A 144179-nucleotide genomic window follows, 5' to 3' on the forward strand; every position below is an offset into this window, starting at 1 on the left:
AAATGTATTAGTTGCTATGGTTTGGTACCAATTTTTACCTTTTGATACTTTTGATAAAATATTATTAATATCTCTATTACAAGTAACATATGGGAAATTACAGATGAATCACAGCATAACATATATGTTTTAAACGGCTACGTTTCATCCTGGTAAGTAAAAAAAAAAAAAATTCCCCACAGGAAATTCTTGTAAGTAGAAAGAAAAAAATGTTGTGTTGCTCCACATTACAAGTGTAAGCAGCAGTGGTTGCGTAAGAGATTTCTTACATGCAAATGCAGAACCTTTACCTTCAGGTTGAACCGGAAACCAGTATGACTTTAGAGAAGACTAAATGCCACAGTATTCTGCCGGAATGAGAGATCACGACAAGATCACTGACCCTAACATACCATAATGTATAAAGGAAGGGTGGGAAGCTACTTTTTTGGTCTTATTTGTTTGTTTGATTTAGGTAAGTCATTTTATATTTCTATTATTATTTGCAAATATTACATTGAAGCATTATTTTTATATTACTTGCCATGTTGCATTTACATCATATTCACAAGAATGTAATAAATGTTATCTGTTAGATGATTTTGTAGTGCAACCTTTTTTTTTGTGCTCCCATTTCCATTTAAGAAACAGTATTTCTTTCAGTAAGAGCAGTAAAATGTGTAAACTAGAGCTTGGAGCCAGGGGCGTAACTAGGAAAGACTGGGCCCCATAGCAAACTTTTGACTGGGGCCCCCCTCCCCTGGGTGTCACACAACCCCCCCTTGTAGATAGTGCCTTTTTTACAGCCCCCCCTGTAGATAACGCCATACAGCCCCCCTGTAGATAACGCCATACAGCCTCCCCTGTAAATAACGCCATACAGCCCCCCTGTAGATAACGCCATACAGACCCCCTGTAGATAACGCCATACAGACCCCCTGTAGAGACCGCCATACAGCCCCCTGTAGATAATGCCATACAGCCCCCCTGTAGATAACGCCATACAGCCCCCCATGTAGATAACGCCATACAGCCCCCCTGTAGATAACACCATACAGCCCCCTCTGTAGATATCTACATGGGGGGCTGTATGGCGTTATCTACAGGGGGGGCTGTATGGCGCTATCTACAGAGGGGGATGTATGGCGTTATCTACAGGGGGGCTGTATGGTGCTATCTACAGAGGGGGTTGTATTGCGCTAACGCCATACAGCCCCCACTGTAGAGAACGCCATACAGCCCCCCCTGTAGGGAACGCCATACAGCCCCCCCTGTAGGGAATGCCATACAGCCCCCCTGTAGGGAACGCCATAGAGCCCCCCCTGTAGGGAACGCCATACAGCCCCCCCTGTAGGGAACGCCATACAGCGTCCCCAAACCCCAAAAGAATGCGACCTACAGTGTGTCCTACAAAAAACATGTATCCCGTATCCACAGGATAGGGAATACATGTGTGATCGCTGGCAGCGATAGGGAGAACGGGGGACTGAAAGTCCTCTGAAGTTCTCCATGACTAACCTCTGACTTCCGGTGTCTGTGAATAAAAATGAAAGGAGCGCTGGTCACGCATGCGCACAAGCGCGACCGGTCCTCCATTCATTCCTACGGAGCTGCCGACACAGACCCCGGAAGTCCGAGGTTTGTGATGAAGAACTTCAGGGGACTTTCAGTCCCCCGTTCTCCCTATCGCTGCCAGCGATCACACATGTATCCCCTATCCTGTGGATAGGGGATACATGTCTTTTGTTTAATGGCAGAGCGGGGAGATACCTCGCTGCTCTGCCGTAGTGTTCAATGGCGTCGCGCTGTAGCAGCCATAGCGGCTGCTAGCGGAGCCTCCGGCCATGGTGGGGGCCCGTGCCGGCGGGTGACACGGGCCCCCTCATGCCGCGGGCCCCGTAGCAGCCGCTACTGCTGCTATGGCGGTAGTTACGCCACTGCTTGGAGCTTCAGGGGTATGTTCACACATGGCAGATTTTGTGCGACTGCTCCACAGATTTGAATGGGATTTGTAAAAATCCACGCGCTTGATGCAGAAACAATGTTATAAGGAAGATTGGATAAGGAAGGTGGCTGATGACTATATTCTAAGCAGGCTGAGAGAACAAGAAATATTAGCATAGTGGTTTTCTATGTAAATAAGATTTTGAGCAATGAGAGATGGTCAACGTCGAGTTTTCACCTAGAATTGGCACGTATCTACAGTATTTTTAGCAGTGCACACTATAACAAAGAATAGACTTTGAATAGACAAATTTAAATATACAAATAATGTATTTAAAAGGTATCTATGGCTGCAAAGCTTACTACTATTTAGTACTTTTTAAATGTTTTCCTCATTTAGAAAAAAAAATCTAACTTAAAGGGACATTTCCATCAGAAAAGGGTATTTTTTTTAAAACTCAACATAAAAAAACGATTTTTTTATTTTATTTTAACAGTACTATGCAATTAAAAATTCCGGTAAATACAAAATATTGCTTCTCTAGCATTGATCATTTAGGGTTAAAACTCCCGAATGGTAGGGCAGACTAATCTCAGTTAAGTGCTGCTGTAAGGAGAAGAGCTTATCTGCAAGGTAAATTTTAGAAAAGTAGGTGGAGGATTAGAATGACAGCTTCACTGTTTTGTTGATAGAACAAGGTAAAGCTGGCCTAGGCAAACAAGACTAGACAAGTGGAAAACGAAGGATAAAAAGTATAGAATCAGCACAGCCTGTCTGTCTAAGGGAACGAAAACCATACAAACCTACAAGTGGATAGACATAAGGGTATGTTCACACACAGTGACAAAATACGTCTGAAATTACGGAGCTGTTTTCAGGCGAAACCAGCTCCTGATTTTCAGACGTTTTTATAACTACTCGCGTTTTTCGCGGCGTATTTTACGGACGTTATTGGAACTGTTTTTCAATGGAGTCAATGAAATACGACTTCAAAAATGTCCCAAGAAGTGACATGCACTTCTTTGACGTGGGCGTCTTTTTATGCGCCGTCTTTCGACAGTGACGCGTAACATTACACCTCGTGGGAACAGAACATCGTAAAACACATTGAAAGCAATGGGCAGATGTTTGTAGGCGTATTAGGGGTGTTTTTTCAGGTGTAATTCGAGGCGTAAAACGCCTGATTTACGTCTGAAAACAGTGCGTGTGAACATACCCTAACTGTTGCATTACATCATATTTAGTCGTTTTTTTTTGGCTTCCTATTGGGTGAATTTTGGCGGCTTGGCGAGATTTTAGCTGTCAATTTGGAGAGACATTCCATCTGGTAATGGGAGCTGCTGCTGACAGTTTGTGTGGGGAGGCCAATTTCTTCTGTCAGCTTTGGACTAGTCCTTGGTGGGGAACACTGGCTGGCTATGGTGGGGCTGTGATTGACATTGAAGTGGGCATTCTGGCCGGCAATGAGGAGCTATGCCTGATCTTAGGGGCGATTTATGGCTGACACTCGTAGGCATTGTGTTTGGGGGATGCAGTGGCTGACACTAGGGGTGCATTCTAGCTAGCCTGGTGACTTCTAATATTTTACTCCTGAGCTGCTGTTCGTCAGTAAGGGAATCTTCACACTGTACAGTGAAATCACGGTTTATTGCTGCGATTAACAAGAAGTTATGGCAAAATGCTGTATTTTTATAAATTGTCGTAATTAACTGCGATTTGACCGCACCGTGTGAAGGTGTCTAAACAGTGATTAGTCTTCAGGATGAAGCCCCTGAGCTCAGCTTTATATTGGCTTCACAAACAGTCGTCATTATCCTGCAACATGAGGGGGGGAGAGAAACGTATCCCTCAGGGAGGGATACGAAACTCCACACTGCTGGCAGAATGAAAGTGGGGAGCCCTGACACCATAAACAGAGACAAAGACTGGGCGGGCACTTCTGTGAAGTATCGCCAAGAGGCTCTGTCCTCTAGCCTATAAACAGCACATTGACAAGTGCCAATCCTGACAAGCAGTCCCCTCGAGTGTGCCTGCAGCGAGACATCCAAAGTAGTGCGCCAGCACACTTTATGTATTATATCAGCCCATCTCCACTGACGCTGGGAAAATCCCACTGTTTCTTAGCCATCACTGATTCTTTTGTGTCTCTTTGTATTGTTCATCTGCTATCATTGGGTGTCGTGCCTTCTGGGATCAGCTGTGAGATAGCCCTGGCGCATCTACACATGTGGTGCCCTGCCTCTGCTGCTGCTCATTATTAGCTTTGTGCTGCTGGTGGCTTTTTACTAGCGGCTCAATCAGCATTATTAGAAAGTTTAGGAGCCTTATGTAGTCATTAGATGTGGCTCCTATGCTTTGTAATGGTTCTGATCGCGCTGCAGCTATTGTAGAGCTGAGGGCTTCTTATATTATACTAATCTAATGCACGGGAACTGCTGGTTGACCAGTGAGTGTTAAGTAATCCCTTCTGTAGAAAGGAAATTTAAGACACTGGATAGGAAGTAATAGCAACATTTTAGATTTTTTTTTTCTGAAAACCAACTACCTGTTTGAAAAAAACAAAAAAATTTATTTGTCACGTAGCTTATTAATATGTGATAAAAATGTTTTTGATGGAAGCGTCCCCAGGAGCACAGCATTTGTAGATGAAAATTTTACACATTAGTACATTTTGCATTTTTAGTATTCTGTAATATTTTTATATCATTTGTACAATATGAAATGTTGCTGGTGATTTGGGTCAATATGCCTCAAATCCGACCAGAGTGGTAATATTTTTCACAATAAAAAAAATCAATGATCGGAATGATTATTCATGTTGACCTTTTCTTTCTTTTGCTGATTTTATTTATGCACTGTGCTAATTGACCACTATGCTTAAACATTTTTTATCAGTAATGCCCAAGAAAAATGTTAAGTAAAGGCCCTTTTACACGGGCTAATGATTGGGCAAACCTTCCCGATCATTGCCCCTGTGTAAATAGAACTACGAGCATCCGATGAACACGCAAAGACTCGCTCATCGGCTCATCGTTTATGTAGCATGAAATATTATCGTTGTCGTCAGCACATCTCACTGCGTAAACAGGGAGATGTGCTGCCGACATGATGGAAATTAATGGGGACGAACGATCGTAGTACCCATACAAGTACCCATACATTACTGATCATTGCTCCTTGGGAAAGGAACAAACGAGCTCTGATCAACGAGCTGTCTCATTGATCGACTCATTTATACAGCCAGTGTAAAAGGTCCCTAAGTCTCCAATCTGTTCAACTGATAAAACATACACATATAATAACAATGTTCTCATCGCTTTTCTGATTGTATCAATGCCTTTTGTTAAAGGAGTATTCTAATCTTAACCATTCATGGCATATCCACAGGCTATGTCATATATGACTGAGAGATGCGGGTCCCACCTCTGGGACCCTCACCTATGGGAGAAAGGGGGTCCACCCTTCGTTGATTCGCAAAGGCCACCTCCCCATACTTTCCATGGCTCCCACAGACTTCAATGTAGAAGCAGCCTCCGTAAATCGGCCCCCATACTTCCAACAAATTTTTTTTTAGCAAAACACTGGCCTGTACTAAGAGAGAACCAAATTATAGCTGAATCGCTTTCCAATTAACCTAGATTCGTTTTTCGGAAAGAAGCATCCCTTGGCAACAAACATTGCACCCACAACTAAACAACGTTAAAAGGAAATTCATCAGCCGACCCATCAAACATAGGGTTTTGTTTCATGTGGGAGGTGAAAACCCTGTCAGTCCTTGAATTTAAAACCTGGATTGTGACTAGTGTTTTTGGTATAGTCTAATAGAAGTAAAATTTCCCATTAATTCATACATCATGTCTCATACTAAAAAGGTTACCTACATCATTATTGTAATTGTAAATAAAATGTACATGGAGGCACTATACACCCACTACAGAAAAGAATAACCGAACACCTTAATAACATTAAAAAAGGTTTCAAAGGACATCCACTTTCCCGACACTATTCAGAATCAATTACAGCATAAAAGATTCTTATTTTTCTGGCATCTAAAATGTTTGCGTTATAGACCTTTATATTTTTAAATTAGAAACCTTCTTTCGGCTTTTTCTCGTTCTGTTATTTTATCCTACTATTTTTACTTGTCTTTGTATCCATATTTGTTTTTAGTGATTTATTATTCAAGTGTAACAGTTGTAAACCACTAGACAAAGTTCTTATGGCATGGTCCAATTTCTATATATTTTTGTTTCATTTGTATTATACATTCCAATTGGAGGCTTATTCATTTGTCAATGTTTCTTCTGATTCACGCCAAAAGGATGATGTATTTTTAATGAGCTAAGAACCTTTGACAGTCTCATCCCTGAGGAGGCAGAGCGTTTCTTCTTCCAAATGCGTAGGATCTGTAGTCTCTTTGACTACTCCTACTGTCCTTGCTCCCTGGCATCACAACATATTCCTGCACACGTGTGATCACACTGGTTGGGGCGCCACAACTACCAGTGTGTGGTTTCCATATTCCTGTCTATTGAGTTAGTTTAACTGATTCCATTGCTATCATGACCGAAGTCTCACATACCTGCATAAGGTTGACGTACTGACCGGATCGCTAGTATCTCTAGTGGTGAGTTCTCTATGATCATTTCCTTTCTGTAGGTTGTCAGCCACACAACTGGTATTGACTGCTTTAGACTTGTGCAGTATCATTATCTGTGCTGTTTAGGCAATGCTTTTAAGACATACAACCGTCCAAGTGGTAAATGGTTCTTCTGATTTATTGAAGGTAGCACCTATGTTCATAAAGCCTGTGGATATGCCATAAATGTTTAAAATGGGAATATCCCTTTAAGTGTATGATTATCTTTATGGATAATGTAAATTCTCCATTAAATGTCACCTTCTTTAACCCCTTAAGGACACGGCCAATTTTGGCCTTCAGGACAGAACAATTTTTTTAGATTTCCCTCTTTGCATCCTGTTGCTCATAACTTTTTTATTTTTTGTACGACGTCGTTTTATGAGACTTTTTTTTTTGCGGGACGAGTTGTACTTTATGTAGGTGCAATTTTTTGTTACAAATACATTATCGTTTAATTTTTATAAATTTTTATTTTGCCGAAAATGCAGAAAAAAAGCAGTTCCGCTGCAGTTTTAATCTATATTTTTTTACACCATACACCGATCATCATGAATAATGTTATACATTTGTTGTTTAGGTTGTTACGGTCGGGGCGATACCAAATATGTCTATATTATTTCATGTTTTGGGGCTTATATTTTAAAAAGTTTATTTATTATAAAAAAAGTGTGTTTCTGTGTATTTTTTTTACTTTTTATTTATTTATTTATCATTAATTTTTTTTACATTTATTTAACTTTTTTTTTTTAATCCCATAAAAGGATTTATCATTTTGATTTTTATTTTGTAACTGTAATGTATTGGCATAGATCTATATGCTAGTACATTAGCCTGTGTACTGATTGTACATGGGCAGTTGTTAGGGCTTACCTCAGTATGCCCTAACAAGAGGAAATATGTTCAGACAGACAGCCCTGGGGTCCTTCAATTGAGCTGGGGCTGTCTGGCCATACGAGTTGTGGGCTTTGATCGCGTCACAGTTATCTTCTGTGACGCGATCAAAGTGCAGTCCCCTCTCCTTGAACGCCACGATCAGCTTTCATCGCAGCATTCAAAGGGTTAACGGCGGAGAGAAGAGGTTTCTCTCCTCTCTGCTGTCAGAGCGGGGCCGTGGCTGTGTATTACAGGTGTTGTCCCGATCTCGATCGCGCGCACAGACGGCTGTCACACAGGACGAGAATGCTCACCCTAATGCGCAAAGTACCCGCCGCTCAGGACGAGCATTCTCGTCCTGTGTCGGCAACCAGATAACCCACTAAAAAGTGCAGCGCTGCCTTAAACACACTAAAATGATACACAGACCCTTATTTCTAATATATAAGGATTCTATAATGACAGTGTAATGCCAATAGTCAGAAAGGGGTCAAAAAGTGTGCTCGGAAACTATAGGCCTGTAAATTTGACCATTATTGTTGATAAAATATTTAAGGGTATTCTAAGAGATGCAATCCTCATGTATCTCAATTAAGACATAAACTTATAATGCAGCATCAGTATGGATTTATGAGGGATCAGTCAAACCAATCTGATAAGCTTCTATGAGGAGGTAAGTTAACTGAAAACACCACAGTGCCCATCTAGATAGTGACGCAATACTACTGTAGATAGTGTCACATTCCACAGTAGTGGAATCCCCGGCACAGAGCGATCTGACACCGGGGATACCGCTCCCAGAGAGAGCCGCTGACATCATATCTGTCCGTATATAGAAAATTTCCAGATCCAGTAATTGCCATATTTGGAGTCAGGAAGGAATTTTTTGTTAATAGGCAATTGGCTTCCGCCCGAAAGGGGTTTCTGTCTTTCTCTGGATCAACATGGACTTGATGGACCTGTGGCTTTTTTAAACCTTATCAACTATGTAACTATGTAACGATCTTGGAATATTAGTTGACAGAAATAGCTAATTTTGGTGGAAACTGCTGACAATTTAATATCTATGGTCCACTAATGTTATTGCAATGTCAGAAGGTTTCAATGTATTTACATTCTAGAAAACTGCTGCAGGAAGCTAGAAGGCAAACTGGAGTATTTTTCTTCCTCCACCTATAGGCGGGCATTGACATCACCCTTGGATACCAGATTTGGAAAATGTTTGTTTACTTCTTTTGAAAGCAGCCCCATTATGAAGAACACAATGGGGTACTTTTATAAAACCTGTAGAACTCATGCAACAAATTCATAAAAAAATATCTGCAAATTTGGTACAGACACTGTTAATGGTACATTTCAAGCCACACTTATTTCCTTACATAGTCAAACAATCAAACTATTAAAGTTTAAAATAAAACTTTAATTCGGCAATAATATAATAAAATAATTCTTACAATGAAACTGTATCAATAGCTGCAAAAATTTAGTTAAATTTTTTTCTTTAGATTTTGCAGCCATGTGTGATTTTTTAACTGAAATCCAGACCCAGGTCCAAATAGGTTTACCAGTAATACCAAAGTTGTGTCGAAAAAAAAATGCTAAGGGCTCATGCACATGGCTGTAATTATAGGGCACCCCTAGAATTTCATGGAGCTTTACAATACCTCTAAAATGCCTCTGATTTCATACGGAGGCATAGATAAGGTTTTTTCTTTTTTTTTGTGAGATTCCATACGAATCCAACAGAAATTTTTTTTGTCGCATGCCAGTTACGTCGCTAGGGCAGGCATGGGTTGCCAACATTGCAGGGGCACGTCATAGCTGGAAGAAGCCTTCATGTGGGTTTGTGTCATATGGATAGGAGGGGGAAAGTAAACGACTGCAATCGACTGAGTCAGTGGATGTTGTTTATTCTCTGACTGCACCACGTCAGTACTGTATATATATTTGTCCAGTATATGATGCTAATAATTGGCCATGTCAAGGCTGTATTTATTATATTTAGTAGTATGCTATACATATGATGCTATATGTACTTACTCTACTCTCACACAACAGTATTTATTTTTATTTTTTTTAAACATGTTTATTGAACATTCCAAGACATGTATTGATGTGATGAACATACATGTCATCTTACAGAACGTAACATTTGAATTTTTATAAATAAACATGCTTCTTCTTTACACTGTTTCCAATATCCAATCATACCATACTGGGTTCATATAACACAACATATTACTATACCTTTACATCTTTACAGTGTAATATACAATCTATGTTACAAAAACCAAGCATAATAACAACCATAATTATCAATTCCTTTAACTTTTGCAGACATCTAACCTCCTTACCTACAATCTCATGCCTGGTCTTGTTCCCTTATCTCTAGGTATGCATGTACATCCCCAGCTAGTCTCCCGGTTTGATATATTTTAATCAGTTCAGGACCGGACTATTTTGAGCCTTCAGGACCAGACACTGTTTAGCCCTTTTTAGCATGTGTTAGTTAAATGGCTATGACTTTTTTATTTGTTGGGCTAACGACGTAATTTTTGCGATGTTTTTTCCGTAGACAATGCAGGTTTCTTTTTTTTATCGTTTTTATACACATCCTTTTTGCTATTTTAGAATTTTTATTCTTAAAGTTTGAAAATAATAGTAAAAAAGTAAGCTTTTTTACTTTTTAGCTATTTTTTTTGGTAATAACATAGTTTTACTCTAAAATAGACCTTTTATTTTTGATTGTCATTGTCTACAGTAAATTTTAATATATTACATGTCTATATTAGGGTAGTTGGGTCAGCGCTAGCGTTACAACAATGATTGGCGGGGGGGGGGACGTTTCTTTTTTGGGGTGAGTATTTAATGTGTATTTATTATTAATAAAGCAGTCTGTCAGTAACGGCAATCAGCGATCATGTGACCAGTCACATGAACACCGGGAGCTATAGAGACAGCGGTGTGTCACTGCCTCTATTCCTATACACAGCGTTCATTGAGCACAAGTGATCAGAGAAGACAGAAGCAACGAAAGCTGCTTCTATCCTCTCCTCAGGGTCCCCGGCAGTCACTGACAGCCGGAGACCCGACATTCAGCTGCCCAATCGCTCGGGCAGCAAGTTAAAACCCGAGCCGTAAAAAGTCTATGACGCGGGTTTTAAGGACCCTGACCGCTGGCCGTAAAAACACAGCCCGCGGTCGGGAACCAGTTAATCTACCCAAAGTCCCTTTGAGATCTTCTGTGAGATACCATGTTGTATATTGAAATCCTACCATCGCATCTCCAATATCCGCATCAGATTGCTGTACAACAATAAATTGTTTCCATCTTTTGAAAAAGCCCTCTGCACACAACAGTATTTTGGTCAGCATTTTGCATCAGTATTTGGAAGCCAAAACCAGAAGTGGATTCAAACACAGAAGTGCTGCAAATATTCCATTATGTTTTTTCGCCATGTCGGTTCCACTCTTGGTTTAGGCTCACTAAGGCCTCATTCACACGACAGGGTCCGAGTGTCGGCCGGGAAAATCGTCCGTTTTTGGCCGATTTTCCCGACCGGTTTGCATGCGTTCCGATTCCCTTCCAGGCCGAGTTGCCGTTTTTACCGGCCAATTTGGACCCGATTTGCATCCGTTTTTTTCCCTGTCTGTTTTAAAATCGGATGAATTTCATTTAAATTTGTTGCCACACACAGCCCTTTGTAGATAATGCCACAGCCCCCCTGGTAGGTAATGCCACCCAGCCCCCTGTAGGTAATGCCACCCAGCCCCCTGTTGGTGATGCCACACAGTCCCCTGTAGGTGATGCCACACAGCCCCCTGTAGGTGATGCCACACAGCCCCCTGTAGGTGATGCCACACAGCCCCCTGTAGGTGATGCCACACAGCCCCCTGTAGGTGATGCCACACAGCCCCCTGTAGGTGATGCCACACAGCCCCCTGCAGGCGATGCAACCCTGCCCCCTGTAGGCGATGCCACCCTGCCCCCTGTAGATGATGGCACCCAGCCCCCTGTAGGAATACCACCCTGTCCCCTGTAGGTAATGCCACCCAGCTCCCTGTAGGTAATGCCACCCAGCCCCCTGTAGGTAATGCCACCAAGTCCCCTGTAGGTGATGCCACCAAGCCCCCTGTAGGTGATGCCACCAAGCCCACTGTAGGTGATGCCACACAGCCACCTGTAGGTGATGCCACCCTGCCCCCTGTAGGCGATGCCACCCTGCCCCCTGTAGGCGATGCCACCCTGCCCCCTGTAGGCGATGCCACACAGCCCCCTGCAGGCTATTCCACACAGCCCCCTGCAGGCGATGCCACCATGCCCCCTGTAGGTGATGCCAACCTGCTCCCTGTAGGTGATGCCAACCTGCCCCCTGTAGGTGATGCCAGCCAGCCCCCTGCAGGCGATGCCACCCTGCCCCCTGTAGGTGATGCCACCCTGACCCCTGTAAGTGATGCCACACAGCCCCCTGTAGGTTGCACCCATCCCCCCCTTCCAGGAGAAGTCCCTGACTTCAATGTCCATATATAGACAGTGTAGTCACTGACTTCTCCTGGAGAGGAATTCCCTGCCACAGGTCGGGAATTCCGCTTCAGAAGGGAATGACGTCACTGTGTCCATATATGGACAGTGTAGTCACTCACTTGTCCTGTAGCGGAATCCCCGGCCATAGAGTCGGGGATTCCGCTGCAGAAGTGAGTGACTTCGCTGTGTCCATATATGGACAGTGTAGTCACTCACTTCTCCTGTAGCGGAATCCCCGGCCATAGAGTCGGGGATTCCGCTGCAGAAGTGAATGACTTCGCTGTGTCCATATATGGACAGTGTAGTCACTCACTTATCCTGTAGCGGAATCCCCGGCCATAGAGTCGGGGATTCCGCTTCAGAAGTGAGTGACTTCGCTGTGTCCATATATGGACAGTGTAGTCACGCACTTCTCCTGTAGCGGAATCCCCAATCCCAGGCCGGGGATTGGGGATTCCGACTCCTACAGGGAGCAAAAAAAGACCCTCCTCCTCCTCACATGCACTCTGCACTGTGAGGAGGAGGAGAGAGAGTGCGCGAGCGACGGTAGACCCGGCCATCACTCGGGACACATTCCGGTGATGGCCGTGTATTACTCGGCCCCATAGACTTCTATGGGAGCCGGGCGGCCGGGCACCCGGCCGAAAATAGGGCATGTCCCATTTTTTGACGGCCGGTCTATTATTCCTAATGCAGCCGGGTGCCAGCCGATTTATGAACGGCCGGGAAACCCTGTCGTGTGAATCCCGCCTAAGGGTATGTTTACACAGTTTTTTGCATGTAGAAAATTCTGCCTCAAAATTCCATTTGGAATTTTGAGGCAGATTTTGATCTGTCTGCACGCCATTTGCCACGTTTTTCGCCCGCAGCCATTGAGCGCCAATGGGAAAAAATGATGTCAATGGGAGGTCAGAGACTTAAACGCCTGAAGATAGGGCATGTCACTTCTTTTTCCCGCGAGACGGTTTTTCAGCTCGCGGGAAAATAACTCCTCCTCCTCCCATTGAAATCAATGGGAGGCATTTTCGGACATTTTTTGCAGTGTTTTCCGACGCTATTTCCGCGTCAAACAACGTGTCAAAAAACTCTGTGTGAACAGGGCCTAATACTGACAAAAATACTGACCAAAATATTGCTGTGTTAAAGTGACCTGAACTTACAACCAACGCTTGGGGTAGTCTTCCACAATCTTCTCACAATACTTTGCTGGAATATTTGCAGTCAGTCAGATGTGTGGGCCTCATTGCTCGGAGACATTACTCAGATAGTTTCTTAAATCACCTCTGATGTGAACAAAGTATATGCTCCTTATTGATTTGGTAAAAAGAAATGTATGGTTAGATAAAATGAAAATTTAGCTTGAATGTCTTTACCCAGGATGAATTGTATACCCAAACACTACCTATACATGAGCATGATGAAACCCATGCCTTCCTAATAGCACTTATCCTATATTATACTTGTAGAGAGTCGTGCAAACTAGGTAAATCCTGTTATTATCCTGTTATTATACTATTTTGTCCTGGAAATGTCTGCTTTAGTACATGTTGTAACTAAACTTCCATGTCTAGGCAGTAATTTGAGATCCCTCACTTATTTATTTTGTGTGATTTATTTTCAACCTTTTCTACGTTCTGTTGATGATGAGGATTGCATTTTCTGTTGTGCAGGGAACAACAGCGCAAATCAAGTAAATATTTCTGATGACATAAAAAAACGAATTATTAGGAAGAGAAATCTACCTGAATTTGGGCCATTGTCATCAAATCATTCTCTGCAAACTTTCTGTACAGTGCAGTAAGTAAAATATTTGTTATCTTAATAGACTAAGTATTAACGACAGAACAACCATTATATTATTGTTTTACTTCTGATACTTGTCTTTTCAATAGCAATGCGTGTAGCAGTGTAGCCACAATGTGGAAGTGTCACTTACTATTAAATGCCTTCTCCTGGCTAACAAATTAGTGGTTTTATAGGACTCTCTAAAGTCAGTGGACAGAGGGTTTGTTGTGCCTGCGGTCACTTACCACCGGTAGGTCCAACTTACCAGCAGCTGCAACCGCAGGACACTTTCTTCATGCCGGCGTCTCCCTCCCAATAGACGCCGGCACGCGTGGCTGCAGCTCCCCTCTGTCTCCTGTAGAGTTCGTGCAGGTGCTCACTCCTGGCCTTAAAGAGCCAGCGTGCGCAGCTGTGCAAAGTTCCCTAGCCAATCCCTTTACATCCTGGACTTTAAAAAGGGCTCTGCACTTTCTCTCCTTGCCTGAGCATTGTTGTTGTCTTCCCATTTTAATTAAGCAAATGGTCCCTTAGTAGCATCCTGTTCCCAGTGTTCCCGTATCCTGCTTCCTGTATCCTGTAACTGTGTTTGTTCCTGAGCTGAAGTCTCGTTTTGGAGTTGTGTTGTTCCATCTGCCCCATCCAGTGCCAGCTGCCTCGCGAAGTGTCATCTGCCATGTCCAGTGTCACCTGCCATGCTAAGGGTCATCTGCCAAGCCCAGCGTCATCTGCCACGCCAAGTGTCATCTGTGCCATGAATCATCTCTGCTAAAGCGTCTGCTACATCTCATGTCAACCTGGACTCTCATACAGATAGTCTTGTGCTAGACTTTCATTGGCTGTTGTTTGGCTAGCTGCTACGGCGGAGCGGCCTAGAGGGTCCACATACCAGAATCGTGACAGTACACTCAGGCCATGGATTCCGCTGGTCGACCTAAGACTGCGATCCAGGTGATGCAAACGGATATGCGTGATCTCCAGGGACGCCAGGATCAAATCCTACAGGCAGTAAATTCGCTAATCAGCCGTTTGGATCATCCTACTGCATCTCCTCTGGCTGCATCCGCTGTTCAGCTACCTGTTACCCCTCCTACCCAGAGGCGTAGCTAGGTTCTCCAGCACCCGGGGCAAAGATTCAGTTTGGCGCCCCCCCCCTACCTCTTTCCCGACATCTCCATCCCCCTCGCCGTGTTTGTTTTCTCTACCAATCGACGTGTCATTTCTTTTCCACATTTCTTTTTATGTAACGCGAGCATAAAAACATTTGTACATTTTACAAGCAATATAGTTCTATACACAACACCCGAACCAAGCAGTGCATAAATACAGCACCAGCACAAATACAGCTCAATTTAGTGCAACCCCTGCCGTATAGGTGTGTACGGCGTAAAACTTCAGCTCCCAGCATGGCCCGAACAATGGTAAGTATATGCTGGAAGATGCTGTTTCACAAAAAATAAATCATATCATAATCATATCACCCATCATCTCGCTGCAGATCATACAGAGACTACAGTGCTGATTAGAGGCAGAATAAACATTTACATTAAGTGACTCACCGGTGACGTCTCAGATTCTAGTTATTTTTCTCCATCCGGTCCAGACCTCTATGATGACTTCTCCCGGTCACAGCCCATTTCTGCAGTTTGCCGCTCACATGTCTTCAGCTTCTCACTTTTCCAACATTTCTGCACCTATAAATAAATATAAAGTTATCATTATACCACACACTACTCCCCTAAATATAATAGCGCCATACACTGCACCTCTAATTATAATAGCACCATACACCGTGTCCCACACACACACTGTGCCCCCTGTAGATAGTGCCTGCCATAGAGCCCCCTGTAGATAGTGCGCCCATATAGCCCACCCCTGTATATAGTGTCCCACAAATAACTCCCCCTATAATGCTCTACAGATACTCCACCCCTGTATACCTCAGAGGAACAGCTTCCTCTGTTGAGTATAGGGTGTGCCAGTCACTTTTGTGGTGAGGAATGTTCAGCATTTTCAAGGACTACAATCATTAGTCCACATCTTAGGCCTATAGTGTAACCAGTTTCCACTGTAGTTTTTCTCACAGACCTACCAGTTCAGTAATTTCTCTAATCCCTACTAGGCTCCACCACAGACCTACCCCCGGTTTTGAGCATAATACCACTTAAACACACGCTGGTTCCCACTTCCGGGCTGACCATCTCCGCAGCCCCAGCAGACTCCTCTGAGCTACCACTACTGTTGATTACATACTATGCCACCATCAAGGTTTCAGCGATAGCCTGCTCGATATTTGCGGAAAGGGCTCTAAGAGATGATAGTTAGCAACAATATTTGAAAATGTAAAGGAGAACTTCACCTAAAACTAACAAAGACAATGTTGTTCTGCACTTGTTAACCCCTTCCCGCTCCTTGACGTACTATTACGTCATGGCAGCTGTATCGTTCGCGCTCCATGCCGTAATAGTACGTCTCGGGAGTAACGGCCGTTTCGGCCGTCCTCCCGACACATACAGGAGCTGTGACGCTGCTGTCTTGTTCTGCAGCTGTCACAGCTCCTACAGCGGGGACCGATCGCTGTGTCCCCGCTGATTAACCCCTTAAAAGCCGCGTTCTATAGAGATCGCGGCTTTTTAGGGGTTAAGCTGCCATCGCCGGCCTGCTACGCGATAGCGGCCGGCGATGGTGACTATGGCAACCGGACACCAAACAATGGCGTCCGGCTATGCCATAGACGGAAGCCTAGTGGGTCCTGACAACGTCAGGACCCACTATGCTTGCTGTCAGTGAGTAGCTGACAGTTCTAATACACTGCACTACGCATGTAGTGTAGTGTATTAGAATAGCGATCAGGGCCTCCTGCCCTCATGTCCCCTAGTGGGACAAAGTAATAAAGTAAAAAAAAAGTTAAAAAAAGATGTGTAAAAATAAGAAAATAAAAGATTTAAAAGTAATAAAAGTAAAAATCCCCCCTTTTCCCTTATCAGTCCTTTATTATTAATAAATATATATAAACAAACAAATAAACTATACATAATTGGTATCGCCGCGTCCGTAACGGCCTGAACTACAAAATTATTTCATTATTTATCCCGCACGGTGAACGCCGTAAAATAAAATAATAATAAACCGAACCACAATCACAATTCTTTGGTCACTTCACCTCCCAAAAAATGGAATAAAAAGAGATCAAAAAGTCGCATGTACCGAAAAATGGTACTGATTGAAACTACAGTTCGTTACGCAAAAAATAAGTCCTCGCACGGCTTTATTGATGGAAAAATAAAAACGTTATGGCTCTTAGAATAAGGTAACACAAAAAGTGAATGATTGTTTACAAAACGTATTTTATTGTGCAAACGCCATAAGACATAAAAAAAACGATAAACATCTGGTATCGCCGTAATCGTATCGCCCCGCAGAATAAAGTGAATATGTAATTTATAGCGCACGGTGAACGCAGTAAAAAAAACGAAAAAAAAAACAATCGTACAATTGCTGTTTTTTAGTCACCACGCCACCTAAAAATAGAATAAAAACTGATCAAAGAGCACCCCAAGAAAACGACAATGGATTCCTCAAGGGGTCTAGTTTCCAAATTGGGGTCACTTTTGGGGGGTTCCCTATGTTTTGGCACCACAAGACCTCTTCAAACCGGACATGGTGCCTAATAAAAAAGAGGCTTCAAAATGCACTAAGTGCTCCTTTGCTTCGGAGGCCGGCGCTTCAGTCCATTACTGCACTAGGGCCACATGTGGGATATTTCTCAAAACTGCAGAATCTGGGCAATAAGTATTGAGTTGCGTTTCACTGATAAATCCTTTTGTGTTATAAAAAAAATGGTATAAAGAGGATTTTCTGACAAAAAAAAAATGTAAATTTCACCTCTACTTTGCTCTAAATTTTTGTGAAACACCTAAAGGGTTCATAAACTTTCTAAATGCTGTTGTGAATACTTTGAGGGGTCTAGTTTCTAAAATGGGGTATTTGATAGGGGTTTCTAATATATGGGCCCCTCAAAGCAACTTCAGAACTGAACTGGAACCTAAAAAAATAAATAAATGAGGCAATACTTCGCTTCTTACATTATCCTGATAATGAGCCTTGCCCACCCCGAGATGACCCCAGTTTTGACCGTTTGTATAAACGGAGACCCCTATTAGACCGTTTCAGTGCCCGGTTTTCCCAAGCATACACCCCCGAGAAGTGTATTTCTATTGATGAGTCCCTGGTACATTTTAAAGGGAGGGTTCAATTCCGCGAGTACCTGCCGGGTAAGAGGGCAAGGTATGGCGTGAAGATGTATAAGCTGTGAGAGTGCATCAGGGTATACCTACAGGTTTAGGATATATGAAGGAAAGGCCACCACCAAACCAGACTGCATCCTGGACTACAATAGGTACATGGGAGGGATGGACTTGTAAGATCAAGCCCTGAAGCCCTACAGCGCCATGCGGTGTGGTATAAGAAGCTGGCCGGGCACATCATACAGATGGCATTGTACAATGCGTACATGCTACGTCGATGTGCCGGCCAGACGGGAACTTTCCTGGAATTTCAAGAGGTGATTATCAAGAACCTAATCTTTAGGGACCAAGAAGGGGGGGCACCCAGTACTTCTGGAAGCGAGCCCACACGCATCGTACCAGGGCAACACTTTCCAGGAGAAGTTCCCCAAACTGGCAAGAAGGGAAAAAGTCAAAAGAGGTGCAAAGTCTGCTATAAGAGGGCGATAATGGATGACACAATATATCTATGTGACACGTGTCCCGAATAACCAGAGCTCTGTATGAAAGAGTGTTTTAAAATTTATCATACATCCCTTGGTTTATAATTTACCCCAATTTAACTTACCCTGATGCACTCCACACAGCTTATCCCCCCTCGTCTTTCCCCTCTGGGCCCTGCTGTGTGTCCAGGCAGCTGATAACAGCCACATGTAGGGTATTGCCATACCCGGGAGAACCCACATTACAGTTTATGGGGTGTAGGTCTCCGGTCAAAATGCTCACTACACCTCTAGATGAATGCCTTAAGGGTGTAGTTTTTAAAACGGGGTCACTTCTTGCGGGTTTCAACTGTACTGGTACCTCAGGGGCTTCTGCATACATGACTTCGCACTAGAAAATCAGCAGTAGGCCAAATGGTGGTCCTTTCCTTCTGAGCCCTCCCATGGGCCCAAACGGCAGTTTATCACCACAAATGGGGTATTGCGGCACTCAGAACAAATTGTGCAACAGAATGGGGTATTTTGTTTCTTGTGAAAATAAGAAATTTTCTGCCAAAACTACATATTATTTGAAAAATATAATTTTGTTTTCATTCCCAGCCCAATTCAAATAAGTTCTGTGAAAAAACTATGGGGTCAAAATAGTCACAACACCCATAAATGAATTCCTTGAGGGGTTTAGTTTCCAAAATGGGGTCATTTGTGGTGGGTTTCTATTGCTTTGATACCTCTGGGGCTCTGCAAATGCGACATGGCACCCGAAAACCAAACCAGCAAAATCTGTACTCCAAAGAACACACAGCGCTCCTTCCCTTCTGAGGCCTCCCATGGGCCCAAACGGCAGTTTATTGCCACAAATGGGGTATTGATGCACTCAGGAGAAATTGGGCAACAAAATTGAGTATTTTGTTCCCTGTGAAAATAAGAAATTTTGGTAAAAAATTACATCTTATTGGAAAAAATGTCATTTTTTTAATGTCACAGCCCAATTGAAATAGGTGCTGTGAAAAAACTGTGTGGTCAAAATGCTAACAACAACCATAAATGAATTCCTTGAGGGGTGTAGTTTCCAAAATGGGGTCACTTTTGGTGGGTTTCCATTGCTTTGATACCTCTGAGGCTCTGCAAATGCGACATGGCACTCGAAAACCAATCCAACAAAATCTGGACTCCAACAAACATATAGCGCTCCTTTCCTTCTGAGCCCTCCCATGGCCCCAAACGGCAGTTTATCACCACAAATGGGGTATTGCCACACTAAGGACAAATTGGGCAACAAAATGGGGTATTTTGTTCCCTGTGAAAATAAGAAATTTTGATCACAAATGACATTTTATTGGAAAAAATGACATTTTTTTCATTTCAGAGCCCAATTCAAATACGTGCTGTGAAAAAACTGTGCGGTCAAAATGGTAACAACAACCCTAAATGAATTCCTTGAGGGGTGTAGTTTACAAAATGGGGTCACTATTGGGGGATTCCTACTGTTTTGACACCTCAACACCTCTTCAAACCTGGCATGCTGCCTAAAATATATTCTAATAAAAAAAGAGGACTCAAAATGCACTAGGTGCTTCTTTGCTTCTAGGGCTTGTGTTTTAGTCCATGAGCGCACTAGAGACACATGTGGGACATTTCTAAAAACTGCAGAATCTGGACAATACATATTTAGTAGTGTTTCTCTGGTAAAACCTTCTGTGTTACAGGAAAAAAAATGAATAAAATTTAAATTCAGCAAGAAAAATGAAATTTGCAAATTTCACCTCCACTTTGCTTTAATTCCTGTGAAATGCCTGAAGGGTTAAAAAACTTTCTAACTGCTGTTTTGAATACTTTGAGGGGTCTAGTTTTTTAAATGGGGTGTTTTATCAGGGTTTCTAATACATAGGCCCCACAAAGCCACTTCAGAACTCAAGAGGTACCTTAAAAAAAAGGCTTTTGAAATTTTCTTAAAAATATGAGAAATTGCTGTTTATGTTCTAAGCCTTGTAACGTACAAGAAAAATAAAAGAATGTTCAAAAAACGATGCCAATCTAAAGTAGACATATGGGAAATGTGAACTAGTAACTATTTTGGGTGGTATAACCGTCTGTTTTACAAGCAGATGCATTTAAATTCTGAAAAATGCAATTTTTTCAAAATTTTCTCTACATTTTGCAATTTTTCACCAATAAACACTGAATATATCGACCAAATTTTACTACGAACATGAAGGCCAATGTGTCACGAGAAAACAATCTCAGAATCACTTGGGTAGGTTTAAGCATTCCGACGTTATTACCACATAAAGTGAAATATGTCAGATTTGAAAAATGGGCTCTGAGCCTTAAGGCCAAAACTAGGCTGCGTCCTTAACCCCTTAGTGACCAGCCCATTTTAGGCCTTAATGACCAAGCTATTTTATTCGTTTTTCTATAGTCGCATTCAAAGAGCTATAACGTTTTTATTTTTTCATCTACATAGCTGTATGAGGACTTGTTTTTTGCGGGATTAGTTGTGCTTTTTAATAGCACCATTTTTGGGTACATATATTTTTTATATTAACTTTTATTAACCTTTTTGTGGGGGATTATAAAAAAAAACTGAAATTCCGCCATTGTTCTATGCGTTTTTAAATTGACGCCGTTCACTATGCGACGTAAATAACATGTTACCTTTATTCTATGGGTCGGTACGATTACGGCGATACCACATGTGTGGAGGTTTTTTTATGTTTTACGACTTTTGCACAATAAAAACACTTTTGAACTAAAATTATTTGTTTTTGCATCGTCGCATTCCAAGAGCCGTAATTTTTTTATTTTTCCATCAATGTAGTGATTTTTTGGGCTTGTTTTCTGCGGGACAAGACGTAGTTTTGAATGGTACTGTTTTGGGGTACATGGGACTTATTGATTCATTTTTATTATGACTTTCTTGGGGGGCAATGGAAAAAAAATGCCATTTCGCCATAGTTTTTTTGCGTTTTTTTTTTACGGTGTTCACTTTGCGGTTTAAATTACATATTAACTTTATTAATGGAGTCATTACGGTCGCGGCGATACCACATATGTGTACTTTTTTTTTTTTTTTACACTTTTACTAAATAAAACCACTTTTTATGGAAAAAAATGGTTTTATTTATTTTTTTACTGTACTTTTTATTAATAATCTTTATTTCACTTTGATGACTTATTTTATTAGTCCCACTAGGGGACTTTACTGTGCGATGTTCCGATCGCTGCTATAATGCTCTGGTATACTTCGTATACCAGAGCATTATTGCCTGTCAGTGTAAATCTGACAGGCAATCTGTTAGGATGTGCCTCCGGCGCGTCCTAACAGGAATATGTCCAGGGCAGACCTGGGGGCTTTTATCAAGCCCCCGGCTGCCATGACACCCCATCGGAGACCCGCGATTTCATTCGCGGGCCGCCGATGGGTGACAGAGGGAGCGCACTCCCTCTGTAAACAAAGTTAAATGCCGCGGTCGCTATTGACGGCGGCATTTAACGGGTTAAACGGCCGCGATCGAAGTAAACTTCGATCGCGGGCGTTGGAGCAGGAGCTCAGCTGTCATCAGACAGCAGAGCCCCGGCTCCTGCCTGCACGGGAGACCCGTGCAGGACTTTAGACTAGGCTGACGTGAAAAGGCGTCAGCCTAGCCTAAAGCCCATTAGTGAATCACGTAAAAAGGCGTATTAGTGGTCACTAAGGGGTTAAGGGGTTAAAAACATTTTTTATTTTACCAAAATCACATCAAATTGGTAATTGTAGGTGGAATTTGATGTGATTTAGGCTCCATGCACACGAACGCAAAAACGCCCGTAATTATGGGCCCATAGACTTCTATTGGCCACGGGTACCTTCCCGTTTGCTTACGGGAAGGTGCCCGGGCCTATGAAAAATATGGAACATGTTCTATTTCAGGCCGTAATTATGGTAAGGGCAGGCCCATAGAAGTCTATGGGGCTCCGGTAATTACGGGTGGCTACGTGTGCACACCAGTAATTACGGGAGTGTTGCTAGGTGACATCAGGGGATAACTGATCGGCAGTAACTCCTTCAGCACCCGGGACAGTGACTACCGCTGGAGTTAAAAGTATTAAAAGTTAACTTACCAAGAACTCCCTGCTTCTTCCTCCAGTCCGGCCTCCTGGGATGACGTTTCATCCCATGTGACCGCTGCAGCCAATCACAGGCCCATCACAGGCTGCAGCGGTCACATGGACTGCCGTGTCATCCAGGGAGGTCGGACTGGATGTCAAAAGAGGGACGCATCACCAAGACAACGGCCGGGGTACGTATGAACTTCTTTTACTTTCAATTGCTTTGGAAATTCTGCCCGAAAGGGCTGCCCATTCTCTCTATCCAGTACTGATAGGGAGAAGGGGCTGCCGATTAGTGCAGAGAAAACGGGTCTGTAAATACGGGTGGAATACTGGTGACAAAGGACCCGTATTTACGCCAGTATTTACGGGAGCATGGGGCCTAAGTGTGAATAAAAAACTGGTTTTAACCACAATGAATGGTGTCTAGCAAACTCTTTAATGCCTCTCAATCCTATTTACTACAGTAGAATCCGGTGCTTTAAAGGGGAAATCCAGTAAAAATTATCATGTGACATGTTAAGAGATCACAGATTGCCAATGATTTGGCATACTGCCATTGATTTGAACAGTCTTTTGAATTGGAAATGTTTTAGTACCAGAAATCTGAGTAGTGCCAAAGTGGTCTGTGTTTTCTATAGAGCCCTTTCATTCTGTAAGTTAGTGATGGTCTGAGATCACAATCTCCACCAATGTGATCTGCTCCCATGAATCTATCATATATCAGAAGATAATTTTCACTGGATTTCCCCTTGTAGTATATAATGTGGTCCTGTAGATACATGGTGGGGATGTGTAAAAATGGATTGTATAAAATCATTTGATTGATATTACAATGAAAATATAAATGGACAATATGGGTTTTGGCCTTGTGGATACAGCCTCATTTTTAAAATTTCACGTGTCATTTGATGTGGTAATACATTTGGAATGCATTTACTTATCCAGGTGATTATGTTTTTTTGGTGACACATTGTGATTTATGTTACAGTAAGTCTACTTAATGTTGCCAACATTTTATAAACGTCCTTTTATTTTTTTAAGGGCATGTAAAGGCTTATAAGTTTGACAGAAATATTTCACATTTTCAGGACAAGTTTGGTGCTGTCTTTGGAGGAATCAGGCATGTTTTCCTACTCCTGTAAAATACCCTCTATATTATAATAATTGTTAGATAATATCTCATCAGGTTTCTTAAAGATGACATCACTGTGTCATTTCATTACAACTGGTTTTAATTAATTCCATAAATATTAGTTAACGTTTGCCGCCATTTCTTCTTTTTATCTAATCGTAACTGTGGTGCATAACTGAGTTAAATGCATTTCCTAAAAAGATTTATCAGGGATCAGAGCTTAATATTTTTTCTACAGAGAACTTTTTTCCCTAAATCTTTGCACCATTGAGTTTTGACCTTAGGATTTTTATTTTTTAAAATTTTTGCAACATTGACGTAGTTGTAAGATAATGTAAACACAAATACAGGAAGCACAAAACCTTTCCAAGTTTCAGATAAGGGACACATACAAGCACTATGTGATGTCTTTGTCACGTAGGATACGTGGACCCACTGGGCCGTATCGCCTTGACGGTATGGCAGCTGGCCAACAGGACACAGAAGGAAGTCTATAGTTCTATAGGTGTACCTGTGGTAACTCTCAGACAGGCTCAGATGGACTTTAGGCAGCAGGCAGGCACCAGGCTTGCTGTAGTGGAGCAGGCGTAGACTCGGTACAGTACAACTCCAATACCACACTACACTTTAGACCAGAACAACACAGGATACAGGTACAGGTAGCAGGAACGGGGAACACTGGGAACTGGAAGACACGAAGGAGACCATTTGTATAGACAAACATAGGATAATGACAACAAGGCTCAGACGAGGCAGGAAGGGGCTTGGCCCCTCTTATAGTCCAGGGTGCTCATGGGCTAATTTTAACTTTAACTCAGGTGCGCATGCTGGCCCTTTAAGAGCTGTCATGAGTGTGCGCGCGCACCCTACGGGACCCGACCGAGGTAAGCGGAAGTGAGCGCTGGCGTCTCCTCAGGCGGAGACTGGGGCCAGCGCTCGCAGATCTATGGCTGCGGTTGTCAGGAGGTGAGTAAGCCTCATGGCCCGCGGCCATGGGCATGACATGTCTGATGTTCCCTTTTTCCCTTGCATTGATTAATACCTCCACTAAAAGTGTTTGTTTTGTTAGACAGAGCAAAACATATGAAGTAAAGAATTTCACATTGAAGGAGAAGAGTCGTCCCTATTGTAATGATTCCTCTTCAGCAGAATCATTAACAAAAAATGTGGGAGAACCTGTAACAATCACTGTACCTAATTTGGATAAAACCTCCAACTACTCCACAAGTTGGTATAAGGTATGTCAATTATTATTTATGAAATATTGTATTAAAAGTAGAATGAAATTAGTTATTCACATCAGCATTAAGTTGCGTTGATGGGTTCCGCTAGACCTTTCCGTCGGAGGAACCCATCAACGGAAAGGAAAACAGAAACCATAGATTCCATTTGCATTACCTTTGATTTCAATGGTAATTCTTTAGTTGGAAATGATTTCCGATTGTTTATGTTCCATAAGGTTTTCGTTTATTTTCCGTTGATGGGTTCCTCCGACGGAGAGTTCTAGCGGAACCCATCAACGGAATCTAACGCTGAAGTGAACACACCCTAATATATATCAAAGGGGAGAGAATAGACATGGACCGCACATCCACTGTATACAATGATCAATTGCGGCTAGGCAAAATATTTAAATATGAACAAGAGGTTCTTTGTAACATTTTGATCAAATTGTATGCAAGCCCACTTGCCACTTCACGGCGACCTCTGAAAGTGGGTCCCTACTCTAGCGGTTGCAGCACCGCATGGCGGCTACCGCCACTGCAGCACCGCTCCTGCAGAGGGAGCAACCCAGGGGCCCAAAAGCACCCATGCTTTCAGACCGTGCCAAGCCTCCTTGGCTCTGGGCCACGTCCCCCCACAAGTGCAGCACTACAGCAACAGACACCACCACAGAGCACCACAACATGTGAACAGATGGAATGAGCTCACTTTGCCATGCGCCCCCAGTGGCCGACTGAGAGTACAAGCAGGAGCAGGAACACTTATGAGGTCATTCCTAAATTAAAATCAGCTCGGCCAAAAGTGTGGAGTGCTGGTACCAAGTAAAACAAAACAACAGAGGGGATAGACTCTCTATCATATCAAAGGGGAGAGAATAGACATGGACCGCACATCCACTGTATACAATGATCAATTGCGGCTAGGCAAAATATTTAAATATGAACAAGAGGTTCTTTGTAACATTTTGATCAAATTGTATGCAAGCCCACTTGCCACTTCACGGCGACCTCTGAAAGTGGGTCCCTACTCTAGCGGTTGCAGCACCGCATGGCGGCTATCGCCACCGCAGCACCGCTCCTGCAGAGGGAGCAACCCAGGGGCCCAAAAGCACCCATGCTTTCAGACCGTGCCAAGCCTCCTTGGCTCTGGGCCACGTCCCCCCACAAGTGCAGCACTACAGCAACAGACACCATCACACAGCACCACAACGGAATCTAACGCTGAAGTGAACACACCCTAATATATAGCTCTGAACCAGTGGTCTTTAAGCTTTGTTGCTCCAGCTGCTGGGGAACCATAGGGTCACGGAATGCAACTGTCATGGTTTAATATATAGGGCATATCATGCACTTAATTAAAAAGGAAAATCTTTTATTAACTGTTGACTTTGTATTTTGCGCCCCTCATGGCAATGTAATTTCATCAACAGTAAAGTGTTATTGAAACACTGTGCTGTGTTGTTGCTGCTTCTTTATACCTCTACTGGGTCTCACTTGTACAGTGGTGAAACCGGCCACTGCCTGGAAATATATGGGAGAAGATATGCTATGATATTTTCCATTGGATAAGAGTGTAGTTAACCCCTTCACGACTGCCATACGGCCAGGGGCGGATTATTATAAGGGCAATCTGGGCAAGTGCCCGGGGCCCAAGGCTGGAAGGGGGCCCAGTTCGCACCAGTTCTCCCGTCCCGGCTGTTAAAATTACAGCCGGTTCAGAGAACTGCAGTGAAGCTGGACCTCTCACCCAATTGTATCCGCATCCTTAGGATGCGGATACAATTGCTTACGTTAGCGCTGGCGAGAAAGGGAACTAGCCGTTTCCTTCTTCCCATTCGGCACTTTTACTAATGACACAGTCGGCGCGATTATGTAATCACACCCACTGCGCCGTTATGATGGATGACGCCGTCTGGTCCCTGACCACTCCTGCGGCGCTGGAGGAAGACTTGGGATCGGGGACAGGTGAGAATGTTTTGGGTTTTTTCTCAGCAGCATTGGGGCAATAGCTATAGGGTGCATTCTCTAGAGTGGGCACTGGCGCTATCTACAGGGGACATTATCTACAGTACGCATTGTAACTGGCGCTATCTACAGGGGACATTCTCTACAGTGGGCATTGTAACTGGCGCTATCTACAGGGGGCATTGTGACTGGCGCTATCTACATTGGACATTATCTACAGTCGGCATTGTAACTAGTGATATCTACAGGGGGCATTGTGACTGGCGCTATCTACAAGGGGCATTGTAGCTGGCACTATCTACAGGGGGCATTATCTAGAGAGGGCATTGTAACTGACACTATCTACAGGGGACATTGTGACTGTCGCTATCTACAGGGGGGAAATGTTAGTGTGTGGTGTTTTACTTTGCAGTGTTTGACACAATTTCATGGGCACAGTGTATAATACTATTATATACAGGGGCGCAGTGTATAGTACTATTATATTCAGGGGCACAGTGTATAGTACTTTTATATTCAGGAGTGCAGTGTATAGTACTATTATATTCAGGAGTGCAGTGTATAGTACTATTATATTCAGGAGCACAGTGTATAATACTATTATACAGGGGTGCAGTGTGTATAGTACTATTATATTCAGGGGCACAGTGTATAGTACTATTATATTCAGGAGTGCAGTGTATAGTACTATTATATTCAGGAGCACAGTGTATAATACTATTATACAGGGGTGCAGTGTGTATAGTACTATTATATTCAGGGGCACAGTGTATAGTACTATTATATTCAGGAGTGCAGTGTATAGTACTATTATATTCAGGAGTGCAGTGTATAGTACTATTATATTCAGGGCACAGTGTATAGTACTATTATATTCAGGAGTACAGTGTATAGTACTATTATATTCAGGAGCACAGTGTATAGTACTATTATATTCAGGAGCACAGTGTATAGTACTATTATATTCAGGAGTACGGTGTTTAGTACTATTATATTCAGGGACACAGTGTATAGTACTATTATATTAAGGAGTACAGTGTATAGTACTATTATATTCAGGGGTGCAGTGTATAGTACTATTACATTCAGGAGTACAGTGTATAATACTATTATATTCCGGAGCACAGTGTATAGTACTATTATATTCAGGAGTACAGTGTATAGTACTATTATATTCAGGAGCACAGTGTATAGTACTATTATATTCAGGAGCACAGTGTATAGTACTATTATATTCAGGGGCACAGTGTATAGTACTATTATATTCAGGAGTGTAGTGTATAGTACTATTACATTCAGGAGTACAGTGTATAATACTATTATATTCAGGGGTGCAGTGTATAGTACTATTATATTCCGGAGCACAGTGTATAGTGCTATTATATTCAGGAGTACAGTGTATAGTACTATTATATTCAGGAGTGTAGTGTATAGTACTATTACATTCAGGAGTACAGTGTATAGTACTATTATATTCCGGAGCACAGTGTATAGTACTATTATATTCCGGAGCACAGTGTATAGTACTATTATATTCAGGAGTACCGTGTATAGTACTATTATATTCAGGAGCACAGTGTATAGTACTATTATATTCAGGAGCACAGTGTATAGTACTATTATATTCAGCACAGTGTATGATACAATTATATTCAGGGGCACAGTTTATGATACTATTATATTTAGAAGCATAGAGTGTGGCATCATGAGAAATGTAATCTTCATTTATAGGTGCGGAAATGTTGGAAAATGGAGGAGCTGAAGACATCTGAGCTGCGAACTGCAGAAATGGGCCGTGCCCGGAAGAAGTCTGGACCGGATGGAGAAAAAAAGAGAAAATGAACGAAAAAGAAACATCACCTGTGAGTCAATGTAAATGTTTATTCTCCCAGTGACTGATCAGTACTGTAGTCACTGTATGATCTGCAGTGAGGTGACGGATGGTAGCATTCTTTTTTGTTAAATAGCAACTCCCAGTATAACCTAACCATTGTTCAGGCTATACTGGTTGTTTTATGTCGTACAAATTTATACAGCAGGGGTTAAACTGAATTGCAAGTGATCTCTGTACTGAACTATATTTGTTCTGGTTCTGTATATATGTTCTCAGCTCATTTCTGTTGCTGCATATATGTACTGAGATTGGTTCTGGGGCTGTATATTTGTACAGCTCGTCCCGCAAAAAAAACAGCCGTCATACCACTACATCTAAGAAAAAATAAAATTAGTTAAGGCTCCAATAAGCCAGGAAATAAAAATATGCAGTTGTGCCGGCCCGAGGGGAACATTTCTTCTGTTTCAAGTGGCGAATTATCAAGGCCCCTAAAATTAGGGAACCAGGAAGGGGAGGGCCCAAACAAATCTGCTGGAAGGGTGCCCGTATTATACCAGGACAATACTTCCCAGCAAAATTCCTCAAACTGCAAAGATCCCGAGTGTGTACCAAAAGGGGAATAAGTAAAGACCATTTATTAGTGCGACACCGGCCTGTGCAGAAAGGATTATGTCACAGCATAACACACATCTATGGATCATTTTATTGTTTTTTTTTACCCCTTTATTATACCACCTGACTATGCACCTTATATACTCCGCCTGGCTTACATGTACCCCCACATTATAAACGGAAACACCAGTAAGACTCCAAACAATACTACTACAAGCAAAATCCACGCTCCAAAAGCCAAATGGCGCTACCTCCCTTCTGAACCCTACAGTGTGCCCAAACAGCAGTTTACTTCCACATATATGGCATCGCCATACCCGGGAGAACCCTTTTAACAATTTTTGGGGTGTGTGTCTCCAGTGGCACAAGCTGTGCGCCACATATTGGCATATCTATGGAAAAAAATCCAATTTTCACTCTGCAATATCGAGTGCACACCAATTTCTGCCAATCACCTGTGGGGTTAATATGCTCACTACACCCCTAGGTGAATACCCTGAGGGGTGTAGTTTCCAAAATGGGGTCACTTCTGGGGGGGGATCCCCTGTTTTGGTCCCACAGGGACTTTGCAAATGCGACATAGCGCCCAGAAACCAATCCAGCAAAATCTGTACTCCAAAAGCCAAATGGCGCTTCTTCCCTTCTGAGCCCTACTCTGTGCCCAAACAGCAGTTTATGACCACATATGTGGTATTGCCATACACAGGAGAAGTTGCTTTACAAGTGTTGGGGTGCTTTTTTCAGCTAAAACTACGTCTTATTGAAGAAAAAGGATTGTTTTTATTTTCACTGCCCAATTCTAATAAAATCTATGAAACACCTGTGGGGTCAAAATGCTCACTACACCCCTAGATGAATTCCTCAAGGGGTGTAGTTTCGTGAATCTAGTCACTTTTGTGGAGTTTCCACTGTACTGGTACCTTAGGAGCTTTGCAAAAGTGACATGGTGTCAAGAAACCAATCCAGCAAAATCTGTGCTCCAAAAGCCAAATGGAAGGGATAAAAAGAAGAAAGAACGCGTATTTTCCAGGCGCTGCCGATCGGAATGTCATCCATGATGAATACGATCCATTTGTCTCATGAATGAAGACAAGGTGAGTAGTTGAAAGGTTTATTGGTGCAAGTATATAAAACAACAGCAGACTGTTTAACAGCAGACTGTTTCGAAACCGGACCGGTTTCTTCCTCAGGTAGAATACAAATGAATAGGTGGGTGGGGTGTCGGTTAAATAACCGAGTTAAAGGTCGGTTTGAGGTTAAAACTACCGGGTCACGTATGCCGGTCAAGTCTGGTGAACATACATATAAATACAAATAATTGTACGAATAATTACAAACAGTTAGATAAAAATGTATCTGTGTGGTGTTTAAAAATGTATTTGACTTGCAATTGTTATATAATAAATAGTGATTAAGATTTTATTATTTTAGTTAAAAAATTTTATCTTAAGAAATGTGTGTGTGTTGGTAAAAAGATCTATAAAAATATCTATGATAAAAATCGTATTATATTAATGGTTTAAAAGAATCTATCTGTGGCATACAGTCTTACTTATTTAGCATCCGCGATTGTCATAGATAAAACTCAGCATACAAATGGAGTATCATCCTATTTTATTGACGGTTCACAATTCACCCGACAATTCCCCAACTAGAACTCAATCGAACCCCTCCGCTTCCTACCTGCCCATTACATCTACACCTTCCCCCAATCCTTCATCATTGTGCACCATTGACTGTTCCCTCTCCTCGGGAACCAATACTATTGACAATACTAAAGCTGGCTCGAATATGTCCGTTCCATTCTTGGCTTCTGCATTTTCTACCCATTTGGAAGAGCCTATACCTTCCAGTTCTCAACCTTCCCTTTTTTTAGAGCTACCCCCTCCCGTCCAACCCACAAATGTTAATAATCACTCATTTTTTTTCATCCCCAAAAAAGAACTTTATGTTACTGGCAAAATTTGCTCGATACATTATGTATTTAAATGTGAAAAACACAAAAATTTCGCAAAAAATTGCAAAAATTAGCATTTTTCTAAATTTAAATGGATCTGCTTGTAAGACAGATAGTAATACCACACAAAATAGTCGCTAATTAACATCCCCCATATGTCTACTTTAGATTGGCATTGTTTTTTGAACATCCTTTTGTTTTTTTAGGACGTTACACGGCTTTTCACATTTTGAAGAAAATTTCAAAAGGCTATTTTTACAGGAGCCAGTTCAGATGTGAAGTGGATTTTAGGGCCTTATATATTATAAACCCCCGATAAGTCACCCCATTTTAAAAACTTTACCCCACAAAGTATTCAAAACAGCATTTAGAAAGTTTCTTAACCCTTTAGACGTTTCACAGGAATTAAGGCAAAGTAGATGTGAAATTTTCAAATTTCTTTTCTTCTTGCAGAAATTAATTTTTCATCTATTTTTTTGTAACACAGAAAGTTTTACCAGAGAAACGCAACTCAATATCTATTGCCCAGATTCTGCAGTTTTTAGAAATACCTCACATGTGGCCCTAGTGCACTTATTGACTGAAGCACCAGCCTCAGAAGCAAAGGAGCACCTAGAGGATTTTGGGGCCTCCTTTTTATTAGAAAATATTTTAGGCTCCATGTCGGGTCTGAAAGGCTCTTGCGGCACCAAAACAGTGGAAATACCCCAAAAGTGACCCCATTTTGGAAACTATACCCCTTGAGGAAATTATCTAGGGGTATAGTGAGCATTTTGACTCCGCAGGTTTTTGCAGAAATTATTGGAAGTAGGCCGTGAAAATGAAAATCTACATTCTTTCAAAGAAAATGTAGGTTTAGCTAATTTTTTCTAAGTTCCACAAGGACTAAAGGAGAAAATGAACCACTACATTTGTAAAGAAATTTCTCCCGAATAAAACAATACCCCGCATGTGGTTATACACGGCTGTTTGGAAACACGGCAGGGCTTAGAAGGGAAAGAGCGCTATTTGGCTTTTGGAGATCACATTTAGCAGGAATGGTTTGCAGAGACCACGTCGCATTTGCAAAGCCCCTAAGGGACCAAAACAGTGAAAACGCCAAAAAAGTGACTCCATTTCGGAAACTACACCCCTTGAAGAATCCATCTAGGGGTGTAGTGAGCATTTTGACCCCACAGGGGTTTTATAGATTTTATTAGAATTGGGCAGTGAAGATAAACAAAATCCTTTTTTTCCAATAAGATGTAACTTTAGCTAAAAAATTTTCATTTTCTCAACAAATAAAGGAAGAAAAGATCCCCAACATTTGTAAAGCAACTTTTCTGGAGTACGGCAATACCCCATTTGTGGTCATAAACTGCTGTTTGGGCACACGACAAGGATCAGAAGAGAAGGAGCGCCATTTGGCTTTTGGAGCACAGATTTTGCTGGATTGGTTTCTTGACACCATGTCACTTTTGCAAAGCTCCTAAGGTACCACTACAGTGGAAACTCCCCAAAAGTGACTCGATTCACGAAACGACATTCCTTGAGGAATTCATCTAGAGCATTTTGACCCCACAGGTGTTTCATAGATTTTATTGGAATTAGGCAGTGAAAATAAAAAAAATCCTTTTTCTTCAATAAGACGTAGTTTTAGCTGAAATTTTTTAATGTTCTCAACAAATAAATGAAAAAAAAAGCACTCGTAAAGCAACTTCTCCTGTGTACGGCAATACCACATATGTGGTCATAAACTGCTGTTTGGGCACAGAGTAGGGCACAGAAGGGAAAGAGCGCCATTTGGCTTTTGGAGTACAGATTTTGCTGGATTGGTTTCTGGGCGCTATGTCGCATTTGCAAAGTCCCTGTGGGACCAAAACAGTGGATCCCCCCAGAAGTGACCCCATTTTGGAAACTACACCCCTCAAGGTATTCACCTAGGGGTGTAGTAATGGCAGATAGGAAGCCATTGTTAGGCCTCCTGTTGCCACCCCCTGAAGAAGCTGCACGCGAGGCATCACTTTATCCATTGGGTCATATTACTACACTACTGATTATGGGTAAGCATATGGCAACGGCCCTGTCAGGCCCTACACACAGTTAAATGTGACGCCTGTGCTTACTAGACGATAATCGTCACTTTCAACTTTTCACTTTTTCTGCTTTGACATATGCCGACCTATATGAGTATATTACTAACATGTGCTACAACATATATTGTCTATACCTAACTCTCATTTGTGCCATATATTGCCTATACTCAATTTCTATTTCATGTATATTCATACTTTGATCCAGTTATTAATGTGTTTGATCAATAAAGATTTTTGTATTTTCTTAATATTAGATATCTTTGGACTCTTTTTTCTCAAGTTTATATATCATGGTTTAGAGTCCGTATCTCTGAAACATTGTGGGTGGTTGAGACTCTTTGCATCCCACCCTTACACTCTTGTGTCCTGTGAGACTCTTTTGTCTAATCTCCTGTTGCCATAGTAGCAGTCGCCAGCCTTGCCATCGCCAGCCTGGCCTATAAACTCCTCACATGCTGCGATCTCTATTGAACGCAGCATGTGAGGGGTTAATCGGTCGGATCGGAGGCTAGCTCCGTTCCTGGCCAATACCTTAGGGTGCCAGCTGTAACATACAGCTGTCACCCGGCGGTGATGTCGCTGGCTTAGCTCCTGAGCCATCTCCATCTCCTTCACGTACAGTTACGTGGAATTGCGGGAAAACACCAGCTCCCATCACGTAACTGTACGTGAAAATGCGGGAAGGCGTTAAATGGTGCCAATAAAAACTACAACTCCTCCCGCAAAAAAAATAATCCTTCACACACCACTCCATTGAAGTAAAACGAAAAAAGTTATAAAGCTCCTGATCATTTTAGTGCCTCAAAATATTTAGCTTTTTCTCTTCTGTGTGGCTCATTCTGCTTTTACAGCTGGTTTAAAACTGTGCCAGATCTGTGGCCGCCTAAACAGAAATCTGCAAATATATACGGTACAGCGTCTTCAAAGTTCTTTAGAGTTTGAGGTGGGGGGGCAGACTTGAAAAAGTGCCCGGGGCCCATGGTACCCTTAATCCACCCTTGCATACGGCTATATACATTCTAACTGCCGATGCCCCGTGCAGTTAGCACGTGTATAAATGTTGACAGTCTGGAACGGGTTTAATGAGTGCAGTGCTGCTTCATTGTGAGCAGCACTGCACTCTCATGTTGGCCGGGGCTTTGTGAGCCCTGGAATACACCCCCCACTGTAGATGGTGCAACCCACAACCTCCTATAGGCAGCCCAAAACCCTCTGTGGATTGCGCCACCTAAGCTCCCTCTAGCATCGGAATCCCCGGCCAGCGTTCTGGCCGAGGATTCCCATCCTTGAGGGAGCCCCGCCGTCTCTCCATCCCCGCTGTAGATTGTTCCACCCCCCTGCAGATAGCAATCCCCCCGCTGTAGATAGCTTCCCACCCCCCACTGTAAATAGCGCCACCTGAACTGAGTCTAGGAGCGGATTCCGCGGAGTCAGATCGCACTGGCCGGGGATTCCGCTTCTAGAGAGAGCCCCTGTCGTCACTGTCCATTTGGACAGTGACGTTAGTGGCTCTCTCTAGGAGAGGAATCCCCAGCCGATACACTCTGGCCGGGGATTCCGCTTCTGGAGAAGCCCCTGTTGTCACTATCCATATATGGACAATGATGTCAGTGACTCTCTCTAGGAGCGAAATCCCCGGTGTCCGATCGCTCTGTGTCGGGGATTCCGCTACTGGAGAAGCCCCTGGTGTCACTATCCATATATGGACAGTGACGTCAGGGTCTATTCCTGGAGCGGAATTGTCACTGTCACAGGGGATTCCTGTAGGAGCGGAACTTTGGCCAGAGGGATTCTTAATACAGGGGGGTTGTTATCTACAGGGGGTGCTATATGCAGGGGGTGTGGCATTATCTACATGGGTACTGTGGCATTATATTGGCACAATCTACATGGGAAAAGTGGCGCTATCTACATGGGCACTGTGCGTGGCACTATGTGGGCATTATCTACAGGGAGAACTGTGGCACTATGTGGGCACTGTGACACTATTTACAGTTGGCACTATCTATGTGGGCAATATGGCAATATCTACAGTGGTATTGCGTCACTGTCTACATGGGCACTGTGGTGTTTTTAGGGGTTAGGGACAAAAAACCCTAACGAATAAAATTCATCAATTTTTTTAACGTCCGTGATAAAACAGATGGCAAATGGCAGTTAAAAATGGTCAGACGGACGGGAAATGGATTAAAAATTTGAGACACATTGATGCAAAACAGCCATGAAAAACTGACAGTTAATTAGTTCTTGACTGACATTTTTTTCACGGTCATGTGTATATAGCCCTCCTCACTCTCCCCTCACAGCGATCCACGGTGACGGAGAGAGAATTGGACTAATTGTTACAGAGCTCTATAGTATATATATATATATATATATATATATATATATATATATATATATATATATATATATATATATATATATATATATATAATGAGAGAAAGAAACAAAGCAGCACAGCAACGGCAGTGGGTGCAGGCCTCCTAGGTTGAGGAACCCTTGTTAATGAAGTCCCAAAAAAATGAAGAGGCAGCACTCTAAGGAAATTGGTGAAAAAAAGTGGTGTGTATATTCACCCCAGGCAGGCAACGTTTCGATCCGTCTCTATGGGATCTTTGTCAAGCAATGACCAATAATCTTAACAGGGTATATATAACCCAGTGTGGTAATACAATCAGTGATTCAACCTGAGTTAACAAGTAGGAACAGGTGATACATTAGTGGTTACTGTGGTTACTACATAACAACCTAAGTGAGTGGGAGGCATCTGCGCAGAGAGCCCTCTGTTATAACAGTGTGTATAGCGGTACAGTGTATACAGTGTTTAGTAAACATCGGTGAAGTGGCAGATTTACAATAAAACGTACAGTACGGGAAAGACGATACTCACCATTGGACGACAATCAATGAAGAGAAACTCACTACTTCAGCGTCCCCGGCTCACGTATGCGCATGCGCGCACGTGATGCATAAGGGGAGGAGACGGGCGATGACGGTACGAATGTACTGCGCATGCGCACCGCACCGCTAATGTGATGTTTTCAGTGCGGCAGGGTAAAAGAGTTAAGAAAAGAAGAAAGAAGAGTACCAAGAACGGCAGATAACAGGACCAGGTAGGTAAAGGAACTAGTGCGTAACCAATTTTCAAGACAATGCTACTAACCACTGCAGTATTACTGTATACTTAGGCAGATTTGCCATTCAGGGGTCTGGGAAAGCTGGGTCACATTCCCCTATAAAACTATAACACTTATGTCCTATGAAAATAGTAAAAGGGGGGACACCCTTGGAAGGCCTAATACTTATTAAAAACCAGGACCCAAGGGGGCGTGGCCAGCAGGCAACATGAGAAGATGTGCTGAGTGAGAGCTCCGTCGGGTAACCCGCTATACTTCTGCCTATTATCCTGAGACTACCAGACCTTTAGACAGCTTACCGGAGTGGTATTGAGTCATGGCACCGATGGGCCCCACAAAAGGCACTTCAGCGGCAGAGAAATTGAAGGATTTCGCCAGGGACAGCTCTCAAAATGGCGCCGCAGCATCTCCGGCACAGCGCTCCAGGCCATCACACGGTCAGAGTGCAAGCACGACACAGCCTGAGGAGACAGAACCTGGCCCGGGAACTGACTCTGCAACAGGTATATGAACAACTGTTGCAGGCTATAACTCTGTCTACTACTTCGCTGACAGGGAAGATAGAAGAGGTGAGAGTTGATCTCGGCCTGCTGCGCCATGATGTACAGAAGCTCAGGGAGAGGGTGAAGGAAACAGAACATAGAATTTCCGCCATTGAAGATGCTAATCTACGCATCCCTGCAAGATTATCGACTGTGGAGGCCAAAGTGGAAATATGGCAGCAGAAATGTGACGATTTGGAGAATCGTTCGCGTAGGAATAATGTCAGAATTATTGGCTTGCCGGAGCGAGTGGAAGGAGCTGTACCTGGCACATTTATTGAGCAGTGGTTCCGGACCACCTTCCCAGAGGCACATTTTTCAGCAGCATTTGCGGTCGAACGAGCACACAGAGTGCCGGCGAGACCACCTCAGCCCGGCATGCCGCCAAGGCCTTTATTGGCACGTTTGCTCAATTGCTCTGATATTGCAAATGGCTCGCAAGCACCCCAATATCCAGTACGAGAATTCTCAGGTGCTATTGTTTCCAAATTTTTTGTGGTGCCACATGTCCAGGTCACCGGGAGGTCGATGCATCTTTTCATCCTATAGACTGTCCGGTGTATCCTGTCGAACTTGTGAAGAGGTCTGATGTGTGATAGCGGGGGAAAATTTGGGTTGCTCTTGCTGATTATTTCTGTGTAGCTTACATTTTCCATCTTTAATTGTATGCACAGATACCACGTAACCGTCAGTCCTGGTATACCAATTACACCTATACCTTTAAAGGTTACTGATAAGTTTGCCCATGGGAGGGGACCCCTCTCATGGAAGCCCCCGAAGGGGGAAGTTTTGTTCTGTTGGATAAGAGTTAACATGCTTGCTATATACTCAATACATTGTCAACGTTTTACGTTATTAATTGATGCCTTGTACTCCATGCAGAGGCTAAGTGTACCCCGTTGCCTAGGGCGGGTCGTTGCAAGTAGGCAGGGACAGAGTGGCGGGTAGATTAGGGCTCACTTGTCCGTTTCCCTACCCCTATCATTACAGAAATCTTCAGTTTCTTGGAAATTTCTCGCATGGAATAGCCTTAATTTCTAAGAACAAGAATAGACTGTCGAGTTTCACATGAAACGGGTGGAATACGTGTGACACCGGACCTGTATTTACGCCAGTATTTACGGGTGGGAAAAAATACGGTCGTGTGCATGAGGCCTAAAACATAACTTTTTCCTTATGCCCGCTCCAGGAACTGCGGGTCACTGAAAAGAGCAGCTCTTACTCTGTCTTACATGGTCACTTTGTATTTGAGTGGGCATTGTGTAATACAGCATTGATGAAAAGGAAGTGTGTAGCCACCCACAGCTTTCCACAGCAATAGTAACAGATCGCTGGAGATTTCAGCTTTCATATGAGGAGGGACTGCCAGGTTGGGGCAGCCCCTAAAGCATAGGTTAAGTTCTGAATCCGTGTGAAAATATATTACAGAATTGCTTAAATATCAGTTTTCTAATATAAGGTTATTAATATAGTAATTCCTAGAATTTAAGAGGTAATTAAATTTTTCTTAGTTGTCTGCCAGTAGATTTTAGCCTGCCCTCTAAATCAGACTGCCATAAGCCTGACTGAAGTCTACGCTGGACATTATAGTAATTTATTATACATTTTAAAAATCATTGTGATTAAAGATATGCCTTTGTTTTTCAGGACTGTAAACAGTATGTCAAGAATGCCAGTGAGATTTCATTTAGCTCTGTACAGCAATCAGACTCAGCTTTATACACATACATTATTACTTATATGTACAATGGGGAAAACCACTGTGTATGCGGAAAAAAATGGCTAATAGTAAAAGGTAATTCAACTCCACTTAAGGGCAACATGCAATAATATTAACCCCTTAAGGACAGGGGCCTAGATTGAGTTTTATGCATGCAACAATATTTTGCGATTACTCATCTCTGCTTTCCGAATACTTCTGTATTGCAATGTGTTTTGTCAATCAGTGTTAGGCTGGATTCACATAAGCACATTACGTCCGTAATGGACGGAACGTATTTCGGCCGCAAGTCCCGGACCGAACACAGTGCAGGGAGCCGGGCTCCTAGCATCATAGTTATGTACGATGCTAGGAGTCCCTGCCTCGCTGCAGGACAACTGTCCCATACTGAAAACATGATTACAGTACGGGACAGTTGTCCGGCAGCGAGGCAGGGACTCCTAGCGTCGTACATAACTATGATGCTAGGAGCCCGGCTCCCTGCACTGTGTTCGGTCCGGGATTAGCGGCCGAAATACGTTCCGTCCATTATGGACGTAATGTGCTCGTGTGAATCCAGCCTAACACTGACAGGCAGCTCATTAGGTCTTGTTTCTGGCAGGGCCTAATGGGTAGTAGAACATGGCAGACCTGGGGGTCTAACAATTGTTAGGCTACCAACTGCCATGAAAACCCGTTGGCACCCCATGATCGTGTCGCAGGGGCACCAATGGGCTTACAAAGGGAGCCTCCACCCTCTGTAAAGCCACTTAGGTGACGCTGTCAGTATTGGCCGCTGCTTCTGAGGGGTTAAGCTGCCATGATTGCAGTTACCTCCAGTGCCAATGGTTGCACTTCGAATGGCGAAGGCACAGCTACTAAGCCCCTGCCATTCCTGCGCCATAATAGTAATATAACGGCACATAGCATGAAGGGTTTAAAGAATTTAAAATGTACAAAAACATGTGCAGTCAAGTGTTGTTGCTATGAACAACACCTCTATTTTAGAGCTGCACTGGTCTTTATACATCAGGTCATTATTTTAATATACGGTTCTCCACAAAAACATTCTGCCATGTTTTGGTCAATTACAGAACTTTCTCATACCATCTGTGTATAAATTCTAAACACAAAACAATCAGTATTTGTCAAACATAAATAAGACACTTATAAAAAAGATAAAGTACATCATATATCATACTTCTAAGAAAAATTTAAATTTAAATATATACTGTATGTATATATACAGATAAGTCTAGAATCATTTGGACAGTGACACAATCTTCATGATTTGGGCTCTGCATGCCACCACATTGGATTTGAAATGAAACAACTGAGTTGCAATTGAAGTGGAGACTTTCAGGTTTAATTCAAGGGGTTGAACAAAAATATCCTGTAAAGCGTTTAGGAATTGCAACCATTTTTCTACACAGCCTCAACGTTTCAGGGGCTCTAAAGTAATTGGACAAATTAACATTACCATAAATAATTTTTTTTTTTAAATATTTTGTAGAGAATCCTTTGCAGGCAATGACTGCCTGAAGTCTGGAACCCATGGACATCATTAAACGCTGGGTTTCCTCCTTTGTGATGCTTTGCCAGGCCTTTACTGCAGCGGTCTCCAGTTGTTGCTTGTTTGTGGGTCTTTCTGCCTTAAGTTTTGTCTTAAGCACGTGAAACGCATGCTCTTTTGGGTTGAGATCTGGTGATGGACTTGGGCATTACAGAATATTCCACTTTTTTGCCTTAAAAAACTCCTGGGTAGCTTTCACAGTATGTTTTTGGGTCATTTTCCAACTGTACTCTGAAGCGACGTCCAAACTACCTTGCTGTATTTGGTTGAACCTGAGCAGAAAGTATATCCCTGAACACTTCAGAATTAATCCGGCTGCTTCTGTCTTCAGTCACATCATCAATAAACACTAGTGACCCAGTGCATTTGGCAGCTTTGCATGCCGATGCCATCACGATGCCTCCACCATGTTTTACAGAGGATGTGGTGTTCTGTAGAGCATGAGCCATTCCAAGCCTTCTCCATACTTTCTTCCTCCCATCATTCTGGTACAGGTTGATCTTAGTTTCATCTGTCCAAAGAATGCTGTTCCAGATCTGGACTGGGTTCTTTAGATGTTGTTTGGCAAAGTCTAATCTGGCCTTTCTATTTTTGAGGCTGATTAATGGTTTGCACCTTGTGGTGAACCCTCTGTATTTGTTCTCATGAAGTCTACTCCTTATGGTTGACTTAGATACTGATAAACCCACTTCCAGGAGAGTGTTCTTCACTTGGGTAGATGTTGTGAAGGGGTTTTTCTTCACCATGGAAAGAATTCTGCGATCATCCACCACTGTTGTCTTCCGTGGACATCCAGGCCTTTTGGAGTTCACAAGATCACCAGTGCGCTCTTTTTTTTCAAGAATGTACCAAATTGTTGATTTGGCCACTTCTAACATTTGTGCTATCTCTCTGATAGATTTCGTAATTTTTTTTCAGCCTAACGATGCTCTGTTTCACTTCCATTGAAAGCTTCTTTAACCTCATATTGTGGGTTCACAGTAACAGCTTCCAAATTCAACTGCCAGACCTGGAATCAACTCCAGACATTTGATCTGCTTAATTGATGATGGATTAACAAGGGAATAGCCCATGCAGCCCTTAAATAGCTTTTGAGATAATTGTCCAATTACCTTTGGTCCCTTGAAAACGAGGCAGCTACATATTAAAGAGCTGTAATTCCTAAACCCTTCCTCCAGTTAGGATATAAATACCCTCAAATTAAAGCTGAGAGTCTGCACTTTAAGCCCATATTGCTTATATAACTGTATATTCAATATGTTTTGGTAAACAGCTAAAATGCCAAAACTTGTGTCACTGTTCAAATAATTCTAGACCTAACAGTATATGCAAAAACCTACATCTAACATCACAGATGTAACGTTCTGTATTAGACTATAAGCCCAAGAGCATACCTGGATGCAGATCCCTAGTCAGTGTAGTCAGAACTAAGATGATGTCTCGAGGATGGTGACGCAGAGTAGCACAGTGTAGTGGGAACAGAATTCACTGGCATCGTGTAGACTTGTTGGAAAAAGAGTTACAACTCCAGCGCAGGAGAGGTTCAGCAGTTTTTGGCTATTGGCTTCTGTTTATATCCCACTATACCCTGTGTTTGAAAATTTGTAATTGTTTTATTTAGAAGATAGATGGTATATGGAAGGTCTGTAATTGCCCGAAACATCATGGAGTTTTTTCTTTGGATTACCTTATAAAAAAAAAATTATTTGAGCATTATTTTGTGTGTGGTTACTATTATTATATGAATATACGGATTGGGATCTTATTTTGAGAATCGAACCTGCCTAATTGCTGTTTATTTTAGTTGACTTTATACATCAGGTCCACTGGGCTTATCCATTTTATGTTCATTCACTATAGTAATTTCTACTGTTTATTATTTTTTAATATTTGTTTCATAACATTACGGAGCAAATTATGCTAGGGAAAACATTGTGCTTACCTGAGTGTACATCATAGAAAGTGTAACATAAAGATAACTAAGGCTTCGCTCATATCTGTGTCAGGGTCCCGTTCTGACGTTCTGTCGGAGCTTCCCGTCAGAACGGGACTCTGACTGAAACTAGCGGAAACCATAGGTTCCCGTTTCATCACCATTGATTTCAGTGGTGACGGATCTGGTACCAATGGTTTCCATTTGTCACCATTGTGTAAGGGTTCCGTCGTTTTGATGGAATGAATATTGCAGTCGACTACGGTACTGATTCCATCAAAACGACGGAACCCTTGCACAACTGAGACAAATGGAAACCATTGGCACCGAATCCATCACCACTGAAATCAATGGTCATGCAAACGGAAACCTATGGTTTCTGTTTGTTTCAGTTAGGATCCCGTTCTGACAGGAAGCTCCGACGGAAAGTCAGAACGGGACCCTAACGCAGGTGTGAACGAAGCCTTACTCCCAATCCTCAGTAATTCTGATATGTTTTCTATAATTCTTTGTTGTTTAAAGCACAGAAAATAGGAAACCCTTTAACCAACGAAATTGCTATCAGGAAAAGACAACAACAAAGTCCAAAAGGTAAGGAACCCTAGTGAGACTCCTAAATATGTTCCATGACCATGGTAACATCATATAACAAGTTAAATTCCCAAAACAATGATACTTGGGGTACCAGATATCAAATGCTGAACAATTCATGTATCTAGAAAGTTACATAAAAGTTGATAAAGATGTTTTACGCAAACAACGTTCCAGCTGCAGTCCCCCCAGTACATGGCTGATTTTGGGCAAAACAGGAAATAGCACCAATTACAAGAAGGGCGACTGCTTTTTAGTGTAATTAAATCTTTATACCTTTATCAATAAGGCTGGGTTCACACTGCGTTTTTGTTGTGATTCTAACATGCGTGTTTTTGTTTTTTTTTTGCTTTGTTTGATGAACTCCTATTTAGAGAAATGTAATTTTATCTACCAAAACAAAACAAAAAATGAATCCTAGAAATAGAAACAGTGTGAAGCCAGCCTAATAATCCATACAAACAATAATGACATATTTTGGATTTAAGTCCTTAGACATAGCATGCTAGAGTTAAGAACATTCTGCGGTGTAAAAAACAGTTCTATAGATACAATAATACAAGTTGATGGGATTCATAAGTTCCATTGACTAGATTTGCTCTCTCATTTAAATAAATTAAAAAAAACAGAGAAAAGAAACCTAAAAATATGTCTTTTGTGAGCAGAACTGTCTTTTTTTTTTTTTAACAGGACCTTAAAGAATCACTGTCACCCAACTGTTCTTATAAACCTGACAGAATTACTTTTTAAATAAAACCAAAAATATTAATTCTTGGTACTTTAGTGACAGTGTTTCGTTAGAACAACTTAAACAGTAGCTCGAGAATATAAAAGTTTATGGTTGTTAACTGTTAACTACTATTTGGCTAGTAAGGTATTTGTGTAAAAATTACAATTAACAGTATTCTGTTTTATAGGTCATGTAGTAAATATGAAGCCAAAAATTTTAGGTGTTGGGAATGTAACAATAACAGAAGTAGAAATAGGTATGTACCATCTGTTACGTTGTAAAAATGGAATAATGTAGTAGGGATGTTTCGTAGCTGAATGATCCTAGGCCTTCATACAAAGCTTCTAGTCTTCATAAAGCTTAAAGGAAACATCTTACTAGTTGTTAGGGCACTAAACCACCAGAATGTCGTTATAATGTCGGCATTTAGCATCCTAAACATGCCCCTCTCAACACGTCAGTTTTAGCATTTTGTCGAAAAAGAAGTTAAAATAGAGCGTGCACTATATGTAAAATACCAGAGAAGAGTCCTGAGAGGATTCCAGGTGTACTGGCCTTGGCTTCATCTGAGCACTGAGCATGTGCAGGATGCTATTGGGCTCTTCCCAGAACTCTTCTCTGATAATTTACATACAGCGCACGTTATATTATAACTTCTTTTTAGACAAAATAATAAAACAGACAGTTTTGAGAGGGGCATGTGTAGGGTGCTAAGTCCGAGGAGTATAACGACATGCTGGTGGTTCAGTGCCCCAAAATATAGTGACTAGTTCCCTTTAAAGGCTATGGACACCTTTGCATCTTTTTTTTAAATTTTTTATTTTTATTTTCATGTATTTAATGGTAAAATTGGGTGTAATAAAATGTTTTGCTTTTTTTTTACTTCTGCAGCTGACATGTAAATACACCACATATGCTAGCAAGCTGCAGAATGGCGTTCACTTACAAATCTGACAGACCGGTTTCTGACTGCTTGTTCTCCAGCCCCTTTCTATCCTCTCCTGAACGATTTTCTAAGGTGATTTGTGACTAAGGCAGTGTTCACATCAGCGTTGTCTTTTCGTTGAGGCGTTCCGTCAGAGTTTTCTGTCGGGGGAACCCTCAACGGAAAGGCAAACAGAAACCATATCTTCCATTTGCATCACCATTGATCTCAATGGTGACAGATACTTTTCAATTTTGAAAGGTTTCCGTTTTTTTTTTTTACAGAATCAATAGCGCAGTCAACTGCGCAATATTGTTCTATGTATTTACCCTGACATAAATACATTGTTAAATCTTCTTCAGTACTTTTCTCTGTCAAACTAACTGGCATCTTGACAACTTATGTTATTCTGCATTATCAGCAAAAAGAAGTATTTTTTACAGAAATTCTGTTCAGTAAAATATCTCCTATCACTACCACAATTTGGTTTGGTATATGTGATATACTGGTTAGTGCAACCCCAAAAATAGAAACTTGTTATTAGCGACCTCTACTTTATATACCATTAATCATCATGATGCCATTTCTGGTGAGGTTAAATGTCATACATTTTGTGAACTTGGTGGTTCCAGTTCTTAGTATTTCATCTAAGTAAAACGTCATCTTATTTTTACTGTGAGTTTATCATACATATTGATTTTTGTTCAGATAATGGCCTGCGGTAATTTATAGTTAGGTCGTGTTAGACGTCAAATCACTCTTTCTTTAACCTCTCTATGACTGATGCAAATCTAACCATCTTAAGATCCTATCATAAATTGAACCTTTCTGTTAACAGATGCCTGTTATCTTACACAGTGCCTGGTTTCTACATAAATGTGCCACATTTGTAATATTTATCTAAATCTTTACAGCTCCAGTCAAGGGTGGCCATGGGCAAAGTTGACAGTTGGGCCCCAAATTCTGAATTACTGTATCAATAATACAGTAAATTCAGAAGGCTATGTGCAGAGACCTGCATCACTGATATCTAGCGCATCCAGGAGTGTTGCCAGCCCCAAAGAATATGTCCCCCCTGTCACACAAAAAAAATATCTATATACATGTAAAGTTATTAAATCGTGCCACTATACCAGATTAAATATTACCTGCATACTGTTACTGAACACAACTCACTATTATAAGACCCATAGTACCAATAATAATAATAATACAATATAAGGTCCACATGATAAAGCCACACCATAACCAGATAGTGACTAAATAATGCCCATATATTATTACTGAATAATACCGTCACACCATAACCACATAGTGACTGAATAATATCAGCATATTGTTACAGAATAAAAACAACTATACAAAGACCACCACATAGTGACCATATAGTGGTAGATGCCAGTTATATACAGGAGCTCTGCAGACCTTATAAATGATTACAGCACATTAATAGTCAGTGACTCACATATGATGTTTTCTCTGATTTGAGTCACTCACTTTCCCTTTTTTTCCTCCATCCGGCCCAGACCACTGTGACGACTTATTCCAGCTACGACTCGTCCTCCCCACCTATACCCCATCCTCTAAACAAACTCATAATCCACAGTGCCTCAGATGGTAATAATGATCCCTTAGTGCTCCACACAATAAAAGTGCCCCATCAGTAACGAGCCCCTTTATGCCCTCACACAGTGGTAATGCCCCCTTTGTGCCCCCTGTAGATAGTGCCAGTGTCAATGTAGATGGTGCCATGGTGTTCCCTGTAGATAGCGCTTCAGCATCCCCTGTAGATAGTGCCACACACAGCCCCCTGTAGATAGTGCCACTCAGCCCCTCTATATAGTGCCACTCAGCCCCTCTATATAGTGCCATACAAAGCCCCTGTAGATAGTGCCACAAACAGCCCCCCTTGCAGATAGTGCCACAGAGCCCCCTTGTAGATAGTGTCACAAGCCCCCTCTTGTAGATAGTGCCTGTCACGAAGCGGGTTAGTGGACCCACTAGGCCATACCGCCGGAGCGGGGGGGGGGGCAGCTGGCCAAACAACAGGACACCCCAGAAATACAATGTCCCGCACAATGGTACCTGAATAGTCCAGATGGTGGCCGCAGCCTCTGGCACAGATGAGATGGGTGCAGCAGATGGCGCCAAACGTGGCGGATGACACAGGAGCCGCAAGTTGCACCTGACGTGGCGGATTCCTCCGGATGTGGCAGATAACACAGGACGTGGTGGATTCCTCCGGACGTGGCAGATTCCTCCGGACGTGGCAGATGACACAGGACGTGGCAGATTCCTCCGGACGTGGCAGATGACACAGAAGGTAGCGGATTCCTCCGGACATGGCAGATGACACAGGACATGGCAGATTCCTCTGTACGTGGCAGATGACACAGGACGTGGCACGACTAGATACTAGGGCAAAGCACGGGAAACAGGAACGGGGAACAAGGTACAGGTAACAACAGGAACGGGAAACACTAAGGGACCATTTGCAAGACAGACTGGGAAAACTAACAACGCTCAGGCATCGAACTAGGGGGCTGGACCCCTCTTATAGCCCAGGGTACTCACGGGTCAAAGATCGTTCAAGATGTCCGGTGCGTGCGCTGCCCCTTTAAGAGCGGGGACGAGCGTGCGCGCGCACCCTGCGGGCTCCGGCGGAGGTGAGTGGATGCAAGCGCTGGCGTCTCCTGAGGAGGAGGCTGGGGCCAGCGCTTGCCGACTCGTGGCTGCGGCTGTCAGCGGGAGGCTGGAGCTAACAGCTCGCAGCCACGGACATTACAGTATCCCCCCTCTTACGCCCCCTCTTCTTGGGACCGGAGCGAGAGAGAAACTTCTTTAGAAGAGTAGGGGCATTGAGGTTCTCCTCTGGCTCCCAGGACCTCTCTTCGGGACCAAACCCCCTCCAATCCACCAAATACAAGGTCTTTCCTCTCACTCTCTTGGTGTCCAAGATCTCTTTTATCTCAAAGATGTCCGAGGAGCCGCTGGGAGCAACCGCAGGGCTGGGAGTCTTGGAATAGCGGTTTAGGATCACAGGCTTCAGGAGGGAGACGTGGAAGGAGTTGGGAATCCTGAGGGTAGGAGGCAGCCGAAGCTTGTAGGCGACAGGGTTGATCTGCTGCAGGACCTCGAATGGTCCAAGGAACCTGGGAGCGAACTTGTATGAGGGCATCTTCAAGCGAATGTTCCGAGAGGACAGCCAGACTTTAGTCCCCGGAAGATACTGAGGCGGCTCTCTTCTCTTAGTATCTGCCTTTCGCTTCATGCGATCTACTGCCAGCAAAATAGAGGACCGGGTCTTTTGCCAGATTTGCAGGAAGTCCCCATATGCAGAGTCAGCAGCGGGAACCTGGGATGAAGTCGACACAGGAAGAGGGACTCTGGGATGTTGACTGTAGACGATGTGAAACGGAGAGGAAGTGGTGGACTCACTTGTGTGGTTGTTGTAAGAAAATTCGGCCCATGGTAGAAGCTGTACCCAGTTATCGTGCTGTGAAGAGATGAAATGGCGGAGATAATTTTTCATGATCTGGTTGATCCTCTCAACTTGCCCATTGGACTGGGGGTGATAGGCAGAGGAAAAGTCCAATCTCACATCCAGGAGTTTACAGAGGGCTCTCCAGAACTTAGAGGTAAACTGAACCCACCCGGTTGGACACAATGTGAAGAGGCAAGCCATGCAAGTGGAAGATGTGCTGGATGAAGAGACTTGCCAGACGAGGAGCAGAAGGTAGGCCGGTCAGCGGGATAAAATGAGCCATCTTAGAGAACCGGTCCACCACCACCCAGACAGTGTTACATCCTGCTGAGGGGGGAAGGTCTGTGACGAAGTCCATCGCAATGTGCTGCCAGGGGGCATTGGGTACAGGCAGAGGTTGAAGCAGGCCGGCAGGCTTGCTGTGAGTCACTTTGTTAGAGGCACACACCGTGCAAGAAGAGACAAAGTCCAGAACATCCTTATGTAGCGTGGACCACCCAAAGTGACGAGTGATCAGGTCTCGGGTTTTACGGACACCGGCGTGCCCAGCAAGTTTAGAACTATGTCCCCAGCGGAGAATCCTTCTCCTGTCCGCCAACCGAACAAATGTCCTCCCAGGAGGGATGTCTCTAACCTGCGGAGGATTAGCAGTGACGATGCAGGACGGGTCTATGATGGTCTGGAGGAACTCCACCGTGTCTTCCGTCTCAAACGATCTGGACAGGGCATCTGCCCTCACATTCTTGTCTGCGGGACGGTAGTGGAGCGCAAACAGAAAACGGGTGAAGAACAGCGACCACCTGGCTTGACGAGGATTCAGTCTTTCAGCGGACTGAAGGTAAGTGAGGTTCTTGTGGTCGGTGAAGATCAGGATGGGGTGAGCAGCACCCTCCAGAAGATGTCTCCACTCCTCCAGGGCCAATTTGATGGCCAGCAGCTCCCGATCTCCAATGGAATAATTGCGCTCAGCAGAAGAAAACAGTCTAGAGTAGTAGCCACATACTACAGCCTTTCCTTTGGAGCTCCTCTGGAACAGAAGTGCACCTGCACCGACAGAGGAAGCGTCCACTTCCAGTGAGAACTGCCGAGATACGTCAGGATGATGGAGGAACGAGGCTGAAGTGAAGGCACTCTTCAGGCTATTAAATGCAGACTCTGCCTCTGGAGTCCACACTTTGGCGTTCACACCCTTCTTGGTAAGGGTCGAGATGGGAGACGTCAGAGAAGAGAAGTTAGGAATAAACTGCCGGTAGAAATTGGCGAATCCCAGGAACCGCTGTATGGCCCTTAAGCCTTGGGGACGTGGCCACTCCAGGACAGCCTTCACTTTCTCAGGATCCATCTTGAGGCCTTGATCCGAGATAATGTAGCCCAGGAAGGGCAGAGAACTCTTCTCAAAGACGCATTTCTCCAGCTTGGCGTATAAATGATTCTCCCTCAATCGTAGTAGAACCTGACGAACATGCCTCCGATGAGTCGTCTGATCTGGGGAGAAAATCAAAATATCAAAGAGATAAACAACAACACAGACATAGAGTAGATCTCGGAAGATGTCGTTAACGAACTCCTGAAACACTTTTGGAGTGTTACACAGTCCGAAGGGCATCACCAGGTATTCGTAGTGCCCGTCCCGGGTGTTAAATGCCGTCTTCCATTCGTCACCCCGGCGAATCCGGACTAGATTGTAAGCCCCACGCAGGTCTAGCTTAGAAAAAATTTTGGCCCCTCGTATGCGATCAAATAGCTCAGAGATGAGTGGCAACGGGTATTTGTTCTTGACTGTGATCAGGTTGAGGCCCCTGTAGTCAATGCAGGGACGAAGGGATCCATCCTTCTTTTTAACGAAGAAGAATCCAGCCCCGGCCGGGGAGGAAGATTTTCGTATAAAACCCCTCTCCAGATTCTCCTTTATATAGGCCGACATGGATAGAGACTCAGGCAAGGAGAGAGGATATACCCATCCACGGGGAAGAGAGGCATTAGGAACCAGTTCAATGGGGCAGTCATAGGTGCGATGTGGAGGCAGCGTCTCAGCCTCCTTTTTGCTGAAAACATCTGCATACTGAGCAAAATGGGGAGGCAGTCCCGACAGCGACTGAGGCAGAGAAGGCTTGACAGGATGAATCTGCAACAGACAACGACCATGGCACTTGGAGCCCCATTGGAGAACCTCTCCAGAATTCCAGTCCAGGACTGGGGCATGAAGTCGAAGCCAAGGCAGGCCCATCAGAACAGGATTGATGGCCTTGGGCAAAACAAGGAACAAAATAAATTCAGAGTAAAGTACTCCAACCTGGAGCTTCAACGGCTTGGTTTTAGAGATAATGGGATCAGGCAGAGGCAGTCCATTAACTGAGGCCACAGCCAAAGATGTCTCCAGGGGAACTGTGGGCAGCTGAAGATGATCCACAAGCTCTTTCTGGATGAAATTTGCAGCAGAGCCAGAGTCAAGATAGGCAGAGACTTGATGCGTCCTGTCGCCGGATACCAGGGTCACAGGAATAGTCAGTTTGGAAGCGAATCCTCTGTTAGATTCTGTTCCACCTAGTGTTGTCTCTCCAACCAATCCTAGGCAATGGGGTCTCTCCGGCCTCTGGGGGCACAGACGCACAATATGGCCTCCATGGCCGCAATACAAACAAAGTCCAGAAGTGCGTCTGTGTTGTTTCTCCTGGGTAGACAATTTAACATAGTTACTCTGCATCGGGTACTCTGGTGGGACGACTGAGGAGGATTGCGGGACAGCAGAATCCAGCCTAGGAATTTCTCTCTCCCGGAGAACCTCTTGGGAACGTTCCCGGATCCTCATGTCGACACGGGAGGCGAGTAGGATAAGATCGTCCAGGGTAGATGGCAGATCGCGAGCAGCCAGCTCGTACTTGATCCCTGAAGACAGTCCCTGCCAGAATGTAGCCACCAAAGCCTCGTTGTTCCAGGTCAATTTAGCAGCCAGGATACGGAACTGAATGGCATACTCGCCCACGGGGAGGTCTCCTTGGTGTAGGGTCAGCAAGGATGCAGCAGCCAAAGAAACTCTCCCAGGTTCCTCAAAGATCGAGCGGATGGTCCGTAAGAAGCACTGCAAGTCCCGGGTCTCAGGTCCCTGATGTTCCCACAGAGGATTGGCCCATGCCAGGGCTTTGCCGGTAAGGAGAGAGATGATAAAGGCGATCCGGACGTCATCCGAGCAGAAGGACCTGGCATGTAGTCTGAAATGGATCAGGCACTGATTCAAAAATCCCCTGCAGGACCTCGGATCTCCGTCATAGCGTGGAGAAAGCGGCAAGAAACACAGGGGGTTGGTACCGGTGCAGACAGGAGGTGTAGCAGGCGGAACCGCAGGAACGGGTGCGGTGATGACTGTGGACGGAGCAAGCAGCCGATGGGCTATTGCGTTCACCGACAGGATCAGCTGGTCTTGTCGTGACTGGAGATCCTCCATCTCAGCCAGCATGGCTTCTGTAGTCAACGTCTCAGGTTGACCATCGGGGTCCATGGCCTGAGCGTACTGTCACGAAGCGGGTTAGTGGACCCACTAGGCCGTACCGCCGCAGCGGGGGGGCAGCTGGCCAAACAACAGGACACCCCAGAAATACAATGTCCCGCACAAGGGTACCTGAATAGTCCAGATGGTGGCCGCAGCTCTGGCACAGATGAGAAGGGTGCAGCAGATGGCGCCAAACGTGGCGGATGACACAGGAGCCGCAAGTTGCGCCTGACGTGGCGGATTCCTCCGGATGTGGCAGATAACACAGGACGTGGTGGATTCCTCCGGACGTGGTGGATTCCTCCGGACGTGGCAGATGACACAGGACGTGGCAGATTCCTCCGGACGTGGCAGATGACACAGGACGTGGCAGATTCCTCCGGACGTGGCAGATGACACAGAAAGTAGCGGATTCCTCCGGACGTGGCAGATGACACAGGACGTGGCAGATTCCTCTGGACGTGGCAGATGACACAGGACGTGGCACGACTAGATACTAGGGCAAAGCACGGGAAACAGGAACGGGGAACAAGGTACGGGTAACGACAGGAGCGGGAAACACTAAGGGACCATTTGCAAGACAGACTGGGAAAACTAACAACGCTCAGGCATCGAACTAGGGGGCTGGACCCCTCTTATAGCCCAGGGTAATCACGGTTCAAAGGTCGTTCAAGATGTCCGGTGCGCGCGCTGCCCCTTTAAGAGCGGGGACGAGCGTGCGTGCGCACCCTGCGGGCTCCGGCGGAGGTGAGTGAATGCAAGCGCTGGCGTCTCCTGAGGAGGAGGCTGGGGCCAGCGCTTGCCGACTCGTGGCTGCGGCTGTCAGCGGGAGGCTGGAGCTGACAGCCCGCAGCCACGGACATTACAGTGCCACACAACCCCCTTGTAGATAGTGCCACACAGCCACCCTTTTAGATAGTGTCACACAGCCCCCCTTGTAGACAGTACCACACACCTCCTATTGTATATAGTGCCACACAGTCCCCTGTAGATAGTGACACACAGGTCCCCTTGTAGATAGTGCCACACAACCCCCCTTGTAGATAGTGCCAAACAGGCTCCCTTGTAGATAGTGCCACACAGCCCCCCTTGTAGATAGTGCCACCCCCCTCTTGTATAGTGCCACACTGCCCCACCAATTGTAGATAGTGCCACACTGCCCCCTCTTGTAGATAGTTCCACACAGCCCACCTTGTAGATAGCTCCACACAGCCCACCTTGTAGATATCTCCACACAGCCCCCCTTGTAGATAGTGCCACACAGCCCCCCTTGTAGATAGTGTCACCCACACCCTTTTGTAGATCGGGCCACACTGCCCCCCTGATGTAGATAGTGCCACACTGTCCCGTCTTGAAGATAGTGACAAACAGCCCACATTGTAGATAGTGACACACAGCTCCCTTGTAGATAGTGGCACACAGCCCACCTTGTAGATAGCTCCACGCAGCCCACCTTGTAGATAGAGCCACACAGCACACCTTGTAGATAGTGCCACACAGCTCCCTTGTAGATAGTACCACACAGCCCATCTTGTAGATAGTGCCAACCACACCCTTTTGCAGATAGTGCCACACAGCCTACCTTATAGATAGTGCCACACAGCCTACCTTGTAGATAGTACCACAAACCCCTCTTGTAGATAGTGCCACACAGTCCCACAAACAATAATTTTTTTTATTTTGAGACGCAGATACGGGACTCTTGCGTAGGCCGGCATGATTCAGTGATGTCATCACACCGGCCTGCGCAGTGATTCTTTCCCAGCATCTTATAGGCTGCAGGCCTAATGTGATCTGTAGCCTAATGAATGGCGGAGCAGGGAGCTGCTCCGCCATAGTATTCAATTGTATCTGCGTCCTAAGAAAAAAAGGTCATGCATGTAGCTTGTAACATTTTCCAATCATGCTGATGCACCTCCCCTTATTTCAATGTATTCATCAGTATTGTTAGACAATTGGGTGAAACTATAGAAAGCATTAACCTGAGAAGTTGCAACATTTTATAAGTGCTGGGAGAACAATATTCACATCATCGTTCCTTTCCGCTGAGGGGTTCCGTCGGGTTAACCCTTCAATAGAAAGGGAAATTGAAACCTTAACATCCATTTCCCTCACCATTGAACTCAATGGTGACGGAAACCTAGCTAATGGTTTCTGTTTGTCACCGTTGTGACACGGTTCCATCGTTTTGACGGAATCAATAGCGCAGTTGAGATATATATATATATATATATATATATATATATATATATATATATATATATAAAATAAAAAGATTTGAAAGGTTTACATAGCCTTTAAGCACAGCGTTCTTTCTACTAGTTGTTTTTTAGCGCTGGGCAATCTAAAATTCTACTACATAGGAGGGACATAGCATTCTATTAATGCCATTTTTTTTCTTTCTCATTCATGTCACATCATAAACTGTCATGGGTTGTGTAATTACACTTCAGTTTCTGAAAAGGCTGTATAAGCCTTTTTGCACTATTATCCCTAAGTAATAATTGGGGTTTGTTTGGGTTTTCTGCATTGTAATGTACTAATAAAGATTTCTATTTTTGCTATCATTTGGGCCTTTGCTGTAGGTTATCCGTTTAATGTATACGTCATAAGCTTTTCATGACCTATCCGTTAAACAGATGCCGTAATAGCCTATGGGTGATGGATGCTTGTGACTGCTGCCATACCGTGTCATTATTTTTGAGTATAAATGGTGAGATGAAGTGAAGCCCCATTAGAGCTTACCTGCTAATTTTTCCTGTCCCAGTCTAGCAAATTACTACCTGTGTGAAAATCCTGAACATTTTGTATTGATTTTTCTTTTTCTGTAGGACAAAATCTTAATATAACATGTAAGGCTTCAGTTGTTGCAAAAAGGTTTTCAAATATCTACTGGATAAGAACAAACAAGAGTAACATAGAAGATCTTGACGACATTTTGGATACATGCACTTCAAATATGACAAAAACTTGCAAAACAGAAATGTAAGTACTTATTTCTATTGTATATGAATTTTTGTTACAATGTGCATAAAAATACACATTCAAAGGAAACAGTTTGAATATTGTCCAGGCTTACTGTCATCATGGGTTATATTTGAAAGGAACCATGACAGATATAATGGATCCGTCTTAAGCCATTTTGCAACAACTTAGATCCCATTGGCTCAGAGTCATAGTGGATCTGTACGTTTCCCTATTTTTATTGAGAATTGGAATTAACAGTCTCTATGAGTTTGTCCCCACTCTCCTGCACTGTGCAGAAAATGTATTCTGTCCTCTGCTCACAGTGGCTAATAAAGATATTATTGTCTCATTAACATTACTAGCGGTTATACTCATGCACCGGAAATGTGGATTCTCTAAGCCGTAATCCTTTTGCCGCTGGCTAGATTGGGGTGCGGAGTCTAAAGGATTCCCTGGTTTTGACCCTTAATCCCCAAAAGAAGGTAGGGGCTTTGCTGCAGAAAGATCCTAAGGTCGCGGTCCCCAGAATATTCATGGATTAGCAGCAGTAGCACTGATGCAGAAGTAGTGTAGTCAGGATCGTAGCCAAGCGTCATCACCAGGAGGGCAGTCAGAATGCGTCAGGCCAGAGGACGAGACAAAAGTGTAGTCAGAAGCCTAGCCAAGGGTCAGAGCCAGAAGTGAAACAACAAGTACCGTACCAAACAGACAACCCAAAGAACAAGGAAGGAGCGAGGTCAAGAACAAAGCCTAGGTCAGGATTAGAATCAAACACAGCAGTCCATATTAATGCACAGGAATAAGAGCGAGGAAAGAAGTAAACCTTTATTGCCAGGCAATGCTCGGTAAGACCATTAACCTTTAAATAGGCTGCCAGGCCTGACGTAATCTCTGGGCGCTGGTTGGCAACCCGATGCCGCTATGCAGCCAAAGCCGGGGAGTCACAGCCAAAACCATCTGGGCCGCAGCAGAAGACAGATATTATCGGCAGCAGTGGTGGCTACTTTCCGGGACGCAGCGCTGGAACTGGGCGAGCCGAATAACACTAGATTTACTATTGAGGTCCTAAAGGACATCTTCGTTACTAGAAAATTTGGGACAAGGCCACAAGAGACTATGAGATAGCACTAGAAATTCGGGACTATACTGCTTGATCTGGGACATTTGGAAGGCCAGCATTTGCAGTCAGATATTCTACTGGAGTGAGTAGTTTAAAAGCTTGCCTTATATGTAATGTATTAATGTTTGCTCTCAGTTTTATACATTTTTCTGCCTTATCTCTAAACACTTGCCATTTACTGGATGCAATTTAAAGGTCTGGCGAATGGAAGTGAATATGGATAAGCCCTGGGTACGCCAATTATGCACAACGTGTCTCAATGTGCACTACTTTCCTTTTACACTGCTAGCACAGGTTGTACAGGTGGTGGGACCTTATATTAACTGTTTAGTAATACAAGGGATTAAAAAATGTTCATGTGGAAAGTAAACCAGTTACAAAAATTTTAATTGATGTTGAAATTTGGAAAACATGTTTTATTAACATCACAAATTTATGTATTGCCAATATTTATATTTCAAGACCATTCGCAGATTCGATTCTAAGTACTGAACTGCACTTAATAAATATAAGTGGCGATGACATCATGTATCCATATAAATGCATACTGAACAGTGCAAAAGGTAGCGACTGCAGACTATTTGTTCTGAAATTGAAAGGTAAGACATTAAATTTTATCAAGTCCATGTCTGTCATAAAGAGGTGCTGCAATTTGTATTTAATATTCCCCTTTTAGGAAAAAAACAACCAGAGGTATAACATGCTCCTGGGCCCCAATGAAAAATCTGTAACAGCCTCCCCACCAACTATGTGCAATTTATATTATGTGTATGCGTATTATGTGTATATTATTTATAATACTGGTCTTCTTATGCGGCAGAGGGGTCCCTGGACCACTCAAACACCAGGGCCTGGGTGCGACTGCATCCTCTGGACTTTATAGCTACACCCCTAAAGACAAGATAGATAAGTACATTTGTCGAGGTAATGAAATGGGGATTATACGTTCGTTTAATTTTGAATGTTCAAAGTAGAACCTTTACATCTAATATAACTTCACTTTCACAATGACATAATCTCCCCCTTCCCTGAACAATATTCTATTTAATGACATATTTATTGGTATATGACCTTTTGCTACATTTTCCCCAAAAGTTCAATAACCAGACAGTCCCATCAGAAATGAAAGATATCAGTTTCTTTTATTTTGCATTGCTGCCATTTATAAACAATTATATTTGGCATTTTTGGTAGAGCCTGCGGTGTTATATATGTTATATGTAAGCTTTTACAACGCCAAAGTTTGTTACATAACTTTTATTGATTTATCTTATTTCGTGACTTTTTTCTATGGTCATGCTTTTTACTTGTGTTACCCATTTCCCAGCTCATCTTGATGAATCTCAATTCTTGGTGTAAGTCGTTTGCCCAAAGTATTAAGAGACAGAGTTTCTTTTTGGGCTTTATGTAAAGTAATTTTTCTTTTATCATTGCTAGAATATATGTTTTTTAATAATCCAATATAATGTCTGACTTGCAAAAAGGTGAAGCTATTATTTACAAAGCTCGGGTATTTTAACCAGTTCAGGACCGGGCTATTTTGCGCCTTCAGGACCAGACACCGTTTAGCCATTTTTAGCACGTGTTAGTTAAATGGCTATAACGTTTTTATTTGTTGTGCTAACGACGTGATTTTTGCGATGTTTTTTTCCGTAGACAATGCAGGTTTCATTTTTTTATCGTTTTTATACACACCTTTTTTGCTATTTTAGAATTTTTATTCATAAAGTTTGAAAATAATAGTAAATAAATAAGCTTTTTTACGTTTCAGCTATTATTTTTGGGTAATAACCTATTTTTACCCTAAAATAGACCTTTTATTTGTGATCGTCATTGTCTACCGTAAATTTTAATATATTACATGTCTATATTAGGGTAATTGGGTCAGCACTAGCGTTACAACAATGATTGGCGGGGGGAACGTTTTTTTTGGGGGGTGGGTATTTTATGTGTATTTATTATTTAATTTTCTTTTGCACTTTACTTTATTATTTTTTTATTACTATGGTCTGTCCCCCAAAGGTCAAAAAAGACCTTTGGGGAACTTTATATATTTGTTTTCTTTCTTTTACACCATCTTTTCCACTGTAACTGGAGCTGCACAGCAGCCCCAGTTACAGGGGAAATCAGCCCTCTCATAGTGACGATTGTCACTAATAGGGCTGTGCTGGGTCTTGTAAGACCCAGCAGCAGTCTGCCAGTAACGGCACCCGGCGATCATGTGACCTGTCACATGATCACCGGGAGGAATAGAGACAGCGCCGCTGCTGCTGTCTCTATTCCTATACACAGCATTCATTGAACGCTGTGTAAAAAGACATCGGAGAAGACAGAAACAATGAAAGCTGCTTCTATCCTCTCCTCAGGGTCCCCGGCAGTCACTGACAGCCGGAGACCCGACATTCAGCTGCCCGATCGCGCGGGCAGCAAGTTAAAACCCGAGCCGTAAAAAATCTATGGCTCGGGTTTTAAGGACCCTGACCGCAGGCCGTAAATATACAGCCAGCGGTTGGAAACCAGTTAAGGTGGTGAATTATTCCTGATGTGGATTTAAGATATCTATGATATATTTACATCCTTTCTTTGTTAGATCCCTAAGCCAAGCAGGAGTGTCCCCTTCCAAGAAATAGGGGCCTTGCAAAGGTATTATAGTAAATACATTTGCACTTAATTTGTATTATTTCCTTCTTATACTCTATACATATATGTATAGTTGACCAAATTAACGTGTCTCTTTAATTCAAGGGGTATATATGAGGGGCTTATGGGTTACAATGCTACGGATATAAGTTCTGAATGAATGCAAAGTATAATACTATATATATATATATATATATATATATATATATACAGTCCAAAGGTAGATGAACACAGCACTCCAATGGTTTCCAAGAAATCAGGCCATGTGCTCGTTACCTGGGGTTGAATCAATTCCCCAAAGAGATAGATAAAAGCATAGAACACAGCAACGGCACCAGGACTTCAGAGTAGATGAAAGCAAAAAGTGGATTTTATTCACCTCAATACAGCAACGTTTCGGTTCAACAGGAACCTTTCTCAAGCCATGAGAAAGGCTTGAGAAAGGTTCCTGTTGAACCGAAACGTTGCTGTATTGAGGTGAATAAAATCCACTTTTTGCTTTCATCTACTCTGAAGTCCTGGTGCCGTTGCTGTGTTCTATGCTTTTATATATATATATATATATATATATATATATATATATATATATATATATACATATATATATATATACACTACTGTTCAAAAGTTTGGGGTCACCCAGACAATTTTGTGTTTTTCCATGAAAACTCACACTTACACTACCGTTCAAAAGTTTGGGGTCACCCAGACAATTTTGTGTTTTCCATGAAAACTCACACTTGTATTTATCAAATGAGTTACAAAATGACTAGAAAATATAGTCAAGACATTGACAAGGTTAGAAATAATGATTTTTATTTGAAATAATAATTTTCTCCATCAAACTTTGCTTTCGTCAAAGAATGCTCCATTTGCAGCAATTACAGCATTGCAGACCTTTGGCATTCTAGCTGTTAATTTGCTGAGGTAATCGGGAGAAATTTCACCCCATGCTTCAAGAAGCCCCTCCCACAAGTTGGATTGGCTTGATGGGCACTTCTTGCGTACCATACGGTCAAGCTGCTCCCACTACAGCTCTATGGGGTTGAGATCTGGTGACTGCGCTTGCCACTCCATTACAGATAGAATATCAGCTGCCTTCTTCTTCCCTAAATAGTTCTTGCATAATTTGGAGGTGTGCTTTGGGTCATTGTCCTGTTGTAGGATGAAATTGGCTCCAATCAAGCGCTGTCCACAGGGTATGGCATGGCGTTGCAAAATGGAGTGATAGCCTTCCTTATTCAAAATCCCTTTTACCTTGTACAAATCTCTCACTTTACCAGCACCAAAGCAACCCCAGACCATCACATTACCTCCACCATGCTTGACAGATGGCGTCAGGCACTCTTCCAGCATCTTTTCAGTTGTTCTGCGTCTCACAAATGTTCTTCTGTGTCATCCAAACACCTCAAACTTTCATTCGTCTGTCCATAACACTTTTTTCCAATCTTCCTCTTTTTCCAATCTTCCCCCGTCCAAATGTCTGTGTGATTTTGCCCATATTAATCTTTTCCTTTTATTAGCCAGTCTCAGATATGGCTTTTTCTTTGCCACTCTGCCCTGAAGGCCAGCAACCCGGAGTCGCCGCTTCACTGTAGACGTTGACACTGGCGTTTTGTGGGTACTATTTAATGAAGCTGCCAGTTGAGGACCTGTGAGGCGTCTATTTCTCAAACTAGAGACTCTAATGTACTTGTCTTATTGCTCAGTTGTGCAGCGGGGTCTCCCACTTCTCTTTCCACTCTGGTTAGAGCCTGTTTGTGCTGTCCTCTGAAGGGAGTAGTACACACCGTTGTAGGAAATCTTCCGTTTCTTGGCAATTTCTCGCATGGAATAGCCTTCATTTCTAAGAACAAGAATAGACTGTCGAGTTTCACATGAAAGCTCTCTTTTTCTAGCCATTTTGAGAGTTTAATCGAACCCACAAATGTAATGCTCCAGATTCTCAACTAGCTCAAAGGAAGGTCAGTTTTATAGCTCCTCTAAACAACAAAACTGTTTACAGCGGTGCTAACATAATTGCACAAGGGTTTTCAAGTGCTTTCTAATCCTCCATTAGCCTTCTAACACAGTTAGCAAACACAATGTAACATTAGAACACTGGAGTGATGGTTGCTGGAAATGGGCCTCTATACACCTATGTAGGTATTGCATTAAAAACCAGACGTTTGCAGCTAGAATAGTAATTTAGCACATTAACAATGTATAGAGTGTATTTCTGATTAATTTAATGTTATCTTAATTGAAAAAAACTGTGCTTTTCTGTCAAAAATAAGGAAATTTCTAAGTGACCATAAACTTTTGAACGGTAGTGTATATATATATAAAATCTAAAATGTAATGGAAATTTTCAGTCGCAGTAGAAGACATAATATGAGGAAGATTCGCCAAACCTTCCTTTTCACCTGTTGAAGTATTGGTCATAATCCTCCCTATCCTGTCCCTTTTGAAGGAACGGAACAATTTATTCAAATGTTTTTAATCTGTTTGTTTGATTAAAATGTGTACTATTTAAAGAAGATATAAAGATTACTTTAATAAAGTGACATTGTCCTAGAAAAAAAGTGAAACAGAATGCCACATTGTAATGTCTAATGCGATTTATTATATTCATGGAGATGTATTACATGCATATGACCTTTTTGGATTTGCTGGAAGATGTATTCCTAAATATTGTTACATAGTTCCATAGTTGAAAAAAAATACACATTTCCATCAAGTTCAACCTTTCTTAATTAATTACATGTAATTCATTGCTAGAATGATTATAACCCTCAATGCCATTCGTCAGTGAATAAACATCTAGCCCTTTTTCTAAATGCGGACATATTATCTGCCGTTACTACCTCTCGGGGTAGGGCATTTCTTATTTTGACTACTCTAACTGTAAAGATGTCTGATGTCTGAAACGTCTGTCTGCCACAAACAATGCATGTAATCTGGTCCTTTGTAAGGTCCTTGGAAAGAACAGATAATGTGCTAGTTCTCTGTATTGTCCACACATAGGCGGGATTCACACGACAGGGTTTCCCGGCCGGGTGCCGGCCGTTCATAAATCGGCCGGCACCCGGCTGCATTAGGAATAATAGACCCCTAATGGGGCTATTCACACGACCGATTTTTTGACGGCCGGGAAAACCGGCCGTCAAAAAATAGGACATGCTCTATTTTCGGCCGAGTGCCCGGCCGCCCGGCTCCCATAGAAGTCTATGGGGCCGGGTAATACCCGGCCATCACCGGAATGTGTCCCGAGTGATGGCCGGGTCTACCGTCGCTCGCGCACTCTCTCTCCTCCTCCTCACAGTGCAGAGTGCATGTGAGGAGGAGGAGGAGGGTCTTTTATTGCTCACTGTAGGAGTCGGAATCCCCAATCCCTGGCCGGGGATTGGGGATTCCGCTACAGGAGAAGTGCGTGACTACACTGTCCAGATATGGACACAGCGAAGTCACGCACTTCTGCAGCGGAATCCCCGACTCTATGGCCGGGGATGCCGCTACAGGAGAAGTGCATGACTACACTGTCCATATATGGACACAGCAAAGTCACGTACTTCTGCAGCGGAATCCCCGACTCTATGGCCGGGGATTCCGCTACAGGAGAAGTGAGTGACTACACTGTCCATATATGGACACAGCGAAGTCACGCACTTCTGCAGCGGAATCCCCGACTCTATGGCCGGGGATGCCGCTACAGGAGAAGTGCATGACTACACTGTCCATATATGGACACAGCAAAGTCACGTACTTCTGCAGCGGAATCCCCGACTCTATGGCCGGGGATTCCGCTACAGGAGAAGTGAGTGACTACACTGTCCATATATGGACACAGCGAAGTCACGCACTTCTGCAGCGGAATCCCCGACTCTATGGCCGGGGATGCCGCTACAGGAGAAGTGCATGACTACACTGTCCATATATGGACACAGCAAAGTCACGTACTTCTGCAGCGGAATCCCTGACTCTATGGCCGGGGATTCCGCTACAGGAGAAGTGAGTGACTACACTGTCCATATATGGACACAGCGAAGTCACGCACTACTGCAGCGGAATCCCTGACTCTATGGCCGGGGATGCCGCTACAGGAGAAGTGCATGACTACACTGTCCATATATGGACACAGCAAAGTCACGTACTTCTGCAGCGGAATCCCCGACTCTATGGCCGGGGATTCCGCTACAGGAGAAGTGAGTGACTACACTGTCCATATATGGACACAGTGACGTCACTCACTTCTGAAGCGGAATTCCCGACCTGTGGCAGGGAATTCCTCTTCAGGAGAAGTCAGTGACTACACTGGCCATATATGGACATTGAAGTCAGTGACTTCTCCTGGAAGGGGGGGGGGATGGGTGCAACCTACAGGGGGCTGTGTGGGATCACCTACAGGGGACTTGGTGGCATCACCTACAGGGGGCTGGGTGGCATCACCTACAGGGGGCAGGGTGGAATCAACTACAGGGGGCAGGGTGGCATCACCTACAGGGGGCAGGGTGGGTGGCATCACCTACAGGGGGCTGGTGGGTGGCATCACCTACAGGGGCAGGGTGGCATCACCTACAGGGGGCAGGGTGGCATCGCCTACAGGGGGCTGGGTGGCATTACCTACAGGGAGCTGGGTGGCATTACCTACAGGGGACAGGGTGGCATCACCAACAGGGGGCTGTGTGGCATCACCTACAGGGGGCTGGGTGGCATTACCTACAGGGGGCTGGGTGGCATTACCTACAGGGTGCTGGGTGGCATTACCTACAGGGGGCAGGGTGGCATCACCAACAGGGGGCTGTGTGGCATCACCTATAGGGGGCTGGGTGGCATTACCTGCAGGGGGCTGGGTGGCATTACCTACAGGGGGCTGTGTGGCATCACCAACAGGGGGCTGGGTGGCATTACCTACCAGGGGGGCTGTGGATTATCTACAAAGGGCTGTGTGTGGCAACAAATTTAAATGAAATTCATCCGATTTTAAAATGGACAGGGAAAAAAACGGATGCAAATCGGGTCCAAATCGGCCGGTAAAAACGGCAACTCGGCCCGGAACGGAATCGGAACGGATGCAAATCGGATGCAAACCGGCCGGGAAAATCGGCCAAAACGGCCGATTTTCCCGGCCGACACTCGGACCCTGTCGTGTGAATGAGGCCATATACTTATACATGTTAATAAAATCATCTCTGAGGCATTTTTTGTCCAAGACAAACAAGCCCAATTTTTCTAGCCTTTGATTATAAGCGACACCTCCCATCCCATTTAATAATCTAGTCGCCCGCCTTTGAATCCTCTCCAGTTCTCCTATATCCTTTTTACAATTTGGATATTCAAGATGTGGCTTTACAAGGGATCTATAGAGGGGTAATATTACATTTAACTCACAGGTTTATATCTATGTTTTTATACATCCTAAAATCCTATTTGCTTTTGCAGCTTATGCCTGACATTGAGTACTGCTGACTGGCTTATTTGTAACCAGAATACCCATGTCCTTCTCTTTTCCGTTGTTCCCAGTTTTATTCCATTGAATGTATATGCATTAATACTATTATTACGTCCCAAGTGCATTACTTTACATTTATCGACATTACATTTTATCTGCCATGTTTTTGCCCTTACTGCCAGCTTATCTAGGTCTTTCTGTAATATTTTATAATCAAGCTGAATTTTAAGTATCTTATAAAGTTTTTTTTATTGTTAGCAAAAACTGACACCTTACTATCAATCCAATCCATTGATAAAGAGATTATAAGGAATAGGGCCTAATACAGATACTTGTGGTACTCCACTTCTGACTTCAGCCCATTTTGAGTAAGTACCATTTATAACAATTCTTTGATTTCTGTCCCTTAACCAATTCTTTACCCATGTGCATACATGGTCCCCCAGCCCCTGCCTCTGTAGCTTCAGAACAAGACTGTTGTGTGGAACAGTATCAAATGCTTTTACAAAATCAAAATATATCACATCAGTCGCACTTACCAACATACAGATTTGCACTTAACTTCTCATAGAGACTGAGCATGTTGGTTAGGCACGACCTGTTTTTCATGAATACATGCTGGTTATCAGTAAATAGTTATTCACAGTTATATACTTTTGCAGTTCATCTCTTTAAATACCTTCAAATACTGTATTTTACATACCATACCACAGATGTCAAACTTACTGGATGGTAGTTACTTGGTTCCACCTCCTTACCTTTCTTAAATATTGGTACACCATCAGCCGTCCTCCTATCCTGTGGCCCTGATCCTGTAACAAGAGAATCTAAGAAGATGAGATACAATGGTCTGTCCATTACTGAGCTCAATTTCGTTGATACCCGTGGATGAATGCCGTCTGGGCCGGGGGCTTTATCAATATTTAATTAGCTCAGATGCAGCTTTACTTCCTCCTGTGTCAAGTAGGTAATATTGGGTGGAGAACCTTTATTACTGTCCCCCTGAATATCTGGGACTGGCAGCTCATCAGTTAACACCGAGCAAAAGTACATGTTTAATATCTCAGCCCTCCCTTTATCCTCTACAATTATATTCCTATGGTCATCTTTAATAGGGCCAATATTATCATATTTCTTCCTTTTGGCACTTATTTAGTATTTTGTAAACCTGGAATGCTTTTTTTATAAACTCTCTGTACTCTCAGCAGAGGCTTAGCTAGGTTCTACAGCACCAGGGGCAAAGATTCATTTTGGCGCCACCCCCCCCCCCCACATCCTCTTTCCTGACATTTCCTTCGCCAGGTTTGCTTTCTCTACCAATCAATGAGATGTGGTTTTTTTTTCATCTTTTTTTTTTTTTTTTTTTTTAATGTAGCTCGAGCATAAAACTATTTGTACATTTTACAAGCAATATAGTTATATAAGGGAGTTAACATAACAATACATTAAATAAAAGAAATAAAGAGGTCAGTGCTGGACTGAAACAGATTGTATAACTGAGGCTAAACAGGGATTTACACTGGGAGATTATCGTGCAGACGAGCGTTCATATAATGCTCATTGCCGATAACTGCCCTGTGTGATCAGGGCAGCGATCAGCAGATGAACGAGCAAACACTCGATCATCTGCTGATCATATAGTTTAAAAAAAAGTTAAATATTATCGTTGTCGGCATCACATCTGACGACATAATAATAATGTATGGGGATGAGCGATCGGAGTAATGGCCGGTCGTCCCCATTCATAGCTCCATGTGACAGGAGCAAACGAGTGTAAAAGGCCCTTAATGAGACTATATGGTGACATAATGAACAGCCTCCTCTTGTAGATAGTGTCCCACACAGCTCACTGTAGATAGTGCCACAACCCCCCCTGTAGTTTATTGCCTCACAGCCCCCTGTAGATAGTGCCACACACTCCCCTGTAAATAGTGCCACACACACCCGCCTGTAGATAGCACTACACCCCCTCCTCCCTGTACATAGCGCCATTGTGTCTACCTAGAGGAGCCTCTGATGTCACTGTCCATATTTACGGATAGTAAAGTCAGGAGCTTCTCCATAAGCGGAATCCCCGCGAAGAGTGCCAGCAACGCTTTGGCCGGGGATTCCTCCATACCTCCCAACTTTTAAGTGGCACAAAGAGGGACAACCGATGCGGCATGCATAGCAACACAGTATAATGCCCTCAAGCTGCCCTCACAAGGCATAATGCCCTCTAGATGCCACCATACAGTATAATGACCCCATAGCTGCCACAATACAGTATAATGCCCCCATAGATGTATCCATACAGTATAAAGCCCACACAGATGCCCCATACAGTATAATGCCCACACAAATGCCCTCATACAGTATATATAATGCACCCATAGCTGCCCCCATACAGTATAATGCCGTCTTAGATGCCCAATACAGTAAAATTCCCCATAACTGCCCATACAGTATAGATGCCCCTAATGCCAGTGCCCATGTAGGTAATGCCACAGTACCCATATAGATAGTCCCAGTGTCTCCTGTACATAGTGCCCCTATATAGTGCCACAGCGCCCATGTAGATAGTGCCATACCCCCTTGAAGATAGCACCACCGTCCCTGTAGATAGCGCTACCCCCACCCCCCTGTAGATAGCGCCATTGGGACTCCCTTTAGGAGCGGATACCCCAGCCAGAGTATAGGCTGGGGATTCCGCTCCTAGATGCTACTGTTCATATATGGACAGTGATGTCACTGTCCATATATGGACAGTAACGTCAGAGGTTACTCCTGGAGCGGAACCCCCTGCCATATCGTCGGCAACGGGGATTCCACTTTAGAGGAGCCACTGACGTCACTGTCCATATATGGACCGTGATGTCAGTGGCTCCTCTGACAGCAAACATTCCATAAAAAAATGCATGAACCATTCTACAAAAAAATTATTTCGTTTTTTTAGATGCGTTTTTTTTTACAAAACAAGTGTGCGTGAAGTAAGCCTTACAGAAGTTCTGCAAGGAAGAGCGTGCCAGCTCTATAAAACAGGAAGGTGAGAGACTAAAACCATATAGTAGGAAACATTTGTTTTAAGTATTTATGCTAATGGTGGTGAAATCAGTTGAAAGAGCAGTGGTTTTCACATAAGTGATATTGGTGTTGTGTAACTTTGTTCCTTAAAGAGGCTCTGTCACCAGATTTTGCAACCCCTATCTGCTATTGCAGCAGATAGGCGCTGCAATGTAGATTACAGTAACGTTTTTATTTTTAAAAAACGAGCATTTTTGGCCAAGTTATGACCATTTTTGTAGTTATGCAAATGAGGCTTGCAAAAGTCCAAGTGGGTGTGTTTAAAAGTAAAAGTCCAAGTGGGCGTGTATTATGTGCGTACATCGGGGCGTTTTTAATACTTTCACTAGCTGGGCGCTCTGAAGAGAAGTAACATCCTCTTCTCTTCAGAACGCCCAGCTTCTGACAGTGCAGATCTGTGACGTCACTCACAGGTCCTGCATCGTGACGGCCACATCGGCACCAGAGGCTACAGTTGATTCTGCAGCAGCATCAGCGTTTGCAGGTAAGATCGACTTACCTGCAAACGCTGATGCTGCTGCAGAATCAACTGTAGCCTCTGGTGCCGATGTGGCCGTCACGATGCAGGACCTGTGAGTGACGTCACAGATCTGCACTGTCAGAAGCTGGGCGTTCTGAAGAGAAGAGGATGTTACTTCTCTTCAGAGCGCCCAGCTAGTGAAAGTATTAAAAACGCCCCGATGTACGCACATAATACACGCCAACTTGGACTTTTACTTTTAAACACACCCACTTGGACTTTTGCAAGCCTCATTTGCATAACTACAAAAATGGTCATAACTTGGCCAAAAATGCTCGTTTTTTAAAAATAAAAACGTTACTGTAATCTACATTGCAGCGCCTATCTGCTGCAATAGCAGATAGGGGTTGCAAAATCTGGTGACAGAGCCTCTTTAACTTTTTGCTGCCAGGTGTTTCTGGATATTTTTTTCCTCTGGTAGCCAGGACAATTTTCACACTTTTGACATATACATATAAAACTGCAATTATATATATATATATATATATATATATATATATATATATATATATATATATATATATATATATATATATATGTATATATACACAGTATATATAAATATATATATATATATATATATATATATATATATATTTATATATATATATATATATATACACACACAGTATATATACATATATATATATATATATATATATATAGACTAAACACCCATGCCCATATATTTTCTGAAAATAGACATCTAGATCTGACCCAAGCAAAAAATGTGAAGCACAATAAAAATTCAAAATGTTCATAGTTCATATGTCTTCATACAGAGTTCATCACTTATGTCTGTGTCTACATGAAAATATCTTCACAAAATCAAGTTTTGGTTTTAAAGGTTATGTACACCTTTGAGGGGCATTTTTTTCTAAACCGTTTAGTGTGTGTGGTGTAACTTTATAACTAGTCTTTATTAAAAAAAAATTTACTTTTTGAGGTAAAGCTGCTTTGTATTCTCTATACAGAGCATCTGTATCTTTCATTTTAACCTGAATCTGCAGTCCCGCGGATCTGTGGGTTCAGTGACGGTGGGTCCTGCGTGTATATAACACTTAGGAGCCACCTGTAATCATTCACATCTAAGTTATGAACTTAGGGTGTGTTCACATCAGCATTCGGTTTCCAATGATCGGTGCCATCAAATCTTTCAATCGGAGGAACCCATTAATGGAAAGGCAAACGGAAACCATAGCTTTCATTTGCATTACCATTGATTTTATGGTAATGCTGCCGTTGCAAATGGTTTCTGTTTGTTTCCGTTCCATAGGGTTTCCGTTCTTTTGCAGAATCAATAGCGCAGTTGACTGCGCTATTAGCAATTGTTGGTGTTTTTCCACAGGGGAGTCGCAACAATTCCACCTGCAAAAAATGCAACTCTTATAAAATTCTTATACTTACCCAGACGTCTGTGTTTCTTCTTCCAGGCTGGCCTCCTGGGATGATGTCACAGGTCGTAGCGGTGGTTACATGAGGTGAAACGTCATCCCAGGAGGCTGGTCTGGATGACGTCAGACGGCCAGCCTCCTGGGGTGACGTGTCATCCCATATGACTGCTGCTGCAGCCAATCACAGGCTAAATGCTGCAGTTTTCCGCAGCCGACATTTCGGGTGAAAAACTGCACCACAGTTTGGTGCAGTTTTTCACCAGGAATTTCCTGTTTGTGCACAGGGCGGATACGCTGCGTGAATTTATGTTGACATCATTTTTTTAGGGACCAGTTCAGTTCTGAAGTGTTTTTGAGGGCCCTATATATTAGTAACCCCCCATAAATCACCCCATTTTAAAAACGGAACCCCTCAAAGTATTCAAAACAGCATTTAGAAAGTTTCTTAACCCTTTAGGTGCTCCACAAGAATTAAAGCAAAGTGGAGGTGAAATTTACAAATTAATTTTTTTTTGCAGAAAATCCATTTTTCTTACAGAAGGTTTTACAAGAGAAACACAACTCAATATTTATTGCATGGATTCTGGAGTTTTTATAAATATCCCACATGTGACCCTACTGTACTAATGGACTGAAGCACCGGCCTCAGAGGCAAAAGAGCACCTAATAGATTTTGGGGTCTCCTTTTTATTATAATATATTTCAGGCACCATGTCAGGTTTGAAGAGGTATTTTGGTGCCAAAACAGTGGAAAACCCCCAAAAAGACACAATTTCGCAAGCTACACCCCTCAAGAAATTTATAGACGGGTATAATGAGCATTTTGACCCCACAGGTTTTTGCTGAATTTAGTGGAATTAGGTTGTGAATATGAAAATCTAAATATTTTCCAATAAAATATAGGTTTAGCTACATTTTTTTCATTTTCACAAGGTCTAAATGAGAAAAAGCATCCCAACATTTGTAAAGCAATTTCTCCAGAGTACGGCTATACCCCATATGTTGTCAGAAATGGCTGTTTGGACACACGGCAGGGCTCAGAAGGGAAGGAGTGCCATTTGGCTTTTGGAGCTCAAATTTTGCTGGAATGGTTTGCAGAGGCCATGTCGCATCTGCAAAGCCCCTGAGGGGACAAAACAGTAGAAACACCTAAAAAATGACCCCATTTAGGAAACTTCACTCCTCAAGGACTAAAGGAGAAACAGCATTACAACATTTGTAAAGCAAATTCTCCTGAGCATGGCAATACCCCTTATGTGGTTATAAACTGCTATTTGGACACACGGGCTCAGAATGGGAGGAGCGCTCGCTACTTGGCATTCAGATGTTGCTGGATTGGTGTTCGGGTGCCATGTTGCATTTGCAAAGCCCGTGAGGGACCAAAACAGTGGAAAACCCCAAAAGTGACCCCATTTCGGATACTACACCCCTCAAGGAACTTATCTAAGGGTATAGTTAGCATTTTGACCCCATAGTGTTTTTTGCTGAATTTATTATAATTAGGCGGTATTTGCTGGTATTTCAATTTTAAAAATGGAGGCATTTGGAAGTTATCAAAAGCAAGTCAGAGTATAGTAAAAGGGTACATAATTAATTTAATTAATAATCCATAAATGAGTGGTATGCCTTTATGCACAGGCTAGGTTTTTCGGGGCAGGTGTCGCACTCATAAGTGGTGTCCTTTTTTATCCCCTTTTTGGAGCACATTGCACCTTTTTGGGATCTTCTTTTCTTTCCAGTTTGGGGAATTGTAGCGGGAAAGTGTTACCCTGGTACAATACGGTCACTCTAGTTTTCAGCAGATGTGCTTAGGCCCTCCCCTTGCTGGTTTTCAAACACAAGTGCCTTGATAATCACCTCTTGAAAATTAAGAAATAACCCTGTCCGACTCGCACAATCGAATAGCACGTAAGCGTTATACAATGCCATCTGTACAATGTGCACGGCCACTTTTTTGTACCACACCCTTGTTTTTCGCATGGCACTATACGGCTTCAGCACTTGATATGAGAGATCAACCCCTTCCATGTACTTATTATAACCCACGATTCAATCTAACTTGGAGGTCATTGTAGTGCTACATCAGGGGCAGGGGTGCTGCCATCACTTTGTATTATGGTCAAGAGAAGCACATCCCTCTTGTCCTTATACTTAACAAACAACATGTTCTCGCTGCATACTGCCCTGCTCTTACCCCTTTTGACATGTTGGTGAAGCTGTGTTTTAGGGATTCCTCTGGTTTTTGCGCATGGTGACGCATGCTTCAGTATTTCTGGTGGAGAGGCACTTAAAAAGTGGGATGCTGGTACAGAAGTTGTCCACGTAACGGTGGTAGCCCTGGTCTAGCAGTGGGTACATTAAAACCCACACTATTTTCCAGCTAACTCCCAGGACGGCGGGGGGGGGGGGGCATTCTGGGAGTTCAAACCTGTTGGTGTACCCTAAGCTACTGTCGCTCAGCTTGTACATTTTAATTCCATACCTCACCCTCTTAATCGGAAGGTATTGGCGGAATTTTAGCCTCCCCTTAATATGTACAAGGGACTCGTCTATTGCAAAGTTCTTTTCAGTGGTGTAAGCTTGTTAAAATTTGGAGCAGAAATGATTAATGACTGGCCTAATTTTGAATAAGCTGTCATATGTGGGGACAATATGGGGTGGGCATTGTGCATTATCATTATAATGCAGAAATTTAAAAATAGCTTCAAAGCGTGTCCTGGTCATGGGCATGCGATAACTTGGGATGTTGTACAATATATCTCTACTCCAGTATTGCCTGATCTGCGGCTTCTTTACTAGCCCCATATGCAGCTCAAGGCCCCAACATTTTTGCATCTCCACTGCTTCTACAGGGCTCCACTTGATGGATCTAACATATGATAACATGGGGTTCTGGGCAATAAATTACTGTGCATGTAAATTGGTCTTGGCCACCATCAGTCCCTCAGAAATTGATGGCCTATCCTCAGATAGGCCATCAATAGCTGCTGAGTCGGTGTCCAACTCCCGGGACCCCGCCGATCAGCTGTTTTGAAGGGGGTGCAGCACTCATACGAGCGCTGTTTCTCCTTCATTTCTACTTGCACACTGTGAATAATCGACACACCTTTAGCGGCGATTCACAGGTATTGCAGCCTTCTTCTCCCATTGGCATACGCCATTCACATCGGCGTATGCTTCCTCTGCTGAATAGACTGGGACATTTTTATTAGGGGGGTTTGTACTGCTTGAACATGTGTAATACTGAATTTATTTTTGCACAGGTGGTTGGGTGTGTTGTTCTTTTACACGTGCATATCAAAATTGCTGCAGAAAAAAGAAGAAAAGTTTAAACGGCCCAGGCACCTTCCCGTACGCAAACGGCCCATAATTACGGGCGTTTTTACGGTCGTGTGCATGGGGCCTAAGTCTGTAAAGCTATGATACCACTGACACTAAATGTAACACTATATTTTAGAAAAAGCTGTAGTATAAGAAATATTCTACAGTAAATTTACACTAACTTTAGAAAAATTGTATAGCTAAAACTTCCTAAAATGCTGTTATTTTTTTTAATTATAAAACGGATGCCAACCTATACATCTGCAAATTCTAACGCCCTGTATATAAAAAGGCCCCAAATAAACCTGCATCAGCATATTACCACTGAAGCTGATTATAGACTTAGCACTCAGTGGCCACAGGGCCCACACAGAAAGATGGTGCAATAAAAATGGGCCAAAAATAAACCTGACTCTCTGAGAGGGCAGCGGCGCCACTGAAACCAGCCCCTCCTGCACTATAATTGTACCTGCATCTATAGGATACAATTACAGGCATAAGCAATAAATGGCCGGGTACGTTCCGTGCCCGGCCATTCAGAGCATTTCAACGACTGAAGCGGCGCGATTACCTCTTTGCGCTGCTTGCATCGTTGAAAGGCGCTGATTGACAGGGCAAGCCATTCTGCCCTGTCAATCAGCACCTTTCAACGACGCAAGTGGGGCGATGATGTCATCGCGACGCTTGCTTTGTTCAACCCCAGCAGACCTGCTCAGAAGAGAGCAGGTCTGCATTGCCACCGGACGGCATGGGAATGGGATTAAGGTGAGTATGTAAATTTTTTTTATCCTAATAAAAATGTGAGTGCCATTATCTACAGAGGGGTTCTCTATCTATAGTTGTCTTCTCTTTCTACAGGGGCGGCTATATACAGGGGTGGGCTATATGTGGAGCACTATAGGGGGAGCTATATGTGAGGCACTATATACAGGTGTGGGCTATATGTGGAATGCTATTTTTAGGAGGAGATACAGTGAAGGAAATAAGTATTTGACCCCTTGCTGATTTTGTAAGTTTGCCCACTGTCAAATACATGAACAGTCTAGAATTTTTAGGCTAGGTTAATTTTACCAGTGAGAGATAGATTATATAAAAAAATTAAAAAAATATCACATTGTCAAAATTATATATATTTATTTGCATTGTGCACAGAGAAATAAGTATTTGATCCCTTTGGCAAACAAGACTTAATACTTGGTGGCAAAACCCTTGTTGGCAAGCACAGCAGTCAGACATTTTTAGTAGTTGATGATGAGGTTTGCACACATGTTAGATTGAGTTTTGACCCACTCCTCTTTGCAGATCATCTGTAAATCATTAAGATTTCGAGGCTGTCACTTGGCAACTCGGATCTTCAGCTCCCTCCATAAGTTTTCGATGGGATTAAGGTCTGGAGACTGGCTAGGCCACTCCATGACCTTAATGTGCTTCTCTTTGAGCCACTCCTTTGTTGCCTTGGCTTTATGTTTCGGGTAATTGTCGTGCTGGAAGACCCAGCCACGAGCCATTTTTAATGTCCTGGTGGAGGGAAGGAGGTTGTCACTCAGGATTTGACGGTACATGGCTCCATCCATTCTCCCATTGATGCAGTGAAGTAGTCCGGTGCCCTTAGCAGAGAAACACCCCCAAAACATAATGTTTCCACCTCCATGCTTGACAGTGGGGACGGTGTTGTTTGGGTCATAGGCAGCATTTCTCTTCCTCCAAAAACGGCGAGTTGAGTTAATGCCAAAGAGCTCAATTTTAGTCTCATCTGACCACAGCACCTTCTCCCAATCACTCTCAGAATCATCCAGATGTTCATTTGCAAACTTCAGACGGGCCTGTACATGTGCCTTCTTGAGCAGGGGGACCTTGCGGGCACTGCAGGATTTTAATCCATTACGGCGTAATGTGTTACCAATGGTTTTCTTGGTGACTGTGGTCCCAGCTGCCTTGAGATCATTAACAAGTTCCCCCCGTGTAGTTTTCGGCTGAGCTCTCACCTTCCTCAGGATCAAGGATACCCCACGAGGTGAGATTTTGCATGGAGCCCCAGATCGATGTCGATTGACAGTCATTTTGTAGGTCTTCCATTTTCTTACTATTGCACCAACAGTTGTCTCCTTCTCACCCAGCATCTTACTTATGGTTTTGTAGCCCATTCCAGCCTTGTGCAGGTCTATGATCTTGTCCCTGACATCCTTAGAAAGCTCTTTGGTCTTGCCCATGTTGTAGAGGTTAGAGTCAGACGGATTAATTGAGTCTGTGGACAGGAGTCTTTTATACAGGTGACCATGTAAGACAGCTGTCTTTAATGCAGGCACCAAGTTGATTTGGAGTGTGTAACTGGTCTGGAGGAGGCTGAACTCTTAATGGTTGGTAGGGGATCAAATACTTATTTCTCTGTGCACAATGCAAATAAATATATATAATTTTGATTATGTGATTTTCTTTTTTTTTTTAAATATAATCTATCTCTCACTGGTAAAATTAACCTAGCCTAAAAATTCTAGACTGTTCATGACTTTAACAGTGGGCAAACTTACAAAATCAGCAAGGGATCAAATACTTATTTCCTCCACTGTATATGTAGGCCACTATCTACAGGGGTGAGCTATATGTTGGACACTATATACAGGGATGGGCTATATCTACAGAGTGTCCATATACAGGGGTGGGCTATATATGGAGCACTATACAGGGAGCTATATGTGAGGCACTATATACAGGGGTGTGGCTATATGTGGATCACGATTTATAGGGGGGATATATGTAGGGCACTATATACAGGCGTGGGCTATATGTTGGACACTATATACAGTGGCGGGCAATATGTGAAGCACTATCTACAGGGGTGGGTTTTATGCGGGGCACTATCTACAGGGGGGCTACATGTGGGGCACTATCTACAGGGTGGCTATATGTGCCCCATGGGCGATGAGTAAAGATGGCCTGCTGTTAGGGACAGCAGCCATCTTTAGTTGGTCGCCATGCATTTAGGCACAGTGACGTACCTATACAGCGACGTAATAGTACGTTGCATGTCGTTAAGGAGTTAAGCTGGAAAAATTAAGTGAGTGCACCCTATATATTTCCTGAAAGCAGACAGCCAAGATAATTGCAGTTGTATTAGCCTGCTGTTTATGTTTTGTGAAATAAAAAAGAAGAAATGCATTAAATCTCGCATTTGCATCTGAAAATCGCGTCCAAGCAGAGTATTGCACACAAGAAAACTATGTTTAAAATAATAAATCAATGTGTGCACAGTTCGCATACACCACACACCACCACATCAACAAGAGCTTGAACTCTCAAAAACGCTGAAACTTAGACCATGCAATATGTGTCCCTTAGCTATAAATGTGATAAAAGAATATACTGCACACCCCAAACAGCTACTATGCTACCAAAAAATTAACTTTTTGTGAAAGTACACAGAATGCATTGTATAAAAGTACAACTTAAACAGGCTCTGTCATCAGTTTATAAGCGCCCTATCTCCTACATAATCTGATAGGCGCTGTAATGTAGATAACAACAGTTGGTTTTTATTTTGAAAAACGATAATTTTTTTAGCACGTTATGAACAATTTTAGATTTATGCTAATTAGTTTCTTAATGACCAACTGGGCGTTTTTCACTTTTCACCAAGTGGGCGTTGTAAAGACAAGTGTATGACGCTGACCAATAAGTGACCAATCAGAGTCATACACCTCTTCATTCCAGCCCAGCTTGTTTCACTGCACAGCGTGATCTCACGAGATCACGCTGTGACGGGATTTCCTCCCACAGGTCCATCACTGATGGAAGAGTCAACAGACATCGCCTCCAGCTGTGCCAGGACGTTTATTTGAGTCTGCAGCGACTGTTCAGTCTGTTCAGTCTTCCATGGCTCTGATGAAGAACCTTGTGGGAGGAAGTCCCGTCACAGCGTGATCTCGCAAGATCACGCCGTGCAGTGAAACAGGCGTGGCATGAATGAAGGGAAGTGTATGACGGTGATTGGTCAGCATCATACACTTCACTTGGTAAAAAGTAAAAAAAACGTCATTAAGAACTAATTAGCATAAATCTAAAATTGTTCATAACGTGCTCAAAAATCATTGTTTTTCAAAATAAAAACCACTGTTATCTACATTACAGTACCTATCAGATTAGTTAAGAGTTAGGGCACTTATAAACTGGTGACAGAGACTCCTTAATTTATATGCACCTTCATGCAACTTGCATAAGTGATTATAAGCAAAAATATCATGACAATTCTTATTGCGACTAAAACGTTCCCTCAAGCAGATCTCTTATGAAAACATATTGTACTCTGCAAAAAAAGTTAGATGTGAAGAATTCATAAATTCCGCACATATCTAAGTTCACTGTAGTGTTTGTTTAAAAAAAAAAGCCAAAACCACACGAATGCACAAAAATGTTATGCATAAATTAGGGAATATACACTGTAAGTGTATAATTTCCCACCCCAATTTATGAACTTTAACCCTAATGAATTATTGGCAATAGCTAAACTAATCGAATGTGTTAACTAATACTGTTTTTTTTTGGGGTGGAACTTGCTGTATATTAACTCTTATGTTGATGGTCAGTGGGTGAAAATGTAATTCTTCTATTCCATCGGTCAGAAAGTGTTAGACATTTTTCTCTAGCAATAATCATTATTACTTTTATTGTAGCATGTAAAGGGTATAACTGTAGAAGGGGTCAGATGAATTTACGCTAAAGATCATTTACAGACCAGATAAGGACAGTGTAAAATGTATCGGTGTGTGTGTGCATGTGGTGCATGTGTTTGGTGTGGCTGTACTTGACGCCACAGTCCGGACACTGGTGGGCGTGTTGATCGTGGAGCTAATAAACTAACTACTTATGTGCAAAGGCTATGTGTGACAACCAGAGAGCAAATATGCTGCCACAGGGGTAATCTAAAGCCATACAGGGACAGGAGAAGGATCACAAATTCTCCTCCTCTCCCTGCATACTGTCTGCACCTCCCCCCACTATTTTCCATCTGCTCCTTCACACAGGTTGAAGTGTGAGCTGCTTAGCATGCTCTAGTTAAGTTAAGCCGCAATCTTAGTCTGTTTTAAAGCCGGGATTCAATCCATCTGGAACAAGGTTAACTTATAGCACGATGTATCAGATTCGTCCTTGGCTACTAAAGTGCTTCCTTGCCAGGATGTGTAAGATATGTGCTTGGTAGGGAAAGGGTTAAAGTCTAACTTCAGTGATAACCTAACAATGTAGCTTTTGTTAAGACTTAGGCTATATTCACATGAAGCGAAAAAAACAGCCGTTAAAAATGTATGAAACTGTATGTTTTTCATGGATGTTTTTAAACGGATGGCTTTCTTAAAAACGGCTGTTAAAAATGGATCCATTGACTTCAATGGGGGCCATCAGGCCGTGAAAACGTCCGAAAATAAAACATGTTCTATTCTTTCCACGGCCAGTATTCAAGGTTCATTAAAGAAACGGACGTGTGAATACACCTATAGAACCTCACTGTTCTGAAAACTGCCGTGTCACGCATTACTCAATGACAATATGAGCACTGGCGTAGCTATAGGGGTCGCAGCGGTCGCAATTGCGACCGGGCCCCGAAGCCAGGGGGGCCCACGGCCCCCCCGCACCACATCAATAAAAAGTTACTATAGTAACTCGGGCCGCGGGCCCCTGTTACTATAGTAACATACTTTACTTACCTTCCTGGTTCCGGATCGCAGCGGAGGTCCTGACGTCAAGCGCTGTGCGCAGCGCATGACGTCACAGCGCTATGCCGCCGCGCACAGCATCGAGACTACAGAACTACCGCCGCGGCCGAAGAGGAAGGTAAGGTTAGCCCTGACTGGCGGGGTCCGACTCACGGGACCCGCCAATCAGCTGTTTTGAAGGGGCCGCAGCACTCGTACGAGAGCTGCTCCCCTTCATTCCTGTCACTTCATTCCGGTCACATTGTGAATCGGTGTCGGCGATTCACAGTGTGGGCGAGTAGTGAAATGAAGGGGAAGCAGCTCTCGTACGAGTGCTGCGGCCCCTTCAAAACAGCTGATTTGCGGGTCCCGGGCGACACATCAGCTATTGATGGCCTATCCTGTGGATAGGCCATCAATGTTTAGGGACTGCACAACCCCTAAGCCTACGATGTAGCAGGCTTAGGGGGCCCATGAGACAGGATCACAGATTGTGTGATCCTGTCTGCTGGGCCCTGTATCTAAGCCAATCACATGGTAGGCTTAGATACATGGCCCATGCGTGATCCTGTCTGCTGGGCCTTGTATCTAAGCCTACCACACTGTAGGTTTAGATACAGGGCCCCAGCACACAGTAATCTTATACTGTATAAGATTACTGTCTGCTGGACCCTGTATCTAAGCCTACCTTGTGGTAGGCTTAGATACAGGGTCCCACAGACAGTATCACACATGGGCCCTGTATCTAAGCCTTAGGGTATGTGCACAGACACTAATTACGTCCGTAATTGACGGACGTATTTCGGCCGCAAGTACCGGACCGAACACAGTGCAGGGAGCCGGGCTCCTAGCATCATACTTATGTACGATGCTAGGAGTCCCTGCCTCGCTGCAGGACAACTGTCCCATACTGTAATCATGTTTTCAGTACGGGACAGTTGTCCTGCAGCGAGGCAGGGACTCCTAGCATCGTACATAAGTATGATGCTAGGAGCCCGGCTCCCTGCACTGTGTTCGGTCCGGTACTTGCTTCCGAAATACGTCCGTCAATTACGGACGTGATTAGTGTGTGTGCACATACCCTAACACATGTGTTACTAATCATTTTTTGTGTGTTTTCTTACAGGTTCGGTCGTTGGACTACGGCGGATTCCAGGACTACTTCGATGACAGCTTTTTTTTTTATTAATAAAATGGTTAATGAGGGTTGTGTGGGTTTTTTTTTTATTTCAATAAAATATTTTTTCTATGTCTTTGTGGTTTTTTTTAAACTATATTACTACCGCCTTAGTAATGGCCGCCGGCTGATTGACAGCATCCATTGCTAAGGCGGGGCTTAGTGTTAGCCGGTGCAGAGGCTAACACTAACCCCCTTTATTACCCCGGTACCCACCGCCACCAGGGGTGCTGGGAAGAGCCGGGTACGATCCAGTACCTGACCATCTGTAGTGATGGTCGGCCACTGGGGTGGCCGCAGGCTGGTATTATCAGGAGGGGAAGGCCAAAAACAGTGGCCCTTCCCATCCTGGTAATGCTGCCTGCTGCTGCTTTATTGTATCTGGCTGGTTATGAAAATGGGGGGGACCCCACGTCATTTAAAAAATAATTGGAAAGAACGATGTCGGGTCCCCCCCAATTTTCATAACCAGCCAGATACAACACAGCAGCAGCAGGCAGCATTACAAGGGTGGGAAGGGCCACTGTTTTTGGCCTTCCCCAACCTAATACTACCAGCCTGCGGCCACCCCGGTGCCTGCCCGTCACTACAGATGGTCGGGTACTGGTTTGTACCCGGCTCTTCCCAGTACCCATGGTGGCGGTGGGTACCGGGGTAATAATGGGGGTTAGTGTAGCCTCTGCATCGGCTAACATTAAGCCTCGCCTTAGTGATGGAGGTTGTCAATCAGCCAGCGGCCATTACTAAGGCGGTGATAATAAAGTTTAAAAAGATACAAGCACATAGAAAAAATATTTTATTGAAATAAAAAAACACAACCCTCATTAACCATTTTATTGAGAATAAAAAAAACGCCGTCATTGAAGTCCTCGTATCCGAAGTCCAACAACCAAACCTGTAAAAAAAACAAACACACAAAAATAATCAGTAACACATAAAGAAGCAAAATTATTATTCTTACCTATCCTGGGTCCAGCGCTGGAGCCGCAATGTCAGCGAGCTGGGCCCTGTATCTAATCCTATCATGTGTGATACAGTCTGCTGAGCTGTGTATCTAATCCAATCATGTATGATACTGTCTGCTGGGCCCTATATCTAATCCGATCATGTGTGATACTGTCTGCTGAGCCACTGTATCTAATCCTATCATGTGTGATACTGTCTGCTGAGCCACTGTATCTAATCCTATCATGTGTGGTACTGTCTGCTGAGCCACTGTATCTAATCCTATCATGTGTGATACTGTCTGCTGAGCCACTGTATCTAATCCTATCATGTGTGGTACTGTCTGCTGAGCCACTGTATCTAATCCTATCATGTGTGGTACTGTCTGCTGAGCCACTGTATCTAATCCTATCATGTGTGATACTGTCTGCTGGGCCACTGTATCTAATCCTATCATGTGTGATACTGTCTGCTGAGCTGTGTATCTAATCCTATCATGTGTGATACTGCCTTCTGAGCCACTGTATCTAATCCTATCATGTGTGATACTGTCTGCTCAGCCACTGTATCTAATCCTATCCATAGTTTATAGGGTCGTAGTGCTATAGATATGCTATGCTGTCTCATATACACACTTTTTTTTGGGGCGGACACATATGTATTGGGGCTATTTCCCGGACATTTTAAGCCCTGAGGGTATGTTCACACGGCAGCGTCTGTTACGGCTGAAATTACTGTGCTGTTTTCAGGAGAAAACAGCACCGTAATTTCAGCCGTAATGGCTTGTACTGGCGTCTTTTGCTGCGTCCATTACGGAAGTAATTGAAGCTGGTTTTCCATGGAGTCCATGGAAAACGGCTCCATTTACGTCTGAAGAAGTGACAGGCAGTTTTTTACGCGCCGCCTTTTGACAGCGGCGCGTAAAAAAAAATGACCATCGGCACAGAACATCGTAAGACCCATTCAGATGTTTTCCGACGCTTTTGAGCCGCATTTTCGGACGTAATTCAATGCTAAAACGCCCGAATTACATCCGTAAATAGTGTGTGTGTGAACCCAGCCTTAGTGACGCCCCGGCTGCTAGTGCTGCATTGTTGGGTCACTTAGGAGACCCAGCGATGCAGCTGAAAGCTGCGGACCGTCGGCCATGAGAAGTTTGCGGGGGGGGGGGGGGGGGCAGTAAGAATTTTTGCATCGGGGCCCATGAGCCTCTAGCTACGCCCCTGAATATGAGCAACACTGTCATCAGTTACTAAGTAGCCTATCACATATATTACTACTGAACATTACTAAATAAGTGATAGTACGCTGAAATCAGCATGCCTGTCACATTTTTTACGCTGCCCTCAGACAGGGCATAAGTGAAAGTCCCACGACATTTAAAAAAAATTAATTAAAAAATAATTGGAAAGAACGATGAGTGCCCCCCCTCAATTTTCATAACCAGCCAGATACAACACAGCCGCAGCAGGCAGCATTACCAGGGTGGGAAGGGCCACTATTTTTGGCCTTCCCCAGCCTGATAATACCAGCCTGCGTCCGCCCCAGTGCCTTACCGTCACTACAGATGGTCGGGTACTGGTCCGTACCCGGCTCTTCCCAGTACCCCTGGTGGCGGTGGGTACCGGGGGAATGATGGGGGTTAGTGTTAGCCTCTGCACCTGCTAACATTAAGACCCGCCTTAGTAATGAAGGTTGTCAATCAGCCAACGGCCATTACTAAGGCGGTAATAATAAAGTTTAAAAAAATACAAGCACATAGAAAAAATATTTTATTGAAATAAAAAAACACAACCCCCATTAACCATTTTATTGAGAATAAAAAAACGCTGTCATTGAAGTAGTCCTCAAATCCGAAGTAGTCCAACAACCGAACACACAAAAATAATTAGTAACACATAAAGAAGCAAAACAATTATTATTCTTACCTTGCCTGGGTCCAGCGCTGGAGCCACCATGTCAGCAAGCTGGGCCCTATATCTAATCCAATCATGTGTGATACTGTCTGCTGAGCTACTGTATGTAATCCCATCATATGTGATACTGTCTGCTGGGCCCTATTTCTAATCCTATCGTGTAATACTGACTGCTGAGCCACTGTATCTAATCCTATAATGTGTGATACTGTCTGCTGAGCTGTGTACCTAATCCCATCATGTGTGAAACTGTCTGCTGGGCCTTATATCTGATCCTGTCATGTGTGATACTGTCTGCTGAGCCACTGTATCTAATCCTATCATGTGTGATACTGTCTGCTGGGTCACTGTATCTAATCCTATCATGTGTGATACTGTCTACTGAGCCAATGTATCTAATCCTATCCATAGTTTATGGGGTCGTAGTGCTATGCTATGCTATCTCCTATACACACACATTTTTTTTGGGGGGGGGGGGTTATATGTATTGGGGCTATTTCCCCTGACATAATAAGTGCTTAGTGACGCCCCTTGCTGCTAGTGCTGCATTGTTGGGCCACTTAGGAGACCCAGCGATGCAGCTGAAAGCTGCGGACCGCCGGCCATGAGAAGTTTACGGGGGGGGGGCAATAAGAACTTTTGCATCGGGGCCCATGAGCCTTTGGCTATGCCCCTGGTCATACTTATGGGGCAATAATGAGTTCACTTGCGCCTCCTTTCAGTTCTCCTTTCTTCGCCCAATCAATATGTAAGTGGGTGCTGTGGTAGTGAACAGTAGATACGACACCGATGTTGGGTTAACTTTTATTTCACTGTAGAAAATAAGAAAATAAGAATTGGATCCCTTTCTTGGGGTGGAACATTGACTTCAGATCACACAGGTCTTCATAAATGGGTGCAGGTGCATGGGCATGCGATAGCCATGGGCGGGAGGTTGGGACGTGGAAGTGTGCAGCTCAATGTCTGTTTCGTCTTTTCCGTGTGGGCAAGTCTCTGGTGCACGACTACGGGAATTGGGCTTCCTTGTCCTCGTCAGGGGAAAACAAATCCAGTACCTGTGCTCCTCAGCGTCGTGTCTCTCCTCCTTGGGGCTGATTCCAATGTCTGGCTGCTGCACCTCTGCACGGCTGGACCTCTGGACAGCTGGACGGCTGGACACCGCACGGCTGGACCTCTGCACGGCTCGGTACGGCTGGACCTCTGCACGGCTGGACCTCTGGCACAGCTGGACACCTGCACGGCTAGACCTTTGCACGGCTCTGTACGGCTGGACCTCTGCACGGCTCCGCACGGCTGGACCTCTGCACGGCTCTGCACGGCTGGACCTCTGGCCCAGCTGGACACCTGCACGGCTGGACCTCGGCACGGCTCTGTACGGCTGGACCTCTGCATGGCTCCGCACGTCTGGACCTCTGGCATAGCTGGACACCTGGCACGGCTGGACCTCTGACACGGCTGGACCTCTGGCACGGCTGGACACCTGGCTCGGCTGTACCTCGGCACGGCTCTGTACTGCTGGTGGCTGCGGGTTGAGGGCTGAGTACTCACTGCGGCCTCTTCTCGATACAACCTCGTCCTGCACAGGTCTCTGTCGCCGCTTCTTTTGGCCGCCGCTTCTTTTGACCGCCGCTTCTCTCGGCCGCCGCTTCTCTCCACCGATGCTCCACTCCGCTTCACTCTCCACCCTCTTCCTCCTCTCTCCACGCGCCCTTCTGACCACTTCCGGTCGCGCGTCACTCCCCTCCTCCTCCCTGCTCGTGCCCTTCTGACCACTTCCGGTCGCGCGTCACCTCCGTCCCGGCGCATGCGCCTGACAGCCGCCGACGCCATGATGATGCCCCGCTCTACTCCCGACTCTGGACAGGTGAGTCCACAAGGATGTTGACCACCCTTACAAATACGTTTATTTAACCGGTTCAGGACCAGGCTGTTTTGAGCCTTCAAGACCAGACACAGTTTAGCCATTTTTAGCCTGCATTAGTTAAACGGCTATAACTTTTTTAAGCATTTTTATACACATTTTTTGCTATTTTAGAATTTCTATGCTTAAAGTTTGAAAATAATAGTAAAAAAATATGCTTTTTTATTTTTCAGCTAATTTTTTCTGGTAATAAGTTAGATTTAACCAAAAATTGATCTTTTATTTGTGATCGTCATTGTTTACCATAAATGTTGATATATTACATGTCTATTTTAGGGTAATTGGGTCTGGGCTAGCGTTACGTCAATGATTGGCGGGGGAATGTTTATTTTGGGCAGGTATTTTATGTGTCATTATTATAAAGGTTTTTTTCCCTTTTATTTTACTTTTTATTTTTTTATTATTATGGTCTGTCCCTCAAAGGTCAGCAGCCGCAGTTACAGGGGAAATTAGCCCTTTTATAGTAACTATTGTCACTAATAGGGCTGTGCTAGGTCTAGTTAGCGCTCATTGTGCGCTGTGTAAAGTAGATCGGAGAAGATAGAAGCAGCTTAAGATTGCTCGGGCAGCAAGCTAAAACCCGTGCCGTAAATACTCTATGGCGTGGGTTTTAAGAACCCCAACCACCAGACGTTTATATACAACCGGCGGTCGGGAACCGGTAAATCTATATTGTATTAAGTCACAGTTTATTTTAAGTACCCTTAATATAATATGGCATTGCACTGCCCATAATATTGGTATTGCAAAAATGCTAACAGGGTGTTTATCTTGCCGCTATACCCCTCATGCCAGTCACAATGCGGTCAAAAGGTTGCTATTACGTACTGTTGGTTACATCTCAATGGCTTATGTCTGGAATTTACTAACTTCACTGTTAGGGTATGTTCACACGCAATATTTACGGACGTAATTCAGGCGTTTTACGCCTGGAATTACGGCCGAAAATACTGCTTGAAAGCGTCGGCACACATCTGCCCATTCATTTGAATGGGTTTTACGATGTACTGTGCAGACGGCTTTAACTTTCATCCCCTCCTCTTTAACAGTGTCCAAGATTGAAGCTTTAAAGGGAACCTGTCACCAGCATTTCACCTATTGAACTCTACTCACCCCTCACTGGCCGCTGCTATCAAAAGTTCATTGCCATTATCCCCTTTCCTAAACTCATCCTCCGACTGTAAATATCGGTCTGCAAACTTTTCGCGCCTTTTATGGTAATAATCCAGCAGTCTCGTTCGTTCTTCTTCTTATGCCCACCCTGAATGCTGAATTCTCGTCTGACATAGCGTGCATGCGCCCGTCATGTATGGTCCGGCACCCATCCCTGCTTCGTCCAGGCCTCAAATCTAGTTACTGCGCATACGCTGCTATGGTGTCCCGTTGTGCGCACACACCAGAACAAGGGATCGGTGCACAAGCGTGGGATTTCGTGTGTGCTGGGTGGAGTCAAGGAGCTCTTATTTAAAAGTAAGGAGGCGGGGTTAACTCGGAAAGGCTTGAGGTAATGAAGATATAACTCATTTAGAATAAAGATGTGACACTTATGCTCATTAGCATACGGCGCGGGAATACTAAAAAACTGAATACTAAAGGTACAGAATCTACTTAGAAGATAATTATAGATTACATAAAAATTATTTTTCACCCACTTCCACCAGGCATTGCTGGTTTAATAGGTGAAATGCTGGTGACAGGTTCCCTTTAACGGGGCCATCTCCTGCCTTCTATATACTTCGTGCCCAAGTACTTCAGTACCCTAGCAGATGACCGGTTCATGTGACCTGTCCTCCACTCGCCCTTCTTTTCTGCATGGCTGCTGCAACTCAACCGCAGCTGATTCCACACATAGGAGGCAAAAACCGAATCTATAAGGATTCCAGGTTCTTGGCACCCAATTACAAAATTGGACTATGCCGCAACCGCAAAGCTCATTCCCAGAGTGGGTCGCTGCATCAGAGCAGGACGAAGCTGAGCGGGCATCCGTGTGTCACACTGTCAGTCTACACATTCTCTAGCATTTTATTCAAGGATGCAATACAGTGTGATAAATATATAATAATAGGGACAGCCTCATGGGGCAAATACGTTTTCATAACATTGCTAAGTCTTACCATGTTCTTTTTGGATGTGAAATAGGTCACTTCGGATCAGTGAAGGCTTTTAAACTAATGGAATATTTAATTTTATCCCAACAGAAAGGAGCAAAGATATTTCTGAGAGAGTCTTCACAACAACAATTATTGGATTTATCACCTGCTCTGTCTCCATTGTATTTCTGATTGGCTTGTGCATATGGTTTAGGATAGAAATTGTTCTTTTATACCGCAGTATAACTGGAGTAGATGAAACCATTGGAGGTAAGTATTTAACCTCTTAATGACCGTACTTGAAAAGGACTTAATGACCAGCTAAATTTTTCTGTTTTTGCCTCTCTCCCTTTCAGCAGCCATAAGTTTTTTTTATTTTTTTCATTGACATGGCCGTATGAGGCCCTGTATTATGCGCGAGAAATTGTATTATTTTTTTTCACAGTTTGGGGGTAGAAAAAAAAAAATTTCTACGTCGTGAATATAGGAAAAAGCGATTCCCAACATAGTTTTTCTTGTTTATTTTTTAGCCCGTTTGCGTTTCACACTAAATAACCTGTTATATTAATTCTTTAGGTTTTTACGGTCGCTTAGATACCTAATATGTGTAGGTTTTTTGTTTTTATTTAGGGGCAATTAAATATTTTTTATGCAAAATAATGTCTTTTTTTGGGACATTTTTGGATTAATATTTATTTTTTTGTTAGTCTTTTTTTTAAATCCCATTAAGGGATAACTTTATTTACATCTTTATTTTTTACTTATAATGTATTAGCATACTCCTGTATGCTAATAATATCTCACTTTGACACAGGCTGCAGTTAGGGCAGCACATACTGTGTCATTCAGTGCTTGCTCATTATCAGATATTTCTTTTGGTAGTTTATTAACATATAGATGCTAGTGACATGAGAGACTGTTGTGTTAGAGCATTACCAGTAAGTAATTTGGTTCAGCTCCTATGTTCATCAGTTCCACACCCACAATTACCCTGCATTCAGGGAATCACAGCATGGAAGATATAAACGTGGCATGCAAGGCTGTTGTATTAAAGTACTAAGGGTATGTGCACACGTAGTGGTTTCAGGCGTATTTCGGGGCGTTTACGCCTTGAAAAGCGCCTGAAAAAACTGAAGCTATTTGCATACTGCCGCACCCCTCTATGTTCACAGGTCCTTCCCTGCTCTAATTCCAGGCAGCCCCCTCCCTGCACACTGTCCTACACACTAAGGCCCCATGCACACGAAAGTAAAAATGCCCGTAATAGACTTCTATTGGCCACGGGTACCTTCCCGTATGCTTACGGGAAGGTGCCCGTGCAGTTGAAAAAGATAGAACATGTCCTATTTTAGACCGTAATTACGGCACGGGCAGGCCCATATAAGTCTATGGGGCTCCCGTAATTACGGGTGACGTGTGTGCACCCGTAATTACGGGAGCATTGCTAGTCGACGTCGGTGTATAGTCACTGTCCAGGGTGCTGAAAGAGTTAAATGATCGGCAGTAACTCTTTCAGCACCCTGGACTGTGGCTACCGATCACAATATAGATAAAGCTGTAAAAAAAAAAAAAAAGACGTTCATACTTACCCAGAACTCCCTGCTTCTTCCTCCAGTCCGGCCTCCTGGGATGACGTTTCAGCCCATGTGACCGCTGCAGCCAATCACAGGCTGCAGCGGTCACATGGACTGCTGCATCATCCAGGGAGGTCGGACTGGATGTCAAGAGAGGGACGCGTCACCAAGACAACGGCCGGGTAAGTATGAATTTCTTTTACTTTTATTACTGAAAGGGCTGTCCCTTCTCTCTATCCTGCACTGAGCTGCCGATTAGTGCGGTGCAATTTTGCAGCGAAAACGTGCCCGTAAATACGGGTGGAATACGTGTGACCAAGGACCCGTATTTACGCCAGCATTTACGGGAGGACAAAAATACGTTTGTGTGCATGAGGCCTAATAATCATTATCCTTTGTGCCTCCATCTATCCCTGATCTAAGTACAGGCACCCATCTCCCTCCCCCGCCCCTTTCATATATGGACACAGTGAAGTCAAGGACTTCTCCTGGAACGGAATCCCCAATCCCCGGCTACAGTGTTGCCAATAAAAACACCCTCCTCCTCACATGTACTTCGCACTGTGAGGAGGAGAAGGAGAGAGCGAGCGACGGAAGACACGACCGTCACACTACACACCGACACCAAATAGTTAAAATGTGCGCATGCGCAATGGAAAATACACGGCTGCTGAAAACGCAGCCATATCATTTAACAGAGCATGCGTGGTGGAGTGTGTGTCAACCACGCATGCTCTAAGCAGATAGGGAAACACGTGGTACAGTTACGTCATTTGTGACGTAACCGTACCTTGTGAAAGCCAGAAACAGGAAGTTAGTTGGCGGAGCGAATGGAGGGGTCTGCACAGGAAGTGCAAATTTTGGATTACCAAGTGGTCACGTGACGGAAGATGAGATACGCTGCTACATTCATCTGATCAAACGTAAGTACATTGCAAGGTTATATGTTTTCCATTGTTTAGTTTAACTAAATGTAATTTTTTGCTTCTGGAAAATCCCTTTAAAAATTCCGGCTGACCGCAGTTAGCACCAGTATCGCATCCCCACGTCATATTTATTTATCTAAAAAGCTCATATGAAGGTTTGGTGGGAAACTTACACTACAGATCTGCTGAAGCTGTCCCCATTTCTGACTGTCGGATGAAGAAAACTGTGCTCACTTTCTTCTCCTGACTACAAAAACAAACAAAACAGAAAACTCAAAATAAAATATGTGTTTTTTTTCACCCAGTAAAGCCAATTACAGTTTTAACACATTGGTACCGGCAGTCAGAGATGTATAAGGCAGAATAAGGGCCTCAACAAAGGTCCTCATATCTCAACTTCATTAGCTCCTGCTAGTATGACATAGAGGGAATTTCTCTCCAGGATTTCGGTGGAGATAGACCCTATTTGTACAGCTTACAATGAATTGTAATATGATGTGTTATTGCCGTTGTGCTGTGTCAGGTGCATCTCTGTGGGCACGGCTGCAGCTGCACCTACTCTGTCGGCAACATGGAAAAATACAGTGTAGATGTTATTACTATTCTAGTCATGGATATATTGAAAAAGGTGATGTCCAGCACCCCGTCCAATAAAATCCAAACTTTAATTCATAACTTTAAAACAAAGTAAAAACATTCTCGTGAAGGACGCATACGCGTTTCGAGGTTCTTAGTCATAGCTGGCTTCCCACAGCTCTGAGTTCTGAGTTTTCAACTCAGAGCTGTGAAAAGTCAGCAATGACTAAGACACTTTACGGTTAGAAACGCATAAAAGTCCTTCCCGGGAATATTTTTTTACTATGTTTTAAAGTTTTGAATTAAAGTTTGGATTTTATCGAACCAAGTGCTGGATATTAGGCTTCTTTCACACTGACGTTACTATGAGTTTACATCTCTTCCGTCAGAGGAAGAGAGGATCGATACATTAAATGGAAAGCTACGGTTCCATTAGAACTACCTTTGATTTAAATTTGTATCAGTTGATTTCCATTTGTCTCCGTTCGCTAGGTTTCCGTTTTTTGAACGGAAGCAAAAGTTGTGCAGACTGCCCTTTTGTTTCCGTTCAAAAAACCGGAAACCTAGAGAACGGAGACAAACGGAAAGATACTGATACAAAAGAATTGCCGTTGAAATCAATGGTAATTCTAACGGAACCCTTGCTTTCCGTTTAATGTATCGATCCTCTCTTCCTGTGACGGAAGAGAGGTAAACTGATACTAACGGTAGTGTGAACTTAGCCTTACCTTTTTAAATATATCCACTATTTGCATCTGCTGCCAATGCAGAATCGTTTATGTCTACAAGCACGAAATGAAATTACAGCATGGTGTCAGAAATATCTCAGGTGCATGGTTAGTGGACCTATGTGTTGACCATTTTGTTTTTCTTCACACAGATGGGAAAGAATACGATGCTTACCTGTCTTTCGAAAGTTTTTCCACCAGTGAATCAGATGAAAGACATTTTGCATTTCAGACTCTTGCTCCAATCTTGGAAAATTGTTTTGGTTTTAAACTATGCATTTTTGAGAGAGATGTAATTCCAGGAGGAGGTAAGAATTACTTTCTTCACTTAATCTGTATCTGAGCATAAACTTTTAGATATTAAAGGGAAACGACTCAAAATCTGAACACTTAAAGGGATTGTCCCAGTATTAAATGTTATTGCAATATAATTCAGCATTAAAAATTAATTTGTTTTGTAATTTTCCTTATGTAGAAAAAATGCTCGATTTGCAAGATATTTCTTTTTATTTCATTATAATTGCGCCCCCTTGTGTTCAATCTGTATAGAAATGTGCCTGTCCTCAACTGAGCTGAATAAGGTAGGACTCAGAGGCTCAGTTCCATTCTTCAACTGCCACCAGCTAAGAGAAAATTCCTTTTCTGCTTGTCAGTAAAGAAGTAGAGAAGAAGCTGTAATTTAGAAACACAGCTTGTAGTGCGGATGGAGACTCATATAGTAAGAAACACACAGTTAAATAAGCAAGTTTACTTAGATGTAGAGAGAGCCTGCATACAGTGTTGAGCTCTCACTTCTTCTTCTTATCCTGTCACTGTGTGTAAGCTGCAGACTCTCCCTCTTCTTGAGTTATATTGGGCTGGGCTCTCCCTCTAAAAAGGCATGTAATGCCATTTGTAAAGCATCCCCTAGGGAGGAGGCAGAGGCAGTAAAACAGAATGATCTGCCTATACAATCTATGACAAGGAGGGGGAGGAGCTGCAGCACTGTGGACACGCCTCTGAGCTGCCAGCCTGAAGAAAATCTAGCAGAGCAATGATTGGGAGATCTCTGGGTCCATCTAAAATACAGGGCTGATTCTAGCTTTGTTAAAAAGAGATTGTCATGCATTATATTATGTCTGAATTTATTTTTTCCAATTAATTCTGGGACAACCCCTTTAACTTTGAAATATTTTATAAAGACCATTAGCCTCCCCTGCTCTCACCCCTATTTTAACATTCCTGAAGATTCAGTCTCTGAGATAGCATGGTCTATTATTACTGCCTTTGACACAATTGTTTTCTACACTTTTGGTAGTCAAGGAGGCAACTTGAGGTCAAACATTGTATTATATACCACACTGATATTAATGATATAGTAATGAGCAACCTGCAGCTAGGACTACTTGCCCACATTGGCAGATGCCAACGGCATTTATATGTACATATGTATCCACACTTCCCAACATTTAAATCACAAATTCTCATTCAGCCTGGGAACAACCTCAAAACTGCCAGGAAAGGCCCGTTTTATTCAAATCTGCATAAGCCCAGGCTCTTTGAGGCCCAGTTTGTGGGACAGTTACATAATTTCTCCCATGCATCCCTCATACATTCATTTCCCAAAAACATCAAACTCTCTCCCACCAACGAAACCTTCAAAAGCAACCTGAAAACCCACCTCACAAATGAAGGTGACATTTAGGCTGGATTCACACGAGGTCATTACGTCCGTAATTGACGGACGTATTTCGGCCGCAAGTCCCGGACCGAACATAGTGCAGGGAGCCGGGATCCTAGCATCATACTTATGTACAATGCTAGGAGTCCCTGCCTCGCTGCCGGACACCTGTCCCGTACATAGTTACATAGTTAGTACGGCTGAAAAAAGACACATGTCCATCAAGTTCAACCAAGGGAAGGGAAAAGGGAAGGAAAAATTTCTACACATAGGAGCTAATATTTTTTTGTACTAGGAATTTATCTAACCCTTTTTTAAAGCCATCTACTGTCCCTGCTGCGACCAGCTCCTGCGGTGACTATTCCATAGATTCACAGTTCTCACTGTAAAGAAGCCTTGTCGCCTCTGCAGCTTGAACCTTTTTTTCTCCAGACGGAGGGAGTGCCCCCTTGTTTTTTGAGGGGGTTTTACAAGGAACAGGATTTCACCATATTTTTTGTATGTGCCATTAATATATTTATATAAGTTAATCATGTCCCCCCTTAGTCGTCTTTTTTCAAGGCTAAATAGGTTTAATTATTTCAATCTTTCCTCATAACTTAAATTCTCCATGCCCCTAATTAGCTTCATTGCTCTTCTTTGTATTTTTTCCAACTCCAGGGCATCACTTATAACCGGTGACCATTCAGAGTAGGAATCATTGACCACAACTCTCTGGATACGGTCCTTGAGCCAATTCTCAATCCAATTACAAACTATATTTTCTAAACCTATAGTCCGTAATTTACCCATTAGGCGTCTATGGGGGACAGTGTCAAATGCCTTTGAAAAGTCCAAAAACACTAAATCCACAGCGGCCCCTCTGTCTAGACTTCTGCTCACCTCTTCATAAAAACAGATTAGGTTAGTTTGACAACTTCTGTCCTTAGTAAAACCGTGCTGGCTGTCACTTATAATGCTATTTATTGTCACATAATCCTGTATATAGTCCCTCAATAGCCCCTCAAACATTTTCCCCATGATGGATGTTAAGCTTACTGGTCTATAATTACCCGGGGAAGACATAGAGCCCTTTTTGAAAATAGGCACCACATTTGCCCTGCGCCAGTCCCTTGGCACTATACCAGTCACTAGAGATTCTCTGAATATTATGAAAAGGGGGACAGAAATAACTGAACTAAGCTCTTTAAGAACTCTAGGGTGTAACCCATCTGGTCCCGGGGCCTTGTGCACATTTATTTTATTTAATTTAGCTTGGACCATCTCTACATTCATCCAATTCAGTATATCAACTGATATATTAACAGCACTGGCACCGGCTACATCAGCTGCTCCTTCTTCAGTTGTATATACAGAGCTAAAGAACCCATTTAGAAACTCTGCCTTCTCTTGATCCCCTGTGATCAACTCCCCATTACCATTATCTAGGGGTCCCACATGTTCAGACCTGGGCTTTTTTGCATTTATATGCTTGAAGAATTTTTTAGGATTTGTTTTACTATCCTTGGCCACCTGCCTTTCATTTTGTATTTTTGCTAATTTTATTACATTTTTACAGATTTTATTAAGCTCCTTATATTTTACAAAGGCTACAGCTGTACCCTCAGATTTGTATTTTTTAAATGCCCTTTTTTTGTCATGTATTGCCCCTTTCACAGAATGTGTAAGCCATGTGGGGTTTAATTTGAGTCGTTTATACTTGTTACCTGTAGGAATAAATTTTGCACTATAATAACTCAAAGTAGATTTGAAAATCTCCCATTTATCATTTGTTCCATTATTTGACATTAGTTCTTCCCAGTCTATATCCTGAATTGCCGCCCTCATCCTGGGGAAATTGGCTTTCTTAAAATTAAATGTTTTTGCCCTCCCAGCCTGCGTTTGTTTTTTACAGTATAGGTAAAATGTAACTATATTATGATCACTGTTACCGAGGTTTTCACGAACATTGACATTCCCAACAAGATCTGCATTATTAGAAATGACCAGATCCAACAGAGCTTCACCTCTAGTCGGGTCTTCCACAAACTGGCCCATAAAATTTTCCTGCAACAGGTTGAGGAAATGTCTCCCCTTTGCAGTTGAAGCCGAACCATGACACCAATTAATATCCCGGAAATTAAAATCTCCCATTATCACTACAGTACCCGCCTGTGCAGCCCGCTCCATCTGTTTATATAGCTGAACTTCCATCTCCTCAGTGAACTGAAAACATGATTACAGTACGGGACAGTTGTCCAGCAGTGAGGCAGGGACTCCTAGCAGCATACATAACTATGATGCTAGGAGCCCGGCTCCCTGCACAGTGTTCGGTCCAGGACTTGCGGCCGAAATACGTCCGTCAATTACAGACGTAATGACCTCGTGTGAATCCAGCCTTATTGTCCCTCACCTGGACTTATTGTTAAACAGTCCTCCATAGTATTCGGTAATATTAGGGGTATATATATAGATAGATAGATAGATAGATAGATAGATAGATAGATAGATAGATAGATAGATAGATAGATAGATAGATAGATAGATAGATAGATAGATAGATATAAAAACCTCTGGATCTATTTCTTTATTTTTCCACTGCACATGGAGTTTCTACCCTTACCTGCTGTCTCTCATCACTCATATTATTTATACATGTTATGCATTTAAACCCCTCTGTATTTTCTCTGCAGAGCACCATGAAAGTTATTTTGTTAAAATTAATACTACTACTAATTCTAATAATAAATATATTTTTTAACTTTTTTTTTTATATTACTACTAAAAAACACAAGTTTTTGCATAAATAATATTTATTAGGCATATATCAACATACACATGTCCAATATCCCTATGATCATAATACCCTGTATAACTGATTTTAAAACTTGCATTCATAGGGTTAAACAGAGAATCCCACATTTATATTCTTGCCTTAAAAAAACAAAAAAAGTGAGGGTTAATTCTGGTATTATGCCTGCTATTTTAATTATAAGCATTTATACATTGAGCTTATACTTCACTCCAGTAGCCATTATTGTTTTGTTTTTTTTAAGAAAGAATCTGATATTAAAATAATCTATTTGAACATTGTAGGTAAGAAATTTAGTCAAACAAGAATTCATATGTATATGGCAAGTTGCTAAATCACATTACTTTCACAGATTTTTATCAGATTTTTTTTTTGTAGGAAATGCCTTTTTTTTTTCTTAAACCACAATGTTATTTCATATGACTTACAGTATTTCACTATATGTGTTCAGCATAGTACTTTGACTGAAATACCTGCTAATCTACATTTTTTTTTATATTGCAGCTTTGGTTGATGACATACACTCATTCCTCGAAAAGAGCCGAAGATTAATCATTGTCTTAAGTAGAGACTACATTTCTTGCAAAGCAATGTATGAACTTGAGAGTGGGTTACACAAAGCAATGGTGGAGAGACAGATTAAAGTCATTTTGATTGAATTCACACCTTTAAGTGAGCAAAGCTTCCTACCAGAATCTCTGCAACTTCTTAAGATGAGAAGAAGAGTCAAATGGAAAGGAGATAAATCTTATACTCTTAATTCACAATTTTGGAAAAAAATCCAGTATTTAATGCCAGCAAAGCCTACCAAGTCAAGTAGCAGTTTTTCAGCACAAAACGTAATGAAGACAAATGATAATGAGATGATAATTTTGAATAACTGAATGAACCTGACTCACAGGGAAAGTCGATTAAAATAGGCATTAGCTTTAAAGGCTATGTAAACCTTTGAAAGCAATTTTTTTAAATCAAAAGTTCAATCAGTGTGTTTTGTGCAACTTTATAATTACCGTATTTTTCAGACTATAAGACGCAGTTTTCAGCAAGAATAAATCTTGCTACAAAGTCCCTGCATCTTATTGTTGGGCCCCCTGACCGCTCCTTACTTAACCCCTTCCCGACCAGTGATGTCCCGGCATGCTCCATACACTGCGGCTGTCAGCTTCTGACACGCTGCTCTAACGGCCGTGAACAGCGATCACACTGTTAAACTAGTTAAATGCCGCGGTCAATAGTGACCGCGGCATTTATAGTGGTTTTACCATAAAGGACATTATGACATATCCACAGGATATGTCATAAATGTCAGATAGATACGGGTCCCACCTCTGGGACCCGCATCTATCATTAGAACGGGGCCCCGTTCTATCTTACCCTGCTCTGCCGTCTTCCGGCCACTTCCTGGTTACATGGTCAAGTTACGCAAGCATAGAACTGAATAGTAGTTACGGAAACAGCGTAGCTTGCTGAGATACGCTGTTTCCGTAACTCATCCATGTATTGTAGTGTATTGTACCAGCGATATAATGATCGCTGGTTCAAGTCCCCTAGGGGAAATAATAAAATGTGTAAAAAAAAAAGTTAGATGAATTTTCAGGAGTGTAAAATTTTTTTAAGAATTAAGAAAAAAATCCTTTTCCCATTTTTCCTTAAGCACAATGTAAAAATAAAAAAATTGGTATCACTGCGTCCATAAAAGTCTGAAACTATTACAATATAGCATTATTTGACTCACACAGTGAACGGCGTAAAAAAAATGTTTTTTAAAACCCCAGAATCATTGTCTTTTGGTCAATATAGTGCTAAAAGAATGAAAAAAAAAGTGCTAAAAAATCGTATGTACCAAAAAAATGGTGCTAATAAAAACTACAGCTCATCCCGCAAAAAATAAGCCCTCACACTGCTCAATCGATGGAAAAATATAAGTTATGGCTCTCAAAATGTGGTGAAACTGAACAAATTATTATTTTTAACCAATAGTTTTTTCTTTGTAAAAGAAGTAAAATATAAAAAATTTTCCACTTTTCTATTGTCTAACACCTGGATGCGTCTTATAGTCCGAAAAATACGGTCGTTTTTATTAAAAATTATTTTTACTATTTGAGATACAGCTGCTTTGCATTCTTTATACAGAGCAGCTGTATCTTATGCTGAATCCTGTACCCGTCAGGTCCCCAGGACTGACACGTTCAGTGTCAGCGGGTCCTGCATGTCCCTGACACGCAAGATCCACCTTTTATCTATAACATCTAAGTTCATAACTTAGATGTGATCGATTACAAATAAATCCTGTGTGTAAGAGACACGCAGGACCCGCGGACCTGATGGATTCATGTTTTAGCACACAATACAGCTGCTCTGAATACAGAAAAATAATTTTTAATAAACACAAATTTTTTTTATCTAATTATTTTCAAACATTCAAAATTCAAAAATAAAAAAAAGTGCAGGCATGAAGAAGCACAATCTTCGACTCGCAGGCCAACAAGTCAACAAGATAATTTTTCGTCAACAATGCATAGCATACATATATATCGACCATCGGAACGTGAGGACAATAAATACTTCACCATACTTGTGTAGAACATTAAGTACAAAAATACTAGAAAGGAAGCAGAAAATGTTAGAGAGGGAAAGAACAAAGAAAAGGAAGGAAGGGGGGAAGGTAGGAGACCAACATGCTAATCCGAACCAGAATGACCAGAATTAAGAGACATTAATGGCTGTTAATTCCGGAGAGGACTGAAACCTAATCCAGTGGTGCCAAGTTTTGTGGAATTTAGCATGGAATCCTCTCAGAGGCAGTAAGATCCTCCATTCTTATGATCTCCTGTATTTTACCAAACCACACAGCAATCGACGGAGGGTTGGATTGTCTCCACAGCGCGGGAATACAGGCTCTGGCTGCATTTACCAGATGGCGCACCACGGAGCGTCTATATGTAGATAGAGGGATGTCACATAGATGGAGCAGGAAGAGGGCAGGCGAATGAGGGAGTGTGAAGTCCGTGAATTTTGAGTTGATACGCCACACTTCTGACCAGAAATCAGCCAACTTCAGACATTCCAAAATGGTATGCAAGATGGTGCCTACATGTTCTCCACATCTCCAGCACAGAGGGGAGACATCAAGGTATACAATCTGGAAGGCACTCTACCAGTGCGATAGAATCTTAAACCCAGTCTCCTGGAATCTAAAAGCCATGGTGAATAAATAATCTTTTTGTATAAAAACTAATTATAAAGTCGCACAAAACACACTGATTGACCTTTTTATAAATACATAAATGCATAAATACATATATATACATCGCTTTCAAAGGTTTACATAGCATTTAAAGCAGACCTGTTAGGGTATGTTCACACGACCTATTTTCAGACGTAATTCGGGCGTTTTACGCCTCGAATTGCGCCTGAAAAGACGGCTCCATTACGCCTACAAACATCTGCCCATTGCTTGAAATGGGTTTTACGATTTTCTGTTCAGACGAGGTGTCATTTTACGCGTCGCTGTCAAAAGACGGCGGGTAAAAAGACGCCCGCGTCAAAGAAGTGCATGTCACTTCTTTGGACGTTTTTTGGAGCCGTTTTTCATTGACTCCATTGAAAAACCGCTCCAATTACGTCCGTAACGGACGCCGCGAAAAACGCGAGTACTTGCAAAAACGTCTGAAATTCAGGAGCTGTTTTCGTCTGAAAACAGCTCCGTATTTTCAGACGTATTTTGCGTTTGCGTGTGAACATAACCTTATCATATTCTTATTAGAATTTATTTACTTTGTATATATGGCATAATAGAAATTGTAATGATGGGGCAAAAAACAATCAAACAAGAAACGGTTTCCTGCAGACCCCTTGCTCATGAATTACTGCCAGGAAGTTAACCGCTTCCTGCTCCCAGGCCAAACAGGGGAAGAGCCTGCAATTATTGTACTTACCTGTAATAAGTGCTGAAAGAAGAGCTTAGCATGCTTTATCTTCGGAAGAACTTGAGTACTTATTACTGGTAACGTATGTCAGACCTAAGACCTTGTGACAGCCCCAATGTTTTTTACATTCACAATAGACATGGGCCTGTTTTGCTGACACATCTGGGAGAATAGCTACAGGGCGTTTTATTTCATTGTGTAGGCTCTTCCCTTTTACACAAACCAATCCCACTGGACTTATTCAGGTAAACATATGTATATAGAAATTGGTAATAATGCAATTTTTTAATACAATATATATGCAAAAGTTTACCAATGGTGAACATTATCGTTGTAAGTTGAAATGTATAAATCCCTTTTGTTTTGTATTTAACTATATCAAAAGATGAATTGTTTGCAACTGACTTTTTTTTATGTTTTTTAAACCCTTCCTGTTCTGGGCGGAGCTTAGTTGGCATGTGACTGTTTACACCTATATTTATGTGATTACTAGGAGTACAATGTACAGTCAGAGAAAACATGCAAACACTGTGACAGATCGTTTTTCATTGTTGACTGAAGATTACCTTTAACATGTTTATTTAAAGAATTTTTGTATATGTTCATATTTTATACCTTAAAAACCATTAAAATACAAATAATTTGCAATGTACTTAGTTTCCTTTGTATCTTACTGATTTGCAATTTTAATTCGTCCACTGTCGAGATCATTTCTTGAATACATGTGTAGATATAAAATATACCACATTACTGCCTGACCAATACCCCACTGTAAAGGATCTGCCAGGCACAGCTTCGGGGTTAACTCCCATAGGTAATCAGTCTGCACCTGAATCTACGTCTCTGAGACTGACTCCATCTTCCACCACTCAGGATGGCAGGCTTAGGAGTGGGAGAGCCTATCGCAGCCTGGCCAGACGGAGCTAGCTCCCGCCCTCTGTCTATTTATACCTGCCTTTCCTGTTCCTCCTTTGCTTGTGATTCTTCTCGTGTGGTTTCCTGGCCCAGCTACAGCTCATAACTATTTGATCCTGCTCCATACTGACCCTGGCTTACTGACTACTCTCCTGCTCTGCGTTTGGTACCTCGTGCTCTCCTGGTTTGACTTGGCTCGTTCACCACTCTGGTTGCTCACGGTGTTGCCGTGGGCAACTGCCCCTTTCCCTTTGCTTTGTATTCCCTTGTATGTTTGTCTCGTGCACTTACTGAGCGTAGGGACCGCCGCCCAGTTGTACCCCGTCGCCTAGGCCGGGTCGTTGCAAGTAGGCAGGGACAGAGTGGCGGGTAGATTAGGGCTCACTTGTTCGTTTCCCTACCCCCGTCGTTACATAATCACAAGCCCATACCTAGTCTACCCTGGTCCCTGACACCACTATGGACCCCCTTGAGACCCTGGCTCAGCAAATGCAGGGTCTCTCCCTACAGGTCCAGGCCCTGGCTCAGAGGGTCAACCAGCCTGATGCTACCTTGGTAGTTCCCCTCACCTCACCTCTTGAACCCCACCTCAAGTTGCCCGACCGGTTCTCAGGGGACCGGAAGACTTTTCTCTCCTTTCGGGAGAGTTGTAGGCTTTACTTTCGCTTAAAGCCTCATTCCTCAGGTTCTGAGAGCCAGCGGGTGGGTATAATTATGTCCCGGCTCCAGGAAGGGCCCCAAGAGTGGGCCTTCTCCTTGGCTCCTGACGCCCCTGAACTTTCCTCCGTTGATCGTTTCTTTTCTGCTCTCGGACTCATTTATGACGAGACTGACAGGACTGCCTTTGCTGAGAGACAGCTGGTGACCTTACGTCAGGGTAAGAGACCTGTTGAGGAGTATTGTTCGGAGTATTGTTCTGACTTTAGGAAGTGGTGCGTAGCTTCTCGGTGGAATGACCCTGCCTTAAGGTGCCAGTTTAGGTTGGGTCTGTCGAATGCCCTGAAAGACCTGCTAGTTAGCTATCCCTCTTCTGACTCCCTAGACCAGGTTATGGCTTTAGCGGTACGACTGGACCGACGTCTCAGGGAACGACAACGTGAACGTTTATGTGTTTTCTCCTCCGACTCCCCCATGATGCCTCCCGAGGTTCCGTTGCTTCGTTCCTCCCCGGAAGACTCAGAGGTACCTATGCAACTCGGGGCCTCCGTGTCCCCCCAACAACGTAGAGATTTCCGCAGGAAGAATGGTGTCTGCTTCTACTGTGGGGATGACAAGCATCAAGTGAACAACTGTCCTAAGCGTAAGAATGCAGCCGGAGAACTTCCGCGCCTAAGTGATCATCGGGGAGGTCACTTGGGCACACAGATATTTCCCGTAAATATGAAACGTAATAAGATCTTGCTTCCCTTTCAGGTCTCTTTTGGTGGTAGGTCTGCTACCGGCAGTGCCTTCGTGGATTCAGGGTCCTCTGCTAATATCATGTCTGTGGAATTTGCTATGTCTCTTGCTATGCCTTTGATTGATTTGCCTAAACCTGTCCCGGTAGTGGGTATCGACTCCACTCCTCTTGCTAATGGTTATTTTACAGAGCATACCCCTGTTTTTGAACTCCTTGTTGGCTCCATGCATTTGGAGCAGTGCTCTGTACTGTTGATGCAGGGATTATCGTCCGATTTGGTTTTAGGCCTTCCCTGGTTGCAGTTGCATAATCCAGCATTTGACTGGAATACTGGGGAGCTTACCAAATGGGGTAATAAATGTTTGACGTCATGTTTTTCTGTTAATTCTATTTTTCCCCCTGAGGAGGTGAACACGCTACCTGAGTTTGTTCAGGACTTCGCTGATGTTTTCTCTAAGGAGGCCTCCGAAGTGTTACCTCCTCATAGAGAATACGATTGCGCTATCGAATTGGTACCAGGAGCTAAGCTTCCTAAGGGTAGGATATTTAATCTTTCTTGTCCCGAACGTGAAGCCATGAGATAGTATATCCAGGAATGCCTGGCCAAGGGTTACATTCGCCCCTCTACTTCTCCGGTAGGTGCTGGCTTCTTCTTCGTAGGGAAGAAGGATGGTGGTCTTAGGCCATGCATTGACTACCGTAACCTGAATAAGGTCACTGTAAGGAACCAGTATCCCCTTCCTTTGATTCCTGATCTCTTTAATCAGGTTCAGGGGGCCCAATGGTTCTCTAAGTTTGATCTACGGGGGGCGTATAACCTTATCCGCATCAAAGAGGGGGATGAGTGGAAGACTGCGTTTAACACGCCCGAAGGTCATTTCGAATACCTCGTCATGCCCTTTGAGTTGTGTAATGCTCCTGCGGTCTTCCAGAATTTCATAAATGAGATTTTGAGAGATTACCTGGGGATATTTCTTGTAGTGTACCTTGATGACATACTGGTGTTTTCCAAGGACTGGTCCTCCCACATTGAGCATGTCAGGAAGGTGCTCCAGGTCCTTCGGGAAAACAAACTGTTTGCAAAAACCGAAAAATGTGTGTTTGAGGTACAGGAGATACCATTTTTGGGTCAAATCCTCACTCCTCATGAATTCCGCATGGACCCCGCCAAGGTCCAGGCTGTGGCGGAATGGGTCCAACCTGCCTCCCTGAAGGCGTTACAGTGTTTTTTGGGGTTTGCTAATTATTACAGGAGATTTATTGCTAACTTCTCGGTCATCGCTAAGCCTCTTACGGACCTCACTCGCAAAGGTGCTGATCTCCTCCACTGGCCTCCTGAGGCTGTCCAGGCTTTTGAGGTCCTTAAGAAGTGCTTTATCTCGGCCCCGGTGCTGGTTCAGCCCAACCAAATGGAGCCATTTATCGTGGAAGTTGACGCATCCGAGGTGGGAGTGGGGGCTGTCTTGTCCCAGGGTACCAGGTCCCTCACCCATCTCTTCCCCTGTGCCTACTTCTCCAGGAAGTTTTCGCCCACTGAGAGTAACTATGATATTGGCAACCGCGAACTCTTAGCCATTAAATGGGCATTTGAAGAGTGGCACCAGTTCCTGGAGGGGGCTAGGCACCAGGTAACGGTCCTTACCGACCACAAGAATCTGGTTTTCCTAGAATCTGCCCGGAGGCTAAACCCGAGACATGCTCGATGGGCGCTATTTTTTACCAGATTCAACTTTTTGGTTACCTATAGGGCTGGGTCTAAAAATATTAAGGCCGATGCACTGTCGCGTAGCTTCATGGCCAGCCCTCCTTCGGAGGAAGATCCTGCTTGTATTTTGCCTCCCGGTATAATCATTTCTTCTATTAATTCTGATTTAGTCTCTGAAATTGCGGCTGATCAAGGTTCAGCTCCCGGGAACCTTCCTGAGGACAAGCTGTTTGTTCCCCTGCAATACCGGCTAAGGGTACTTAGGGAAAATCATGACTCTGCACTATCTGGTCATCCAGGCATCCTGGGTTCCAAACACCTCATTGCCAGAAACTATTGGTGGCCTGGGTTGCCTAAAGACGTTAAGGCCTACGTCGCCGCTTGTGAAGTTTGTGCTTTGTCCAAGACTCCCAGGTCCCGACCAGCGGGCTTACTACGTTCGTTGCCCATTCCCCAGAGACCTTGGACACATATCTCCATGGATTTTATCACCGATTTGCCTCCATCCCAAGGCAAGTCGGTGGTGTGGGTGGTAGTAGACCACTTCAGTAAGATGTGCCACTTTGTGCCCCTCAAGAAACTACCCAACGCTAAGACGTTAGCTACCTTGTTTATCAAACACATCCTGCGTCTCCATGGGGTCCCTGTCAATATTGTTTCGGACAGAGGGGTACAATTTGTTTCTTTGTTTTGGAGAGCCTTCTGTAAAAAGTTGGAGATTGATCTGTCCTTCTCCTCTGCTTCCATCCTGAAACCAATGGCCAAACTGAGAGGACTAATCAATCTTTAGAACAATATTTAAGGTGTTTTATCTCTGACTGTCAATATGATTGGGTCTCATTCATTCCCCTCGCCGAATTTTCCCTTAATAACCGGGTCAGTAACTCGTCAGGGGTCTCCCCCTTTTTCTGTAATTTTGGGTTTAATCCACGGTTCTCCTCCGTTTCACCTGGTAGTTCCAACAATCCCGAGGTAGAGGTCGTTCATCGGGAACTGTGCACAGTCTGGGCCCAGGTTCAGAAGAACCTAGAGGCGTCCCAGAGCGTACAAAAAACTCAGGCTGATAGAAAACTTTCTGCTAACCCCTTGTTTATGGTCGGGGATCTGGTGTGGTTATCGTCTAGGAACTTGCGTCTTAAGGTCCCGTCCAAGAAGTTTGCTCCCCGGTTTATTGGGACGTATAAGGTCATTGAAGTCCTCAATCCTGTCTCCTTCCGGCTGGAGTTACCCCCATCTTTTCGTATATACGACGTGTTTCATGCCTCCCTCCTTAAACGCTGCTCCCCGTCCTTGGCTCCCTCGAGGAAACCTCCTGTTCCCGTTCTCACCCCTGAGGGGGTGGAATTCGAGGTGGCCAAGATTGTGGACAGCAAGATGGTCCAAGGCTCCCTCCAGTACCTGGTCCATTGGAGAGGATACGGGCCTGAGGAGAGGACTTGGGTACCCGCCCGGGATGTTCACGCTGGGGTATTGGTCAGGAAGTTCCACCTTCGTTTCCCCAGTAAACCAGGTCCACTTAGAAAGGGTCCGGTGGCCCCTCATAAAAGGGGGGGTACTGTAAAGGATCTGCCAGGCACAGCTTCGGGGTTAACTCCCATAGGTAATCAGTCTGCACCTGAATCTACGTCTCTGAGACTGACTCCATCTTCCACCACTCAGGATGGCAGGCTTAGGAGTGGGAGAGCCTATCACAGCCTGGCCAGACGGAGCTAGCTCCCGCCCTCTGTCTATTTATACCTGCCTTTCCTGTTCCTCCTTTGCTTGTGATTCTTCTCGTGTGGTTTCCTGGCCCAGCTACAGCTCCTAACTATTCTCCTACTGATCCTGCTCTATACTGACCCTGGCTTACTGACTACTCTCCTGCTCTGCGTTTGGTACCTCGTTCTCTCCTGGTTTGACTTGGCTCGTTCACCACTCTGGTTGCTCACGGTGTTGCCGTGGGCAACTGCCCCTTTCCCTTTGCTTTGTATTCCCTTGTATGTTTGTCTCGTGCACTTACTGAGCGTAGGGATCGCCGCCCAGTTATACCTCGTCGCCTACGGCGGGTCGTTGCAAGTAGGCAGGGACAGAGTGGCAGGTAGATTAGGGCTCACTTGTTCGTTTCCCTACCCCCGTCTTTACACCCACACATAAATATATATATGGATATATATATACATATATATATATATATATATATATATATATTTTTTTTTTATATATATATATAAAATCATGTGTATCAGTGTGTTTGGTGCAACGTTCTAATTACCTTTTATTAAAAATTATTGTAACTTTTTGAGATACATCTGCTTTGTATCCTGTATACAGAGCAGCTGTATCTAGCGCTGAGACCTGAAAAAAACGAATTAGAAAGTTGCACCAAACACACTGATACACATTTTTATTTAAAAAAAATGTTTTTCAAAGGTGCCTTTAAGAAATTATATTACTGGTTGTCCTCACCAGCAGGAATAGGTTACATCAATCACAATGTGCTCCCCTGCACCTTATGGTCTAGTCACACATCATAATCATATCGAGGTTTTGCAACAATTTAACAAAAAAAGTAATTTGATTGTGACATGGAAATAGACCCGTTTATGCGACCATAAAAATGGTCGGTTGTCGATAGCACGTCTCCTTGTGTAAAAACAAGATGCAAATGTATGGGGACGAACGATCATAGAAACGATCGTTCCTCCCCATACATTCCGATTATTGCTGTGTTAAAATGGAGCACACGAGCGCTGATCAATATGCTATACTGTCAATTGGCTCTCGTTTATTGGGCAGAAAATTTGCCCTTGTAAAAGGTCCCTTATTTTTGAAGTTTTTACTCACAGTTCCCCCATATCTCTGATACAGATTATGAAAAGGAAGCACTGAAAATCTATACAGATATAATTACGATCATTGATAACAACAATATATTATGGTTTCACCACAACTAGCACACACTAATGTGTAGAAAAATTCATAGATATTATCTAAATGAATTAGACATATTAGTATAAACTTTCGAGACAAATGTTAAATATAGTTCAGGTAAAATAAATGCACTTTACACTTTAGGGCCTGTTGACATCAGCGTTAGGTTCCGTTGATCGGTACCGTCAGACCTTCCCATCAGGGGAACCCATCAATGGAAAGGCAAATGGAAACCATAGCTTCTGTTTGCATTACCATTGATTTCAATGGTAATGCTTCCATTGCTAATGGTTTCCGTTTGTCTCAATTCCGTAAGGTTTCCGTTGTTTTGGCAGAATCAATAGCGCAGCCGACTGCGCTATTGTTTCCGCAAAAAAAATGTAAAAAAATAACGCTGATGTAAATACATCCTTAGGCCTTATTTACACCAGGGTATTTCACGTCGCGTGATCTATGTTAGTCAATGGGGCTATTCAGACATTCCGTGATTTTCACGCAGCGTGTGTCCGCTGCGTAAAACTCACGACATGTCCTATACTTGGGCGTTTTTCGCGCATCACGCACAAGTCAAGTCAATGGGTGCGTGAAAATCGCGCACAGCACACGGAAGCACTTCCGTGTGTCACGCGTGATTCGCGCTATAGTTGTTAAATAAATGAAGGTAAAAATAAAAGCCGCTCATTCATTGCAGTTTCTCAACCTCAAAACCGCGTGTCATAAGGATGGCATATGCGTGAAAATCACACAGCCACGCACCAAACACTTATGACACACGGAACTGCAACGTGCAAAAAATACTGCGTTTTTTGTGCGCACAAAATGCACACGTTCATGTGAATTTCGCCTTAGCTGAGTAGTGGCCCTGCATAATCCTTTTTTCTGACTGACTAATATTTTCTAAACATTTTTTGACTTGAATGAGATCCATAAAGAAAAAAAAAATGTTTTTGACAAACATGATCAAAAGAAATCATAGCAATGGTATCAATAAACATAGAATTTTACTTTTATTCCAATTGCCTATAAAAACAATTCAACTACATAGATAAAACGATTAAAAAAAACTTCCTCTAAGCAGGGAATAATATCAGAGCACCTAAACAGTGCACATCAACCTGCAAAATGTACCAAAGTGCATGTAACCTTAGTACCGATGGATAGGACAAGAAAAACAAAATGGTCTTACCACCTCCACTGTTATGAGTCAGTGCGCAATGACTGCTGGGCCATATAGTGATCGCTGTAGGCGGGGCTCATGTCACTCTCCCTAGCTGACCGTACAGAATATCTAACCCTGTTGAATAAGGGATAGACAGGGCTACTGTCCTGAAAAAGGTGACCCCTCCCGACTGTAAATCAAATTGCACCCTACTTTACTTCTCTACGTATTTTGTTGCGCCACTTAGCGCAGACTCGTCAGGGTAAAACTGTGCTACATACATTAATAAAATGTACATATAGCCTGATGGCATAATAGCCTGACCACAGGCATATGCTCTGTATAACGAGTACGCCGCTCACATTTACACGTATGGTGTCCCCGGGTCAGCGTCCATGTGGCCAGACTAAATAATGCTGAAATCTACACTTACACTAAAGAACCACCTACCTAGAATGTGTACTGAATGATGTGCCTCTGGGGATGTGTCAGTCGCTTCATAACTAGTGTCATAGCATTGCTAGGCAGCGCCAGTACACAAGCAGATTGCCTATTTACGCTGCCTCACAACGCCAGTAATTTACATATAATGGGCTTCTACGGCTAAAATATAAAAGGAGCTTACTCGTCTAAAGTCAAATCCCCCGCAAAAAACACCAGACAGATAATCAGACTTACTCTCACATTACACAGTGTACATGTACTGTATGAACTGCAAATGGAGGATAAGATGTACCACTGGTAACATATACACTTGATGCCCAGTTTTAGGAGTCTTCTATAGGTTGCTTGAGAAAAGAGGCATCCATATCCATATCTTAATCAACTTTTTACTCTATACCAAGGTATTGGAACGATCACATTATCGGCCAGGCTACGGTCCATAAATAAAGCATGGAATCATAAATCCCTTATCACAAAGGAAAAATGCATGATGGCAAAAATATACTCCAGTGTTATCTGAGATAAATGGCACTCAATATTTTACAAGGAATCAGGGGCGTACGTCATTAATTTCACAAGATCAAAGGGGGGGGGGGGTGTGTGTGTCTGGAAGGTATAATTGCCAAACACTCATTCAAGTCACCTGAGAAATTTTCAGGAGATACATGAACCCATAAAGAAACCCACAAGAAAAAAAGCAGATACTTGGATGGGATCAGTAGGAAGGGAAAGAAAATAAATAATGGGGAGAAAACTGAACAAAAATAGACCTCTAGAGGACTAATTCATAGAGAGCTGCCACCCACATAGGTCAATTCCATACAAGGGGAGGCTACAAATAGCAGCTAAAATTGTTTGTTCAAACGTGAGGGTGCCACTGTCTTTAAGGAGTTTTTCCACAATTAACATTTATCACCTATCCACAGGATAGGTGATAATGGTATGATTGCTGCGGGTTTCCACTACTGGGACCCCAACGATCTCTAGATCAGACATACATCCAAACCAGAAGGTTAGAGCAGGCTCTCAGGTGTAATATACTCAATACACAAACTGCATATGGAGCTGACTATGGAGAGTGTGTTACAGTACATCTCTCCAAGCTTGTGGCCTGGCTACGTTGCAGTATATAGATGTTCACATTTTTACAGCTACAACATTTCTGATACTAAAAATATTAACACACAATAAATGCCCAAAACAATTTAGCTCACAATCTCCATTCTAGTTAATACAAAAGGTGTTTGATGGGGTTGAGGTCAGGGCTCTGTGCGAACCAGTCAAGTTCTTGCCCACCAAACTCACCCAACCATGTATTAATGGACCTTGTTTTGTACACTTGGGCACGGTAAGGCTGGAACAGAAAAGGGCCTTCCCTAAACTGTTCTTACAAAGTTAGAAGCATATAATTGTCCAAAATGTCTTGGTATGCTGAAGCATTAAGATTTCCCTTCATTCGAACTAAGGGGTCTAGACCAACCCCTGAAAAACCACCCCATAATATTATTCCGTCTCCACCGAACACTACAGTTGGCACAATGCAACCAGGCAGATAACGCTCTCCTGACATTCACCAAACCCAGACTTGTCCAGCAGACTACCAGATAGAGGAGCGAGATTTGTCACTCCACAGAAGACTTTTCCACCACTCCATCTAGCGCTTGGCATTGTGCTTGGTGATGTAAGGATTGCATGTAGCTGCTTAGCCATGGAAACCCACGCCATGAAGCTCCCGGTGCACAGTTTTTGTACTGATGTTAATGCCAGAGTAGGTTTGGAGCTCTGCAGTTATTGAGTCAGCAGAGCGTTGGTGACTTTTATGCATTGTGCGCCTCAGCACTCAGGGACCCCCTCTGTAACTTTACGTGGGATGCCACTTCGTGGCTGAGTTGCTGTGGTTCCTAAACGCCTCCACTTTGCAATAATACCACTGACAGTTTATTATGGAATATCTTGAAGGGAAGAAATTCCACAAACTGACTTCTTGCATCGGTGACATCCTATTACAGTACCACTCTGGAATTCAGTGAGCTCTTTAGAAGGACTCATTCTTTCACAAATGTTTGTAAAGGCAGACCCCTTTAACGTAAGTCCAAAAATAAGGTGTAAAGTCACATGTGGAGGAAAAAATATATTTTGGGAACGTATTAAAAGGAAATGCGTCCATACCATATGGATAGCTTGATCTTGTTTAAATTTACAAAACAAAACTTGATTGTTAATTGAAAATACACAGTGAAATCAACATGAAATCCTTGGCTGCTGAGTTAAGAAGAGTTGTGATTAGGCCCCATGCACACGACCGTAAAAAACCTCTGTTTTTTGCGGACCGCAATTGCGAACCACAAAAATGGATCCATTCACTTTCATTGAACGCGGACACCTTTCCGTAGCACTACGGGTGGGTGTCCGTGCCGTAGAAATGTTCTGAAAATTATGGAACATGTCCGTTCTTTTGCATTTTGCGGGCCGTGCTCCCATACTTTGTATGGGAGCACGGCCCGAAAATGCGGGTGGCAGTCGGCGGCCGGCCGTGCCCGCAATCGCGGGCCGTGATTGCGGGCACGGTCATGTGCATGGGGCCTTAGTGTGAGGGCTTTATAGTGGATTGTATTGTGTGTATTAACAATATTTTGAGGCAGACATGAATCCCCCCAAAAACACATAGGGCCTCATTTAACTAAGCTGTCAGCAAAACCAAAAAGAATTGATAGCCATAGGGAAATATCACAGTGAACCTTTTTATTTTATAAAAGCATTTTAAGATAAAAACAAATTACATCAGCATAGTGATTTAGAGTAGCAAGGTAAAACCCGACTGTAAAGGATCTGCCAGACACAGCTTCTGTGTCGACGCCTGTGCTTAGTCAGTCTGCATCTGCTTCTAAGTCTGATCGAGTGACCCCTCCTTCTACCAATCAGGCTGGGAGGCTGAGGAGTGGGAGATCCTATCACAGCCTGGCCAGACGGAGCTAGCTCCCGCCCTCTGTCTATTTATACCTTCACTTCCTGCTCCTCCTTTGCCTGTGATTCTCCTGTTTCCTGGCTCTGCTGCTGCTGCTTGAACTATTTGTCCCTGCTTCATATTGACCCTGGCTTACTGACTACTCGTGCTCTGCGTTTGGTACCTCGTACACTCCTGGTTTGACTCGGCTCATTCACTACACTCCTGCTCTGCGTTTGGTACCTCGTACACTCCTGGTTTGACTCGGCTTGTTCACTACTCTTGTTGCTCACGGTGTTGCCGTGGGCAACTGCCCCATTTCCCTTAGCTTCTGTGTACCCTTGTCTGTTTGTCTGTCGTGCACTTATTGAGCGTAGGGACCATCGCCCAGTTGTACGCCGTCGCCTAGGACGGGCCGTTGCAAGTAGGCAGGGACTGAGTGACAGGTAGATTAGGGCTCACCTGTCATTACACCGACACTGTGGCACATGCATCATACCATGGATATGAGCCACACACAACACACTACAATGATTTTAAATTAATGGGGCAGAGCATGGTATGTCAAGGTTGTTACATTTTTCAATGACGTAGCTTACTCACCCCCCGATGGCCGAAGCCATGGATCTGTGAGCGCTGGCCCGCATCTCCTCCCCAGGAGATGCCACAGCGCACTTCTGCTCCATTCTGCTGTGTCCCTGTAGGGTGTGTGCACACGCTCGTGCCCGGCCTTAAAGGGCCAGCATGCGCACATGAAAATAATCATCAATTTACCCATGATCACCCTGGACTATAAAAAGTGCTCTGCCCTTTCACTTATTGCCTGAGCGTTGTTGTGTTTACCCGTGTTAGTTTTGCAAATAGTCCCTTAGTGTTATCCAGTTCCCAGTGTTCCCATACCTGCTACCTGTATCCTGTATCCCGTGCTACCGTTGTGCCTGTGCCTAAGAAAGTTGGAGTCGTCTTGTGCCATCGGTCACGCCTGCTGTGTTACACCACGCCTGGTGTCTGCTGCCAAGGTCCCATCTGAACCTAGCCGTTACTACTGTCTGGACTGCTACAGGTACCCTTGTGCTTGGAATATATTGACAATGACTTGGTACACTGTTTGGCCAGCTGCTATTACGCTACGGCGGTACGGCCCATTGGGTCCAGATACCCAAAGATCGTGACTGACATGACACTGAATTAATCCCAGAAACATACACATAATAAGCCGAAACCTATGAACAAACAATTGACATGCTGCAGAATAAAAGTCTGCGCCGCAGGTTAATTTCTGAGCGTTTTTTCCGCTCAGTATTTATGCAGCGTGTGGATGAGATTTGTTTTAGCTCATCCACTTTGGATGCCTTAGAGGTAAAAGAAGGGCAAAACCGCTTTCACTGCCTCCTATTGATGTCAATGGAATGTCAGAGACGGAAACGTCCGATGAAACGCCCAAAAAACGCCTCCGCCTCCCTCTCCATTTGAAATCTCTGGAAGGTGATTTCGGGCGTTTTTTGGTGCTGTTTCCCAGACGGTTTCCACGTAAAAAAACAGCGCCAAAATACTCTGTGTGAACTAGCCCTAAGGATGTTTACTTAGCATAAACACTGCAAAATTTCCGTCTGGATTTTCTGTTGAGAAATTCAGTCGCTTTTACAGTAGCAGCATGGTGGATGAGACTTCAACAAATCTCATCCACACGCTGCAGAAAAAAACGTGCATAAAAGACGTGCGTAAATTCATGTTCTGTAGCGCCGATCGCCACGGACCGCCGGCGTCCCTTCCTCCCAGCTGTCGCGGCCTGTATGTGCCTACCGCCAGTGTCATCTTCCTTCCTCCACTGTACAACGGCGTGCTCTGCCTCCTGCCGCTAGGACCCATAGGGTGCGCATGCGCCGGCCAATTCTTAAAGAGCCAGCGTGTGGCCAGTAATTGGGCCCACAGCCTATGTCAGCCTACTCTGACGTATAAAAGGAAGTCTGCCCGGTATCCCAGTGCCTGAGCAATTTTGTTGCTAACCTTGTGTTAGTCTGCAAAGATTCCACAGCCTGTTCCTGTTTCCAGTGCCCGTGACAACAGTATCCGTGTCCGGTGTCCGTGATGACTTCAGTATCCGTGTCCAGTGTCTGTGACAAGTCTGATAATCCAGCACAAGCCAGTTTCTGATAATCCGGCACACGCCAGTTTCCGATAATCCTAAACAAGCCAGTTTCTGATAAATCGGCATAAAACAGCTTCCAATAATCCGGGACAAGCCAGCTTCCAATATTCCAGCACAAGCCAGCTTCCAGCTATCCGGCACCAGCCTGTCATCCAGGTACCCTCGACCAAGTGACTATTACATATATTTGTTTGGACAGCTGCTAAATCGTTACGGCGGACTTGCCCAGTTGGTCCACATTCCCATCTGATTGTAACAGTTTGCTCAGGCCATGGATCCTGCTGGTTAACCCAAGATGGCAGTTCAAGCCATGCAAGCGGACATGCGAGAGCTCTGATAATGCCAGAATCAGCTTCTGCAAGCGGTCAATTCCATTGCGAGCAGCCAATTCCACCCGCATGGACTTTGCTTCTGTTACTCCCCTGATAACCTCTCAAGTTGCTGCTCCATCTACTCGTCAACCCGTCATAACACCAGTCACTTCTGGGGCCAGAATTTATTTGCCATTTCTTCCCCGTTACGATGGAGACGCAATAAATCTATTTCAAGCTGCATGCACACCTGTTCCCATCTGATCAGACCAAAGTAGCCTTTATTGTTTCCCTACTGTCGGGCATAGCTCTGGCATGGGTAAATCCTTTCTGGGAACATGAGGGGCTGGAGTCTTCTAATCTACAGCTGTTTATTGATACCTTTCGCAGTATTTGAGGAACCGGGCGTACGTCTTCTGCCGCAGCTTCGCTTCTGACACTCTGCCAAGGGGAATCGAAGGTAGGAGAGTATGCCATACAGTTCCGTACTTTGGCAGCAGGGCTTGCTTGGAACAACGAGGCCTTGGTGGCAACCTTCTGGCAGGGATTAGCCAGTAAAATCAAGGATGAACTGGCGGGTCGTGATCTCCCTTCTACCCTGAATGCCCTGATTCTTCTGGCGACACGCTTTGAAATAAGGTCCTGAGTGCATTCCCAAGAGGTTCTCTGAGAGACAAGGACCTACAGACTGGCACTTAATTTTCAAAGACCCCTGATACCATCTTTTGCTGTTGTACCTGAAGAATCTATGCAAGTGGACAGAGTCAGACTGTCTGACCAGGAGCGGCAGTGCAGATGTTCTGCTAGCTTATGTATGTACTGTGGCTGCAAATGTCATTTTATGCACCAATGTCCCCAGAAGCTGGGAAACTCCATCACCTAGGGTTGATAGTAGAGACTACCCTAAGTGGACCGATGCCTTTTGCAAAATTCTCTGCTAAACTCTCAATTCCTGTAACAATCACCTCAGGTGAAGAATCACATTCTGTTTCAGCTTATCTGGACTCTGGAGTGGCTGCATACTATACTCATCAGGTCTTAGTAGTCTCCACTTCCCCACAACTCCTCTGTTACTTCCGTGAATGGTCAACCATTGCCAGATCCAATTCTCTCCATCACAGAATCTTTGAGGTTATAAATGGGTGTTCTACACTCGGAACAAATAGCCTTCTATGTTCGGCCTAAGGCTATTCCCCAATCCTGTAGGGACTACCATGGCTTTGCCAACACGCTCATGTCCTCGACTGGAATTCCGAAGAAATTATCAAGTGGGGAGCCCGATGTCTACATCGCTGTCTGCCTCAGGTTCATCCTGTTAAATCTCTGGCATCTCAGTCACTCCCTGATCTGCCTCCACAGTATGCCTGTGATGCAGATGTCTTCAGCAAGAAGGAGGCTGAGATCCTGTCTCCTCACATCCTTACGACTGTCCGATTGAGTTGCTTCCTGAAAATTCACCTCCTCTTGGATGGGTATATCCTCTCTCTCTGCCTGAAACTCTAGCCATGTCAACACATCAAGGAGAACATTGGGAGGGGGTTTATTAGGAAATTTACTTCTCCAGCCAGAGCTGGATTCTTCTTTGTGGAATAGAAAGATGGATCGCTCCGGCCTTGTATCGATTATCATTGTTTGAATCAAATCACTGCCAAAAACAAGTACCACTTATCGCTGATCTCAGAGCTCTTTGACAGAATATCTGGGCCCTAGATTTTCACAAATCTGGATCTACGCGGGGCTTATAACTTAATCCGCAAAGATAACGAATGGAAAACTGCAATCAACACCAGAGACGGTCACTGCGAATATCTCGTGATGCCCTTTAAGTTATGTATTGCTCCTGCTGTGTTCCAGGAATTTGTGAATAACATATTCCGGGATCTACGGAATGACTGTGTGGTGGTGTACTTGAACTATATCTTGATCTACTCACCAGATCTGACTACTCAACGGAAGCATGTTCGCCAAGTCCTTTTGCGGTTAAGGGGTAATAACTTCTACGCCAAATTAGAAAAGTGTGTATTCGAAAGGAAATCCATGCCCTTTCTGGGCTATAAAGTTTCTGATCATGGACTCCACATGGATCCGGAAAAAGTAGAAATCCATCTTAGAGTGGCTGCGTCCTCAAGGTCTCCATGCAATACAAAGATTTTTAAGCTTCGCAATTTTCCATCGCCAGTTCATCCCAAACTTCTCCTCACTTACCTCCCCTATCTCAGCTTTTACCAAGAAGGGCATGAACGCTAAAGTCTGGACCCCTAAAGCAGAGTTGACATTCACTAATCTCAAGAGGGCCTTCACTTCTGCCTCCATTCTTCACCATCCTGATGTTTCTCGCCAGTTCTCGTTGAAGGTCTACGCTTATTCCATTAGTGCAGAAGCACTTCTCTTTCAAAGAAACTCCAAGGGTAAGGCAGTCTCCTGTGGCTTCTTCTCTAAACTCTGCAGCAGAAAGAAACTACTCCATTGGGGACCGTGAGCTACTTTTCATCAAGTAAGCCTTTGAAGAGTGGAGGCATTGGCTAGAGGGGCCTGCTCATCCAATTATCAGCCACACTGATCACAAAAATCTCACCTACTTACAGTCTGCACAACGCCTGAACCCTCGTCAAGCCAGATGGTCACTTTTCTTTGCCAGATTCAAATTCCTACTCCATTTCCGTCCTGTTGATTAAAATGTTAAGGCTGATGAACCGTCTCGTTCGTTTGAGACAGATGACACTGAAGAGGATCCTCAGCATATTATTGACCCTTCCAGTATTATTCCTGTTAACCCTCTGCAGATGAAAGACATTCCTCCTGGAAATTTTTTTTTAACCTATTGACAGGAAGAAAATTCTCATCTGGGGTCATAATTCCAAGCTGGCATGTCATTTAGGTATTCATAAAATTTTATCTCTCGCTATTACTGGTGGCCCTTGTTACCCAGAAATGTTGTGGACTATGTCTCTTTTCGGGCGTTTTTTGACGAGATTTGCAGAGCGGTTTCCGCACCAAAAAACTCGTCAAAAAACTCAGTGTGAACAGGGCCTTACATGGATTTTATTACAGATCTTCCTCCCTCTGCTGGATGTACCACTGTCTGGGTATGTGCACACGATAACTGCATTTACGTCTGAAATTACAGAGATGTTTTCAGGAGAAAACAGCTCCTGAATTTCAGACGTAATTGCATGTACTTGCGTTTTGCGGGGGGGCGTCCATTGCGGACGTAATTTGGAGCTGTTCTTCATTGGATTCAATGAAAAACGGCTCCAATTACGTCCCAAGAAGTGTCGTGCACGTCTTTGACGAGGCTGTTATTTAACATGCCGTCTTTTGACAGCAACGCGTAAAATTACAGGTCGTCGGCACAGTACATCGTAAAGGCCAATGAAAGTAATGGGCAGATGTTTGCCAACGTATTGGAGACGTTTTTTCAGACGTAATTGGAGGCGTAAAACGCCTCCATTACGTCTCAAAATAGGTAGTGTGAACCCAGCCTTTGGGTCATGGTGGATCGTTTCTTCAAGATCGCACATTTCGTTCCTCTGTCTGGCTTTCCCTCAGCTCCTCGCCTGGCATGTCTATTTGTTCAGCATATTTTTCGTTTGCATGAATTGCCCCTCCGTATCGTGTCTGATCGGGGTGTGCAAATCACATCCAAGTTCTAGAGAGCCCTGTGTAAGCTCCTGGATGTGAGATTGGACTTTTCATCTGCATACCACCCGCAATGCAACGGCCAAGTTCAAAGATTTAACCAAGTGCTTGAGAATTATCTTTGCCATTTTGTATCTGCTCAACACAACAACTGGGTACACCTTTTTCATGGACCAAATTCTCTTATAATAATTACACAAGTGAATCTACTGCTACATCTCCATTTTTCATTGTTTACAGCCAACATCCGCTTGTCTCTCTTCCTGTACCTGCTACACACGGCCGGCGTCAGCGCCCGGCGAACCTGGGCAGGTGCCGGGGCCCACTACCCTTGAGGGGGCCCACACGGCCTCCAGGTGCTGAAGCTGCTGTCGTCGCGGCATCACTGTCCATATATGGACAGCGGTGTCAGCACCCGGCGAACCCGGGCAAGTGCCGGGCCAAATACCCTTGCCGGGCCCACTACCCGGTGCTGACGCTGCCGGCGTCATGGCATCACTGTCCATAAATGGACAGTGATGTCAGGAGGAGAGAAGGAGTCCCAGGCAGAGCGCTAGTGGCTCTGCTCCGGGACTCTGTATCTGGAAAAGCCCCTGACATCACTGTCCATATATGGACAGTTTTGTCAGGAGAAGAGCAGTATCCCAGGCAAAGTGCTAGAAGCGCTCTGCCCGGGACTTTGGCTCTGGGGTTGCCCCTGACATCACTAGCCGTATATGGACAGTGATGTCAGGGGCTTCCCCAGAGCCGGAGAACCTGAGCAGAACCATTACTAGCACTCTGCCCGGGGCTTCAGCTCCATACAGTGGCTATGAAGGGTGGCTATGTGGCACTGCCAGGGAGGGGGGCTGTGTGGCACTACCTGGGAGGAGGGGGCTGTGTGGAACTACCTGGGAGGAGGGGGCTGTGTGGCACTACCTGGGAGGGGGCTGTTTGGCACTACGTGGGAGTAGGCGGCTGTGTGGCACTACCTGGGAGGGGGATTATATGGCAATATCTGGGAGTGGGGCTGTGTGACACTATCTACAGAGAACGAAAAGATTCCACAGCACTGGACTGTAAGTGGGTGCTTGAAAAAAGTCCAGTTGCTGAAACGTCGCATGGGTGAATAAATAGCTCTTGCTCTTTTTGGAAGTGCTGCCTCTGTCCATTTTTTGTCTGCTTACTATCTACAGAGGGCACTAAATTTATGGGGGTACAAACTGCGGGGCCTAACGTCTATATGGGTCCATAAACAGGGCCTAACATCTATATGGGGGCACAAAGTGAAATTTTATGCCATTTTACTGCCACTGTAAGTTCCCCCGCAAAGGGACCTACTAAGTCTGTGTCGCCCAAGGGCCCACATAAACCTGGAGACGGCCCTGCTGCTACATCTCAAGTGCCAGCAGCTAATGTTTCTTTTGGGAGTTTCTTCAGATCTGGCAGCAAACCAAGTCTGTGATCTGCAGGTGGTGAATCGCATGGCCTCCTCCCCAGTTCCTTCACGGAGTTAAGGTCTGGTTAGCTTAAAAAAATATTCGCCTGAAAATTCCCTCCTACAAATTCGCTCCTAGATTTCTTGGTCCCTTTGAAGTCCTGCAACAGATCAATCCTGTGTCATACAAGCTACGTCTACCACCTACTCTCAAAGTTCCCTATTGCTTCTATGTGTACCTCCTGAAGCCTGTGGTCCTCAACCGATACCGGAAGTCTCCTCATTCTTTTACTGCACCCTTAGGTTGATGTGTTTGAAGTCAAATAGATTGTGGATTTGAAGAAAGTTGGAGGGAGGACCTTTTATCTGCTGGACTGGTGGACTTGTCCACACACAATGGAATTGCTGCAGACAACATCTGCAGCAATTTCTTTGAAAAACAAAACATTCCGCTGCGGCAAAAACGCACCATGTTATGCATTTTTAAAACGGCAGAAAATGGTGCATATTTTGCTGCTTTTCTCACAATGTTAGGAGATGGAGACATCTCCTGTAAAAAACGCAGCAATTCTGTCCACATTCCGAAAAATACACACCGCAGGTAAATTTCTGCTTGGAATTTTTATGCAGCATGTGGATGAGATTAAACAAATCCACTATGCTGCTGCTGTATTCTGCTGCATTTTTTTCGTCCAAAATTCCGACCAGAAAAAACGCGGCAATTCCGCAGCGTATGTACGAGCCCAAAGGGTTTTGGTCCTGAAGAGAGGTCCTGGGAACCATAGGAGAACATTGATGCTCCCACTCTCATCAGTAGATTCCTCTTATACTCTGAACCTAAGAAGAGAGGGCATAAGGGGGGGTACTGTAGCACCAATGGCCACGGACCGCCGGTGTCCCCTCGTCCCGGTGGTCGAGGCCACCAGCCTGTATGTGCTTACCGCCGCGTCCTCTTCCCTCCTCCATGGGACGTTGCCATGCTCTGTCCCCTGCCGCTAGGACCCGTAGGGTGCATGCACGCACTCTGACCAATTCTTAAAGGGCCAGCGCGTGCACCAGTAATTGTGCTCCCAGTCTATCTCAGCATAGCCTGACGTATAAAAGGAAGTCTGCCCTAAATTCCGGAGTGCCTTAGCAATGTTGTTGCTAACCTTGTGTTAGTCTGCAAAGGTTCCATAGCCTTTGTCTGTATACAGTGCCCATGATGACTTCAGTATCCATGTCCAGTGTCCGTGTCAAGTCCAGTGTCCGTTAAGATTTCAGTATCCGTGCCCGGTATCCGTGTCAACTCCTGTGTCCGTGACAACTTCAATATCAATGCCCAGTGCCCATGACAAGTCGGATAATCCAGCACAAGCCAGTTTCTGATAATCCAGCACAAGCCAGCTTCTGATAATCCGATATTTGCTTGGCCAGCTGCTACTCCGTTAATGTGGGTCCACATCCCCATCTGATCGTGGCACTTGCTGTATGGATTTTCAATCCGCAGCATGTCCATTTATGTTGAAAACGCTAAGGAATTACTGCACAGAAAATCCTGATGGAAATTCTGCATTATTTAGCTACGTTTAAACTTACCCTGAGGTTATGTCCACATGACTTATTTTCAGCCCCCGGCGTTTCGTTCCCACGGGGCGCTCTTTTACACGCCGTTAGGAAAAAACCTCCCCATAAAAAAAAAGTGCATGTCACTTCTTGAGCCATTTTTGGAGCCGTTTTTCTTTGTCTCAATAGAAAAATAGCTGCAAAAATGGCTGTAAAAAACGCTTGATGCATAAAAAATGGCTGAAAATCAGAGGCGGTTTTCCCTTGAAAACAGCTCCGTATTTACCGCATCTGATTTTCAGCTGTTTTTAAAACCACAAAAGTTTTTTGAGGTGTTCTTTGCGGCTGTTTTTGGAGCTGTTTTTCTATTGACACAATGAAAAACGGCTCAAGAAGTGACATGCACTTCTTTTTTACGGGGCATTTTTTTAAAAAGAAAAACGAAACAACGTTTTTCCCATTGAAATCATGGGCAGATGTTTGGAGGCGTTTCAGGACGTTTACGGCCCCAAAAAATGGCTGAAAATAAGCCGTGTGAACATTCATTAATTTTCAGCTTCAAAAACATCTTGAAATCAGGGGCTGTTTTCCCTTGAAAACAGCTCTGTAATTTACAGCCACTTCTTTTTCTGCATGTGAACATAGCCTTAGAATATGTTCACACGCTAAACAAAAACGGCTGTAAAATACGGAGCTGTTTTCAAGGGAAAACAGTCTCTGATTTGCAGCTGTTTTTTTTTAGCATCAAGCGTTTTTTGATGCGTTTTTTGCAGCCGTTTTTGGAGCTGTTTTTCTATTGACAGAATAGAAAACGGTTCCAAAAATGGGGCGTCTTTTTACGCCCTGTTTTTGCAAACGGGCGTGTAAAAAAATTCCCCGTGGGAACGAAACACCGTTTTTCCTATTAAAATCAATGGGCAGATGTTTGGAAGCGTTCAGCCAGCCCCGTATTTTTAGCCATTTTTTGGGGCGTTTACGGCCCGAAAAATGGCTGAAAATAAGCCATGTGAACATACCCTAAGGGTATGTTGACACGCAGAATCAAAAACAGCTGAAAACGACGGAGCTGTTTTTAGAGAAAACAGTCTCTGATTTTCAGCCATTTTTGAAGCTGAAAATGAGGCGTTTTTTTGAGCTGTTTTTTTAAATGTTTTTTTCATTGACACAATGAAAAACAGCTGCAAAAACGGCTCAAGAAGAGACATGCTCCTTTTTAAGGGGCGTTTTTTTACTCGTCGTTTTAAAAATTTTTTTATAAAGACGCCCCATTGGAACGAAACGCTGTTTTTCCCATTTAATTCAATGGGCAGATGTTTGTAGACGTTTAGCTACCATTTTGTATAGGCGTATTTCGGGGATACTGTGTATTTTCCGCTACGTATTTCGTTGTGGAATATTCAGCAGCATAATACAGTAGCAGAGAAGTGGATGAGATTTCAAGAAATCTCATCCATTTTTGTGCAGAATCTCCACATATCACGTGTGTGGATAAGATTTCTTGTAATCTCATCCACTTCTCTGCTACTGTATTATGCTGTGGATTCTCTCTGCTACTGTATTATGCTGCAGTATTTACGCCACGTGAGGACTAACCTTTATTAGGGTATGTTCACATGTAGAAAAAGAAGTGGCTGAAAATTATGGAGCTAATTCTACAGTTTTCCGCAGCACACATTCCCGGCGAAAAAGTGCACCACAATTTGGTGCGGTTTTTCACCTGGAATTCCCTGCGGCCATCGGGGCGGTTATACTGTGTACCTTTACGAAGTGTATCTGCCCCGCGTCAACTCAGTCTGAGGCCTTATTTACACTAACGTGTTAAACGTCCGTGTGACGGCCGTTGAAACAACGGCCGTCACACGGACCTATATAATTCAATGTGGCCGTTCACACAGCTGTTGTTTCAACGGACTGTGTGAAGGGTCCTTGAGAAAATAGGACATGTCCCATTTTTTCATGCTTCACACATCCCTCCATAGACTCTAATCTATGGGGAATGCGTGACATCGCGTCCCACAGCGCAGAGCACGGATGCACCTTGGACGTGAAAAACTGCAGTTTTTCACGTCCGAGGTGCGCAACACTCGTGTAAATAAGGCCTAAGGGTGAATCCAGCCCTATAGATCTGAATGGGGTTGTTTCTGCTGCAAGTGCATGGATTTCAGCAAGCTCTATTAAAATGAATGAGACAGCCGCAGAAATTTCTGCAACAAATCTGCCACGTGTGTATTCACAATATAGTAATAAATGAGATTAATGACAATATACTAATAAATAATACTTATTTTTAAGGACACTCTTTGATTAAAAAAGGTTTTCTACAGAATATGTAATTATTATATTGTTGTTTTTTTTTGTTTTGGAAGGACTATATTGAAAATGTAGGGGACAAATAGATAAAAAAAAAGAATCTACAGTAATTTACTACTTTATGCACATACATTATTTAGGTCATAGCTTGTTTTCTAGGTCAGATACCTGCCACTTGCAACCACAGAATATACCGCGTGAGAAAAATGTGTGACATTACTGCTCTGGAGCTGTGAAAACAACATCACCTTCCATAACCCAGCCATGCACACTTTAGTTACATGCCACTATTGTTGGCCAGACAAAATGCATCATTGTCAATGAACGTTTTCATAAAGTGCATATTTCAGACGTGAACATTGCTTCAAACACTAAATACATAGTATAGGTGTTTTATCTAACTGTTCCACTGCAGAAATGTCAGAAAATCCGTTCCATACATTGGTTTGAGTTGTTTCTGCAGCATGAGCACTGATGTCTATTCAGATGAATGGGACAGTTGCAGAAATTTCGACAACAAATCTGTGAATTTACTCTTAGGCTGAGTTCACACAGAGTTTTTTGCAGGCAGAAAATTCTGCCTCAAAATTTCGTTTGGAATTTTGAGGCAGATTTTGATCTGCCTGCCAGCCGTTTGCCGCATTTTTCGATGCGTTTTTTGCGGCGTTTTCCGCTCGCGCCCATTGAGCGCCATGGGCAAAAACGCAGTGAAATACGCTTCTCCCTTCATTGATGTCAATGCTCGAAGATAAGGCATGTTGCTTCTTTCTCCCACGAGCGTTTTTTACCGCTCGCAAGAAAAAAACTCGCCCGCCTCCTATTGAAATCAATGGGAGGCATTTTCGGCCGTTTTTTTGGCGCATTTTCTGACGCGGTTTTTCGCGTCAAAAAATGTGTAAAAAAACTCCTTGTGAACTGGGCCTAACTTTCAGTATATGGCTGGGTTCACACACCCTATTTACGGACGTAATTCGGGCGTTTTAACCTCGAATTACGTCCGAAAATACGGCTCCAATGCATCTGCAAACATCTTCCCATTCATTTGAATGGGTTTTACGATGTTCTGTGCCGACGGTCATTTTTTTTACGCGCCACTGTGAAATGATGGCGCGTCAAAGAAGTGCATGTCACTTCTTGAGACGTAATTGGAGCCGTTTTCCATTGACTCCATGGAAAAACAGCTCCAATTACGTCCGTAATGGACGCTGCGAAAAACGCCGGCACATGCCATTACGTCTGAAATTCCGGAGCTGTTTTCTCCTGAAAACAGCTCCGTGATTTCAGCCGTAATGGACGCTGCCGTGTGAACATACCCTATATGCGGCCAAACAGATGCAGGTCTACATTCCATCCAGTATGTAGCATACATATACATTTCTGTGCTCCCCAAAAATATCACTGGCACAATGCACATACTCCCTAGCCTCTTTTATGGTGTTCCTGTAGGGTAAGCTTGTAAAACATAGTTATTACAAAGTAATTTTATTTTTGTCCAGTGATCTGGACAACAGAACAAAACAAAACAATAACTAGAAAGCCTTTCTGACTAAGGCCTTATTCACACGAACGTGTCAGTTTTGCTCGCGTAATAAATGCAGCGTTTTTCTTGCGTTGCAGTTCTGTGTGACATCCGTGCAGGGTGTGTATCTGAGTTTTTTACGTGCCTATGTCATCTGTATGTCACACGTTTTTTTATGTCAGCAAAATAAACTGAAGGAGGTGGTTTTCTTTTACTCATCATTTCTTTACAACTATTGCGTGAATCACGGACAGCACGTGATTCACACGTCCGTGCGCTGTCTGCGATATTCATGCACCCATTGACTTCAATGAGTGTGTGATGCGCAAAAAACGCACAAGAATAGGACATGCAGTGAGTTTCACGCAACGGACACACCCTGCGTGAAAAACACTGAATGTCTGAATGGACCCATTGATTACAGTACGGGACAGTTGTCCTGCAGCGAGGCAGGGATTCCTAGCATCGTACATAAGTATGATGCTAGGAGCCCGGCTCCCTGCACTGTGTTCGGTCCGGTACTTGCGGCTGAAATATGTCCGTTAATTACGGACGTAATTAGTGTGTGTGCACATACCCTAAATTGCAAAGAGATTTTGTAAAACCAGAGCTTGTCCTGTATCTGCAAGGTTGCAGCTACCTAATTTGCCTCACCCACATGACCTCTCCACCGACTTCATCACCCACCAACCCCTCTATCCACCCATCCCAATAAATTACACAAATGCTGTTATTAGTTTTTTTCATCAGCTTCTTTTGGGGGGGGGGTTAAGTGCAAACAAGCACAAGCATGGTGCTAAGTAAAGTCGTGGAATAATGCTCAACGTGGTTGTAAATTACCAATAAGCACCAACAGGATGCAAAATATATATTTTAAAAAAAGTCCTCAAAATTTAGTGAAGAGGAGCCAGTGGGTACAACCACCTGCGTTTGGATCTGCACGGTCATGGCCATGTATGCTACTGAGAGAAAAAAGGATAATTTGGCTAGCTGGGATAGGACGGGCCAGGGGCAGGAGCATAATAATCCGAGATCCGTTATCTGCCTATATTGCTGCTGACTTGAATCAGGAGGTATTGGTGTTTGATGGCTGGGTGGTGGAGCTGCATATTTTGAGTTGGCAGGGATCATTTGGAGGCGTTGTGAACTCCAGAAGGCTCATTATGTTGGCCTGGTTGCGTAGCCCCCACTCTATCGGAACTTGGTGCAGAAACTAAAGGGTGCCAGGCTTCTAAGATTCGGTATCAGCCGAATCTTTCTGTGCGCTCCAGTTCGGGTAATCCAGGACCCTGGAAAGTACCTGAGCCGAAACCTCAGGGGCCTTTTTTTGTTTTTTACTCCTTCTGGCAGCTCTGTTTTTCTGTCTAGATGCCACAGTGGGACCAATGTTAAGAGTCGTCATCTTAGCAGTCCTTAGAAGTTTTGGGTCTTACTAGTTTGGCTCAGCAGGAGATATTGGGAGATTAGATATCCTGTGCTAGAGTATCCTCCCCCACTTCCTCCTTCTCATGATGTAATGGAAAAAGGAAAATAAACTGCTTTCCGCATATCAAGTCAATACTACCTAAGATAATAAATTTCCTGCCATATAAGATTACAGAAGGCGTATTACAATTTACCATATCATTGCCATTTTTTACCTGGAGAGCTATTACAGGCAGTCTGTATGTAATTCATCATTCATCGTTATTATGTCCTTTCTATATATTTGTATATACATTTATATCAGTCACTGTGGCTCTCTTTATGTTATGAGTGTCTGCAGCTTAAGTGGAATTCTTGGACTTCGCAATTGGTAATTTCGCAACAGGTCACAGGGTGCATACCCATGATGTCAATGTATAAAGCTTAAGTATTCTTTGTTTTGTCTTGCACTGGCACACACTTTTTTGGCTTTTTCACAACACGGAAGCAATGAAAATGTGTGAGAATCTCTGTATTGAGTACAAGACATAATAGGTAAGCAATGTGATCTTGTAAACTTAAACATGAGATGATTTTAAAAAAACAATTGGTGCGAATCATTGCACTTGTGAATTGTCCGATCAATGGTCGTAAACGGATATTAGATGTTGGAGCTAAGCGGAATGCTGCTATACTTTTGGGCAACATACCTGCAATAGTTCTTTATGTAACAGATAATATGAATCAGCGACCCAGTCAGATAACCCCTCAACATACTGTACAATGCTGGACACTACAATATATGGGGATAACAGGCCTTTCCCAATTCACAAATAAGGAGAGGCCTGTCCTAAAGGGAATGTGTTGCCAGAAAAACATGTTTTTTTTAAAAAAATTAAACATTTAGTGTGTGGGTGATTAAACATTGTTCAAATTTTTTTTATTTTTTTCGCGAGTCAGGAAATATTATAAATTATTTCTAATTTATAATACTACCCATTTTGGGTCACTAGATGGAGCTAGTCCCAAAATTGCAGCATTGCAACATTGGGTTAAAAGCCCTCGCTCTAGTGAGCTCTCAGCATCCCCCCCTCCTTTATCCTGGCTAGTGCCGGGATAAACGAGGGGTTTGAACGGTGTAACCTCCTACACTGTGTGTCGCCATTTTTTGAGCTAACACACAGCGTAGTAGGTTTACATACAGTAGTAAACACACACAAACACGAACATACATTGAAATCTCTTACCTGCTCCTGCCGCCGCGGCTCCCTCCGGCCCGTCCGCTCCGTTTGCTGCCGCTGGTCTAAGTGCACAAATCCGGAAGCCGCGACCGGAAGTAGTAATATTACTGTCCAGCCGCGACTTCCGGTCCACAGGAAAATGGCGCCGGACGGCACCAATTTCGAATTGTACTGTGTGGGAGCGGCGCATGCGCAGTTCCCACACAGACGCCGTACACGGAAGTCAATGGGACGGGAGCCGTTCACAGTCCCTATGGGACTGTGGCTGCCGTATTCCATGTCTGTATGTGTCGTTAATCGACACAGACAGAAATGGAACAAAAAATGGCAGCCCCCATAGGGAAGAAAAAGTGTAAAAATAAGAAAAAGTAAAACACAAACACACAAATGAATATAAACGTTTTTAATAAAGCACTAACATCTTTAACATATAAAAAAATAATTTGTGATGACACTGTTCCGCTGAGCTGAGAAGGGGGAAGGATTTGCACAGCGGAAACTTCTCCCTGACCCCGCTACTTAACACTGGTCACCAGCCAGTATTAAAACACTGTTTTCTCTAAAGGCTGCAGTGATTTACAGTAAAACAGTTCAATAGAATCTGGGTACCTGTCACTAAATCATGCTGCCTGCGATTAGGGCAGCATGATCTTGCTGACAGGTTCCCTTTAATTATTCATTATAATTAATTATAATTGTTATTAAGGCAACCCCTGTGCATATGCATGCTTGGGACTCCCATGTTTGAGCAGGATTGGAGAGCTGCTCTGCAAGAGTAGCTCCCGCACTGGTGGTTCTAGCACATTCATGCATTACAAGGATGTCCATTCATTTGACTGACCGGGATGTAATGCTACATTTCCACTGCATGAGCTTTCCCAAGCCATAACAGCTGATCACCAGGCTGTCTTCACAAAAATCGATTGTTTTTATGAGACAAATCCTTAAATGTTCACAGCTACGAGAAATAGCATTTAACCCCTTCGCGCACCTGGACATGCCATTACGTCCCGGTGCAGGGGGTAATGTTTGGAGCACGCTTCATATGCAGCGGGTGTCAGCTGTGTTATACAGCTGAAACCCAGGACTAATGGCCAGGACCAGCGATGGCGGTGTTCCTGGCCGTTTAACCCCTAAAATACTGTGGTCAATCGCGATCGCATCATCTGAGATGCTAAAAAGAAGAGGGGCCCTCCGAAAGCTTATCGGCACCCCTGCAACGCGATCAGGGGGTTTCGATGGTGGTCATAGCAGCCCATGGGCCTGATGAAGATCCCCGGACTACCTTCACTCTGCCTGTTAAGCCCTGCCCGGTGCCGCACCTGCTATGAGGCGAGGTGAGCCTACCGCCTCAGGGGGCGCCACCTAACTGAAAATGCTGAATAATCCCCCCTATAGAGCCCTCACTAATTACAATACTGCAAAGTTAGTGGTGTCTGAGCGTCTGACTGACTGCTGAGGGCTCTAAGGGGAATCCCCCCCTCAGAGCCCTTAGCAGTCAGTAGTTAGATGCCCAGACCCCCACCTTTCATTATAGTAATTTGTGAGGGCTCTATGGGGGGAATTATCTAGCGCTGAAACCTGTATCCTCAGCTCAGTGGGACTGACGGGTTCAATGTCAGCAGCTCCTGCAGGATCGAGCGGTTACCGATCACATCTTAGTTCATTACTTAGATGTTATCGATTACAGGTGACCTAATACATTCAGGTTTCAGCGCTGGATACAACTGCTCTGTATGCAGGATACAAAGCAGCTGTATCTCAAAGTAAAAATAATTTGCAATAAAAAGTAATTAAAAGTTGCAACAATCCCACTGATAGATATTTTTTTTATGTATAAATAACAGTTTTTAAAGGTGTACATAGCCTTTAAACTGTAACTTGTGACATGTCAGAAGTTTTCATTGGTGGGGGACCGAGCACTGGGACCCCCACCGATCACTTAAACGAAGCAGCAGAAGTGCTCTGGTGAGTGAGCAGTGTATGGACTCATAGACTTTCTATTAAGCCTGTACACTGCTCCAAGGAAAGCTGAACAGAATGGAAGCAGCACAGCGCTCACCCGAGCACTTCTGCAGCTTTGTTTTAGCAACTAGTAGGGGTCTCAGTGCTCAGACCCCACTAATCAAAACTTCTGACATGTCAACAGTTTTTAAAAATGTAGTTACACTTTAAAGAGGCTCTGTCGCCACATTATAAGTGCCCTATCTCCTACATAATCTGATCGGCGCTGTAATGTAGATAACAAAACTGTTTTTTATTTTGAAAAAACATAATTTTTGAGGAAGTTATGAGCAATTTTAGATTTATGCTAATTACTTTCTTAATGCCCAACTGGGCGGTTTTTAACTTTTGACCAAGTGGGCGTTGTAAAGAGTGTATGACGCTGACCAATCAGCGTCATACACTCCTCTCCATTCATGTCCATTTGTACTCAGCACAGCGTGATCTAGCGAGATCATGCTGTGCTGTCACATACACCCACATTAACTTTACCGAAGTGTCTTGACAGTGAATAGACATCACCTCCAGCCAGGACGCGATGTCTATTTACACCCCCGACACTTTGGCAAAGTTTGTATCAGACTTAATCGCTGCACAGCGTGATCTCGCGAGATCCCGCTATGAATGTGTTAGGGATCTGCCAGGTACTACGTCTAGGTATACTCCTGGGATTAATCAATCCACACCTGAGGCCAGACCTGTTCGACTGACACCATCTCCCACCAACCAGGGTGGCAGGCTCAGGAGTGGGAGAGCCTATCGCGGCCTGGTCAGTCGGAGTTAGCTCCGCCCCCTGTCCTTTATTACCTGCTGTGTTCTCCTCCTCAGTGCTTGTAATTCTTTTGGATTCCTGGCCCCACTGCTGCTTGCTCCAGCCTGCTTCTGCAGTGCTTCTGCCTTGCTGCTGTTCTGCTTAACCCGCTTTGCTTTGCCTCTGGCTTGCTTCCTCCTCCGTGCTCACTTGGGTATACTCCACTTCATCCTGGTCCTGACAACTCATTCTCCGCTCGTTTCCTCGCGGCGTTCCGTGGGCTACTGCCCCTTCCCTTGCGTGTTCCCTGTTTGTTCTCCCATGCACTTAGACAGCGTAGGGACCGCCGCCCAGTTGTACCCCGTCGCCTAGGGCGGGTCGTTGCAAGTAGGCAGGGACAGGGCGGTGGGTAGATTAGGGCTCACTTTCCCTTCACCTCCTTCCTGCCATTACATAATTACAAGCCTCTTACCTAGTCTACCATTTCCCCTACGCTGACGCTATCATGGACCCCCTTGAGACCCTGACCCAGCAGATGCAGGGCCTCTCCCTACAGGTCCAGGCCCTGGCCCAGAGGGTCAACCAGGGTGACGCTGCCGTAGTAGTTCCCCTCACCTCACCTCTAGAACCCGACCTCAAGTTACCTGACCGGTTCTCAGGGGACCGTAAGACGTTTCTCTCCTTCCGGGAGAGTTGCAGACTGTATTTCCGCCTTAAACCCCACTCCTCAGGTTCCGAGAACCAGCGGGTGGGTATCATCATATCCCGACTCCAGGAAGGGCCCCAAGAGTGGGCCTTATCCTTGGCTCCTGACGCCCCTGAACTTTCCTCTGTTGATCGCTTTTTCTCTGCCCTCGGACTCATTTACGACGAGACTGACAGGACTGCTTTAGCCGAGAGTCAGCTGGTGACCTTACGTCAGGGTAGGAGACCGGTTGAGGAATACTGTTCTGATTTTAGAAAGTGGTGCGTAGCTTCTCGGTGGAACGATCCGGCCCTAAGGTGCCAGTTTAGGTTAGGATTATCTGACGCCCTGAAGGATCTGCTGGTTAGTTACCCCTCTTCTGACTCCCTTGACCAGGTTATGGCCCTAGCAGTACGACTTGACCAACGTCTCAGGGAACGTCAGCTTGAACGCTTCAATGTGCTCCCCTCTGACTTTTCTGCGATTCCCCCCGAGGTCTTGTCTCCTCGCCCCTCCACGGAGGACCCGGAGGTACCTATGCAACTCGGGGCCTCCATGTCCCCTCGACAACGTAGGGAGTTTCGCAGAATGAATGGTCTCTGCTTCTACTGTGGGGACGACAAGCATCTTCTGAACACCTGTCCCAGGCGCAAGAATAAAAAGCCGGAAAACTTCCGCGCCTAAGTGATCATCGGGGAGGTCACTTGGGCGCACAGGTATTTCCCGTTAATGTGAAACGCAATAAAATTTTGCTTCCCTTTCAGGTCTCGTTTGCTGGCCGGTCTGCCACTGGCAGTGCCTTCGTGGATTCTGGCTCATCTGCTAATTTCATGTCTGTGGAATTTGCTATGTCTCTAAAAATGCCTTTTATTGATTTACCTTATCCTATCCCTGTAGTAGGTATCGACTCAACTCCCCTTGCTAATGGTTATTTTACTCAGCATACTCCTGTTTTTGAACTCCTGGTTGGCTCCATGCATTTGGAGCAGTGCTCTGTACTGGTGATGCAGGGATTATCGTCTGATCTGGTATTAGGTCTTCCCTGGTTGCAGTTGCATAATCCCACGTTTGATTGGAATACTGGGGATCTCACCAAATGGGGTAGTGAATGTCTTATGTCATGTCTTTCTGTTAACTCTATTTCTCCCCGGGAGGAGGTAAACACGCTTCCTGAGTTTGTTCAGGACTTCGCCGATGTGTTTTCTAAGGAGGCCTCCGAGGTGTTGCCCCCCCATAGAGATTACGATTGCGCCATCGATTTGGTGCCTGGTGCCAAGCTTCCTAAGGGTAGGATACTTAATCTTTCATGTCCTGAACGTGAAGCTATGAGGGTGTATATCCAAGAATGCCTGGCCAAGGGTTTCATTCGCCCCTCGACTTCTCCTGTAGGTGCTGGCTTCTTCTTTGTGGGGAAGAAGGATGGTGGTCTTAGGCCGTGCATTGATTATCGTAACCTGAATAAGGTCACCGTAAGGAACCAGTACCCACTTCCTTTGATTCCAGATCTTTTTAATCAGGTTCAGGGAGCCCAATGGTTTTCTAAGTTCGATCTACGGGGGGCATATAACCTTATCCGCATCAAAGAGGGGGATGAGTGGAAAACTGCGTTCAACACACCCGAGGGTCATTTCGAATACCTGGTCATGCCCTTTGGGTTGTGTAATGCCCCTGCTGTCTTCCAGAATTTTATTAATGAAATCCTGAGAGATTACCTGGGTAATTTTCTTGTTGTGTACCTTGATGACATACTGGTGTTTTCCAAGGACTGGTCCTCCCACGTGGAGCATGTCAGGAAGGTGCTCCAGGTCCTTCGGGAGAATAATCTGTTTGCTAAGACTGAAAAATGTGTCTTTGGGGTACAGGAGATACCATTTTTAGGGCAAATCCTCACTCCTCATGAATTCCGCATGGACCCTGCCAAGGTTCAGCCTGTGGCGGAATGGGTCCAAGCTGCCTCCCTTAAGGCGTTACAGTGTTTTTTAGGGTTCGCCAACTATTACAGGAGATTTATTGCCAACTTCTCGGTCGTCGCTAAGCCTCTTACGGACCTTACTCGCAAGGGTGCTGATGTCCTCCATTGGCCCCCTGAGGCCGTCCAGGCCTTTGAGACCCTCAAGAAGTGCTTTATCTCGGCCCCCGTGCTGATTCAGCCCAACCAAGAGGAGCCATTTATTGTGGAGGTTGACGCATCCGAGGTGGGAGTGGGGGCCGTCTTGTCCCAGGGTACCAGCTCCCTCACCCATCTCCGCCCCTGTGCTTACTTCTCTAGGAAGTTTTCGCCCACGGAGAGTAACTATGATATTGGCAACCGCGAACTTCTAGCCATTAAATGGGCTTTTGAAGAGTGCCGGCACTTCCTGGAGGGGGCCAGACACCAGGTAACGGTCCTTACGGATCACAAGAATCTGGTTTTCCTAGAATCGGCCCGGAGGCTTAATCCTAGACAAGCTCGGTGGGCACTATTCTTTACCAGATTTAATTTCTTGGTTACCTATAGGGCTGGGTCCAAGAATATTAAGGCTGATGCCCTGTCACGTAGTTTCATGGCCAATCCTCCTTCCGAGAAGGATCCTGCTTGTATTTTACCCCCTGGTATAATCGTTTCTGCCACGGATTCTGATTTAGCTTCTGATATCGCGGCTGATCAGGGTGCAGCTCCCGGGAACGTCCCTGGGGACAAACTGTTTGTTCCCCTGCAATACCGGCTAAGGGTACTCAGGGAAAACCATGACTCCACTCTATCTGGTCATCCTGGCATCTTGGGCACCAAACACCTCATTACCAGAAACTATTGGTGGCCTGGGTTGCCTAAAGACATTAGGGCTTACGTCGCCGCTTGTGAGGTTTGCGCCAGGTCCAAAACCCCTAGGTCCCGACCTGCGGGACTACTACGTTCCTTGCCCATTCCCCAGAGACCTTGGACCCATATCTCCATGGATTTTATCACCGATTTGCCTCCATCTCAGGGCAAGTCGGTGGTGTGGGTGGTAGTAGACCGCTTCAGCAAGATGTGCCACTTTGTGCCCCTTAAGAAGCTACCTAACGCCAAGACGTTAGCTTCTTTGTTTGTGAAACACATCCTGCGTCTCCATGGGGCCCCAGTCAATATAGTTTCTGACAAAGGGGTACAATTTGTTTCCTTATTTTGGAGAGCCTTTTGTAAAAAGTTGGAGATTGATCTGTCCTTCTCCTCCGCCTTCCATCCCGAAACGAATGGCCAAACGGAGAGGACTAACCAGTCCCTGGAACAATATTTAAGGTGTTTCATCTCTGACTGTCAATTCGATTGGGTCTCATTCCTTCCCCTTGCTGAATTTTCCCTGAATAACCGGGTCAGTAACTCGTCAGGGGTCTCCCCGTTTTTCTGTAATTTCGGGTTTAACCCAAGGTTCTCCTCCGTTTCCCCTGGTTGTTCCAATAATCCTGAGGTAGAGGATGTTCATCGGGAACTGTGCACTGTCTGGGCCCAGGTTCAGAAGAACCTAGAGGCGTCCCAGAGCGCACAAAAGATTCAGGCGGATAGTAGACGTTCTGCTAACCCCCGGTTTGTCGTCGGGGATTTGGTCTGGTTGTCGTCCAGGAACTTGCGCCTTAAGGTCCCGTCCAGGAAGTTTGCTCCCCGATTTATTGGGCCTTATAAGATCATTGAAGTCCTCAATCCTGTATCCTTCCGTCTGGAGCTGCCCCCATCCTTTCGCATACATGACGTCTTCCATGCCTCCCTCCTTAAACGCTGCTCCCCGTCCTGGTCCCCCTCGAGGAAACCTCCTGTTCCCGTTCTCACCCCTGAGGGGGTGGAATTCGAGGTGGCCAAGATTATGGACAGTAGGATGGTCCAGGGCTCCCTCCAGTACCTGGTCCATTGGAGAGGGTACGGGCCGGAGGAGAGGACTTGGGTACCTGCCCGTGATGTTCACGTTGGGGTATTGATCAGGAGGTTCCACCTTCTCTTCCCTACTAAACCGGGTCCTCTTAGTAAGGGTCCGGTGGCCCCTCATAAAAGGGGGAGTACTGTTAGGGATCTGCCAGGTACTACGTCTAGGTATACTCCTGGGATTAATCAATCCGCACCTGAGGCCAGACCTGTTCGACTGACACCATCTCCCACCAACCAGGGTGGCAGGCTCAGGAGTGGGAGAGCCTATCGCGGCCTGGTCAGTCGGAGTTAGCTCCGCCCCCTGTCCTTTATTACCTGCTGTGTTCTCCTCCTCAGTGCTTGTAATTCTTTTGGATTCCTGGCCCCACTGCTGCTTGCTCCAGCCTGCTTCTGCCATGCTTCTGCCTTGCTGCTGTTCTGCTTAACCCGCTTTGCCTCCGGCTTGCTTCCTCCTCCGTGCTCACTTGGGTATACTCCACTTCATCCTGGTCCTGACAACTCATTCTCCGCTCGTTTCCTCGCGGCGTTCCGTGGGCTACTGCCCCTTCCCTTGCGTGTTCCCTGTTTGTTCTCCCGTGCACTTAGACAGCGTAGGGACCGCCGCCCAGTTGTACCCCGTCGCCTAGGGTGGGTCGTTGCAAGTAGGCAGGGACAGGGCGGTGGGTAGATTAGGGCTCACTTTCCCTTCACCTCCTTCCTGCCATTACAGAATGACAGCAGTAGTGTGATCTTGCGAGATCACGCTGTGCAGCGATTAAGCCCTACACAAACTTTACTGAAGTGTCGGGAGTGTAAATAGACATCACGTCCTGGCTGGAGGCGATGTCTATTCACTGTCAAAACACTTCAGTAAAGTTAATGTGGGTGTATGACAGCACAGCATGATCTTGCTAGATCACGCTGTGCTGAGTACAAATGGACATGAATGGAGAGAAGTGTATGATGCTGATTGGTCAGCGTCATACGCTTCTCTTTACAGCGCCCACTTTGTCAAAAGTAAAAAAAATGCCCACTTGGGCATTAAGAAAGTAATTAGCATAAATCTAAAATTGCTCATAACTTCCTCAAAAATGATGATTTTTTCAAAATAGAAAACAGTGTTGGTATCTACATTACAGTGCCGATCAGATTATGTAGGAGATAGGCACTTATAATGTGGTGACAGAGCCTCTTTAAAGGAAAGGTGCTATCATTTTTTTCTGTGGGGGTAGCCATCTTTATTTTTATTTATCATACTGCTAACTTTTGTTTTGCTGTTTCTGCTGGACCATTTGGACTATGTCGTAGATTCGTTGGACTACTTCGTTGATTTACGCTTTCTTTATTTTTTTAATAATAAAATGGTTGAAGTGGATTGTGTGGAAGAGTTGTTATTTTAATTTAAAAAAAACGTGGCCCTTCCCACCCTGGTAATGCTAGGCTGCTTTATTGTATCTGGCTGGTTATGAAAAATAGAGGGGATCTCACGTAATTTTTTCTTCAATTATTTATTTTTAAAAAATTTCGTGGGATTCCCCTTATTTTTAATAACTAGCCAGATACAATAATGCAGCCACAGCCTAGCATTACCAGGTTGGAAAGGGCAACGGTTTTTGTCACTTCCCGGCCGGATAGTACCAGCCTACGGCCGCCCCGCTACCTAACTGTCGCTTCAGATGGTCGGGTACTGGAGCGTACTCGGCTCTTACTGGTATGCCTGGCGGCAGTGGGAACTGGGGTAATAATGGGGGTTAGTGTTAGCCTTTTTACTGGCTAATGTTAAGCCCCAGCTTTAGTAATTGAACGCTGTCAATCAGACAGCGGCCATTACTAAGGCCATAATAAATATTTAAAAAAAAACAGACATAAGAATTTTTTTTTTATTGGAATCAAAACTCCCCCATGCAACCCCCATTCACCATTTTATTTAAAAAGAAAAAAAAGTCGATCATCGAAGTAGTCCAATGAATCCAAATGGTCCAGCAGAACCTACCAAAAAAGAAGTTAGTAGTATAAACATTTTTAAAAACTTTAACTCACCTAGAGCAGTCTTTTGTCTTTTTTTTTCTCCTGCCCTGCACCAGAATAGAAAGGAGGAGGTCAAGGAAAAATAATTCCCCTTCATGTAACTCTGCTATCTGTCAACTGAAAAGTCATCTGCCAGAGGGAAAAATGAAGAACGTCTAATTCCCAGGTGAGGCCTTCTTGTACTCCGCCATCAAGAAAGATATTTCCTTCTGGCGGATGATTTTTCCGTTGACAGGTAGCAGAGCGGTGTTAGGGGAACAAACTGTCCAATTGCCCAGTGCCCCCAGAATTGGCCGCTAATCTTGGGCCAGTGCTGTGTGCTTGCCCCATAGGCTAAAATTTGCCAGTCAACCTCTGGCCATTGGCTCCCCATTTGCTCTTGTATGCCACAGCTTGGTTTAGGCCTGCGGCCGACAAGAGATTGGGAGCACACTGATGAGCCACTGAATGCAGTTGAAATTCAGCACGTCCAGCTGGGGTTACAAGTCTATTAGGTAATAAAAAGTGGGCATACAAAAGGGGGCATCCTTATTGTGGGGGCATAAAGCAGGAATTTTTACTGAGTGGGAGTATAAAGAGGCAATATTACTGTGGAGGCATTATTACTGAGTGTGGCAGAAAAAGGGGCATTAGTACTGAGTGGGGGCATAAGAGGCCGCTTTATTACTGTGTAGACATAAAGGGGGTATTAGTACAGAGTGGGAACACTATTACTGGGTAGGGACACTAAAAGTGGCTCTATCACTGGGTAAGCTATAAATGGGACACTATTACTGTGTAGGGGAACACAAGCAGCACTTACTGTGTGGGCCCTTTTCGTGGGAAAAAAAGGTTGTATGTACTATTACTGTGTGGGGCACTTAGAGGAGGCATTATTACCGTCTGGGGCACGATGTGTAGGTTGTTTGTATAGAGGTAGGGAATAGTTAGGGTGTGTGCTGGAAAAGCAAGGACTCAAAGATGTCTGTGTCATATTCTGCAGGGCCTAGGAAATTGTGGGTGGGAGAAGTTGTCATTGCGGTCTTGGCTGGATGAAGAAGAAAAGGTGAAAGTGAACAACTCTAATCTGAGAGGACGTCACCTGTGAGTCACTAGATATAACTAAACTGTAATCACTTATATGGTCTGCAGATCTCCTGTGTATAACTGGCATCTACCTCTATATGGTCATTGTATGGTGGTAATATTGGTCTATATATAGTGTGTTTTGACACTATGTTGTAATAATATGTGATCTTGGTTTTTTTCAGTATCAGTATGGGGGTATTATTCAGTCACTATATGGTTAATGTGTGGCGGCATTATTCAGTAACTGTATGGGGGTATTATTCAGTCACTATGTGGTTATGGTGTGGCGGTATTATTCAGTAACAGTATGCTGGTATTATTCATTGACTATGTGGTAGTAATATGTTCTCATGGAGTGGAGGTATTATTCAGTAATAGTATGGTGGTACTATTCAGTCACTATGTAGTGATAATATGTTCTCATGGAGTGGAGGTATTATTCAGTAACAGTATGGTGGTATTATTCAGACACTATGTGGTGGTAATATGCAGTCATGGAGTGGCAGCATTATTAAGCCACTAAGTGGTTATGGTGTGGAGGTATTATTCACTAATGTTGGTCTTACAATCTATGTAAATTACTGTGGTGTGGGCTGTGGGGAACTGTGAGTGTGGCAGCAGATGATCAGGCTAAGAGACAGTCTGTTGAGTGGCATGTGAAGTACTTTGACATGTAGGTGATACTTACGTGTGAGATGTGGGCCCATAACTTGTGTACAGCCCAGGGCCTAAGATCATATTAATCCACCACTGGCATCAAGCCAGCACAGGCAGACCACTACAATACAGCAGATAGAGCAAAGAAACCAGCCCAGGACGTGCCGCTTCAAAACAGCAAACAATAGGTCAAAGCCCCATGCCATTGCCTACGCTAAAAATATATTGCACAAAAACATGTTAAAATGAGACACTCTGCTAGACATTAGGCCATAGAAAACAGAAGGATACTTTAAAAAAAAAAAAAAAAAAGGTTTCAAAGGATAGAAAAAAAAAAGATGCGTCGGAGGGCTTTAGAAAAATACATCTGAAGACTTTAGTGATCACTTGCAGATGGTGAAATGTCTTGCACAAATGGTGTTGCAATATATGGTAGCAAAATATTTATACTTCCCTGCTGCTATGCTGCTATTGTTATAAGGCCCTGTTCACACAGACTTTTTTTGCCCCTTTTTTTGACACGGAAACCGCATCAGAAAATTCACCAAAAAATGGCTGAAAATGCCACCCATTGATTTCAATGGGAGGCGGAGGCGTTTTTTTCCCACGAGCGTAAAAACCGTCGCGCGGGAAAAAGAAGTGACATGCCCTATCTTTGGGCGTTTACGTCTTTGACCTCCCATTGACATAGGAGGCAGAGAAAGCGGTTTTCGCAAAAAAAGCGGCAAATGGCATGCAGGCAGATCAAAATTCCACACGCAATTTTGATGCAGAATTTTCTGCCTGCAAAAAACTCAGTGTGAACAGGACCTAAAGCGTCTGTCACCAATGTGATATTTTTGTATGTTTTGAAACAAATATTTTTTTAATTATTTCATAAATATATTTTGCACAATGTCTGATTACTAAGGGTTTAGCCCCTTGTTTCCCCACTGATCAGCAAAAAAAGGGGCTGTATCAATCGCTGGAGCGCCCCAGAGTACTAACTGCAGCATCTGACTTAGTACCGGTCAGGTCAATATAGCTGTGTGTGGTACTGCAACTCGGCCCCAGATCCTCCCCATTCACTTGAATGCCAGACACCATCACATGAACTGAGCCAAGTGCAGTTGCCCTTTATTCTATTGATAGTTTGCAGGCAGACTCCACAGACTACACTCTGATGGCCTATTCTAAGGATAGTTCATCAATGCTACTGTCCTGTAGAAAGCCCTTTAAGTCTATATTTCTTGCTAAAAATATGTGACTGACCTTCTTTATGTGACTTTTTGGTTTTGCAGCATTTCATCTGTGAATTGCAAAATAGGCAGTCATGGATAATTCTTGCCCTGGCCAGCCTTATTAACCCAATCATTCAGGATGAGCTCTGATAGGGAAGTAAAAGTTCCAGAGCAATGATATTGGTGTTGGAATCTTCAATTCTTTAGAATCCATAACAGGATTGTTGGATGTACCGATGGTGATGGATGCTTTGGGAGTCGTGCATTTTTGGATGTGCCCCCATATTTTTATAGACATTAACTGCTTCCCATTACAGCACTGCCTTTTCACGTTCTATGGAAAGTGCCACTTTCCATAGGTATGTGAATCGGCGTCCACTGGTGCGTGGTTCTGAGGCTCCCTCTATCTCACCCTGCTCACTCTCTGTCACAAGTACGGACACAGAATCAAGCGGTGTGGGCCTAATTAATCAGCTTTGTTAACCCCTTAGATTCCGTGGTCATTAGCAACCACAGTATCTAAGGACTGACTGAGGGAGAGGGCTACCTCCTTTAGTCTGTCGGCACCCTGATGACTTTCAAAGGCAGCCGGGGGCCTGACAAAGGCCTCCAAGTCTGCCAGAGGTGTATGCCTTTTTGGCCATGCCAAAGTTTTGCCTGTCAGTTTTACACAGACAGGAAAATTTATAAACAATTAATTATATGCACCCCAATATAGTACCACTAATGAAAAATAACTAGTCTTGCAAAAAACAAACCATCATATGGCTACGTAGACGGAAAGTTATGGGTCTTAGAATATGGCACCCCAAAAGTAGTAAAACATAAAACAACCTTTATAAATTTGGTGTCACCATAATCACACAGACTCATAGAATAAAGTTAACATGTTATTTATATGTCATGGTCCATGGTGTAAAAAAAACAAAAAAAATTATGGCGGAATTGCTGTTTTTTTTCCATTCCCCAAAAAGGATTAATAATAGCTAACCAATAAATTAGATGTACCTTAAAATGGTACCAATAAACACTTCAACTCGTCCTGCAAAAAAAAACCTCATACAGCTTTATCGAGAGAAAAATAAAATAGTTACAGCTGATGAAAACATGAAAAAAATAATAATTTTGTCCTGAAAGCCAAAAATAGGCTGGTCCTTATGAGGTTAATGTATTGGGTAGACTGGTCCGTATTTCCTGATAACAGAGAGGTAGTTAGTTCATCCATATGTGTGCATGGATCAAATGCCAATTCCTTTGTCACATCCCTTGTGGGAGGAAACCAAAATGTTGATCAGATCCAATCACTATTGTGGAGGATGTATCGGGACTAAGTTTTGCACTGCTGATGATATTGGGCTTTATAGGGGAAGTTGTGGACATGTTGATGTTACATTGTTACATAGTTAGTACGGTTGAAAAAGACACATGTCCATCAAGTTCAACCAAGGGATGGGAAAGGGGAAGTGGGATGGGAAAGGAGAAGTAAAACATTTCTACACATAGGAGCTAATATTTTTTTGTTCTAGGAAATTATCTAACCCTTTTTTAAAGCCATCTACTGTCCCTGCTGTGACCAGCTCCTGCGGTAGGCAATTCCATAAATTCACCGTTCTCACAGTAAAAAAGGCTTGTCGCCTCTGCAGGTTGAACCTTTCTTTTTCCAGACGGAGGAAGTGCCCCCTTGTTTTTTTAGGGGGTTTTACATGGAACAGGATTTCACCATATTTTTTGTATGTGCCATTCATATATTTATATAAGTTAATCATGTCCCCCCTTAGTCGTCTTTTCTTAAGGCTAAATAGGTTTAGTTCTTTTAATCTTTCCTCATAACTTAGATTCTCCATGCCCCTTATTAGCTTTGTTGCTCTTCTTTGTATTTTTTCCTACTCCAGGGCATCCTTTCTATGAACTGGAGCCCAGAACTGGACTGCATATTGTAGATGAGGCCTCACTAATGCTTTGTAAAGTGGTAATATTACATCCCTGTCTCGCGAGTCCATGCCTCTTTTGATACACGACAATATTTTGCTGGCCTTTGAAGCAGCTGATTGACACTGCATGCTGTTATTTAGTTTATGATTTACAAGTACACCCAGATCCTTCTCAACAAGTGAATCCGCCAGTGTAGCACCCGCTAGGACCTATGATGCATGCAGGTTGTTCGTACCCAGGTGCATAACTTTACATTTATCTACATTAAACTTAATTTGCCAAGTGGACGCCCAAACACTTAGTTTGTTTAAATCTGCCTGCAATTCACAAACATCTTCCATAGTCTGAACTATATTGCATAGCTTGGTGTCATCTGCAAAAATAGAAATAGTGCTATTAATCCCATCCTCTATATCATTAATAAATAAGTTGAATAATAGTGGTCCCAGCACTGAACCCTGGGGTACAACACTTATAACCGGGGACAATTCAGAGTAGGAATCATTGACCACAACTCTCTGGATACGGTCCTTGAGCCAATTCTCAATCCAATTACAAACTATACTTTCTAAACCTATAGTCCTTAATTTACCCATTAGACGTCTATGGGGGACAGTGTCAAATGCCTTTGCAAAGTCCAAAAATACTATATCCAAAGCGGCCCCTCTGTCTAGGCTTCTGCTTACCTCTTCATAAAAACAAATCAGCTTGGTTTGACAGCTTCTGTCCTTTGTAAAACCGTGCTGGCTGTCACTTATAATACTATTTATTGTCACATAATTATGTGAATTATGTGACAATAAATGTTACAATCATGTATCACTCTATTGCTAAATGACATGATGTGGTTGCTCCTGGTTGTTTCCTTATTTGTTACAAGGCATACATTAAGGGTATGTTCACACGAGGTCATTACGTCTGTAATTGATGGACGTATTTCGTATAACTGTCCCGTACTGAAAACATGATTACAGAACGGGACAGTTGTCCTGCAGCGAGGCAGGGACTCCTAGCGTCGTACATAACTATGATGCCAGGAGCCCGGCTCCCTGCAGTGTGTTCGGTCCGGGACTTACGGACGTAATGACCTCGTGTGAACATACCCTAACTCCTGCGTCAGAAGATTTCTTCATACAAGGTCTACTAATGCTGTCATACAGGGCTGAATTAGACATCTTACATTTTTGACAAATGCCCAGCGACTTTTAAGTGAGTACACAGCAGGTTCTGCAATAACTGGATTACATGTCAGCAGCACACTCAGGCATTGAGCAGCAGCCTCAGTCTGTGCTGCTGACATGTAATGCAGTCCACTCTCTCAGTAGACTGATGCAGCCCAGCATCAAGAAGATGGGGCCCTGGGCATATATTATTTATTATATTAAGTAGATGTGTGCTTATTAATATCATATACTTGTTAAACTATCTTGCTGGACTGTCAGGTGTCATTAATGTACAGCCGACACTGAGCCAGTGAAGTTAGTTTATTATATTATGATATTAATAAGCACTCTTAGGCCTTATTTACACGAGCGTGTTAAACGTCCGTGTGACGGACGTCCCACGGACCCTTGTAATTCAATGTGGCCGGTCACACAGCCGTTGTTTCAATGGACCGTGTGGAGGGTCCATGAGAAAACAGGACATGCCCTATTTTTTCACGCGTCACGCATCCCTCAATAGACTCTCATCTATGGAGGATGCGAGACATCGCGTCCCGCAGCATACGGATGTACCTCGGACGTGAAAAACTACAGTTTTTCACGTCCGAGATGTGCCACGCTCGTGTAAATAAGGCCTCAATGTGTTATCTATAGTTCTGTTACTGTATCTATACAATCATCTTGGTTCTGTTACCCTATCTATTCAATAAGGTATAGATCTCCATCCACAGCATAGACATAGAGGGAATTTAGCAACCTTTCTACGCCGATTTTCTGGAGCAGAAAACTAAATAGGGCACCCAAGTCATAATTTGCGTTGAAAATTGTCACTTTTGGGCATTTTACATTGTACTTACCACATCTTTAAAAAGGGCTGTGGCTTCCCAAAAGGATCGGGAGTAAAGAGGCACGACAAATATATTACAATCTACGCCTGCTCCTAGCTGTGGGGCGTATCAAGGTAGAGGACTGTTCTCTCCGCGTACCTTGTCCTCCCCCCGATCGGACTACTCCGTCATCAGATTACCCCCCATTGGACAATAAAAAAAAGAAATGTATACTCACCTCAATGCTCCTCTTCTCCCCTCTGGGTCCCCTCAGGCTCCCACTGCATGGTCCTGATGCCGGGCAGTATCAGAATGTTGTATATGATGCAGCACTAAGGACATTGATTGCTGCATCCCATGTAGGGCCCTGACGCTGCTGGACATATGGACAATGCTGAGGGAGCCTGAGGGGACTGGGAGGGGAGAAGGAGCGTTGAGGTGAGTCATGGAGTTCTGGACCAGATGGAAAAGTAAAGAGAATGACTAGAATCTGAGAAGTCGTCACCGGTCAGTCACTAAATGTAAATGTTTATTCTCCCTGCGACTGCTCAGTACTGTAGTCACTGTATGATCTGCAGCGAAATGATCTGTGTATCGTTCTTTTTTGTGCAACAGCAACATCCAGCATATCCTTACCATCGTTCTGGTTATACTGGGAGCTGTAGTTTTATTCCAAACAAACTTATATGGCAGGGGGTTAAACTAAATTTGCAAATTATCTCTGTACTGATCTTGGTTCTGGTGGTGTATATATGTACTGAGCTTGGTTCTGGTGTTGTATTTATGTACGGAGCTTTGTTCTGGGGATGTATATATGTATTGAGCTTGGTTCTGGTATTGTATTTATGTATTGAGCTTGGTTCTGGGGATGTATATTTGTACTGAACTTAGTTCTGGTGCTGTATATATGTACTGAGCTTTGTTCTGGTGCTGTATATATGTACTGAGCTTTGTTCTGGTGCTATATATATATGTACTGAGCTTGCTCCTGGCACCGTATCTAATCATTAGTCGGGAGAGTTGTCGCGGCTTACTGCGCACGCCTTACTGTCCTCCACCCTTCTCATGGGCACAGCCTAACTAAATGGGCTGAGCACGCTTAGAATATTGAATGTGCGCATATAGGTCTATACGTAATGGGCGAGTTTAATATAATGAGCGTCGGTAGGTAGCTATGTACGCTTATGTAATTATATACATAGTGTGGCAATCCACACTAAAGCATTCTGGACTGGGAGTTTCTTTATTTAGAGTCCACTTTAATGTAAGGGTTATTGGTAATATCGTAATTGTTTTATTTTATTATTAGAATCATTTCAATGTTTTCTCGCGTAATTCGGGCGTTTTAAGCCTCGAATTACGCCTGAAAAAACGGCTCAATTACGCCTACAAACATCTGCCCATTGCTTTCAATGGGAATTACGATGTTCTGTTCCCACGAGCCTTTATTTTACGCGTCGCTGTCAAAATACCGCGCATAAAATGACGGCTCATCAAAAGAAGTGCAGGACACTTCTTGGGATGTTTTTGGAGGCGTTTTTCATTGACTCCATTGAAAAACAGCTCCAAAAACGTCTGTAAAAAACGCGAGTTGCTACAAAAACGTCTGAAAACAGCTCCGTATTTTCAGAAGTTTTTGCTCACTGCATGTGAACATACCCTTACTGTTAACAGAACACATCCTGCCACAATTGATATCATTAGAATTACCAGGAAGCATTTAAAACATCATTATTTTAACTTTTGTTAACCCTTAGTATTGTGTTCTCTTTTGCTTTTCGTGGTTTCCACTTGCAAACCACTATAAATAATGCACCGCTAAGACAAAAACATGAACTTTGACCATGTAGAACATATATATATATATATATGTGTGAAGAAATGATCGCAGCACTCCAATAATTGGAGTGCTGCGATCATTTCTTCACATGTCTCTAGGACCGTTTTGGATTGCGGTCAGGTTCTATTAGCACCATCCTATACAGTCACGAAGTGCTGCTTTTCTTTTCCACCTTCTAAAGATATATATATAAATACAGATATATGTATAGATATATATATATATATATATATATATATAAAATGATAACTGAATGGAGAACATGTAGGTGGCTATATAGGTTCTAAACGTTTATAAGACTGTACCATTTAAAACTTGAATGACATAATAAATTTACATATTTAATGCAAGGGAAGTTTTCATTTGTGTTGGTTACACTAAAGCAAAAATAAAAAAAATATGATTCTCACGATGGAAATATCCTTATTGCACTTTCTTCATATTCATGTATATGAGCAAAGGTCGGTTAGGAGACTAGACTTTCGAGCCACTGAGACAGGAAGTGGAGTAATTTGACTAACCGATGCAGATAGAACATCATTTGAAGGACAGGGGGCATTACACAGGAAAATGACTGCCATCATGTCACATATCTATACATAAGTTAGATGTTGTCACTGAATTTAAGCTTTAACTCCTTAAGTACCAAGCCTATTTTTGTTTTTTTGTTTTTGTTTTTCCTTACCTGCCTTCAGAAAGCCATATCCTTTTCATTTTTCCGTTGACATAGCCATATGAGGGCTTGGGTTTTTTTTTGCGAGACGAGTTGTATTTCCTAATGGCAACATTTAATATACCCTATAATGTACTGAGAAACTTTTAAAAATTATTTTGTGGGGTGGAATGGAAAAGTACATCAATTCCTATTGTTTTTTGCATTTGGTTTTTACAGTGTTCACTGTGTGCTACAAATGACATGTTAACCCTTTCAGGACCGAGCTAATTTTGCCCTTTAGGACCAGCCCCATTTTTTCCAATCTGACATGTGTCAATTTATGTGGTAATAACTCTGGAATGCTTTTGCCTATCCAAGCGATTCTGAGATTGTTTTCTCGTGACATATTGTACTTTATGTTAGTGGAAAAATTTGGTCAATAAATTCATTGCTTAAGATAGTAGAATAGAAACTATCCACAGGGTATATACATGTGCCATTTTACATAGTTATTTCCCCATGTAACACGACTGTGCTCATTATATATATTGCACCAAAAAAGAGAACATGGAGTCTATAAGTCAAAAGATAAAACATAAATTTTATTTCACAAATTCTAAAAAATCAGTACATAAGCTGT

General features: G+C 43.7%; 1 protein-coding gene across 1 annotated transcript; it reads left to right on the forward strand.

Moving 5' to 3' along the window:
- Nucleotides 1–380: 380 nt before the first annotated feature.
- On the forward strand, nucleotides 381–94797 carry IL18R1 (interleukin 18 receptor 1). Its single transcript, XM_075851115.1, has 12 exons — nucleotides 381–454; nucleotides 13635–13761; nucleotides 24769–24937; nucleotides 38695–38842; nucleotides 42775–42843; nucleotides 43761–43829; nucleotides 54301–54454; nucleotides 55118–55128; nucleotides 56030–56155; nucleotides 85767–85928; nucleotides 89615–89770; nucleotides 94418–94797. Exons 1-12 carry the CDS (start codon nucleotides 397–399, stop codon nucleotides 94795–94797), a joined length of 1629 nt encoding a protein of 542 aa, XP_075707230.1. The 5' UTR covers nucleotides 381–396.
- Nucleotides 94798–144179: the final 49382 nt, after the last annotated feature.

Source organism: Rhinoderma darwinii, chromosome 2 (assembly GCF_050947455.1).
Source record: "Rhinoderma darwinii isolate aRhiDar2 chromosome 2, aRhiDar2.hap1, whole genome shotgun sequence".
NCBI classification, from domain to species: domain Eukaryota; kingdom Metazoa; phylum Chordata; class Amphibia; order Anura; family Rhinodermatidae; genus Rhinoderma; species Rhinoderma darwinii.

What these genes read in the sequence shown, in the direction of transcription:
- IL18R1 (XM_075851115.1), top strand. Translation starts at nt 397, where the DNA reads ATGTATAAAGGAAGGGTGGGAAGCTACTTTTTTGGTCTTATTTGTTTG. An exon ending in CAAACTTTCTGTACAGTGCA is followed by an intron (nt 13,762 to 24,768) that starts GTAAGTAAAATA and finishes TTGTTTTGTTAG; the next exon opens with ACAGAGCAAAACATATGAAG. An exon ending in AGTAGATGAAACCATTGGAG is followed by an intron (nt 85,929 to 89,614) that starts GTAAGTATTTAA and finishes TTCTTCACACAG; the next exon opens with ATGGGAAAGAATACGATGCT.